The sequence below is a fragment of the Dipteris shenzhenensis genome, chromosome 23 (genome assembly GCF_047967505.1).
Source record: "Dipteris shenzhenensis isolate YYH24624 ecotype China chromosome 23, Dip_SZ_1.0, whole genome shotgun sequence".
In the NCBI taxonomy this organism is placed as follows: Eukaryota; Viridiplantae; Streptophyta; class Polypodiopsida; order Gleicheniales; family Dipteridaceae; genus Dipteris; species Dipteris shenzhenensis.
This window is the reverse complement of record NC_141618.1, coordinates 12,426,633-12,559,801: the sequence shown is the minus strand read 5'-3', so window position 1 is coordinate 12,559,801 and position 133,169 is coordinate 12,426,633. Positions and strand designations below refer to the sequence as shown.

Sequence of the window (133,169 nt, the reverse complement as noted above, 5' to 3'; positions counted from 1 at the left end):
TATCGCATTCACCCTCCCCTCGTTCCCATGTCCACCCACCTCCCTTGCCATTTCTCCCTTCCCTCACCACCTACACCACACCTAGTACATGCGAGGTGCATGCGCATCTCAAGCCACATCAATTATAAGCAAGAAACCTAGCAATGATGAAAGGTCTTTTCATGATGATCTTGAACTTATGGTAAATTTAAGAATGGCATTGAGCTTCACTCGAAGCTATGTACTATGTATCTTAATAAATTTGTGACTTGAAATAAGTTACTATGGTTTAGTTATCTTACTATTGCATCAATAACCTTTTCTATACATGAGTAATGAAACATAGTGGACACAAGATTGCTAAAAGGGAAAAAGAAAAGACAAAAGAGACAAAAAGGGGGGGGCAAAGAGTAGTTTGATATAGACTTTAAAGATCATGAGATATAGGGTTCATGTTTTTAGAAATATAGGGTTGATGTTTTTAGAGACTTGGATAATTTCTAAGCTAGCATTAAGTTTGAAAACTCAAAAGATGATTGATGACCATTTATTATGGTATTATCACTTACAAAAACCTAGTTATATGTTAACATAGTATACTATGCCTCATGACCATACATTATGGTATTTATCACTTACAACAACCAAATTATATATTGTGAATTCATAATCTATAATGGACATAGGGATTTCATGTTGAACTAAGGATATTGAAGCTATAATCTGTGGGGTTTCTCCAAGGTTGATTGAGCATGAAGAAGACCACCTATAAGACTATTGGCAAGGATGATAAAAACTATTAACTCTAGGATTGATAACTTTAGAGTATTGGAAATCATAAAATGAAATCAATTTGAGATAATTATTCATTACAATATTTTTTGTGCTTAAGATTTCATGTGAGATCACTCTAGATAACTTTCAAGAACATTAAATCTATTTTGTGTTGCATATGTGATCATGAAGTGTAAGAAGAAAGGGTTCTTGTGTACCAACTAAAAGGATTGTATATACTTGGAATTAATCGAAGTAGAGAAATCCAAATTGTTTTACATGATAGTGTGTGACCTAGTTCATCATAGGGTCCTTCTACAAATATTGGACAGTAGGTCTATACATGAAGAAGCAAAACCTTTTCATCCCCACAAACCCATGGATGGAAATTCAAATTATTTACAACATTGGGAACCACACTTCCTCCAAGCATAACATACCATCCTCAAATATACAATCAACCTAAGAAGGTAAGAAGTCTTGGAGGCACTTCCATCATAGGACTAAGAAGACTTGGGATAAATGTCTTGGACGATCAAAATTCATGATAATAGCACCAAGCTTGTTTGAAGCAATGCATGGATGCAAGATTGGAGTGCCTTTCATAGTAGCAAATATGGCTATAAGAAATCAAGAAGCAAAAGAGGACCATGAGAAAATGGCATCCTTTTGTTATTGACAAAGAAGAAAACCTAGCTGCCCATGCCAAGCACAAAAAGTATGCAAACAAAGCCTCCATCATCATCAACTCTCTCTCTTTCTCCCTCATATAGAAGGGAAGAATTGAAACAGCCATTCCTTCCTAATATGAATCTATGTGACGCACTACAAATCCAAAATCCATTAACTTGCATAAGAACACTAAAAAGTAAGACACACCAGACCTCAATGGAAACAACATACATCATTCTATTCAAATACTTGAGAAGACTCATTTCTAACTATATACTACTACTCTCTCTCTCAAGTGTTGGAGCACTCTTAAGGCTAACAAGGATTTTCAGGCCCATAGGAGCACAAAGATGCAACACGACGAAACTACATAGAAGTGCAGAAGAGACTTCTTTGCTGCCATTACGATATAGTTGTCCGAAGCAGACTCTAAGAGACTTCGGCACCAATTAAAAGTTCAGACTCTAATGTCAAACTACCAATTCTCCGATTTGCACAATGACTTCTGTAAGGATTTGTCATCTATAAATTAGGTTATGGAATTCTAACTGCATTGGTCTAAAACTTATTAACAATAAGCTGTTCTTTTCTCATAAGAAGATATCCAAACACAACCGACTAGAGTTTTCAGATACATCTACGGATGAATGAGCAAACCCATACTAGTGCAAAAGGGTGCAATTTTTCGAGACTCCATAATGCATGGTGCATGTATCTTTAAAAACCTGCATCGGTCTTAAACTTAAAAAATTAATTAGCTGTCGTTGTCATAAAAAGATACCCAGAAATGACCATCCTTTCTAGACATTTATGGATGGAATGCCCAAACCAATGTAAAAGCAAAAAGGCGCAATTTCTGAGACTCCATCAATAAGCTGTCCCTGTCATAGGGTAGATCCAAAAATAACCAGCCAAAGTTTCCAGACATATATATATCATAACCAGTGTGAAACCGAAAAGGTAAGATTTTGGAGGATCAATCATGCAGGTTAGGGACTAAATATTATAAACTTCAAATTTCATCAGTACCCCACTTTTGATGTAGACATAGTAAAGAATCTCACGCATGCATGTATAACCCTATGAAAGCAAAGGCAAGCAAAAATGATAGAATTCATAAACCAAATTCCTCAGATGATGTTTTAACTCTTAAAGGAGTATCGCGGAAAGGAGAAACGAGGCCCATGGTATAAGCCAGCGGGCTGAAACTTCAATGCCCTCTGAACAAGGCTTCTGATTCAAACAAGGAGGATCCTTACCAAGCTCTGTTTCAGCTATAGCCAGCATAAAATGCTAGGCTCGTTTCTGATTGAGATACAAGGCTCAATAGCAAGAATGGATAGATATCAAAGTTCATTATTCACCTCTGGCAAATGCTTCAGCTGGAAACGTCCGAGTGATTCCTCCATAACTCTTGAACTTAACCTTTTCGTGCGAAGGTCCTTCGACAACTACATCACCCACAGGAGCCCAGATGAGCAGCTCCTTAGCCTTAACGCCCGATATCTTGCGGAGACGGTTCTTCTCCACATAGGCCTTGATCTCGGTGTCGAAGCTGACAGTGCGACCAATGCGACGGAAGTAATGCTGGATTTTCTTTTTCTGGCGAATCCAGACGAAGCCCGAATCCTTGTTGAAGCCACAATCGATGACGTTCTGGAGGGGGAGAAGGCCACCGGGAAGGCCCATGGCCTCGAGGAGATCTGCAGCATTGGGGAAGCAGGAGTCATGGCCTACGAGGGTGAGGGGACCAGGGGGAAGATCGTCAAGGCTGGAGAAGGAGATGGAGGCAGGCGCCATAGTTGGGCAGCTTAAGCTGAATGGGGAACAGCACATATAGACTGAACATTTTATCTCAACGTGAGGACAGAGCAACATAGGTATTTTAAGAGGATGGGCAGTGTGTCATTACACTACAACAAACAAAACGAATACATTTACTGCTAGTGCTCTATGTGGCAGCTTTGGCTATTAGTTCCAATCCTCCTCTGATGATAGACTCGTCCATCATTTTGTTGAGGCCTCGACCACAAAAAAATTGTGACATTATTTGGAGAGGTCACTATCATAGTCACTTATTTTTTAGCTCTATTAATGCTTGAATCTTCATTTTTAATGGGCATTTTGATGCACTATGCCTATGTATTATTTCTTTATAGTTGTCAAGATGTAGACACTACCCTTGACCTTCATTAAAGGCTTTTCTTTCCTATACTTCCACCATCATCTTAGAGGAGTGAGCTCATTGCCATTCAAAGGAGGTGTTGCTATCCTCATGGAGTAGGAGGAGGTATTGTATGCAAAGAAGACCTAAGCATGTTTTTGAAAGAGAATTTATATCCATGTGCACATCACTTCAAAAAGGGTGATAGCCCTGTGTTGGTCCTTATGTGAGAATGATGAGAATGCAATGCATATGGAATAGATAGCTTTAGAAATTTCAAAGAGTCATCTACATTAATCAACTATGACTTCATGTATGTAGTGTGTTGCATCAATTTAATACCATGTCTCCTTAAGTAGTCAAGAACCTTGTAATAATCCTATTAATAAAGGCTTCTTTCAATTTGTTATATAAGCTAATGATCGTGCAATAATCCTCCCATTTCATATTGAGGGGGAGTGTTGAGATTTGAACACCAGGATGATTGAAAGATCTAGATTTGGTTGATGATCAATTTGAGTTGATAAATTGATCCTTATCTTCTTGTGTCTCCTCCATCTTTTATCTCCTTCCCATGTGAGTATCTTCCTACTTTGAGCACTTCTCTTTCCAATATACAAAAAAAGAAAATATTTTGTTGCATTTCTTATATTAACGTGTAGTTTAGATGTTGACTAGCACATCTTTAGAGGTGATCAAGCTCCACAAAGATAATTGAGCCCTTACTTGGAACACCCAATAAGTTCCTTATGTCTCCAGTCCCCTAGGATCTATCTGCAGTTCTATCTGCAGTATACACATTCGTACGTCTAACATCACCTCTATAATTTTGGCAATGGGGTAGTTCATCACATCAATGATTTACTTGTAGCAAAGTGATCTTGTTTGGATTTAAGACAATTGCATTTTATTTTGCACTACACATGCCACCCTTGCAAAACCACTATTTTTTATTACTTTGGCATTGGCACATGCGCATACATGAGCATTGTAAATCCTCTTAGCTATTTTTGACATAATTGAATACTCACAGGTCAACATTATTTCCACATTTAGCCTTCTATAGTGAAGCATCCTAGAGTTTTCATATGATGGGTAGATGCTCTCAACAAAGATGGGTGAGCATCTAGAGCCCCTTAGAGTCTCCAACATGGAGTTATTATTATTCTAATGGCCTTCTAGTCATGACTGGATGAAATCTATGAGTGGAAAGAGTAACAACTTCATCCATTTTATGCCAAAACATATGTACTAGTATACAATTTTGATTCAAAGCTCATACTCTTGAGAAAAAGGAAAGAAATCATATTATCTCATATGAAACAATCCAAATGCAATAAATTCACCTATATGGATCAAAAAGTGCAAATTTGCAGGTAAGCCCTCAACGTGAAGCCCTTCTATCTATATTAGCACAATCTTTCATATTCGTCACATTCTTGTATGGATCAACCTCCACATTCCAATGACGCAGATCTACAAATCAGCCCTTAGCATGAGGCTCTTTCATGGCCACAAAATTTTAGAGATTTTCTCAATATGCATCATTATTGGAATCAATTTTGACCACCAATACATATCAACAAGTCACTTCTCAGAACAAGAACATCGTAACGTAAGTTCAATCATGACATGATGCAAATGATATAATCAATTTTTGCCATAGAGAAAATTGGGGAATGATAATGTTCCAACATGCCTTCATGACGTTTTGGACTGCTTGATACATTTTTGTGGTGTCATCCAAGACTAATAGTTTGTCATAAAACATTCATTTATGTCATATTAGCATTTCTTGGACATCTCATGCATTCTCTTTTTCAATCATTGTTATTAGGTTTTCTTACCACCGTTAGCTCCTTTAGGATCGTAGGATAGAATCAGCTACATCTAGTTCCAACATATATATGTTCACTCACAATGTACATTACTTCAACTCATGTTACTTGAACATTTCGAACATTTAGGTCATTTGTGATATTAAGCCTTCCCCATGGAATATGCCATAGTATTCTACTATCATGCCTCTTCACATTTATGCAATACTACCATAGAGCACAATCTCTTAGCTGCAAGTACCATATACTCCTTGTTGATATTATGTAGCCCCTAGATCCATCTATTGATAATGATTATAGAAATTTTTATCATCTTCCATTATTCAATATATCTTATTCTATCTATGCAATGCTACCACTTTATCGATTTTGTGATAGCCTTGCTTGTCACAACCTTGTGGAGCATTTCTTCTCAACTTCCAGCTTCACATGTGGCATCTTCTTCATGTTAGCTTCACAATCCATAGTAACTTGTGAGATGTTGAGCTTTGGCTCGGACATCTATAGCACAATTAGCTAGTCTTTGATCTAGGAGGGCTTCTTTCTCTCTTTTTTTAGGTTTGGTTCCAAAATGCAAACAATGATATACAATTTAAGTTGGCAAAATGAAAGTTTATGTATAGGATCTAAGTTGTACTCATTGTGAAGTTGCACTACATAGTCATTGTGCTCACTCACGCACACATTATTTTGATATTTTTAGTTTTTCTTTTTCACTCTTGGTCGCTATCATATGCATTAGAATATGTATGTAGTGACAAATCCTAACCCTAACCCTAAGGGGTGAACATGTATATATCTCACATCACACATATATAGGAACATTTTAGTCAACTTATACTATATTGAATATATCCCTAATTCTTGCAAACATTCCATAGTTTACAATAGTCATTTTATACATAATTACCAATAGCTTAAGTCACGTGAGCCAAAATGCATTTTTCCATACGTTCTACATGTGTTAGAAGATATACCAACTAAAATGATGTTTTTTTATTACCATAGTGGACTCCATGTACGACTTTAGAAATCAACATGCAAAATAAATATTGGATATAAAGCAACTAGACGAATACACATAAGCCTAACTCTTTGTCAAGTACACCCACTTATGTCAAGTCACTTGTGGTACATCTTGAGGGATTTCATATATGGTAAAACAAAACTTTGTCGATTTATGTTATGTCATTGTGGTACATCCCAAGAGCTTTAGTCCCAAGCATAGCAATGACCTTGACAACACTTAGCAAAGCCAAAGCGCTATAACATGTAGCATGGTAAATGGTCCTAGAGCAATAGCTTTAGCATGACATGTTGGCCTATATAAAAATATATATAAACTTCTCAAGCCATAAAACATCCATAGCAAGGGGTCCAAGACCATAAACACTTGTAATTAGATATGCATTGCTCACATTAAAAAAATTTGACCTTTCTGACTCATTTTCTATTCCTACTATAATCAAAATTGTATAGTACCGACTATTACCACATAAAAGTATAGGATAATATGACAACCACAACAATAATATAGTACCATGATAAGAATATGGGATTATATGACTACTAGACTCGAACACAAATGACACATTCAATTGCTACAATTGTAAAAGCTCCTCTAGTTTACTAAATAGCAGATGTCTTCCATATGAGACATTTACTGATGTATATTTAAAAAATAACAACATTTTACTAGGATGTGCCTACTGTTCCCTAAAGTCAATAGTTGTACCATAAGCAATACATATGGGTATAGAAAGCAAGCAAAGTAATAGTCCAAATTTGTTCTATTGGGATGTGCCTACTATTCCCTAAAAGTCAAGAATTGTACCATAAGAAATACATGTGGGTATAGAAAGCAAGCAAAGTAATAACCAATCAATAACAAATAACTTCCACTTATGAAGTGGGACATGCAATGATAATTTGACTAACCAGGCATATGCTATTGTGGTGTACAAATATAACTAGAAGCCTTAGTAAGACATACAGAAAAGATGTACAAGGGGATCTCCTAGAACCTCATCATGTATAAAAGAACTCGAATTGCTTTGGTGGAGATTTTAAAAAATCAACAAAACTGCATGCACAGAGGTCCCATAGTTGTCCTTAGTAAGGAAGATGCTAACATGTTAGGTGAGCTTCTCTTAGCTCTAGAGAAATTGGATCCTCTTTGGGTTGTCATCACCTTCTTTAGATGGACTCAGCTAGATATAGAGAAAAGGAAATTTACTTGCAAGGTGAGAAACACTAATCAAGGGAAGAGATCATGGGAATAGAAGTACTTGCAAGTTTTGATAAAGATATATAAGCTAATGTGGAGCAAGGAATAGTCTATGTAAGATATTACATGATGTAGAACAAGGATGGTGCACCAAATAACCTTTTGTCATACTTACTTTTTGGGTTTTATTCTTTTGCTTGATGTTTAGCTACATATTGCATTCTAAAACACTATGTCATCCTAATTCCTCAATCGCCCATGGACATCAAGGTGGTAAAACATGATGTGGAAGAGGTTTATGCAAGAAAAAACCAAGATGGATTCCCTTTTCCTAGCCAATACAACCTAGAACTATCAAATTTGGGAGTTCTCACACCAAGGGAAGCATTTTTTCACAAACTGTTAGAGTTGAGTGGGTAATCATGGTGCCATTGGATCAAAGGTGCCCAAAGAGGTTTGTGCACATTGAAACCTCCATGGGAATAATTTGGCTTGCTAATAGAATCTAAATTTATCAATCATTTGTGCACACATTGAAATGATATTTGTACATCATAGTGATTGAAGCGTTTTAATCCACATCGACATGATTGGTGGACATGGATCTTGGATAGGATTTGGATTAGGTGATGAGGACTTGGTTACCTACTTATAGATTGCCACCCCTTTTATCGGGTGAATGTATTAGCCTTCCATTGAGGCTTATAGATAATCTCATCTCTTTGATTTTGGCTGTGATCCCCCATCTTCATCTCTCTCTGATCCCCCATCTTCATCTCTCTCTCTCCTTCCCTTATGAGCATTCTCCTCTTTAACACTCTTCCTTGAACTAGAATAGGATGTCAGAGTCACGGCTCATCTAGGTTCTCTCTCCTCACCATTACTAGTTCTCCTTTCCTTTAGGGTAGAGTTCCCTTTTATGTGCCATTACTAGAGTTTCCCTTGACAGCTTTTCCTACTAGTAGCTGATATCCTCTGTATTTGATCGTGCATTCATCTCCATCAAAGATGACATGATAGTAATGTTCCGTCATTTTCCCAACTTATAAGAGGTTCTTGCTGAGCTTCGAAACATAGAGTGCATCTTTCACCAATCCTTTCATACTAGTGAACTAGATTCAGTATATTATTTGCCTTGTAGATGACATTATTTTTCCTATTATTTGCCTTGTATTATTTAGTGAAAATGTTCATAGGTACAATACCTTTCTCTTGAACTGGATTCGATGTATTATTTTCCTTGTATCTGACATTCTTTTGTCTTTTTGGAGATCCTCGTAAAGTGTGGAGAAATGAGACACACTATATATTACAGAGAGTTGCTTCTAGTGGCTTATCTTCATTGATGTAATCCATAGCTCATTTGGGATTGGTTACCAACTTGCTACTACAAAGAATCTTATATAGAAAGGGGTTGATTGGTGAACTTATTGGGAGTTTCCTTTAGGTGGCAGATCCTTTGTCTCTTGACTATCCTCTATAGTACCATTGTAGTTCACACAATAGATTCTCTGCAGTGTTTTTGTCCAACAATTCATAGTTGAAGGTTGTAGTTGAAGATTTTCATATGTTGTGTTTCTAAAAAATCTTTTCTCAAACTATTCATCAATATTTTTGTATATTTTTGTCTACACGATCTTTTTAGAAAGTGTCCTATGAGCAGTTTCCAACAACTTCAACTGTATGTAGTATGTTTGTCAGATTAAAATCATGTCTTCTTTAGAATCCAAAACCTTGTAGTAAGCCTATAATATTGATAAAGGCTCTTCCATTATATTATATCACCTGATGATAGTGTAATACTCCACCCATTTAGTATTGAGGGGGAGTGTTGAGATTTGTACATTATAGTGATTGGAGTGTGAAAGTCCCCTTTGACATATTTCCTAGATGTGATCTTAGATAGGATTTGGATTAGGTGATGAGGACTTGATTACCTTATTAACACGTGGTCACCTCCTTGTATTGGGGGGATCATATTAGCCTTCCAATGATAAGGCTAATAACTAATCATCTCTTTGATTGGCTCCTATTTTGCAGTCCTCCATCTTCATCTCTCTCTCACCCTTGTGACCATTCTCCTCTCTTGAGCACTCTTCCTTGAAATTCAACAAAAATCACCATGAGGGTCATTTGACTCACTAATAGAACCTAAATCTTTCAACTTTGGCACCTTTTGCATTCCCCCCTACCAAAAAGTTACCCTCTCAAAAGCTTGCATCCATGTCCATGTACACATCATATGATGCACACTTTTGTTAAGCATTTTCATGCAAGTCCCCCCTTCCCAATAATTATTTTTAATTGAAAGATATAGAAAATGTCATTTTTGGCAAGCTCATTGAAATCCATCCATTTCACCTTTTCATGAATCCTTTACGCTTACTCTATTGAATCAACTTTCTTGCTTTCTTACGTGCATCTCTTTAATGGGATTTCATTGTATCACCACTATCATGGTCGACCAACTTGATTGTTCTCAACTCATATCACTCTTAAAGTCCAATTTAGCTAAAGAATATCATTTTCCAAATTGCAAGCATGCTTTTTGAGGTGAATACTATTTAAATAATCCTCTTCAAAGTGTAGTCTAGCTTAAAAGTAGTTTAGTTTAGCTCAAAATAGTCCTCTTCAAAGTCTAGTCTAGCTTTTAAAAAATTAGTTTAGCTTAAAATAGTCGTTTTCCAAATTGCAAGCATGCTTTTTGAGCTAGACACGTTGAGAGTTAAGTTTGAGAGCAAATTGGTTCCCCTAATTGAAAAGAGTTCACAATGGAAAGGAGAGGAGCAAAGGGATAGAGAGGTATGGAGCCATTGTTGTGATTATTTAGGACATCTTGCTATTTATGAGAGCCCCCCCCCCCTCCCCATCATATTTATTAGAGGAGAGGATGGGGACCCCCTCCCCTCTTGTTTATGAGGGTAAGAATTCAAAACTGTTTACAATAATTCCTGCACAAAAACTTTATGTGACCTAGTGAAAGGACCCTATGATTGGGCAAAGTATTTCTTTAATTTAAATCCCCCCTTTCTATGAAACTTTGAAGCTACCCACCTATGACCTTAGCTTAATGTGCTATCTACACCTTTCCACCTAAGAAATAAATTTAATTTCTCCATTGAAAAATAAAGGCCTTTCAATCCTTAGGAGAAGTATGTATGGAATAATTTCTAAGATTAAAGGCCTTTAAATATGTAGATGATTGGAGAAATCATGTGAGAGCCTATAGGTTGAGAGCAACCTATTATTTCATGTGAAATAATACTTATTAATAACCTTACACTACTTTAGGTCAAGTTGAGAGCCATTCCTAGGATTATTTCATGTGAAGTAATACTACTAATAACTTGATACTATTTCAAGTTAAGAGCAATTTATTTCACTTGAATAATACTATCAATCGCTCTCAACCTAACCCGAAATAGTATTAGGTTATTAGTAACCTACTAATAACCTAATACTATTTCAAGTTAGGTTGAGAGCAATTAATATATTTTTCTTTCATGTGAAATAATACTATCAATAACCTGATACTCGACCTTTTCAGATGATAACTCAGCATGTGTAGCTCAGGATCAAGCATGGTTTGTGAAACATATCTTCAAAAATCACTATATTAATGAGTTTCTACACATTTGTGTTTTTTGCAAGTCAACAATCATCTAGATTTCTAAGTATTTCATCATCAAATTCGTCACTACCATGGACTTCAATTATGCCTCTTTGCCAGGTGTTCTTTCTCCTGTGACAATTTTTTGTCAATGCCAAAGTCAACATCCATAGGCATACGTCTTGTGTCTATCATTACAAATTCAGAGACAAACCTTGTATAATTGGAATTTTCATCATTTAAAGGTTTTTTCTTGTGTTTCCATTGCTATATGCCTTTGACATGTGTGGAACATCATATGCAAAAAAAATGTTACTAACATTATTTGAAGTCACAAACACCAAGTTGCACATGGAATGCCATGGAGTTCTAACTCTCAAATTCAATATGGAATGCCAAATTGTATATGGAATGCCATAGAGCTCTAATTCTCTCAAATTCCGTACCTCTAGTTATACTATGATATAGTTAGATAATATTTTCTTGTTTTCTAAAAGACACTCTACAAAAGTAGCACCTAATGGATGCTTTGTTTGTAGTTTTTAGAGCATACATACTATCAAAAATATTTGTTTATGTCAAAGTATACTTTGTTCCTCCTTTCATATGCACCATATTGCATTTAGATTTCCATACCTACTTCTATGCCCTTATCTTTGACATCATTTGAAAGTGTTCTTTATCTATTTAAGTACTTTACACATTATTATTCCTCCAATAGGCTACTCTTTATACCAACATGCTTATTGTTTAATTACCTTAATGAAAATTTTATAGTTTTTGATTGAATACGGCAAACCACTTTCTTTGCAAATGTAGCAATGCATTCTTTTTGCATGAACTCATCCACCTTAGGTAGGATACTTAAATCAATATTAGAGTGGCATATTCCAATAGTCATACCAACTTTTTGTACTTTAACATTAGAAGCCATAACTTTCGTAGGTCGTTTTTCCTTTTTCTATCATCTGCGCCCTCTCTTGCATTGAGTAGCATTTTCATTACTATGGGATTGTCTTGCTTGCTCCTTCAAAGGTGCCACCCATGACATTACTTAGCTTGTCTTCAACACTAAGAAGGATGTGAAGTGCAATAAGTTTCACTGGGCTTTTTTTTTTCAAATATGAAGGTTTATATTTATATTATATCAAAAAGTATAGAGATTGCATCAGTATATCTCTTCCTTGACAAAGCAAAATGGGAAGAATTACATAGAGACTTGGTCAGCCAAAAGTCCATCCTTGCAGTAGCTGAGAAAACAGGCAGGGCAGCAAAAGCACCAACTTAAGTTCAACCTTCATCACCATTTTCCTCTTCCTTCAGAGCAAGCTTGTCAAGATTACAAACCACCTTGTGGATAACTGTACCCAAAATAGTAGGGCGGAGTCGAAGGCATTGGTCAGCAGCTCCGGCCCTTCAACTCCGGCCCTTCATTGTAAAATGGCACTTGCAATCGAAGGCAGCTTAGTTGCTTCATCCACAATTCAAGTAGCACCAGAAGTAGTAAACTTTTGGCTTCCCACCTGTTGTGGGAGTCGGTAGAATTGTTGGCACTGGAATTCGTTCCATACGAGAGGCATTTGGGGAGTCTCTATGGGAGCTTTGACAAGGGGAGGAGGAGTGTCAATCGCATGATTTGTATGTTGGGAATTCTCCTTCTGTGTTGGTATTTGGTGACCCATATCCGTCTTTGTTTCATTGTATTAAATATGTAGAGGTTCATCTTCTCCGAATGCTTCCAAAAGTGTATGTGCCTGAGCAAGGAAAGTGGCATGTTTTTTTGCACATTCCTCCTCTTTTTTAACACAGGCTTGGACCTGTTTAGTGAGTTATTCCAATAGTTGGAGGTCGTCCCCATGCCCTTGAAGATAGCATCAAGTTTCAAAAAATGGCGTCAGCATCAATCTTTTCATTACTAAAAACTTTAGCGCACCTTTGGGACCAGATGCACCACAATGCAACACTTCAAATGTTGTTCCAATTAGAAGGCACCCTAGTTATTAGAGATTCGCCCAGTAGCATATAAGCAAAATTAGGCAAGACAAAAGAGACTCATTTTTTAACTAAATCCTAGAGGCATCTAGAGAAAGGAAAGTTTAGGAAAAGATGGGGAATATCTTCCTTAACTCTGTGGCAACTTTTGCACCACCCATCTCCCTGGTCGATTCTTCTAGACCTACTTGTTGTCCACACCACCTTGTGTATGATGAGCCACAATAAACCAAATTGTTTCTCAAGGATGCTTTTATCCCAGATTCTATCAAATCTTTTACTCTAGATCTTTTTAGAGTCGCGCCTATGCCACTTCTGGTTAAGCTATTCAACAAGACACGCCTGGTTGTCAAAAAATTTGGAACAGGAAAGATTTGCTTCCAACCTACCCATCTAAATTCTTTGAGTGAGGGTTGCAACCGTCCTCCCATCCAAGGGAGGGTATCCCTCTCCCAGAGGTTCCTTCATTCTTGGATTAGAATAAGGTCAAGCCTCCAACTTGCTTGGAGGATATCACCTTCTATCCATCTACCCTGCTCTCTATTCTATAAGTCATCCCAGACCCTGATTCCCTTTTTGTTGAGTCTAATGGCTCCTTTAAGGGAAATGTCCCCCAGCTGGTTGTCACCATAGATTATCAAGAACTAGATGGAGTCATGGCTGCAGAAGGTACCTGTCTTCCTAGAGAATCCTTTCCAAACTAGAAATGGCTTTAGAGATTCCCAAACTTTCCACATGCCCTTACACAATTCTGATCCTTTAGCTATGCATGGTTCCTTCCCAAACAAGGCCGCACCTAGAGGAAGATGCTTCCAGTGTTTACATTGTAAGAATGTTAACTCGAGATATTTCTGTGAATGAAGAAAGCCCAAGTCGGAGATCCTAGAGTTTGATATGCTTTAAGAATGCACTGAGCCATTACCCCATCGAAGATTTTCAATATCCACTATGCCTGGGCCCCCTACAGATTTAGAAAGAGTACATACCTGGCACCGAACTTTAGCTTTTTTTTAAAACCCGAATCCCCCCCCCTAGAGGAAAGTCCTGAAGAGACTGTTGATCTCATCAAAAGCTTTTCTTTGACAGAAACTAACAAGAAATAAAATAGATAAAAGAAGGATAGATGTAACGGTTGAGAACAAACTTTCTTCTTGCCAGGGTTGGTTGAAGACACTGCCATCTTCACATTTTGGACTTGATCTTGTCAAGTACCGACTCCCATCTATCCTTGTTTGTGCATCTAAAGCCCAGTGGGATTCCATGCAACCTGAAGATTTCTCCTTGTTTTATCATCTTGGAACCTTTGTCTATAAAGAGCTGCCAAAAAATCTCGTCTTTTCATGGTTAATCTTTGAGTGGGAGGCATTACAAAAGACTTCTAGTCATTGCGGGGTGTTCAATTAGTGGTCACAGTAAATTGTTGGCAAACAATCTATGCACCCCCTTCAACTTGGATACCATTAATAGTGCCCCTGTTGACTCCATCCTGGATCAGCCAACCTAAAACGTTTGCAGCAATATCAACGAGCAGGGGCACTAAAGGACGTCCTTGTCTAATAAACCTCTTTAGAACAAAGGGAGAGAAGGTTTATCGTTTATCTCTACCTTTCCTCTGGCCTGCTAAAGCATATTATTTACAAAAGGAAAAAAATTTGGGGCTATCCCCATGTCCTATAAAGAGGAGAGAATGAAACCTCGATCCATTCTATCATAAGCTTTGTCAAAATCAACTTTTAGGAAGGAGAGATCTTGTTTAGTTTCATTTGCATACTCTAGTCCTTCCCAAAGCATGAGGATTACCTCCAAAATGTGTCTACCCTTAATGAAGCCTTTTTGTTCTTCTCTGATCCATAGTTGCATCTTATCCTTGAGTCTGATCACTAAAGCCTTTACAAAGATCTTATAACTAGTGTTAAGCATTATTAAGGGTTGCCAATTCTTCAACTTGTCCTTGGGTCCTCCTTTCGATATTAGTTTGATCATATCAGTGTTTATTATGGGGTCTAAAAAATCTTTTCCCAGAGACTCCTCCCAAAGATTTAAAAGGTAGGGGCCTACTGTATCCTAGAAAACTTGATAAAATTCAACTAGTAAGCCATCTTCCTCTTGGGTTTTCCTTTCTCCATCTAGTCAATGGCTCCCTTAAGTTCCTCAAAAGTCAGACCTTTTTCCAAAAAGTGTGCATAGAAACTGGCCACCATTTTTTTTATAACATTGCAGCAGAAGTCACTAGCCCTAACCTTTTCTGTAATGATTATCTTTGGTTCTATTGCAAAAAGAGGTTGAATACTACCTTTAGCTTGGCTCAAATGATCAACAACTCCCAAAGCAGCACCTCCTCTACCTTATTATTCCCTCCCTCATGAAGGGTAAGAAAATCTGGTAGAATACTACTGCTTCTAAGCCATCTCCTAAAGACAAGAGGTTTAAGATCATCCGTCAAACCTTGAACATTAAACTAAGGAAATAGAATTTTGGCTGCCTCCTCTACCTTATTATTCCCTCCCTCATGAAGGGTGAGAAAATCTGGTAGAATACTACTGCTTCTAAGCCATCTCCTAAAGACAAGAGGTTTAATATCATCCATCAAACCTTGAACATTAAACTAAGGAAAGAGAATTTTGGTTGTTACTGTGATACTATCATACTTTTGGCTATAATTGTGGTACTATCATACTTTTGGTAGATAGGCAAGGGCTAGAAACAGGGATCATGTGAAGAAATCATCTGATAAGAGATGACCCAAACTTGTGTGGTGCAGGTCTGCGATCTAAGACTTTTGAAGTGTAGGGAACGAAATAAATCTTCGCTCATGGCTTTGGTGATGGCATTGCAATGATAATCACTAATTGCGAGGCGATGACCCTTAACCATTAAATTTCTCAATTCCAACTTCTCTCTCTTCATAGAAGTGCTTAAAGTACCTCTATTGGGGGGCTTTAATTTAAAAGCATTTTTTAACAAGCCATTACAAGATTTAACTCTCTAAATGCCAATGGGAATGTAGACTTTATGTGAACACTCTATTAATAACCTTAAGTAGTGCCTTAACTAGTGCTCTCCTTGATTTCAGTGGAAATAGCCTTATAGACACGTGAAGATCAGAGGTCGGTGGAGGTTAAATCCCCACCATTAGATCAAGTAACCTTATAGATCTAAAACGTGCCCCATTCAAATTACACGCATCTTGCGAAGCTAAATTTTACATAGACCCCCGTTATAGCACAACACCTTAACTATAAAAATGAATTCGAAAGAGACAATTGACTAAATTTCAGTAAGGCAACTGTCAAATCACCAAACGGAAAGTGACAAGAGACTCAATTACATAGAGACAAATGTAAATTTCACACCAGTTAATTTTGAATTTACTACAACAAACAAAATTACGTCCACAGTAACCGGATTACAATACACTTACACAGACAAAATTGGCAAAGCTGCCAAAACTACTTAGCAAAACCTCCAAACCCACTCCATCTCCACAAAAGATATTGAACATGCAATTCGAAAAGGAACCTGCTGCACTTAGTCGTTCATTACTGTCGTCAACCCGCCGCCTCTTCACACCAGAATCACCAACACACTCTGCCAAACTCTTCAAAGAAAACTCGTCCTCTTGCAGAATCGAACCAAAATCCATAACATGCCGAAAGCTTCCCACACTGCAAACACCAGGAACAAAAAGTCTGCCAACATTAGCTCCACAACCAGACAAAGGAACTCCAATACCAACACCACCAGGCTGAGAACTCATAGCTCCACATCCACTAGCAAATCCATAATATGGAAATACATAGCCTCTGGTGATTAGCACTATATCGCTTTAGATTAAGCTTGTGATTCTTCGACAACCTCTCATTAAACTTGAAAAACACACACACACATTAAAAAAACCATACAAGTAAAAGCATAAATAAATAATGCAAACAACCAAAGTACATTTACTCAACAAAGTCGCCAAATGAATTTGCTCCACGAATAAACTAACCCCTTTGAATCCCATAGAGCTCCGATCCACTACAAAAAAACGCAGCAAATAGAAGAAAGCAAAATGTTTTTGCAGACCCCTTGGATGGAAGCAATTAAAATTAGGATCATTAAGCACCAACACCTCATCCCTCAATCCCAAAACCTCAGACTTCTTTGTTGAGTGCAACCCATCCTTCTATACCGTGTGCTTTATAGCTAAACCAATTGCAACTTGAGACTTCTTAAACATAGGATGCTTCAAAATATCAAAAGGAACCTCATCTACCCTAGTAGAAGCAATACGAACTTCCTTATTCTGCCTAAGAACACGTGCAAAACTCTTAAAGTAGCAGGTGGATAAAACTCATGCTTCCAGATTCGAACAATAGATTTCTTCATGGAATCAAACAAATGCAGATCCAAATCCTTAATCATAACAGAAGTATCGTAACCATTAGCTCTCCTCTAAAAGTCGAACCTATTCCTAGCCCATGTCTCTTTCTCCTTAGTACTACCACCACCCTCATCTATCCACCTCTCCATATCAGGATCTAAATAACCAATTGCAGAAACACTACCAACTCTTGACCCCTACCAACTCCATGACTAGAAGCGGAACCTCTACCACTTGAAGCACGCCCAGAAACTGAACCAATAACATTTCTCAAACCACTACTAGAAACTTAACCAACACCCAACAAAACAGTAGCAGAACCTCCACCACAAAAACCACCTACAACAAAACACAACACAAAATAATCACAACACAAGAATTAAAACAACCAAAACATAAACAAGAACAATGATCTTACACTTACGAGGACCATCACCTCTACCAGCAGAAACACCAGAACCAACAAACCAACACCTTGAGAACCAGCCTCATCGATAGAAACACCAACAAGTCCACTGACAAAATGATTAACACCTCCACAACCATCTCCACCAACAGATACAACAACAAATGGTGAAGTCATAACACAAGCAGGTAAACCAACAGCTCGACTAGGACCTCCACCCAGCAACACCTGCCAAACCACCTACAAGAACCACAACTCTCGTATCACAACAATAACCTAAAACCACCACAAGAACCGCAACAAATCGAGAACCCATCTAAATAAACATGCAATACCTCCTGTATCACAACAATCACCAGGAATCACCATAGTCAAAGAACCACCACCATCAATTGTGCTCCCCCTCCACCTGAATTCAAACCGATAAACCGATAACATTGACACCCAAAGAAAACAAAGGATACTCCTTCATAAGGAACTCCTTAGCACACTCCACTGTCCCGAGCCGCCTTCGAAAATAGAACTCTCAAACACAAACTCCCCTCCAAAAATACTCCACAAGCATCTCACCACACTACACTCTCAAAGTTCCAAAAACTCACCTCTTAGCCTCACCTCAACTTTCGTCCAAAACCGTAGCAAACAAGACTCGAAGCAAACGAAACCCGCAGCAAATGAAGCCTAAATCCTTCACCAAAGCCTGAGATTGCGAGCCTTTTCGTTGCACACGTAGTAGATCAACACTCAACAAGACTTCAATCCCGCAAACCCATAGAAAATGAGCCGACACAATCAACGAATCTGCCAAAAAACTACCCGTAGCCTGCACCAAGCGAACCAAGACACTCTCAAATCCCTCCAGCCTGCACCAAGCGAGCACAAACTGCGAAAACTTGCAGCACTCGCATAGAAACCAACAGAAGACACCCACATGCAATGGAGAAAGCACACCATGCATTAGAGAAGCTCGCATCAGAGACGAGACGCTCTCCAACGTCTACACTCCCTCCAAGATAAAAAAACTGCATGCTGCCGCCAAAACGTGACAATTAACTAGCCACTACTCCAATGACTGCCACGTGTTAGTGAAGACTCCCTCCCTTTAGACCTCAACTGTCGGGAAAGTGCTCCGGTTTTCCTTTCTCGATCGGGAAGCCGTCGGAAAAGCGGCGCGTGGCCTTTTGACTGCTCACCGCATTCCCGTTACTTTCCTCCTGAGAAAGGGCTCTTGGAGCACTTTCCCTCCAACCATAAAGTAGAAGCTCTTGGAAAGTCCAAACTCCTTTTCAATTTCAACTACTCCCAGGAATAATGGTGTTTACACACCAAAGCCCTGCCCGTCCAAAATTGAATAATATGGCTCTTGGCAGGTAGGGGTGCTTACAGAGCATTCCCGTGTATGAGAAGGCTGGTAGGGGCTCTTATATTCTAGCATTACTCGGAGTCTGTCCTTGCGTAGCATTTCTGCTTGGAGCTGCCAGCCATTGTCAGATGCAGGTGGTGTAACAGCCAGCGAGAGAGTGAGAGAGAGAGAGAGAGAGAGAGAGAGAGAGAGAGAGAGAGAAGAGAGGGCAATTTTAGAAAAAAGAGGGGTTTAGCCCCGTAATGCCCGGGTGGAGAGAAAGATCTCCACCGGAGCACCTCCAATGCCCATAGCTGTAAGCTCAAAAACACGAGATGGAGCAAATTCCAGCAAATACTGGCATATTTGCCATCACGGGAAAGCCCTCTTACACACCAATGAAGAATCTTGGGCATGTGGTGGGCAGGTGCGTTAAATGTAATGGGGCAGGGGTCTTGTATAACTAAGCGAAAGCTATCAAGGATTTCTCTGTTTTAATTAAGGAGTTTACAGACTAATGCACAACCAGTCCACGGCCACATGCAATCAATGCACCATATAAGTGTGTTGTAAACACCCTAAAACATCTCTGCTGATATGTCCACGATTCTTGGATGACTGATGGGGAGCAGCACAGGCGTTTCCCATGTCGCATATCACCTGTTGCTTTGTTGTCCTTCTGCGCTCTCTCGTTCTCAGGTGTCCCCCGCCTTTCCTCTGCACAACCCAGCTATGTCTATAGAGCTACGATTGTGTACTAGTCTGTTTTTACTGCTCGCGTTGTAGGGGAATGCGTCGCTCCATCCCGTATGAACTATTGAGCTCTGGAAATTTGAGTCGAGATATAAACAATAGGCTGCAATTCATTGTGGACACTTACCACGGTGCAAACCTTTCCAATCAGGCGGTCCTTCTAATGTAAAACTGTTCTGCGACTTGCATTTGAGAACTTAAGTTCGGGTTGTATATGAGCACTTTGCATTCGATGATCCAGAAAAAGCTAAAGGAAGACGAATTATGAACAATTTGTTGGAACGAAGTGGATGCTGGAATACTGAAAGCTACGAAAACGCATAGCTTTCCATACACGTTTCTGCACAAGCATCAAAAGCGTTACGAAGTATTATCTTCCAAAAATGAATGCACAACTCCAAATACAAAGGTTCCACGTAGTTTTTAGATTCCAACGACCGAATTTTATTCTTACAAGTTCAAAGCACTGAAGAACCCTCTTTTCTAGAGTGCAATGTGGCCTGTTCCATTTCTCGCTATAAGGACTCAACTTAATTCATTAATATAGAACCTAGGTTACTTCCTAATATCCAACACTTTTTGCAACACTGTGGCCAAATCGCTTAAAGTGAAGAAGCTGCATATTGTACTGCTCGCTCTGGTTGTTTCCCGAGCAGAACTGCCTCACATATGAGGTATAGACCATGCTATTGTATGTCGTTTGCAGACTCGAAGCTCCCCTAGTAGAAATGCCAAAAATGTCGTGCGTAGAGTGGTGTGAGCGTGAGTATTAGCTTCTGCTACAACGAAACGCTCTTCTTGTGACCCTTTATTAGTCCTCAGAATGCCCCTCTATGTACTATAGGCATGTCAGAGGGTCAAGTTAATATTATTATTTTTGACATGGCTCCAACTTGGCTATTTCTGGACGGCCTTTAACGATAGAGAGTCTCTCTCTCTCTCTCTCTCATGCACGCACTCTCACATGCATGTGCCACATACTGAAGTCTGTTTACAGACTTAAACAGTGCCACAACGACTTAGTCCTCTGGAAAGGTGTCCCATCCATTTTGACAGTCCAAAAACTGCCCAATGAGGGCCTCCTCCGCCCTTTTGTCTAACCCTAATGACACCCCCCATGTCCTCCTCATATGAGCCTCGTAGGTGGGGCAGTGACATTTCTAATAGCCTGTCTGACCAGAGTAAAAAAGGAGCAATAACGGTAGTTAGCGTATCAATCCTTAAGCATTGTTGCAAACACCAGTTTGACGCTTGATAAAATTGCATGTAGGAGGATTTCGTTGGTTTCAAATCAGAAAAAAGCGTTTAAACACTTAAAAGACAAGATTTAGTTCGAATAATGCAAATATTTAATCAAGAGAAAATATTGAGCTGCAATTATTTATTGATCCCAAAAATAGGAAAAGAAGCTACTCTCACTGCCTAAGAAGACAACTCAAGTTTGAATAATGCAAGTATTCAAGGAGTGAGGGAGTATCAGAGTTGCATTTTGTTGAATCGTGTAAAAGGACAACATAAGTTTTAATTATGCAGTACCATTTGAGAGGAAGTGTTCAGTCTGCCTTTTGTTGAAAATTTCATGTGTGAAAGTATTCATCTATTCTTCGAGTTATCTTTATAATATATGATTGAAGGCAGGGAAACCTAAAGATCAACTAGAAAATTCTTATTATTTGCATGTTCTTGTCTTGCAGCTGAGAGTTGATTTTGGCTCACTATATGACAGAGTACCTCATCCTGATCCAGTCCTTGAAGAAGCCATTGATAAGGTTAGCTGCTTCTTATAAAATCGTTTTATCATTGAGTGGATTTCAATTTAGCACCATGGGAACATGCTATTTGCAGATTTGGGAGGAACGCAAGCTGGCAAACCCATCCTTGTTCAATGCTTCAAAATTCAGAGTACTCTTTTACACTATCCTTTTGTTTTGGATATCACAAGTACTTGGAATGTGGACTGGACCTCCCTGTGTACAGTCCAGAACAATTATGGAGGGATCCAATAACAGGGTAACATTTGGTGATTTTGCAGTATGGAGGTTACCACATTCCATGCCCTGCAGAAGTTGAGAGTGGTCCGAATTGCATTTGTCTTTGCCTTGGTCTGACCGATTACAAGTATGTTTCTGATCCATTTTCGATCCTCTTTTTTTACTAATGTTTGAAGTGTTGAAGTTGCAAGTGCCAAAATGCAGATGTTGGAATTTCAGCAGACAAGATTGTAAATAATAAAATAGTACCAATTGATGCAGGACAAGCAGTCGATGAGGCTTAATGATGGTAGTAAGTTAGCGTCTCTGAATCAGGAGAGCTACGTGAGACTACGAGTGTCTCAACTAAGAAGGAAATTTCAAGCCTTGCAGAAACATGCCCGCTTCTCAATGGTCGTCCTCCTCACTTCCAAAAGGTGTGCAAGGTATAGATGATATCTTGCAAAATGGCAACGAGGGTGGCTGTTGGGGGGACCTGTTGGCCTCTCATTACCAAACTACAACCAGCAACATAGGTGTTTAGCAATGGTGTTGGACGGTGTCTCCCAAATACTGTCTTTGGTGATGATACGGGTTGCTGGTGGGAAGGAGGAGTTGCATCTGCTACTCAATGCGGAAGACCCTCTGTCCATGGATCTTATAGGCTGGTGAAACCATGAGGCATGACTCCCCTCTGTTAGCCACGGTACCATGTCCCAAGTGAAGTCCCACTGCATCCTTCGCGTCCTAGCCACGATTCTAAGGCCCCCCTGTGAGATTCTGTGTTGTGAGGCAGCTCCACAAGCAATGCAAAATCATCTTGAGGTCTTTGTCTGTTGAGAAATACTTTCTCGTAACATCCACTCTCATCGACTTCATCCATGGGCCAATGAGTAATTCCTCGTGGATCACCATTCAGAAGAAATATGTAATCTTCCATGTGGATAGAGGCTAGTCCACAGTCATGACCAAAATCTGGAAATGACCTCCTAGGGCACCTGCTGCTCTTTCCAATGTTGCTATCTTTAGAGATCTAGGTGGCCACTTCGAACTGAAGACGGTTACTTGGTTGAATTTGGCCTTTACTAAGGTATTCAGTTAACTGTCTTTCGACCAATGCGTGTGGTGTATGAGGTACTTCTGTAATCCTCTCCAAGTGCCCTACTCTAGAGGGCCAAACACTCGCCTGAGCCCACTACACCTCTTGGAGGGAGTGAGTCTCCCATAACCAAAGCGATGCTAATGTTGTATGATTTAGTAGGGTAAGGGCAATAATGCTTGGCTTAAGAGATGATGTTTTTTCAATAATAAAACTAAAGGACTTCTGAAAAATTTATCCTTGTACATATTGTGTGACTATTTTGAAAGTAAATTACTTTCATGTCGTAATGTTTAGATCAAATTAAACTTGCAGGACATTTGTGGGTACAAACTTATGCTCTGGATGGAAGGACTTCCTTAATGGAGCAACAGGTATATCTCATTGTATTTGTTTTCTGCCATGGCTAGCTCATGCTAAAAGGTTAATTGTTGAGATTTCAATAGAGACAAGTACATACTATTACTGATACTTGCTCTTGCAGAATTTGCATTGAGCAGTTGCTGTATTTCAAGATAATATACTTTATTTTTATCATTCATTGCACAGGGCTTTAGCACTAATGAGAATAGCTTAGATTGATGCCTTGAGTTAGGTAACTGGATTAAGTGATGCAGCAAGCCATACAAGTTCTATAATTTTTTGCACGTAAAGGCCCTCTATTACAATGGTGTAGAGTATGTCATTATCCAATTACAAGATGATGGTGTCCCTCTATGTCAAGTTACAAGAATGCAATAGAGTTGAGAGCGTTGTATTTTAAAAAAATTTTGTGACTCAATCCTTGCTCCGTACACCCATAACTGATCTAGGTTTTGTTATCCTTATTTTACCCCTCATATAATTATCTTTGCAAGATCATCATCCTCTCTACCCTAAAAATAAATCAATATGGTCTCTAAAGGTTAAAATCTTTTGTTTCTGTCAATACATTTCAAAATGCCTTAAATTTGTAAGTTCTCATTCCTTGCGCGTGTTAGGTGTCTAACTTATGACAGCAAGCCATGAACTGATCAAAGGCCACCATGATCCACTGGCGAGAAATATGATTGCTCCAAAATATCTCTCAAGGCCCCTTTCTAACATGTTCCTATTTGTCGAGAAGCATGAGGGCTTTGGTTTTGTGAGCATGAGTGCTTTGGTTTTGTGTGGTGCATCCTCTAAAATCATGGTTGTGGATATAGGAAAGAACCTGCTACTCTCTTACCTCTCACTTAGGCAAATTTTATTTCATTGGATCCTAATGCTGGTTATCTTTTAAAAAACTATGGCCACCAAGACTAGTCTGAGAAATATTATGAAACTATTTATACTCCTATCTTTGCTCTTTACACTAGGAAATATGTAGAGAGTGCATTGACAAAATAAAGCTTTACTTTGATGAGGCTAGCTAGATAGGTAAGCAATGATTGGCATGGGAGTTGGTAGAAGGCATTGTATGGTGCGTATTAAGTTTCTTGTTTTGGCATATGCAAAAATTTAGTAGCAAGGGAGAGAGAGATGACACAAGGAGGATTGATCTACAATGTACAACCTATTACGAAGCAGTATAAACATACATTATACATTTAGGGTTAGCATACCCTGCTCTTTGGTACTCTCCATCCTTCAAATGCTTACTAGCATGGTGTGGCACTTTCAGCCACAATTCTGGTTTCTCTCAGGATTTGCATATGCTCAGATATTTTGAGTGGTCCTTTACCAAATTTTTATAAATGCATGATGTACTTCTGCCTTGAGTCTTTGCTCTTGGCTGTTTTTGTCATACTTAAATGGAAGTTCATTTCAATGCTCCCCCCCTGCCCCGCCCCCTGCCAAAAAAAAAAGCATTACAAAACGAGACCATAGAAAATTCTAACATCCCTTTTCAGTTGACAGTCAGAAGTCTCATGTCTGTAATTTCTCTGAACGTTTTAAACTTTGACCGTGGCAGTGCCTTGGTGAATAGCTCTGCCAGTTGATCTTCATAAAGTTTGGATATATTCAGTGGTTTGTTCGAATATTTGGCCAAAGGACTACATTGTATGAGAGCCCTTGATAATGAGCAAGGGCCATGGCACGGCCACAAAGGTGCCTCAGCAAGGAGACTCAGGACACCTCAGGCCACAGGGGCTCAAAGACTGACAGTAGTATTGATAGCAAGGTAGCAATTGATAGTAACTGTGACAGTTTCCTCAACGCAAAGAAGAAGCAGAGAAATGACAAAGAGCGTCTCTGTTATTACTGCCATGAGCGGGGTCACACATTTGGCATTGTTGTCACCTCATCACACCCTCCTTTCCATCAGAGTTCTACAGCTTCAGATGGAAGCTCAATAGAAGGGAGAATCTCCAGGTGAACCAATCTAGGAATTAGGAGGACATAAGGTCACTCTTCTCCTTGATGGTGGAAGTTTGGAGAGTATTTGCTCGACAGTTGTCTAGTTACCGATTGCAATCTCCCCAATGAGCAGTCAGCAAAGGTGCTCAGTTTCACAGTGCATTTGGCCACGCTCAGCCCTAGAATAGTTGCACTGGATGCTGAGGTCTCCATTTTGGACTGCCCATCTTTCATAAAGTCAAATCTGAAAGAGTATATTCTCATCCTTCTTGATTTTTTGGATCTCCTTTAAGACCTTTGAGATCAAAGCTAATGAGCGTATGATGGGATTCGAGCATCCCCCCTTTCCCCCCCCCTTTAAAATTGTATATATTATGACCTGATTTAAAACGAGTGATGAGATAAGTCTACCACACATTGTCCCCTTGTTTAGTTTGGCATGTGGTTCAAACCAAATTTTGGGAAAACAGTGGCCCTATTGCATTATGAAGACCATGACCTTGTTTCTTTTGTTCGTATATATATTTTTTAATTCCATATTGAATATTTAATAAACCCATCTATCTGTGGTAATTAATTCCCTTCCCGCGTCTCCATTGCAATAAAGGAGCCAAATTATCCTGTCTTGTCTTTGTGACTGTTAGGATATGGGGTATGGTGTCAAGCCAATTTCTTGGAGATGTGTCACCGCAGGCTCGAATTCCAATCCGTAGCCTCTCCAAATGTTGTTCCTTTCACTGCATGTGCCTTTGACCAATTGATCGCATGTATAGCTGTTGCTATTGCTTTGCTACTACAAACACTGAACAAAAAAACGTTGCAACTAAAGTAAATATGTTAAAGTTCCCATTGTGTGCTACAAACCAAGAATTTGGTAGATTCATAATTATCTGCAAATTATATTGCACTTCTATAAATCTGTCCAAGGCATCAAATGCTTGAATATGGTTTCAAATCCTCTAGAGGGGCTTCAATTCCTTTTGGTGACTGAATTTTGTTGAAGATGACAAACTCCCTTAATCGAAATCCTTAAGCAGACTTCAGATCCTTGAGGGGGACTTCAAATCCATGAGGAGGACTTCAGATCCTTGAGAGAACTTCAAAGTGAGACATTCCCTCTCATTGTTACTTTTGAGAGATGTTATCTTTCTAGGGGCTTCAGATCCTTGCTTCTTGGGGCTTCAAATCCTTGAAGAAGTCTTCAAATTGAGAAGCATTCCATCTCATTGTTACTTTTGAGTGACGTTATCTTTCTTCCTATTTGAGCTTTTTCCATTGCAATGAAACTTTGAACTATACCTCCTTCAAGTGAAGTAATTAAGAACGTTTCTTGTACATCAATGAAGGTAAAAAAACATTTTCTCCCTAGTGAGGATGTGGTGTGTCAAAATATGTCTTTTTCTTTCCTTATATGTCTTGCAATGGAGGATATTTTGCCTTTGTTGCTTCATTTGTTGGTCAAAAGTGCTCCTCTCTCCTTTGTCTACACCATCTTGGATAAGCCATCCTAATGCATATGCTGCAATAGCTAATAATAGAGGAGAAAGAGGACACCCTTGTCTGATTGACCTTTGCCATTGGAAAAGGGTAGAAGTTTTCCCATTGATTTCAATCTTTGCCCTTGCCTACAAAAAGAACACTTAACAAATTTTCTATAATTTGATCCTACCCCCATATTCTCTAGTATGAATTGAATCTATCGTTCGGTCCTACCCCCATATTCTCTAGTGTAAATTGAATGAAATCCCACTCCATTTTGTCATATGCTTTATTAAAGTCAATCTCAAGAAAACAAATGTCCTGCCCCTCTTCATCAACATACTCTAGACCATATCCACACAGGACACCAAGAGCTTCATCCTCCCAGAGACCAAACATAACCTCTATGATGTTGCATGATTACTATGTGTTTTTATTCCTGCTTTTCTTTAGTTGAATCGGGCTTTGAATTGGAGAAAATGCAAAGCCCCTTGGCATTCTTCTCTTCTTTCTCGTTTCCAAGTTAGTGGTGTCCTTTAAGCTTGGCTTTGAGCCTGCCACTTTAGTTTGCTGACTTTTCCTCTCTATCTGAACTGTTCTTTTACCTTTGACCATAGTGAAAGGAGAGCCCTCATTTTCTACATTGGCTCTATCTACTTGAAGAAGTAGTTCCTCGAAATTTTGAGTATTTGGGACTATTTCCTCAACCTCTTCATCCGAGCTTGAGTCATCTAAGGCCTCATCTCTCAGCACCTTGAAAGAGTTCTTAGACAAAACTGCCTTTCCTTGTTCATTCTCTACCCCTTTCTTTGCTGAGGGAGGTATCGTATCTCCTTTGGTTCCTCGGTAGTTACTTTCCCTACCTTTTCTGATTCTAAAATATTCCTTAGCTTCTTTAGTCCTCTTACGACCCGATCTAGAGGGACAATTTCTAATAAAGCGTCCCCCTAAGACTTTCTTGGCAACATGCCACATGTCACTATTCTAGCCAATTTCTAGAATACAAGCCTCAAAGGGCCTCTTTTTCGGGGTCACATGGACCATTTTTCGTTTCTTTACTAGGCTCCTCGATCTCAGGATATTTTAAACCCGTCTTTGGTACCTGAAACATTTTCTAAATGCATTTCGACTAGGCACCCATTAATGGTTAGTCTTTGCATGCAAATAAATAAAATAAACCCTTACTAATCCTAGTCACTTGGGGCGTCCCCCTCTAATCACATGTGCATAAAACATATAAACAGATTCTTGGGTTAACCGAGACTAATCCCTCTCGAATAATTAAAAGCTTGATTATTCATCAAAGCACTTTAATTAATGCCGAGTCTCTCCAACCGAAGTTGGCACATCTTGGTTAATCAAACCAAGTCTTCCTATCCGAAGTTAGGTTCTTTGACCGAAGTCAATTCTTTGACCAATAAATATTTCTGTTTGAACACAATTAAATATATCGAGAACATTTAATCATGATCAAATAGTTGGTCATTTAAATCTTTTTCTTTGGAGTATTTACATCTTGGTGACATCGCCTCGGCTTCTATTCAGTTGACCTCAACTGAAAAGCCTCTTTGTAAATACCCAAGAGTTGTGGATGATCTGATAGCATATCCTCATCCATCCACTTGGCATTCAATGCCGAATAGTTTTGAATTTTACAAGAAATCTGTAAAATTCCTTGCCATGAGACCCTTTGTGTACCATATGATACACAATCTGTTCTAGCTGAAGGATTTTCTCCAGCTCTTCCACCTCTGGTGGATTTTCCATTATTAGTTCTAAAGGCTTGGGTCCCTGGAATTTCTTGAGAAGACTTATATGGAAAGCATTGTGAATTTTCCAATGCTCTGGTAAGTCCAATGTGAAAGCCACCTCATTTATCTCTTTTGTAACCTAAAAAGGTCCATAATACCTGGGAGAGAGCTTAACATAAACTTTTTCTTTACCCTTGAGCTTCCTGAGCCTTGCTTTCTCAAACTTTAGGAGTACCCAGTCTCCTTCTTTGAGATCCATCTGCCTTATGTGCTTATCTGCAGCCTTCTTGTGCTTTTCCTGAGATCTTTCAATTGCTGTCCGAACCTGGCTGAAAGTTATTTCAAGGTCTCTTACATACTTATCAGCTGCAAATATCTCATCTTTGGTCCTGAGTATGGGTGGAAGAACCACCTTCCCATAAATGATCTCAAGCTTTTCCAGTGGAGTCATGAACTGTATTATTATAAGCAAACTCCACTAGTGGGAGATACTTTTCCCAGTCTGATTTATGCTCAGCCACGTAGCATTTCAGCATATCCAAAATTGTCGAATTTGCCACTTCACTTTGACCATCTGTTTGGGGATGAAAAGAAGAGGAAAATTTCAGTTTTGTCCCCATATTATCAAATAAAGCTCTCCAGAATAAACTAGTCATCCTGGGGTCTCGATCACTGACAATGGATTTAGGCATACCATGATGCTTGAAAATCTGTGCCAAAAAGAGCTTGGCCATGTGATCAGCCTTTATAGTTTTGCGCACTTGAATAAAATGGGCTTGCTTACTGAATCTATCAATAATAGTCCATATTCCATCATTTCCAGACTTTGATCGTGGCAAGTCAAAGATAAAATCTATTGCAATACTTTACCATGGTGCTTGAGGCACGGAAAGAGGCATCAATAAACCAAGTGTCTTATATCTGTCATACTTGACTTTCTGACAAGTAAGGCATTCTGTGTCAAACTGATGTATGTCCTTGTGCATACCCGGCCAATAAAAATACCTCTCAATAGCTTGGGTTGTTGTGGCTGCAATCCCTCGGTGTCCTGCATATGGAGGTGTATGGCATTCATCAAAAATCTTTTGCCTCATCTCTTGGGTGATGCATAAATAGTCATCTTTCATCAAGTACCCATCTTTCATTGAATATTGACTGAATGACTGTCCCTCTTGTATTTGCTGAAATATTTCACCAGAATCAACATCATTGGCATATTGCTCCCTCATTTCCTCAAGATCCTTGTGATGTGCAATTGTCACATTATGTACCTGAGGTCTTCGGGACAAAGCATCAACCACTCTATTTCTTGCTCCCGGAGTATGGACAATCTGAAAATGATACATTGACAGCATGTTTGCCCATTTCATATGCTTTTCAGAGAGCTTAGTTTGTGATAAGAAATATCTGTGACTTTGGTGATCAGTTCTGACAGTAAAATCTGCACCCAAAAGATAATGCTTGCATGTATTCACAGCATGAACTACAGCCAACAATTCTTTTTCGTAGATTCCCAAGTATCTCTCAGCATCACGCAATCTTCGGCTTTCGTATGCTACTACATGTCCATTCTGATGTAATGCAGCCCCAACACACTCTCCACAAGCATTGCAATCAACATCAAAAGGTTGATAGAGATCCGAGACTACAAGAATAGGCTCTGTAGCCAACTTCTTGAGTGTATTGAATGCTTTCTTCTGTGACATTCCCCATGTGAAGGCTGCAGTTTTCTTGATAAGATCATGTGGTGGAGCTGCAATATGAGCAAAATGTTGAATCTCCTGTAATAGGAGTAGAGTCTCAAAAAGCTACGGACTTCATGCATAGTTTTCATCTCTGGCCATTCTTGGATGGCTCGGATCTTTGCAAGATCCATCTATATCCCATTCTTGGATATTATGTGCACCAGATAATGGATCTCTTCCAAAAAGAATTCACTTTTCTTGCTGTTGGCAAAAAGTTGATGATTTCGAAGTCTTTTGAAACTCCAAAGCAAGATGTTTTCTGTGCTCTTCTTCTGTCTTTGAGAAGACTAAGATATCATCAAAGAAAGTACCTGTGAAGTGCTTGTACTTTCCGAAGATGCGATCCATCATTCTATTGAATGTGGCTGGAGCATTGGTTAACCCAAAAGGCATCGTATTCATACAACCCAAATGTAGTGCGAAAAGCTGTCTTATGCACATCTTGTGGTTGTATTCTGACTTGATGATAACCACTCTTCAAATCTATCCTGCTGAAAACTATTGCTCCTTTGAGCTAGTCAAGCACATCGTCTATACGTGGTATCGGAAATCTATTCTTGATGGTCATCTTATTTAATGCGCGGTAATCACCACACATTCGAAAAGAACCATCTTCCTTTTGTACTAAAAGTACCGGTGAGCAAAAAGGAGATGAGCTGGGCTGAATCAACCCTTTGGACAGCAAGTCCTGCACCTGAGCCATAATCTCCTCTCTCTGAGTCGCAGACTCTGTAAGGTGGTCTATTTGGTGGGTCACTGCCAGGCAATAACTCTATCTGATGATCTTTTGGTCTCTTTGGGAGTAATCCCCGTGGCAAAGCATATGAAAAACAATCTTTAAAGTTCACAAGAAACTGAAATTTATCATTGTCTGCATCATTCATTTCAGCATGCATATCATTTTCTTTTTCTTTTACAAAAACCATGTACGCAGAAATTGCAAACTTTATTGCTTTACCACATGTAACATCAGATACAATGGGAATAGTTTCCTATTTATTCCTGGCAACTAAATGCTGGTTTTTCCCTCTATGGGTAAAACTCAGCACCCTCTTAGAGTATTCTATCTTTACTTCTTTTCGATGGAACCACGGTGTACCAAATACAACATCATGCTGCTTTGAGAGGAGAAATTAAGAAGTCCTCCTGATCTATATAACTCTGTACATGGACACGAAGCTTTCCAATCAAAGAAGTGACTTGCACTGAACTCACATGGAACAAAGAGCTCTGCCTAGCTCTTCAATTTTAATCCCTAATCTCAGGGCTAATCCCTAATGCTTGTGGCTTTTTTTGCTCCTTATAACCCGAAGGCTTCTTAGGGCACTAGGCAGCCATATGCCCCTCTTTCCCACATTTAAAGCATTTCCCATCTCTACGGAATTCAGCTATCTATTCAGGAGTGAATTGGGATTTGCCTTTATGTCTTTGAAAATTGAGTACCCCTTGGCTTTTGAGGCTGAAACCATTTCTTCTCAACCTTGGGATACTCTTTCTTTTCTGATTTTGAAAAATCAGGTTTCTTTCTTTCAGTACCTCCTGCTTGCAAGGATGGCACTGTGGCTGGATCTTGCATATGCATGAGACTGGCTACTGAAGCCGAATGCATAATGTCTTGAATGCTCTTCAACCTCTGAGTATTCACCACTGCCTGAATTTTTGAATTGAGACTTGTCCTGTACTTTCTCAGTTGGGTTCTTTTGGAGATCTTTTTGAAAGGTGCAACCTGCAAATAAGCATCCCAAAACTTTTGATTGTACACCTCCACTGTATCTCCTGCATCCATATGTAAATTGTCCCAACCATGAAGGACATGATCTTTGAGCTGTTTAGGCATGAACTGGTTGTAGAAGGCTTTCTTGAAGCTCTTCCACCTCTTTGGGGCCCACCCATGTGTGGTCTGTGCACTCCACCATGCACTAGCTGTCCCTGTCAAGTGCAAGCTGACCATTCTCAACTTGGAGGATTTTGAAAAGTTTTCTGTACCAAATGCAGCATCAAACTGCCTAATGAACTGCATTGCCTTCTTTGTATGACCATATTGACCATTAAAGGTAATAAACTTGACAGATTTACCTCCATCTTTGAATTCCTTGGTCTTGGAAGACTTGCTCTTCCTAGACCTCTTGTGTTTCCTTTCTTTCTTGGATGGTTTATCTGATGAAGAAGAAGATATAGAAGTTGCGCTTAAAGTAGACGGTGAAGAGCTTGGAGATCGGTGATGATGCCTCGATCTCTTCTTGCTATGAGACCGTTCCCTATGAGATCCCTCTCTCTTGGGCTATGCACGAGAGTGTGCCTAGCATTGGCACATCATAAGTTGCACTAGGCATAGTTTTTGCTCGAAACAAATGCTGAGCTCTTGGATCCCTTCTGAGTTCTTTCATCCCCTGCATACGAATGCGTACCATCTACTCAAACTCTTGCTGAGTTTGCTGCACAATTCTTTGTCTTGGATGTGCATCCCTATTTTGTGAATCCCACTAGATAGGTGATTGAGACATCTTTCTATAACTTGTCTAAGATCTACAAGCTCTCACACACACTGTGTATGCAACTGATGCACTCAGCCTTTGCTTTTTAAAGAGAAAATACCTCAACTAGAGGTGTATTGCATTCACACCTATGGCAGTGCCGGGCGGTCAACTCAAAGCATAAACCCACAAGGTTGCTAAAGCATCAACAACTATGTTGCCCCTTTCCTGGCTGTTGCAAAAAGCACTCAGAATGCATCTATTTTCCCTACTGCTGCCAAGGAAAGCAGTGTTTCGAGGCTCTGATACCAATTGAAACAAAACTCATGATGTAACAAAACTCTTTCTCTCTCTCTCTCTCTCTCTCTCTCTCTCTCTCTCAGACACAACATTAGATCCAAGGGCAACTTGCTCTCCTGGATCCCCCTTTAGGGCTTATATTTATTTCTCTGTAAAAGGTTACAGAAATCTCAGTACAAAAACTATGTAAAAATATGAATAGACTAGAATTTACAAGGAGACTAGCTCCCTTTCTTGGCAACATGCCACATGTCACTATTCTAGCCTATTCTAGAATACAACTCAAAGGACCTCTTTTTCAGGATCAACTCACATGTGCATAAAACATATAAACAAATTCTTAGGTTAACCGAGATTAACCCCTCTCGATAAATAATTAAAAGCTTGATTATTCATCAAAGCACTTTAATTAATGCCGAGTCTCTCCAACCGAAGTTGGCACATCTTGGTTAATTAACCCAAGTCTTCCTAACCGAAGTTAGGTTCTTTGACTGAAGTCAATTCTTTGACCAATAAATATTTCTCTTTGAACACAATTAAATATATTGAGAACATTTAATCATGATCAAATAATTGGTCATTTAAATCTTTCGAGACATCAACACATGGTTCACCAATACAAGATCCTTTGATTGGGCTTTGTCACGAACTCTGTGCGATCTTCGAGGTCCCATCCTCCAAGGTCCACTCAGAAGAATACTTTGCCACTCTGAAATCACAAAGTGTATTCAGCAACCACTTTGGTACACGCCAATTTGTCTGCAAATGTGCAATGTTACTGCAATTTTTGGCAATGTATAGAAGATGCCTAAAATTTTACCAAGTCGGATAGGCACCAATGCAAAACTGAAGTGAAGTTGTGAGTACAACGTTTAAATGGCAATTTGTATGGCAAAAATTATACGGTGACTATACGGCAACAATGTCGTAGTTCAAGCTCTACAGACGAATTTGCAGTGAAAGTCAGTTGTTGAATCTGTACATATGAAATCTGTCGCAAAATCCGTACAGATATACAAGTGTACAAGTTTCAAATAGGTCGTATGGATTGCCGTTCAAAAAGCTTGTACGGACAGAAGTATGTGGGAGTGGGAAGTCAATGCCTAGATGGTGAACGCCATTGTTAAACGAACAACACGTGCATGTACAATGACGTTTGTATGAACGGATGTCACCAAAGCTGCAAATCGCAATGCAACAGTAGCTCAAAGCTTCTGCAACAAAGGGCGACAACTGTACCGGGCATGTGTCACTAAGATGTAATGGGACTCGGGAGTTGGTTAGAGGCCGTTGAAATAATTGGTTAGTGATGTCTGCATCCTTGCAAATCTGTATTCTTGAATGATGACTTGTAGGAGATGTACGTTTAGTAGCCTCTAGGCTTTGTGGTTTTGAGATCAAAAGGTATGGTTTACAGGTTGCAGAAGGCTTTGTATGGTCTTAAATAGGCTACTTGGTCTTGGAACCAGAAGATTGAATTAGAAGATTGATGCCTTCTTTCAAAGGAAGTGTTTTTGGATATCAGTTGCAGATCCAAACTTGTATCTCTTTCGGAAATGAGGTATGGTCACTTTGATTATCCTCTATGTGGATGATCTCATACTGACTGGCAGTCATGTGGAGCACATAGCCATGATGAAGGTTGCCTTGTCAGAGGAGTTTGAGATGACGGATTTAGGCTTACTTCATTTCTCTTTGGGATTGGAGATTTGGTAGTTTTAGAGGGTGTTCTTTGTTTCTCAGCAGCGGTATGTTCATAGTTGTTGAGGCCCTTGGGATGGAGAACTATGAGCCTATTTCATCTTCAATGGACCCAAATACCAAACTTACTAAACATGATCCTTGTAAGTAGCTTGATGCCTCAATGGCAATAGTGGATAATTTAAATACATCACTAAGTATTGTGAAAAGAGTAGAAAGTGCTTGTATTGAAAGCTTGTCGGTTCATTGATATGGTTGCTGAACTTCATGTTGGACTTGTGTTTTCTAGTGGGGGTTTTAAGATCATTCATGCAGACACCTTTGAAGACTCATTGGGACACATAATTAAGGATCTTGCAGTATTTGCAGGGTATGAATCATTTTAGACTCTGTCATGACACTATAGGGGGATTGAAAGATAGAGTCAGGCTCCGGGGTAGGAGTGAGACTGTTTGGGAAGGAGATCCAGACATGAAGAGATCTACTTCAGGATAGGGATATACCCTTGGCTCGGAAGCAATTTCTGGAGCAGCAAGAAGCAACCAATTGTTGCCTTGTAAGTTGTCCACTAAGATAGAGTATCGGGCTGCTTGTGGTGCTGATTGCGAGGTAGTGTGGTTGAGGAGGTTACTTGGTCAGATTGGGTTTTATCAAAAGGAACACACGGTCATCTAGTGCAACAACCAGAGTTGTATAACTATTGCTTGGAAACCAGTATTCCATGCCCGGACCAAGGATATAGAGATATAGTATCACTTTGTTCTAAAAATATTTTGAATGGTGACATCTTGCTAGTTTTTGGTCCAACAGAGGACCATGCGACGTCTTGACAAAGCCTCTTCCACAGATGATGCTCCGGTGGCACATATTTGAACAGGAGTCACCAACCCTCCACAAGTTGTGAATGATCCATATGGAGTGGATGATGCAGAAGACCTTGACTTGCTCGAGCTCTATTTATTAGACGCAGATACTACTATGACATAGGAACCTTCCCAGATTGACTTGTGAGGTGGACGGATTACCCTACAGAGGTATGCTAAAATAAGTCCAAAGGGCCAAGAAAAGAGTGACTTCAACTGATGATATATGATCTCCACCTCTTCAGCCTTCCCAAACCCTTGGATGAGAGAAGTTGAGAGCAGTTTCCCTCTTGAACATACTCCAGCACATGTACGATAGAGGCGATGGGAACAAGTAGCACAGCAACAAGCATTCCCAACGTGGATCATGAAAGAGATTAGAGCTATCTCAACATAGGGATTGAGGAGAAACCTAAGCATTTAGAGAAAGCCACATGGCCCAAACAGTTGACTAGAGGACCCCACAAAGACAATGGCAACAAAGGTTCTGGTCACAAAATTTGTGACAACAGGTGTTTTGGTCACCTAAAAGTGACAAAAGAGTCGGATAGGAAAGTGTGACAATTGTGCTGTGGTCACAATAGTGTGACAATGCGGTTCTCTGTTGTGAAAATACAGTTCTATTTAAAAAAATGAAGAATAATACAAGGGGTTTTGCTCAAGGTGGCAAGGAAGGTTTTGTCACCCTACGCTTGGAAGGATACAATGAGGCAGTATCACCACAGGTTTGGTAACTCAAGAAGGCTTGGTGTCACCATAGGCTTGGGTGAATCACTGTGCTTGATCTTGCTACTTTTTAATTTTTCTTTGGCACCTATTAACAATTGTATTGATATTGTTCTTCCATTTTCACTATTTTCTTTTTCCTTTTCCTTTTCCTTCTATTGTAAGGTGCATCATTTTCATGGAGCTGCATATGTAAACACGTATCAAATATATGGCTTGGGATTTTTGGTGTATAATGTGATGGCTTTCTTTCTTCTTACAGATGACCAATGACTTGAAATTGACATTGTTGTGCCTTTGTAGAGGATGTGGACAGGTGCAAGCACATGGCAAGCCCGCTTGGAAATGGTGCAATTGTTGAAACTACTGATAATTGCATCTTGGTGCTACAGAGGAGCCAGAGCGTGGGAGAGTTTCCTGGCCATCTTGTGTTTCCTGGTGGACATTCTGAGGTTTGTAGTATCAAGAAGTACTCTGTCATGTCATGTTTGTAATGAATTTTAGTCTGAAACAATAGCATTGTAGAATAGAATCGGTAGACTCATCTGAGTGGTATTACATGAGCCAATCTTCCGTTAGTATCTAGAGGAGATAACTGCATGAAGAACTATAGTATTATTTTTGGAACTTTGAGCCGCCCTTGCAAGCACTCATATTTGCACTTATATCTGGTGGCCATCTTGTGTTTCCTGGTGGACATTATGAGGTTTGTAGTATCAAGAAGTACTTATCATATCATGTTTGTAATGAATTTTAGGCTGAAACAATAGCATTATAGAATAGAATTGGTAGGCTCATCTGAGTGGTATTACATGAGCCAATCTTCCATTAGTATCTAGAGGAGATGTGCATGAAGAACTATAGTATTATTTTTGGAACTTTGAGGCGCCCTTGCAGGCACTTATATTTGCATATTTTGTTCTTTTACAGCCGGAGGAAGTTGGAATCTGCAATCATGTTGATGGATGTGTATCAGACAGCAAAGAGAAGTTGAATGCAAAGATAACTGAAGAGATGTTTGATGGAATAATAAGAGAAGTTGTGGAGGAGACAGGAGTGCCTGCTTCATCCTTGGTAACTTCTTACCTCTTAATGAGAATCCAAGTAGTGTTCTTTTAGGTGTGCACATCTGCACTATGCATTAAATCAATGCTGAAACATAAGGGGACATAGAACAGTGGAAGTTTACTTGCAGCTCACCATTTGCATGCTTAATGAATTGTATAATGCAGTTTTTGTATGGATGATTCTAATTCAGAAGATCTAAGTTTAATTTGAATTTTCAATATGTGATGTGACAAGTGCGTAGAGCATGAGAACAGTTTCTCCTGCTTGCTGTTTTTGCCACCCCTTCGCCATAGCCTCTCCCCCCCCATACCCTCCCTGAAGTGCAAGACATGGAATGGAAAGGAAAAGCAAGACTAGGAAAGCATAATGGAAATGAAATAATGCGAGAAAGAAATATACAACCAAGCAAAGCACTTACATGATCAAGGAAGGCATGAGGCTTGATGAAAATGACAATGAAAGTACAATGCCTTTATAGGATAGGCACACACACTCTAAGTGTCAAATGTATATGGGATAAGTCCCATAGTGACACATAGCACTCTAGGATATAAAGTAGTATAGTAACTACTCTAGAACACACTAAAAGTCACTCAAATTGACTCCATTTCCTAACACCCCCCCATGGAGGAAAGGTGAGGGACTATTGGAATGGAACCAAGAACAGAACATGACAATGATGGTCATCAAAACTGTGCATGCTGGTCTAGAACTAGACATGGCTCCCACACAATCTCAGAGGCAAGTGAGCATAACATAGAAATCTCATCTAGCATGGCTCAGAGGCTCATCATGCATGGATGCATGATCAACTCAGAGGCCTAGGAGACCAATGCATCAACAAATAGATCTATCAAAACCAAAAACACATGGCTCCCACAGTACATCCCTACCTGGCTCCAAAGACTAATGAGGAACATGGAGCCACACACCAAAAATATAAAAGAAATACATCGTTTTAGGAGGACTATCCAAGGCAGAGGACCTTTATTGACTCAACACACATGATTTATTGCATTCATTTTTGGGAAACACCCCCAGGCCAGAGTACCCAAATATATTATGCTTTAGAAAGCAAAATCATGATCTCCATCATCCTCTAGATGCAGGAGACAGACTGTAAGAGCATGATTGTGTGTCGGTGAGTCATCTTCATCTGCATCATTACTAGTGGCAGATGCCACCCAACTGGCATGATCCTTCGATTGTTGTTGAGCAAGCTTTTGGTAACACTTGTCCTCGGTATGACTGAGCTTGTTGTAGTAAGTGCACTTGAATGGCTTGAATGTCTTTCCTCGTGCTGGTGGAGTCGATGGCCTAGGTCTCCATTTGCTGGTGGAGACAAGTGCCTGTGTAGTATCCGCTGAATAGGATGGAGATTCTTTGTTGCGGCGATCCTTTTCAAGCAAAAGAGACACCATATCTTCGAATGTAGTCGATGCAATGCGAAGTACTTCAAGGGCATTCTCAAAGCGAGAAATCCCTTCCATACTTGTCATCAGGACAGCCATTTGTCCTCGTCATCCGGGCAACACTTCAAATTGGAGAGTTGTTGAAGTGAAGATTGAATCTTTGCTATATGCGCACTCGAAGTATTAGACTCTTCTATTTTCAGCTTATAAAATTGCATTTTCAGAAATACCTTGGAGTTGGTGATCTTGTTACCAAATATATTCTCAAGGCGTGCCCAAATCTCCTTTGCCTTGGACTTGAAGTCGATGTGATGAATCAATGAATCATCTAGGCAAAGCCCGATGATTGCGATGGCCCTCGAATTGTGTTGCTTCCAAATCTTTCGTGTTTGAGGCTCCGTTGATGCCTCAAGTGCTTCATCATCTTCGATGGCATCCCAAACATTCTCCTTCATGAGAAGGAGTTGCACTTTTGTTTGCCATGTGGGAAATCCGTGCCCCTTGAATTTGTCCACAAGAAGAGAGTTGGTGGAAAACGAACCCATAAAGCTGGCAGCTAGGAGAGAGAAGAGTGATGGATAGAATAAAGGGCACAAACGAGCTGAGGGAGAAATGGAGGGCTGAGGAAGAAATGGGAGAAATGGCGGGCAAAGAAAAAATGGTGGTCACAATGGAGATGTAGGAGAGGAAGAAATGGCGGACAGAACAGCAGCGAGTAGAGAAGAGGAGTGGGGAGACTGTATGGCACAACAGTCCGCACTGTTGTACGGCTGGTATGGACAGAGAAGCGGGCTTGCTGCTTGCTGCGAGCTGGGCACTAGGCCAAGAGAATGACACCTAGGAGCGGAGCATGGGGCTGCCATGAATCATTGGAGTTGAGCTGCCTCACACCATTGGAGGTTCCACGAGCCTTGAGTTGAGTTGCCATTGTTGGTGAGGCTCAGGGTGGAGAGAGTAGAGCTCAAGATGGAATTGGAGAAGCCATTCCTCCAAGGGGAATGAGGGAGAGAGGCTTCAATATCCTCAATCTCTTACCCCAACCTCTTGGAGGATAGTCTAGCTCTGATACCAAATGAAGATGCAAGACATGGAATGGAAAGGAAAAGCAAGACTAGGAAAGCATAATGGAAATGAAATAATGTGAGAAAGAAATATACAACCAAGCAAAGTACTGACATGATCAAGGAAGGCATGAGGCTTGATGAAAATGACAATGAAAGTACAATGCCTTTATAGGATGATAGGCACACACACTCTAAGCGTCAAATGTATATGGGATAAGTCCCATAGTGACACATGGCACTCTAGGATAAAAAGTAGCATAGTACTACTCTAGAACACACTAAAAGTCACTCAAATTGACTCCATTTCCTAGCACTCCCTTCTTTTCTTGTTTCCCTTTCTCCCCTTAGCCTTGTTCTTCTTCCTTCCCTTTTGCCCTTCCTCTGCTTTCCTTTTGCGCCATTGTTCCTTTCAGGTCGCCTTCAGTTCACTAGTCGTGGAGCTTCAAAGGAGCCTATCATGTGCCTTTTCCAGTTCGTGACTGCAGCTGTGATCTTGGGTGCTTTTTGTCAAGTTTTCGTGCAGCTTTGAACTGTTTGCTAGCCCTTCTACAGCCCGTACAACCCCTAGAGGTGGCACGCCGGTTCGAACTGTTTTCGTGGTAGTTCTTCTGGCGCGCGGTCTGTATTTTTGTGCCAAGCAGCCCTTTGCTGGCCCATGGTTAGCAGCTGGAGCTCTCATTCGTCGTCTCTTTGGGCGTCCTTCTCTTGATGCTCCATCTTACTCTTGTTGGTCTGTCCTACTGGTATTCTCAATTACTTGGCAGCTTGATTTCTTGGCTGGTCCATGGCCTGCTTCTCGATATCAGGCAGCCCCTTGCTAGTATTCTCTTGATGCTCCATCTTACTCTTGTTGGTCCGTCCTACTGGTATTCTCAGTTACCTAGCAGCTTGATTTCTTGGCTGGCCCATGGCCTGCTTCTCAATATCAGGTACCCCCTTGCTAGTATTCGAAGTGTTGGTGGAGCTTCTGTTGGTTGCCTTGCAGTTCGACCTTTCATTGATGCTCTCATCATTCCAGCTTCTCATTGGCGCTTTGTGAAGGCTTCCCATTTCTTGATGGCACCTATTATTGCCCTCTTGGTTTTGAGAGCAGCCCTCACAGCCTAGTGCTCCCCTGAGCCTGGATGTGTTTTTTCCAGCTTGGTTGGCAGAGTTTGTGAGGCTTTTGGTCCTCCTTGTCCCCCTTTTTCCCCCTTTTTCATTCTCCCCTCCCCTCCCAAACCCTCTTCACCTTTTGGGAGTGCAGTGTTTGTGTTGAATCTGGGTGGCGACCCTTGGTCTGGCAAGAGGGATTCACATGGAAGCACCCTCAACTCCCCAAGCCGTTAAGGTTCTACTTTCTCTAGCAAACAAATAGCAGGTCAGTTTTGGATAGAGCATGGGTGGGCAGTCTAGTCAGTTCAAGACAGAGCATTGGTGGGCAGGATTGTTGGACTCACTTCCACGAGGAGTCAAGTGCGTGATTGGACCTAGGGGAGTTTGAGCACTAGAGGGTGACCACATCAAGGAGGTTGGGAGAGGAGTCTTTCTTCTCCAACCTTCGACATCACCAAGGCCTTGGTGGAGCAGAGCCCAATCTTTCTCGGCCCTCACCTTCTATACGTCATCCCTTGGTATCATGGGTTTACAGTTAAGGACGTGGACTCGACACACCACGTGCCTCGTTTCTTGGTGATGCTCTGCTTCCGGGGCTCTTGAGGGAGTACCGGCCCATTCTTCCTTCCTTTGGATGCGCTTTTGGCATAGTGTTAGAGGATTTCAGCAGCCTTGGTTGTGGCAGATGACGGGGTGTCCCAACTCAAGGTGATTATAGAGAGTATAATCATCTCAACTGCCTCAACTCATGATTATAGAGAGTGTAGAGTCCCTTCTTGAAGAGGTCTTCCTTGATGGGGGAGAGTTCGGGTAGAGGATGAGGTCTTTTGATTACTAGGTCAGTGTCTCCAATGTAGACAGATGGGTCATTTGGCACAAGCTTGCCCTAGGGGACAGGGATGGGCTTCCCCTCCCCAGGCTAGACAGGAGCAGTATGGGCTAGACAGGAGCAGTATGTTGAGATATCGAGCTCCACTCGTGATATGCCAGGGTGACCGTTGTGCATTTATGTCACCGACTTGTTAGCTGCAGATGCGGTTGGTACACCACCCATGAATAATAGCTGGATGACAGCTATCCTATGTACTCTAGTTCGTGGCTCAGTTAGTATGCCACCTTAGTTAGCTGAGTTTGGTTTGAGACCCACATATAGGGTTCTTCTATTTCTTTGTACTAGCGTTCTTTTGGCTTTCACAACTAAGAAGAGGAAAACTGTTTTCAGCCTCCACCTTTGTGTGTATTCCCCCATTGTGAATGTGAGAAAGCCGCAAGTGAGACTCCTTCCCTCTCTCCCACTATCTTCACATGGTATCAGAGCCTGGTTCGTGGTAAGGAGCTTAAGAAAGCAAACCAAGTTCGCGGTGTCCTGGTAAGAGAACCAGTGTTGCTTTCCTTTTTCGAGTTTGGGAGAAAATCTCTGCAGGTAGCACAACCGGAAGTGCAAGAGTGCACTGTCTCAGATTGAGACGCCCTTCGCGGTGTGGCGAGAGGGCAGTATATGCTGCGGGTGCAGGCGGAGCCCTCGGTGACTTCATTTTTTTGATTCGAGGCCCGTTTTAAAGGCGGAAGTTCTTCGCAGGCACTCCAAAAAAGGCCCGATTTTTGCTGTGCGACCACTGCTCTGCAGGTCGGTGAAAAGATACTGCAGAAATTGCATCGTATGCCTGTGCGCAGAGACACTGGGAGTTACAGAATCATCCTTATTGCCTGTTGATGCAAAATCGTCACTAGGAAGTGACTGTGTGGTCAAATACCACTTTCGTCAGTTTTGCAGATTTGCCCGTGTGAGACAGAAGCTGTGTTTTTTGCAGTGACAGAATTTTTTGCAGTGTTCTGTAATGGCATCTGATTCTCTTTCACAGATTGTCAATGAAAAGCTTGACAAGAACAAGAATGACGAATTTCCTTATGGGAAAAGGCTATTGGGAGTTCATTACAGGAAATGAAAAAGAACCAGTTCTTCCTAATGTTCCTAATTAACAGAAAATGCAGGCATTTAAAGGATGGCATGAGAGAGCGAGAAAAGTTATGTATTGGCTGTCTATCAGTATTTCGGATTCTATGATTGTGCATATTCAGGATGCAAGTACGCTAAAGGAGGCATGGGATACTTTGGCAAAAATGTACAGCACAAATACGCAAGTCAGGAAAATGCAGCTCAAGCAGGAGTTGCACAATGTGCAGAGAGAAAATATGAGCATCAATGACTACCACATGAAGGTGAAGAAAATTGCAGATGCACTTGCTTCCATTGGGTCGCCAGTGGAAGATGATGATCTAGTTTTGAGGACCTTGAATGGTCTAAGAAAGGATTATGCACAGTTCCGGACATCCGTTGCCGTCCGTGAAAAATTTCTTGATTTTGAGGAGTTGTTTGCTCTTCTAATTTTTGAAGAGCAGAGAAATGGTGGTGCATCTTCTTCAAGAGGAACTTCAAAAGAAACTGTCTTCTACTCAAATGCTGGAAGAGGTAGAGGTAGAGGTAGAGGAGGCCGATCTGGAGGCCGTGGTAGAAATCAGAATATGTAGCAAACTCAAGAAAACCAGTCCTTTGGAGGAGGACGTGGTAACTCTAGAGGCAGGGGAAGCCAAAGAGGTCGTGGTGGATGGCAGAGAGATCAAAATGCAAACAGCAATATTGAATGCTACTATTGTGGTAAAATGGATCATATGGCGAAAGACTGCTACAAAAAGCAAAATGACATCATGAATGGAAAATTGCAGCAAGGGAATTATGCATCTTTCCGCTCTCCGTTACCTTCACCTACTCCCTCCCCCTCCATTCTCCTCTGCATCCTAGCCCTCTCCTCCCGTTGCAGTTACCCTCACCACCTACTCCGTCCCCCCCCTCCCTCTTCATTATTCTTTGCATCCTAGCCCCTCCGTCGATGGATTAGCCGTCACGTCAAACTAGGATAATAGAAAAGAAAGAGTACAAAGTACTTGTATCTAGACCTAGGACTAAGTGTCCTAGGTGTCACATAGGACTAAATGTCCTATGTAGCCTAAAAGGCACTAACACTACAAGTGCCTATATTTATGCCTACAAGGCACATACCATGGCCTATAGGGCATCACTAACCATAAAGGGCTTTTCTAAGCCAGCATACCTTATTTTTAGAATTAACAACCTCAAAACCAGGAGGTTGTGTGACATATACTTCTTCCTGCAGATCGCCATGAAGAAAAGCAGTCTTGATGTCAAGTCGGTGCGCTTGCCAATGATGATGGGCTGCAATGGCAATGACACATCTAATGGTAGTAATCCTGGATGTGGGAGCAAATGTCTCCTCAAAGTCAATGCCTTGTTGTTGGGCATACCCTTTTGTAACAAGACGGGCTTTGTATCGATCTATGCTGCCATCAGATTTCCTTTTTAATTTGTAGACCCACCGGGTACCAATGGCATGCTTGCCGGGAGGGAGATCTACTAATTCCCATGTGACATTTTTAGCAATGGATTGTAACTCAGCTCTCATTGCATCCATCCACTCTTTGATGTCAAAAGCATCTTTATGGCACAAGGGCTCTTCATTGCAAGCTATAGCAAGGAGTGCAAATTCAAGAAAGTGACCATGCATCTGTCTATTCCCTGATCGTGTCCGGGCAGCAAAAGGCTGATCTTCTTTGCTGTCCCTCAATGTATCAAGAAGCCATCTGGGAACTTGCCTTTGCTGTCTATTGACAGCTCTTTCTTCAATGACTGCATCATGAATAGTGGGATCATTTTGTGCTAGAAGAGAAACCTGCAAATCAGCATGGGGTTGTGGCTCATTATTGCTTGGTGGAGGGCCTACAAGAGGCTCATGTTGCTGGTCAAAGTCCTCTTCTGAGGATGGCAGAGGTAACCAAGATTCAAAGGCATCAAACATGTCAACATCTGGCTTAGCTTTGCAGTCCACAAGAGGAGAAGCTGAATGTTCAGTAAAGATTACATCTCTTCCCAGTATTTGGTTGATATAACCGATACGACCGTGGGAATCACATTTGACTCCATGACTCCGGTCACACTAATGGGATGGTGTGACGCTGACTGGGGCGGAGACGTGGCTGTAACCAATAAATATGCATTTGATTGCCTTGTCATCAAGCTTATGTCTCAGCTGAGATGGTACATGAACATATGCAAGAGACCCAAAAACTCTCATGTGTGAAAGTAAAGGCTTCCTGCCTTTCCATGCTTCATAAGGTGTAACAATCTTCAATGCCCGTGTAGGTGATCTATTCAGCACATAGTTGGCACACATCATTGCATCAAGCCAAAATTTATTGGGCAAAGACTTGGCCTTAAGCATGCATCTGGCCATCTCCATTGTGGACCTGTTTTTCCTTTCAGAAACAGGATTCTGCTGAGGAGTCTAAGGAGTCATGACGACATAAATGCATCAAACTCCTTAGACATATACTCTCCCCCCCTATTTGTGTTGAGAGTGACAAGCTTGCATCCTGATTCATTCTCAACCATATTCAGCCACCTCTGAAAGCATGAGAAAACTTCAGATTTGGCTTTTAAAGGATATACCCAGAAACATCTTGTGAAATCATCAATGAGAGTCATGAAATACTTATACCCCCCAATGGCATTTGTCCTCATTGGGCCACAGACATCACTGTGTACTAGCTGCAATTTCCTTTGTGAGAGTTTTGGACAATTCTTTTGAAAAGGAAACCGATGCATCTTACCCAAAAGACAACCCTTACACACATGTTTGGAAACTGTGTGAATTTGAGGTACATCAATTGCCGTCTGCTGTGAATGTAGCTTTGCAAGAGCTCTATAATTGAGATGACCCATTCTCTCATGCCAAAGATGAGTTTAAGCAAGCTGTGAATCTGAAATTGCAAATGCTTCAAGAAAGTGCAGCTGAGTGATGATCAAGGTGATAAAGCCCCTTTTGCAAAGTGCCAGTGAGAACTATGGCATTGTCATCACAAAGATCATAAACTAGGCATCTGTAGCCATCAAAAATAACTCTGAAACCTGAAGTGGCAATTGCTGAAATTGAAATCAAGTTGACTTCAATTCCAGGCACAAAAAGAACATTTGTTAGAGTAACAGGATGGCTTGAAATGGATGTGAGCTGCACATCTCCAATTCCTTTTATAGCATATGAAGCATTATTAGCACATCTGACAGTCTCCCCTCGAGGCAGCTAAAGAATGAAACAACTGTCTGCAAGATGTGACATGCTTGGAAGCACCACTATCAAAGTACCAGGACTGAGCATCATTAGCAGTAAAGAATGCATCAGCTTTGGAGGGATCATATGAGCAATGGACAGCCCATGCCCAATCATCCTGAAGAGCATGTGCATGTGAAGCATCTTCTGGCTCATGGGATTCAATAGCATGAGAGGCATTAACTGTCAATCATGCTTTCTTTTTCTCCAAAGCAATGCGCTTCCTGCATTGTGAAATGTCATGTCCAGGCTTGTGATAATAGTTGCATCTTTTCTTCTTTGACTTATCTGCTGTATTTTTAGATGCATGGGAGGAATTGCAGCTGCTATGCACAGATTTTGGTTTACCCATAGGCTTGGAAGCCTTGCCTCTTCCTATCTGCTGTGAAGCAAATGCATGACCAGGAATAATGGCTTGTCTATTAGCTCTACTTTGCTCTTCCTGCAAAAGCAAAGTAACTAGCTGATCAAAAGAATAGTGGTCCGGATTACCCATGGCCACTAATCAAAGGGTTGTAGGCTGCCATCTAACTTATCATCTTCACAAAGAACGCCAAATAGATCTTGATTGTTCCCAGCCATAGCAAATGTGATACCCTGAAAGAGACCTGAAAACCCAAAAGCCTCAAGGCTATCACTGCAAAAAGCTGGCTGTCCAAAAATGACAGCAAATATCTGCAAATTTCCAACCCAAATCAAAGGGCAAATGCAGATCTGACCCAAATGTGACTGTGGCAGGCAATGTTCACTGCAAAAACAGCAAATCTGGCAAAAGCCCCAAATTTATTGAGGGCAAATAGACCAAAAAGAGGGCAAATGCAGAAAAGCCCCAAATTTTGCTGAAATTTTGCAAATGTGACCCAATGTATGCGAATCTGACTCAATGTCTGAAAATCTGACTCAATGTCCTGCAAATGTGACTCAATATTCTCCAATCCGACCCAATGTGTTGCAATCAATAGTATGCTAACGTTGGAGCGCTCCTGCGAGCTTCCCTCTCCCCATCGCTAGCTACCTCCACTCCCTAGCCCCCCCCCCCCCCCCGCCGCGACCACCCCCCGCCCCCCGTCTCTCCACCCTCGCCTTCCGCTCGCCATCCCCCTCACCCGCCGCCTCGCTCACCCACCACCCATCCCTCCGCCTCGCTCGCCGCCTCCCATCCCCCGCCCCCTGCCTCTCCGCCCTCGCCCCCCCGCCCGCCCTCGCTCACCCGCCCCCCTCGCTCACCCGACCCGCCCCTCGCTCACCCGCCTCGCTCACTCCACCCGACCCCCTCGCTCCCCGTCTCCATCCCGCTCCCCCCCGTCCTCCGCGACCTCACCCGCCTCTCCGCCACTCCGCCTTCCACCCCCCCTCGCCTCCATTCCGCTCCCCCCGCTTCCTTCCGCTCCACCCCCTTTTTTTTTTTTTTCGCCCCCCCCGCCTCCACTCCGCTCCCCCGCCCTCCGATTCACCCCTCCGTCCCCGCCACATCACCCCCGCCCCCCCCCGCCCTCCCGCGCCACCCGCCTGCCCCGTACCCTTCACCCCGCCTCGCCCGACCCCCCCCCCGTTCACCCACCTCGCTTCGCCCGCCCCTCTGCTTCACTTCACCACTCCGCCTCCACCCTCCGCCTCCGCCACCATCCCTTCCATACCCAGGCGCCATCCTCCCGCTTCGTCTCCCCTTTTGGGGTGGCAGCCTGTTCTTCATCGGAAGCTTGCAGTTAGTCTTGGCGGTATGGCGGCCCCCTGCCCGGATCCGGAGGCCCAGTCGGACCCTCCCTCTCCAGATGCCTACCGCGTTATCCTGACAGAGCAACAATCATCTCGTGTGCAGGAGGTTGCCACTGACTTTGCCCGTACCTCTGTTTACGGTAGAGTCATTGGACACTCTCCCTCCAGAGCAGCCATCAGGGACTGGCTCCAGTCCACTCTCCTGCTAGAGGATGGCCATATTGAGGAGGTGGCCCTTATGGGAAGGGGCATCTTCTGGCTCAAACTCTCCAATGAGAAAGCTGCGAGCAACCTGATTGCCGGTTCCCCCACATCGGTGGATGGAAAGATTATCATGATAGTCCCGTGGTACCGTGGATTCAGCGCAGCAGATTTTGATGTTCGGTTCCGTATACCTCGCCACCCAGTGACACTAGTTTTTCCAGGGCTTGTTGCTGAGCTGCGGCCGATTGTCAGGGACTTGGGCTCCCATTTTGGATGGGTTATGCACGACACCTTCGCCGATGCGGTGACCACGGCAGGAGCCCCCCGTGTCCGAGTGGCTGTGGCAGACCCTGCGACCCTCCCTGCAGTGATCGAGATTGTGACAGATGCCGGTAGCATCACCCAGAGCATGATAGTCACCGGACAGCCAGGTCAGTGCCTGAGGTGCCATGGCTTTGGGCACTTGGCGGCTGCGTGCCCACGCTTCGCCAGTTCATCTCGACCCCCCCCGTCCCCGCCTCCTCCGCCCCCGCCCCCCCCGGACAGTCACGTCAGGAGGAGCCGAGGCAGGCGGAACCCGGTCCAGAGTTAGTGGGTGGCTGGACCGAGGTTAGAAGGAAAAGAGGAAGGAACAAGAAGATCTCGGATAAAGGCAAGGAGGCAGAGGTTACCCTTCCGGCAGCAGCACCCCAGAGACCTGACAGGCAGCCGCCCCAGGGACCTGGGAGAGCTTCTTCGTCGACGGCAGGCCGCCCTTCACAGCCCCAGATCCCCCCCTCTCCCGCTCCCCCGCCCCTTTCCACTCAGTCCCAGCCCCCTCCCCAGTTTCCCCTCCCTTCGCCCGGCCCGCAGCCTCAGCCTCCGTCTCTTCCTCCTCAGTCTCCTTCTCCTCTCTCTCAGCCCCAGCTCCAGAGGAGTCCCCATCCCCCCCCTCCCTCCGCTCCCCTCGACTCCTCTACAGTGTTAGCTGCACCCTCGGCTTCCCAGTCGAGGGCAGCCCCCGCTCCGCCTCCTCCACCTGCTCCGCCAGTCGCCTCCGTGGAGCTCGAGTCGCCTACCCCTCAGCCTGCTCCCCCTCCCCCCCCGCTGGCAGGACACCCGGAGTCTACACCACCACCGGAGCAGGCTTCCATGGCCGCTAGCCCCTCAGTGGCAGACTCTGATGGGTCTCAGCCTCAGGAGAGAGCGCTTCCTCGAGACTTTTATAGATCAGGCCCCTGGGACTACTTGGACGTGGCCGACCTTGGGACCTTCCCGGCTTATCTCGACATCAGCATCTTCTTGCTCCGCAAAGGGGCGGATGGGAAGATTGTCGCCTTGGCCCCTAGGGATGGCCCTAGCTTCGCCGTCACGTTCCTCAGCGATGGCACCGAGACCTGGACAGACGACTCGGTTTGGGAGGCGCTCAGAGAGCAGACACACGCCCAGGTCTGTTCCTGGATAGGCCCGTCCGGTGGGCAGCTTCTCGAGACTCAGTGGTCCGAGGGCGATGTGCGCTTGCAGTGGCGCTGCGCCGCCAAACGCTTCCGACTGATTGTGATCCTCAGACCTACCCCGTCATGGCCTCTCCCCCAGGATGTCAGAGCTTGGTCCCATCAGAAACTCCGCACCTTCTATGGGATGACCACTTCAGAGATCTCGAGCTGGCTCGAGAAAGCATTTGTTCATGGCACCAAAGGCCTCTCGCCTTTGTTGAAGGTGTTGAAGGACGGGCAGGACGATCCCGTCTCCCCCTCCAAACCTTCTCATAAGCGGCAGCGCCTCCACTCCGACATGCCTGATTCTTCATCGACTTCGACCGCGAGCAGACAGTTGTTCGCAGCCCCCCATCCCTCGCCATGAGCCTACACCTCGTATCCTGGAATGTGAACGGGTTTCACTCTTCTGGTACCCGTGGTCCCAGGAAGCTCATTTTGCGGCAGGAACTTCAGCCTGCAGTGATTGGTCGTTTGGATGTACTTCTGCTCCAGGAGCACAAGCTCTCTGCGGCTCATTCCCGTAGCTGCGGGAAGGTTCTCCCTGGACGTTCCTACACTTACTGGGAGCCCTCGATCGGCGCACAGGGGAGGAGTGGGGGTGTCTGTACCTCCGTGTGCGAGCAGTTAGCCCAGGGAGTTTTCGGTTATGGCACGTTGATCCCAGGCCGAGCCCTTTGGGCAGGCCTGGATTTGGAGGGATCCAAAATTGGAATACTCAACATCTACGCTCCTACAGACCTCCGATGCAGAGCCACTTTCTGGAGGACACTTACAGGGATTCTTCCAGTCATGGATTCCTGGATTGTTGGAGGTGACTTCAACAATCTGGAGTCATTGGAGGACCAGCAGGGCAGAGGTCCGGAGTTTACAGGTATGGCTCAGGCAGAGCAGTCAGCTTGGGACTCCTTCATCTTCGTGACAGGAGGTAGGGACAGCTGGAGAGACCCGTCCTTCCGGCGTTGGCACGGGAGCCTGGACTTCTCTTGGGGCTTCCGCAGGGAAGGAGGCAGACTCCTGGAGAGGCTTGATAGATTCTATGTCAGTGATTGGGCCATCAGTAGAGGCGGTCAGGCGGGTATAGTTCCAGGGACGACACTCTCCGACCATGCGCCGGTACTCCTCTCATTAGATTCGGCAGCCCAGACCCTCCCCCCCCGGTCTTGCAGGATTCCCGATTCTATTTTCTCGAGGAAGGACGTGCGTAGCAGTATTTGCAGTCTTTGGGACAGAGATTGGGGGGAGTGCACGGATTTGGTGGACTCAGTTGCGCAGGCTCTGCAGGAGTCCAGCCAGATCTGCCAGCTAGCAGCCCTACAGGTTCGTCAGGAGTGGTGGAGTAGAGAGAGAGCTCTTCGGAGGGACCTCGCATCCATTCAGCGACTCCAGCAGGCTTCCTCGGGCTCGGAGGAGCTTCGGATCCAGGCCCTTCGAGCCAGAGCCCTCCTGGAGGAGACACTCCAGCGCCGCTCAGAGTTTTCCTATCACGCCTCTCTCTCCTTCTGGGCCCGGAAGGGTGATCGGATGTGTAGAGAGTTCTTCAGGACGCATGGCCAGAGAGCTGCAGGTCATCAGCTTCGGAGTCTCAGGACAGCGGATGGTCACATCGTTACGGATTCGGGGGAGGTCCTGGGGTTGGCCACTGACTTCTACAGGACCCTCTTCCAGCAGGAGCCGCTTGCCCCTCGTGCTAGTCGTGCCCGTGAGGAGGTGTGGAGGCACATTCCATCCCTGGTCCAGCCTAGCATGCAGGCGATGTTGTTGGCGCCGTTTACCTCGGATGAGATGCTGGAGGCCTTGATGGCTATCGACGGACAGAAATGCCCAGGAGAGGATGGGCTTCCCCGAGCTTTCTTCACTTCCTTCTGGGACCAGATCCATCAGCCCCTCCTTGCAGCTCTGCAGGGGATTTTCAGCAGCGGTTTGATGCCAGAGAGCCTCTCTTCGGGACTGATTTGCCTCATCCCGAAGTGAGGAGATAGACAGGAGATCCGCCAGTGGCGTCCGATCACTCTCCTTACTACCGCCTACAAAATCCTCGCTAAGATGATCAGTGCCAGAGTTCGGCCTCTACTCCCAGACCTCATTCATGACACTCAGACAGGCTTTGTCCAGGATCGCAGTATCTTGGATAATGTCTTCACCTTTTCAGAGGCGGCGGAGTGGGCTCAGCACAGTGGATCACACCTTGCCATTTTACTTCTCGACTTTGAGAAGGCCTACGATCGCGTGGACTGGGCCTTTTTGGAGGGGACTCTGGAGCGGCTAGGTTTCCCCGCAGGATGGATTCAGGGTATCTCAGCTTTGTACAGGACAGCGTCTAGCAGGGTCATCATTGGAGGCAGGATGGGTGAGCGCTTTAGCCTGGAGAGATCAGTGCGTCAGGGTTGCCCCCTTGCTCCTTACCTGTTTCTTTTCTTCGCCGAGGCCATGACTTACTACCTTCGGGCGAGGTCTACCGGGATCCGGGGGGTTCGCCTTCCACTTCGGGAGGACACGGAGCTTCTGGACTCGGAGTACGCAGATGATACAGCCCTTTATGTCCAGGATGATGAGAGGATGCTAGAGAGGGTGCGGATGGCCTTGGAGGTCTTCTGCTCGGCCGCTGGTGCGAAAATCAACTGGAACAAGTCAGTTGGTTTTCTCACAGACCCTGGGGCGTGTTCTCAGTGGGGGCGATTTATGGGTTTCAGATGGATTCCACGAGGACAGACAGCTAGATACCTTGGCTTCTAGGTTGGCCTAGACATCACGCCAGCTCAGCAGTTTCTCCCGGTGCTAGACTCCATCCGACGGAAGCTGGCTTTCTGGAGTACTGCTAAGCTGTCTCTTGCAGGTCGTGCCCTGGTAGTTAACCAGGTCCTTCTAGCCACGGCTTGGTATGTGGCTTCATGCTGGTGCTTCTCGAGATCCAGCGTGGCACAGCTCAGGAGGTTGGTTCGGAACTTCCTTTGGTCTGGGGAGGATGGTCTTAGAGATACCAGAGCCAGGGTTGCTTGGCAGACAGTCATTCTTCCGCAGGCTGAGGGTGGCCTGGGGGTTATCGATCCAGAGCTTCAGAGTCAGGCCTTGTTAGGCAAGCTTGTCATCCGCGGTTTGACCCCGGGGGGGCAGACGTGGAAGATGTTACTTTAGCAGGGAATAGGCTCTTGTGTCCCGCGCCGAGGTGGAGAGTGGCCACTGTCCCTCAGGTGGATCTTCACTTCTGCCCCGCTCACTTAGCCCCGTTCTCCACTCGTTCGTAGCCTCCTCATGGTTTGGAGGCGGCTTTGTCTCAGTCTCATACAGTCCCAGCCCAGCTGTCAGGAGGAGATCGATCGCCAGCCGCTCGTCTGGAATGGGCAGGTCAGAGACGCCGAGGGCCTTCAGTTGGCAGAGAGATCACATATCAGGTGGGACGGTTGGATGAGGGGGCCAGCCCGGTCCCTTCGAGTTTGGAGGGATACGTACAGACATCTGGAGATGACCGATCTTGCAGTCGCAGCTGGAGGTGCACGAGGAGTCCAGGCGAGACGCACGGAGATTGACGGAGCGATCCCAGCCGCTTGGTTGGCTCCACCTGAGCCTCAGGTCCTCATGCCTGGAGACACCCGTTGGCTGGGACAGTTCACCCCCCGTGGCATCCCACTGGTGGTCGCAGGACGTTTGGATGACTCCTCTATCGCCTTCTTCGCGGTTTCAGGGGATGGACAACTCAGGAGAGAGGATGCGCTCATCGACCCCCTACTCCCGTGGCAGAGGGTTAGGGTCGTAGGCCTTCTGGGGAAGGTCTGGCGTACCGACCCTAGTATCGAGCAGGACCAGTTGCAGCTTTGGCGTCTTTGGCTATGGGAGGGGCGGGCCTTGTCAGAGCTTGAGTGGGACCCAGGAGAGTGGTGGTGGCCAGAGATTGTGCCAGGACAGGGGCCGACTTCCTTCTTCGCTTACAGCACGACTCTGGGCAGGCGAGTTCTCGGGAGGATGCAGAGCCGCCCCCCCACCCAGCGACCTAGCTGGTACGCACAGGGTATTTCCAGGTTCTTTTTGCAGGCATTCTGGAAGGCCTTGTGGGAGAGCTGGCGGCCGCGGAAGATCTCATACTTCCTGTGGCTTCTTGCCCACAAAGGTCTTCCAGTGGGGAGCTGGTTGAGGCAGATAGGCCAGGACGGTTGCTGTCAGATTTGCCATGCGGACGAGGAGTCACCAAAACACTGCTTGTGGAGCTGCACGCGCGCCCAGGAAGTGTGGAGGTGGACCTTCGGGCTTCTTACCCGCGCAGCACCAGAGCTAGGAGTGATCACTTGGGGCGCGTTCTGTTGGTGCAGCACCGCACCTGGTCTTCATCACTTGTTCGAGGCATGCCAGCAGGACCCCACCTTCCTTATCACACAGGGGACGTGGGGGCCGCTCGAGGGTATCCCACAGCACCTAGCAGAGGCTGATACAGGAGTTCGGGAGAGGCAGCCAGTCTGGGAGATTATCAGCAGCATTACAGGATGGCACATCTGGACCTCGCGCTGCGCGCAGATCCTCGGTGGCACTTCCTTATCGACTGCCCAGATCATGGCGGAGATTTGGAGTGAGATTATTCATACCCTCAGAGGCCAGTGGGACCAGATTCAGGGAGACTCCCGGGCTGGTCAGGAGAAGCGGAGACGCTTCCTCCAGGCTTGGGACACACAGAGCCTCTTCTTCGAGCAGACTACGCAGGGCCTTCGGTGGCACTACTCACCACCCCGATGGCTGTTCATTCACACTCAGCATATCCCTCCGTGAGAGTATGATTTATTATGCTACCTTTTAGGGCTGCGTCCGGTTTGTGAACGCAGCCCGTCAGCTATAAGCTGACCTCTTGTATTTTGTTCTCGAAGTAATATAATTAGCACTGTTTTTTCGGAAAAAAAAAATGTGTTGCAATCAAACAATAAATTGCTGACCAAATCCCAAAAGAAATAGCCTCAAGGCTTGCAACTGCAAAATTAGGACGACTTGTCCACAAATTGATTGCAAAAGTACACCTTTCCCAAAGTATGGACCTCAAGGCTTTCCAAGCTGTTGAAATGGCTTGAGATGATTTCAAACAGTAGAAGGAAGATAAGGGTAACAAAAATCCTCAAGACCCCCAAATTTTGAGAAGATCCTAAATATACATGCGCCAAACTTGTACAGTGCAGGGATGGAGTGCAGTGTACGGAAGCAAGTACGTTGTTGTACGGATACAAGTACATTGTACTGAACAGTGAGTAGCGTAGTATGGAGTCCAATGTACGGCATGTGTACAATGTACGGAGAATGTACGAAGCATGTACGTCTGCTGTACGGAAGCCTGGTGTATGGAATCACAAGTACGGATGTACTGATCCAGGTACGAGGCAAGTGACTATACGGCGGCGCATGTACAGAGCACGACGTGCGGGCTGTACGGAAGGTTCACGACGATAGTACGGAGCAGGTACGGGATGTTCCGTATGGCGGGTGTCCAATGTACGGACATCTGATGTAGATTATACGACGCAAGTGAGTACGGAAGCCGCAGGTGGAGGACATCAGATTCTGATGCAGGATTTGTACGGACGTACAATCATACGGACTGTATGGATGAAGGTATAGGGAGCAGATGCAAATTCGAGGGCAGGAGGCGAGTCGAATGTGGCTCTGATACCACTGTAGGATCGTTTGAAAAGAGAGAGTGCAGGTTGCAAAAGAGTCGATGGATTAGTCATCACGTCAAACTAGGATAATAGAAAAGAAAGAGTACAAAGTACTTGTACCTAGACCTAGGACTAAGTGTCCTAGGTGTCACATAGGACTAAGTGTCCTATGTGGCCTAAAAGGCACTAACACTACAAGTGCCTATATTTATGCCTACAAGGCACATACCATGGCCTATAGGGCATCACTAGAACCACCAGGAGATGGCCTACACTCCATTCTCCTTTGTGTCCTAGCCCCTCCTACTGCAATTACCCTCACCACCTCTTTGTGTCTCCGCCTCCTCCCGTTGCAGTTACCCTTACCATCTGCCCCTCGTGTCTACCTCCCTCTCCCCCCCCACTGCAATGGTGCCCCCCTCCTCTTTCCTCCCCCCTCCTCTGGAGTCTCAACCTCCTAAAATGCCTAAGTCTTCAGGAAAAGGCAAGGTAGAGACTTCCTCCTCTCAGCCTTAGGCTTCTTCTTCACAGTCAGAGCCCGGCCGGCATAGGACTCAGCTCCTATGAAGCAGGCGGAGTTAGACTACCCGTTTCTCATCTTTCTTGTCCGAGGCCTCGTCCGGGATAGCCCCTCCCGAGTGAGTTTTGGAGGCTTAGTCCTTGGAATTACCTTGATATCCTAGATGATTACCTCGACGCCTTGGAGATGACGTTAGTGATTTTGCATCCCCAGAAAGAGGGATCCATATGAGTGATTGGCTTCTCCACCCGCCCTTGTTGGGGCTTCAACTTCGCCGCTTCAAGAGAGGAGAGAAGTGAACCCTGGTTTTATTTGATCTCATGATGAGGGATCATATGTGAGGAGTGGTTGGGACCCTAGGATAGGGAGTTATGGGTTATTTATGGGGACATGGTAATCTACCAATTAGGTCTCTCACTATTATACAAACGGGACTGGACTTAGGAGTAGTGGTGCTCAGGGTGGGGCCAGAGGTTCAACTCTCACACGATGGACTTTACAACATTGTGCTAGCAGGCTGGGGACAGATGCAGTGGGCCCATAAGGTAGGCATTAGCCCGTCAACTTGGGAAGTTGCAAAAATCCACGGTTGTCGTGTAGGTAGCCACTGACAGGAGGGCCTTGTTCTCCAACCCACGTCCTCCCCATGAGTTGGACCATGGTAAACTGGAACATGCACTAGCTCTATGATTGTGCACGGTAGCAGGCACAACATCTGATACTCCGGCAGGAGTTGCAGAGGGCAAGGGTAGGGTGGCAGTGGATCTTTTATAAATTCAAGAGCATACGTTCTCATCATCAAACATCAGTCGCTGTTCGCTACTTGCTTCTGGGGATGGAGCCTGGAGGTGTGGTTCCTCGTAGTAGGCCGAAGTGGAGGGGTTTGCATTTCAGTCGCTCAGGGAGCGGCCTCAAACATTTTTTTCAAGGTGAGCTTGTAACAGGATGAGCATTGTGGATGGGTCTCCGAGCAAGTGAGTCCAGGATCGAGATCTTGAATGTGTATGCCCCTGCTTGTAGGCAACGCTGCCCAACATTTTGGAGATGTCGACTCTTGGATTGTCGAAGGTGACTTCAACAACCTAGAGTTTGAGGAGGAGAAGCAGAGTGGAGCTTCTTTCTCAGAGATGCCCATAGTAGCAGAGAGGAGTACGCGGGAGCAGTTCATTATCACGTTAGTGGTAGTCATCCGTGGAGAGTGGCGGAGTTCACTAGGTTCCCTGGCAGCCTTCTCTTTTCTTTCGATCAATGAAGGCATGATGGTTTGCTCGAGTGCCTTGACAGGTTACATGTTGGGGATTGGGCGATGCATAGAGGGATTCCATGAGAATTTTAGCAAGAATGGCGATGTTAGATCACTCCCCGATTGTGCTTTACTTAGAGCAGCCCCGTCGTGGGTTTCGCATCAGATTCTCTACTCTAGGAGGAGAAGGGACAATGGGCAGTTTCTTAGATTCAGCAGCAGCTAGAGGGTGCCCCAAGGGTGGGTGGGCTACTTGGTGGTAGATACAATCGGAGGAGCAGTGAGGAGCTCCAATCCTAGGCCCTCAATTGGAGGCATGCCCTTTAACAAAGTATTTTTCATCTGTGAGAAAACCCTAAAACTAATTGTATTCCCTATGGGCTGAATAAAAACCATAAACCTGTTATTTTCCCTATGTTAAAAAACCATAACCCTAATTTTTCCCACAAATGGAGTCGCAGGGGCAAGTTTTAGAGGGTTGTGGGAATGGAGAGTCAATTTTATAGAATTTCAAGTGTAGGAATAAAAAATATAATGTAGGGTACAAACCCCAACCAAATTTTTTGATTTTAAACTCAGAATATCCTGCATGCATACCAGGCATGCACATGGATTTTCAGCCCAAAATATGCCCTGGAAGCATTAAAAAACAGGGCCCTGGTCGCACGATGTCGGATATCATGCCTTACACATCTTTTAGTATTGAAAACATTGTGGCAGAGTTTTATGAGCAGGAGTTTGTAGGCTATGATTTGCATTGGCCTGCATAAGCTAGATGTCTATTAGAATGATGAAATAGGAGTCCAAGGACAGGATACATGTTAGAAAAACCTAGACTTCTGGCTAGCTTCTCCACGCAGCGGAAAGAAATGAATTTGGTGTATGCAATGGTGGAAAAACTCAAGAGGATAAGGAATGCTTTACTTTAACCTAAAACTCAAGATGATAAGGAATGCTTTAATTCAAACCTAAAACTTTGTGTCCACGAGAGAACTCACAAGCACCAAATTCAAGAGAATAGACAATGGTTGAACAGTCTATAATATCTCAGAGCATATTGCACAAGACTGAGCCAAACACTCCTTCCAGAAAGCTCCACCAGAGATCGAAAACATGCAGCAATCCACTGCCCGGGATGCTCTATGGTGAACACAAGTACTGCTCCACTTCTTTTTTTTGGCAAAGAAAGTACTGCTCCACTTCTGTCCCTGTACTCCTCAGGTTGTATACTTCTCAGTGAGCTTCAGTCACCACTGGTAGTGTGAGTTCCTTAGACAGCACCGTCCAGCAAACATGTGCCTCCTAGTGGCTGTAGGTGTGCACCAAATATTGCTCCAGAGTGGGTGATGTCTGCCTCCGATCTGAACCCCAACAAATGGGCCTACTTGTAGGGCTCCAGGCCCTCCAGACTGGCTGACCAGTCTGTAAATCAGCCAACCAGCCAGAGACTGGGCCAACCCAGTCTGCTTCTGTCGACCTGGCCTTCATAAGACCCCTTTCTTCAGGTTCCTTGCAGCCAGCTCCTGCTTCAGCTCTGCTGCAGCCATCTTCTGCATCTGCTGCCCTCCCTGCTGTACCGACCAGGTCTGCAATGATGCTGCTGCCGACCCCTCTGTATGTTCTCTGCTGGCCTGCTGTAGACCTTTCGTGGCTGCATCTGTCACTGTCCTGCCCCAGACCATTAGCCCTTGTTCAAAGCTCCATGGCTGGCTGCATATAGCCATACAGCAAGCCCTATTCTAGTGCCTCTGTCAGCCCTATATCCTGGACTGTGTAGCAGCCCACACGGCAGCCTAGAGTGCTGCCCATGTGGCTGTCCTGTGGATGTTCTTTTCCACCTAGTTCTGCCCATGTGGCAAGTAAACCTGATGCACACAGAGCAGACTCCCATGCCCCCCATTCCTACACTGGTACCATGCCCCTGTGCTCTCCTCATTTGGGGCCTTACAGATGGGACGATAGACCCTATGTTCCAGCAATACATACGTTAACTTGATCTGATGGCAAGTCATAAAAATCGGTGGAAGAATTATGCTTCATGATTGTGATATCTTTGATTTGATGGTGCTATTAGTGTCTCAATTCATTTGGGGACCTGAAAATTGAATCGTTGTACTGCAAAGCTATGATGAGAAGAATTGTTTGATGAGCCAATGCTCTTAAAATCCAGAATAAGTGAAAATAGGGAAAAAGGAAAGGGAGGTGCAGAGAGAGACCCATACACAAGTCAATCTCTAGACGCGGGCAGAAGTCTTCTTTAAAGGTGCCGAGAGGATGTATAGTTTTAATGATAAACAAATAGGGGAGAGTAGGATTAGTAAGTGTAAGAGAACATATGATTCGTCCATTGTTCTGTTATTCTCTAAGGTGAGACATACCCTTTTACAATGTATGTCAGTTACACCTTTCATAGTTTTTGTGTTGATACTACAATAGGGTATAACTGATTATTTAAAGGAAGCTTTTTATTGAGTTTTACCCACAAAGACTTGGCTTGTAACCATAGCCAACATGCAATCTGTCTGCAGAGTGATCCATTATTTATTGGGGTTTCTCGACGTGTAATCAATGCTCGTCCAACAGCGTTCTTTTTTGTCAGATGTTTGATACCATCATGGGAGGTGCTACAATTCTACAAGCATGCAAAACATGGATTTGAATCAACTCAGCTCCTGAGCATTGTGAAAGTAAGTTCAGAAGGGCTATTGTGGTTGCTAAACTTCAATTTATATGTATTGATGTAATGTATGACATATGCATAAAGAGATGTTCATTTTTGCCTTATAAAGTGGGCCTAAGGATAATGAAATGCTGACTGCAGAGAACCATAAATTATATGAACTCTGATCTACATTTATGTGTTAATAGGAGGATTTGCTATCTGCAGCAACAAAGATGCCTGGATGTCATCAAGGCGGTGCCGCACTTTATGAGCTGATGGAAGCAGTCAAACAGACACAAAGTGTGGGCAACGTCCTTATTGACTCAGCAGGAGCACAATGATGAGACGTGTGCTGAGATATGACAAGGATCTCTGAGAGCTTCAAACTGACTCAAGTGAATGAGTAGAATGAGACAATTGAAAATGAAATCTTACTCGTAAAAGACATCAAAGATACTCTCATTTGCTCTCCCTCTCTCAACAGATACACTAGGGCCCAGGACAATCGTCGGGCTAGACCCCCCCGAAGGTTTTTACTACTTGAGAAAAAACTGAGTACAAGAGTTCAGTGTGGAAGCTGTTCATACAAAAATCCAAACGTGAATCAATATTACATGAGCTCTCAGGCTCCCCTTCTTGGCAACAAGCCACTTAATTACATGCCACTAAGGGCAACTCTGGAGTCTTCGAAGCACTTGGTCACGCGAACTACCTCCTAGACTCTTGTTAGACTCCCGTAGCACTTAGGAGAATAACTCTTCCTAGTACCTGCAACAATTAATTAAAGCGCACCACCATGGCACCCATTAATTGTTAGTGCTTTGCATGCAAATAACACACTGTGGACTAATTCTAGTCACGGTGGGCATCCCCACTAAACACAAGTGCACACATAACAAATATAAAAATATATATTTATTCTCTGGTTGACCGAAGTCAACACTCTTGATCATAATTAAGGGGCTTTGACCAAGGGTTGAGGCACCTTAATTATAGTCAAGTCTCTCCAACCGAAGTTGGCACAACTCTCCAACCGAAGTTGACACATCTTGGTTAACCGTAGTTAACCCTCTTGGCATATGCCAAGTCTCGTTGACCAAAGTCAACACTCTCTGACCGTAGTCAGCGCTGTGATTCTTTGGTTAACCGCAGCTAACCCTCTTGGTAATAAACCAAGTCTCCCCGACCGAAGTCAGGTTTACTTGACTAGAGTCAAGTATCTTTGACCGTAGTCAATTCTTTGACCATAATTAACACATATGAAAACTCTTTAATTATGATCAAATAAATGGTCAACTGTACTTTGACTTAGGATATTTACATGATGGTGACATCCCCTCAGCTTCTATTCAGTTGACCTCAACTGAAAAGCTTTCTTGTAAACATCCAGAAGCTGTGGATGATCGGACAACATGTCTTCATCCATCCACTTGGCATCTAATGCCGTATAATTCTTGAATTTTACAAGATACCTATAAAACTCCTTGCCTTGAGGGCCTTTGCGTACAATATGGTACACAATCTGTTCAGGCTAAAGGACCTCTTCGAGCTCATCCACTTCTGGTGGATCCTCTGATACTGGCTCTGTAGGCTTTGGCCCCTGGAATTTCTTTAGAAGACTCACATGGAATGCATTGTGAATCCTCCAATGCTCTAGCAATGCTAACCTGTATGCAACCTCATTTATTCTTTCTGTAACCTTGAAAGGGCCATAATATCTGGAAGATAACTTTGCATACACTTTTTGTTTGCCTTTAAACTTGCGGAGCCTAGCTTTCTCGAACTTTAAAAGTACCCAAACCCCTTTCTTGAGATTTAACTATCTCCTATGCTTATCTGCAGCTCTTTTATGCTTCTCTTGAGACCTTCCGGACTTGGCTATAAGCTGTTTGGAGGTCTCTCACAAACTGATCAGCTGCAAATATTTCATCCTTGGTCCTCAGGATAGGTGGCAAAATCACCTTTCCATAGATGACCTCAAAGGGGGCTTTCCCTGTAGAGCTGTGTACTGTATTATTGTAAGCAAACTCTACCAATGGTAGGTACTTTTCCCAGTCTGAACCTTGGTCACCCACGTAGCATTTCAACATATCCAATGCTGTAGAATTTGCTACTTCACTTTGACCATTTGTCTGGGGATGGAAAGAAGAAGAAAAATTCAAATTCGTGCCCATATTATCAAATAAAACTCTCCAGAATAGACTGGTCATTCTGGGATCTCGATCACTGACAATGGACTTAGGCATACCATGGTGCTTAAAGATCCGTGCCATGAAAAGCTTAGCCATATGATCTACCTTCATGGTTTTGCGAACCGGAATGAAATGAGCTTGCTTGCTGAATCTATCAATGATAGTCCGCATCCCATCATTCCTTGACTTTGATCTTGGCAAATAAAAAATAAAGTCCATTGTAATACTTTCCCATGGTGCCTGAGGTACGGGAAGAGGCATAAGTAGGCCAGGTGCCTTCTGTCTATCATACTTTACTTTCTGACATGTAAGGCATTCAATAACAAACTGATGTATATCTTTCCGCATCCCTGGCCAAAAGAAATACCTCTCTAGTGCTAGAGTTGTTGCTGTAATTCCTCTATGTCCAGCATAGGGAGGTGCATGGCATTCCTCCAAAATATTTTTCCTCGTCTCCTGGGTGATGCATAGGCAGTCATCTTTCATTAGATACCCATCTTTCAGGGAATAGCGACTGGTGGACTGCCCCTCTTGCATTTGCTGTAAAATCTCGCCAAAATCTGCATCATTAACATATTGCTCCCTCATGCCTTCCAGGTCCTGATGATAAGCAATAGTCACATTGTTGACCTGGGGTCTTCGGGACAAGGCATCTGCCACTCTGTTCCGAATTCCTGGGGTATGGACAATCTAAAAATGATACATTGATAGCATATTTGCCCATTTCATATGCTTCTCAGAAAGTTTTGTGTAAGTTAGAAAATATCTCAAACTTTGGTGATCTGTTTTAACAGTAGAATCTGCACTCAAAAGATAGTGCTTCCATGTATGGATGGCATGGATTACAGCCAATAACTCTTTCTCATAGATTCTTAGATATCTCTCTGCATCCCAGAGTCTCCTGCTCTCATAGGCCACTACATGACCATTCTGATGCAATGCAGCCCCAACACATTCCCGACGAGCATCACAATCCACATCAAATGGCTGATACAAATCTGGAACTATTAAGATTGGCTTTGTGGTCAGCTTCTCTTTGAGTGTGATGAAGGCTGCTTTTGAGGAATTCCCCATCTGAAAGTTGCATTTTTCTTAGTAAGATCGTGGAGCGGAGCGGCTATGTCCGCAAAATGCCTGATAAATCTTCTGTAGTAAGAACACAGGCCTAGGAAACTTCGAACTTCATGGACAGTTTTCCGCTCTGGCCATTCGTGAATGGCATGGATCTTTGCTGGATCCATCTGTATCCCATCTTTGGATATTATATGCCCCAAGTATTTCTTCCAGGAAGAATTCACTTTTCTTGCTGTTTGCATAGAGCTGATGATTTCTCAGCTCTTGAAACACTATAGCAAGATGTTCCTTGTGCTCTTCTTCGGATTTAGAAAAGACAATTATGTCATCGAAGAAGGTCCATGATCCTCAGGTCTCTCAGGGGGTAGCTCCCCTGGCAAAGCGTCAGAAAAGCAATCTTTAAAATTTTCAAGAAACTGAAATTTATTCTGATCTGCCTCACTTATTTCAGCATGCATTTCCACATCACTCTCTTTTACAAAAATCATGTAAGCTGAAACTGCAGACTTTATTTCTTTTCCAATAGAACTATTTGATACAATGGGAATAGTTTCCCCTCTATTCCTAGCAACCACACGATATACTTTGCCCCTATGTGCAAACTCCAACACTCTTTCAAGAAGAGTCAACTTCACTGCCTTGCGATGAAACCAAGGCAAACCCAAGACTACATCATGATGTTTCAGTGGAGAAATGAAGAAGTCCTCCTGATCCACATAACTCTGTACATGAAGACGGAGCTTCCCTATCAAGGAAGTGACTGGCACAAGGTTCCCACAGAACATCTGATCGGCATCCAAAGCCCTGCCCAGCTCCTTCGCCTTTATTCCCAGTCTCAGGGCTAGGTCCTCTGATATGAAATTATCAGTAGCCCCTGGATTAAATAAAATTAGCGCTTGTTGGTCTCTGACTTTGCCCCATGATAGCAGCAATTCTCGTTCTTCTGGGTTTGAAACATGAGCCGGTATGTCAGGAATTCCTCTGCCATTGGCTTTTGCGGTCCCCGTGACTTCTCTGCCTCTTTTCCCTTTGAAGTTGAAGGCTTTTCTGGGCACTGGGCAGCCACATGCCCCTCTTTTCCACACTTAAAGCATTTCCCATATTTGCGGAATTCAGCTATCTGTTCAGGAGTGAATGGGGAATTGCCTTTATATGACTTTGAAAACTGAGTACCCCTCGGCTTCTGAGGCTGAAACCCTTTCTTTTCAACCTTGGGATACTCTTTCTTTTTTTATTTCGAAAAATCAGTTGTCTTTCTTTCAGCACGTCCTGCATGCAAGGATTGTACCGTGGATGGATCTTGTAACGGCACAAGACTAGCTACTGAAGCTGAATGCATAAGGTCTTGAATGTTCTTTGCCCCCTAAGCATTCACTACTACTGAATTCTTGGACTGAGACCTGCTCTGTACTTTCTCATTTGGGTTCCTTTGGAGATCTTTTTGAAAGGTGCAGCCTGCAAATAAGCATCCCTAAACTTTTGGTTGTACACATCCACAGTATCTCCTGCATCCATATGCAAACTGTCCCAATCTTGAAGAACATGATCTCTATACTATTTAGGCATAAACTGCTAGTAGAAGGCTTTCTTGAAGTCCTTCCACCTCTTTGGGGCTGACCCATCTGTGGTGTGTGCACTCCACCATGCACTAGCTGTTGTTGTCAAAAGTGCAAACTGACCATTCTTAACTCTCTCTCAATAGATACACTAGGGCCCAGGACAATCGTCGGGCTGGACCCCCCCGAAAGTTTTTATTACTTGAGAGAAAACTGAGTACAAGAGTTCAGTGTGGAAGCTTTTTATACAAAAATCCAAACGTGAATCAATATTACATGAGCTCTCAAGCTCCCCTTCTTGGCAACAAGCCACTTGTCAAACTCTACATTACTTTCCTAATTGCATGCCACTAAGAGCAACTCTGGAGTCTTCGAAGCACTTGGTCATGCGAACCGCCTCCTAGACTCTTGTTAGACTCCCGTAGCGCTTAGGAAAATAACTCTTCCTAGTACCTGCAACAATTAATTAAAGCGCACCACCATGGCACCCATTAATCGTTAGCACTTTGCATGCAAATAACACACTGTGGACTAATTCTAGTCACAGTGGGCATCCCCACTGAACACAAGTGCACACATAACAAATATAAAAATATATATTTATTCTTTGGTTGACCGAAGTCAACGCTCTTGATCATAATTAAGGGGCTTTGACCAAGGGTCGAGGCACCTTAATTATAGTCAAGTCTCTCCAACCGAAGTTGGCACATCTTGGTTAACCGTAGTTAACCTTATTGGTGTATGCCAAGTCTCGTTGACCGAAGTCAACACTCTCTGACCGTAGTCAGCTCTGTGGTTCTCTGGTAATAAACCAAGTCTCCCCGACTGAAGTCAAGTTTACTTGACTAGAGTCAAGTATCTTTGACCGTAGTCAATTCTTTGACCCTTAAAAGAACTCTTTGACCATAATTAACACTCTTTAATTATGATCAAATAAATGGTCAACTGTATTTTGACTTAGGATATTTACATGATGGTGACAAGCTGACATGTCTCTGTCAGGCTATCCATTGTTCCATAAGAGTGCTCTACATTTCTGGAAATCCAAGTTTGTCTATGCAGCTTCTATGTGACTTTGCCATATTTTGGCTCCTTTCCTTGCAGTCTGTCATTCCATGAACAACATTGCACTACTCTATTCTCAAAATCCAGATTTTTTGTTGGGCAAAATCCAGTTTCTGGAGGGAAATTTTGTTCCGTTAAGTACAATAGTGCATTTAGGAAGGGGACAAAAAGAGAGCTGTGAGCCACTGTGGCAAGTGCAGGCTGCAGCCTGAACGTATCCTGAGCATCCTGCCTGAGGAAAGTAATATTCATGAGGAGACAAAGCTGCTGAGATAAGAGGAACACACTTCATGCTTCCAAATATGTCTGCCAGCTGGTGATGTCCATCTATTGAGGCTCAAGGTTTCATCCTAAGGAAAGGTCCCGCTGTTTTCTAAGGCTTATGGTGAGCCCACTCTATCAAAATGTTTCATGTGCTTGCTTTTGTTAGAGCACTGCCATATCTCCTCCAGCAACATTCTACATGAGAACCAGGCCACCTTCAGAACACGGACGAACAGTGCTGCCATGCCAAAGAGGCCCATGGCTGGATTATCTACAAGCAATGCTACTGGCTCTCCAGCTGACCTTCATATATCGTGAGACAAACAGTCAATGCCTATAGCGTCCTATCATTCCCGTACGTAGTTTGCCATTTCCTTTACTTTTTTTGATATCAGGAAACAAACAGTCAATGCCTATAGTATCCTGTCATTGTCCCATGGGTAGTTTGCCATGCCTTATGAGCCAGAAGTAAACAAAATCGTCACCCTCCCCTTCCAGTTTTTCTTTTTTCCTCGAGGTCTTGCAAGTGGCAGACTGTCCCATTATAGGCTTCAATTTGGCCTTTGGTTTCAGATGACGAATGGCTTTCCATTCATCCAATCACTCTTCCGCTCCATTGGCCGTGAGAACATGTCTTTTTTCTGAAGACGAGTTGTCGTTGCTCAAGAAGGATCTTGAAGTTGAGAGTCCAAGCTCGAGATTGGATGTTGGTAGCCCTTCACCCCGAACTTTTTGCACATATTCAGGATGTTCAGCTCTTGGGGAGAGGTTTCTTCATGGCAGTTTTTGGTTGTGTTGAGACTGCCTCCTCTAGGTCCCCTAGCACTTAGCTCTTTTCTTACTCCCTTTTCACTAGGTTTTGATCCGATTGAGGAAGACAAAAGAATCACTTCCATTGTCATCAGATTCCTTTGGACTTCGTCAGGTGTACCATCAGCTCCTTTCAATCCTTTTTGGCATGGTTTGTGAGGCACCTCCTCTTCCTGGTTTGCCCTCTTCAACGATAGAGGCAATCAAGATGGATGGGGTGCCACTTGTTAGGGTCGCTGTCCTAACCCTAACATTTTTAAGGGCCACTTCATGCTTCAGCATTCGGATGGATTTCTCTTAGGCAAAGGATTGAGAATGCAGGATGACAAGACCAATGCCACATTTGTAGACACTTGTTGGCTCTTTGCCATAGATTACTGCAAGAAGAGAAAGAGGCTTAAGAAGAAAAGGAAGTTCACTTTGGACTATACGCAGTGGTCCAAATGGAACAGAGGTCCTACTTTTTCTGTGGGATCTTGGCTTTTACTCACTAAAGAATAAGAAACTCATTCGGTTATCATCTCAGAGGGAGTAGTAAGAAGAATTGCTCAAATAGTACTATCCCTTTGGAATGCACCATTGGAGATGGGGGACAGCATAGATACATTAGACGGATGGTTTTGTTTTTTTTACACGGGTATTCCATTGCAAGTCATTGGCCTCATGTGGGACAAAGGTGGGAACACCATGGTGTTCACTTTATGGAGTCAACTAGGCCAATCATCATTTGAGTATGTGCGAACTCTCCAGTCTTGAACACCTTTTTGAGCATATATCCAACCATGCTCTCTAGCTCAAGCTTTAAGGGATTCTCTAGTTTCTAAGAAAGTAGTGTTTTGGCATGAGCAAGGAAGTAGACAAGGCTCCCTCCATAATAGACCATCCATCTGGACACAGTCACAATTTTGTTTTAAAAAAAAGACCTTATTCTTTAGTTTTGTAGCTTAACTCTTTCACAAAACCAAATGCATTTATGGAACAATTTGACGCTTAAAAGGTGTATTGTTCTATTCGTTTAGTCATGTAGTACGCTTGCATCAAATAATCCAATGAATTGGCCTACCTATAGGTTCTTAAAAGCTAAGACATGTAAGCAATTTAATAGATTTGAGCTTTGACATAACTCATGTGCCATAGCTCTCCAACATACAATCTACAAGGTCAATTAACAAGTGAGTCCTTACCTAACTTGTTAGTCATGACTCTCAAGTATGAAAGGAAACTCATAATTTCAAAGATGCCTAACTCTACTCACAAACTTGAATGTTGCATCTTACGCTATATATCTTGATGAGTTTGATGTTATAGTATCAAACATCTCAACCTTTCCACCACCCCTTGATGTCATGGCATGTTGCCTTGATGCTCAGCATTGATTCTGAACACTTGCCCTCACCAATGGCATGTGACCTTGGTGCGTGCAACAATGCCTCCCACCTCGATGCCACAAAATGTTTGCCCCAATGGCGAATGCCCCCCTTCCCTTCCCCCCATCCCCGCCCCTCGCCTTGACACTAGTTCCTCTAGTAACCAACTTGTGTAGAGAAATCCATTTCTGATTAAGATACATCAAGGGTTATGAGAACACTACTCATGCTTCCTAAGGTCAAAACATGCAGTAAGCACAGCGTGATGGCATCAAATTCCAAATGCTTGAAGGTAGATTTTTGGGATTGCTATTTTGTTGTAGCCGATATAAGAAACATTCAAGTTTCAATGTAGCTTGCTAGTCCTTCAATATCATGCTTGTGTGCGCTTGCATTTACAGAATTTGTGGTTAAAGGATTGGGGCATAGGGACAAGTATAAAGTTCACTTTTGATAGGGTAAGCGAGGGTTCTAGCACCAAAAATCAATTGCGAGCTTAAAAATTTACTAATGTCAATGTACAAATTACCTTAGGAACAAGGAAAAAGTGTCTGAGAGGTAGATTTCCTGCATTTTCTTTCACCAAGAATAACCATGAAGATTGGAAAAGAGTGAGGACACGGTAGAGCACATCAACATACAAAGTTACCTAGAATGTACATCTATTAATGCAAAAGAAACGTTTCTGTATGAATTTGGGTCTTGGGGTTAGGTTCCCATACTCTAGTATACTAACTCAACCTACACACTAACATATGCACATCTTGAGACTAACATGACTTACTTTCTAACACGTTTCCTTCAGTTGAATGTCTCATGTCTACGATATGAGACTTTTGTGGAAAAGTCACCTCCCCATCTGTAAGCCCCCATATGAGGAGAGCATGGGGGAGGTAGACTTGGGCATGTTAGAGCTGCCACATGAGCAGCACATATAAAAGAGAAGACATGGGACTGCCACATGGGCAGCACAATCAGATCATGTAGCTGGCTGCTTGGAGATGATTGGTACACAGTAGGAGCAGCAGCAGAGCATGGGACCCTGCCAGGAGCAGCCGTGATGACACATGGCACAATCTGAAGCATGTTCAGCATGTACACAGCCTGACTTAAGGCTTGGATCAGACCTTCAAACCCGGGAGGTTCCTGACAGCCTGAGTAGATGTTTGGAGCATGTGGAGCAAGATAGAACCATGTGGGGGATGTCAGAAAGCAGATGAGACATCGACACCCCTCTACAGAACTGTACGGGTGGCTGCAGGTATCAGAACAGGGCTGAAGCTGATGATCAAGGGCTGGAACAGGTCTGGAAGGAGGGCGAGGAAGCTGGAGCAGCTCTGTGATTGATTGGAGCAGGCATCTGGCCAGGTAAATACCTGCAGGAAGCCCCAGGACAGGGCATATCTGCCTGGACCAGTGGCTGCCTGATATGTGGCCAGGCGGGACTGCAAGTGGGGCTGGATTCATAGACTCTAGGTCGTTTTTACAGACTGGGTCTGTGGCAGGCTGGGTCAGTTGATCTAGCTGCAGGTTGGTCAGTTTATGGGGGCCTTTGGGGCCTATAAAAGGGAGCCATTTGGGGCTCACTAATCATCCAGTGGAGCCAGCCCTTCATCAGCAGTTTGGAGCTTCTTAGATTTGCATTTCATAAAGTTCAACAGAATTGAAAATTGAACCCAAATGAATCTTTCTCAAATAGACGTTTCAAATAGGTATATATTGCAAACTTGTCAACACTCTAATTGAAATGCGTCACATACCACTACATTGTATTGGCAAGCAGCTTGCAAACTAATTTATTTAGTGATAGAAATTAGACTAGATATTTGTTATGTAGTAGGTTTGGTCAGCCAATTCATAAAACTCAGGTGAGCATAATTGGAAACTATTGAAAAGAATCTTCAAAGATACAACGGACCATGAATTGCCATCTTTAAAGGATCCAAGCTAGAAATTGTACCTCATGAGTCTTTATGATGTAGATTGAGATGGAGGGAAAGAGGTAAAGTCAACAAATGGTTTCAAATTCTTGTTCATCATAAAAACTCAGGTGAGCATAATTGGAAACTATTGAAAAGAATCTTCAAAGATACAACGGACCATGAATTGCCATCTTTAAAGGATCCAAGCTAGAAATTGCACCTCATGAGTCTTTATGATGTAGATTGAGATGGAGGGAAAGAGGTAAAGTCAACAAATGGTTTCAAATTCTTGTTCAATTAGTCAAGGTAGCTTGACACAATTTCTTTGTCTACGATAGAAATAAAATATATTGTTTCATCAAATGTGCTTGTGTAGCAAGATGGCTGTGAAGGCTTCTAGGTGACCTTGGTTCAGTGTAAGGGCAAGCTTGTGATGACATAAACACAATTGCTTTAGCAAATAATGTAAAAGATCACAAGAAGGCAAAGAATTCTTCTATTTTTAATCATTCCGTTGACATCAGACCAAGCATGGAGGAATTCAACCCTTTCACTATTTCTCTGAAGAACAATTGGCAGACCTACTCATTGCCAAGGGCTAATTTGCAAGCATTCAATGAAAAGTTGTTAGAAATACCCACAATAGAGGGTATACACAGCGGAAGATAGACTGTGTGTAGCATCTGAAGAACAATTGGCAGACCTACTCATTGCCAAGGGCAAATTTGCAAGCATTCAATGAAAAGTTGTTAGAAATACCCACGATAGAGGGTATACACAGCGGAAGATAGACTGTGTGTAGCATAGGAACTCACATATTGGCGCTTAGAACTTCTTTCCTTAGTGTGCTCAACATAGATGTGCAAGCCAGTATTTAGACACTGCTTATGAAAGAGATGTAGAACCAGCAGTTGACATATCTCGATCCAACAGATGGACACAATACAAAACAAGTCCAGTGTCCCACCAAAGCATGGACAACCTGTACTTACAAGATACACTGTTCTCCTACCTCCGTGGCAATTCTAGAACACAAAGCCTGTGTGCTCCCATAGAGCTTGAGTTGGCTTTGTTACCATGCCCGCAAACACACCCGCCAAGCTACTTATACCGGACAGCCACTCGTGAGGCAGTGAATGCTCCTTTGATCCGTACACCCTGCTGCCCTGGAAGACAGCCAAGGGTGAATTGTAAATCTCCATTAAGAAACCACATCCGTAAGATGAACATATATGCCCAAAGTGCATGCAATAGCCCAATTGTCTTTATTCTTGATTACTGGTGCAAATGTTTACTCTCCTTGCTAAGAGTAACCTTTTGCAACCAATGTGGCCTTGAATCTTTCCATATTACATTTGCATTTAATTTAAATTTTGTATCTTTCCATATTACATTTACATTTAATTTAACTTTGTAAACATAATTGCAACCAACTATGTTATTGTCTCGAGGTGGATCCACAAGTTCCCTTGACGTATTGCTCATAAGCTCATAATGCCTTCATGTTCTTCCTTCATGGCTTGAAGCTAGTGTTTTGAGTCGGTTGCTAGTTTTGATGTTCATGCAAGCTGATCAACTTTTCTCTATAGAGGAGAACTGTATGACTCTGATGTCTCAAGAGGATGTTGACTTAGAGTAACATCTAAAGTTGTTTACTTTCATACATCTCCTTTATTAGGGGCCGTTTCCACTAGCAATTAGGTTATGTTAGTGAGCTTGTTGACCTTAAAATGGAAATTACATTACCATTGGTAACCCATTATGTTATGCACTAAGTGGTCTTAATTAAAACTTTCGGGGTATTTTTTATACAAAATGGTTTATCTCATCGATCTAAGTCAATTCTTTAAGGTTAAGGTCATAATGGATTCTTCTTTTCAAGACCTTTCAAACAAGTACCCATGTTGTATAGTTTCAAGTTGATCTCGACCATGAAATTTTCTTAACAAGAATCTTGCTTTAAGTATCATTCCCACATCTCACCCTTTAGTTAATCATTAAATTTTCACATTCCAACTTATTTCTTTTCTTAAAAGTCCTTAAAGTACCTAGTTTGAAGGGGTTAAGTTTACAAACATTTTTAACGAGCAATTAGGAGACTTAACTACATTCTAAAAATGCTAATGGGAATGCACACTAATGTGGACACTCCATTCAAATCCTTAACTAGTGCTCCCTAATTGGTAATGGGAATAGGCCCTTATTCCATTTATTTGTTCAATTGCATCACTACAATTTTATATTTCTTTTGTTGGATCTTGTTTCAAATGCATCTCATCTACTCAATTGTGACCATTTCATATACTTTGGTTTGGCATTATTGCAAATGCTACCTCATCTCTTGCATTCTCTTGCAATTGGCTCTCTCCCTCACTTGGGTGATTGGCCCTTCTCTCCCTCAATCTAGGAACTTTGCTCTCAATTTAGGTATGGCATCGTCATTTTATTGGGTCGAAGAATATTTAAAGGTTTCAGGTGATGTATTGGATGTAGTGAGGTTATAGAGATCATCAAGGTAAGAAATATCAATTTTAGTATCTTGGTGAGACGCATCGCGGTCTTCTAGTAGTGTGAATGCTTATTGGCTAGTTAGTGATTGGTGTAGGTGGATTTGGAAGCGATGAGGGAGTTTGTTATGCAAATGATAAAAAGGCATGCATTCTATACAATCCCATAAATGTGGGAACTATTCTATAGTCAGGTTGAGAGAGGACACATGGGGTTCCACTAATGGGCCAATGGCCTCAAGTACACACTGAGGAGAGGACACATGGAGTTCCACTAATGAGCCAATGGCTTCAAGTACACACTGAGGAGAGGTTGGGAGAGGACACAAGGTGGGACACTCAAGTATCTAGAGTGCACTAACCCTCTAATACGTCTTCAGTGAGAGACTTGTAGTTATAGGTGAGGTACTAACCCATTCCATCTACAAATATGTATGTACTAGCCACTGACTAATTGGAATGATCAATCGAGATTACACATAATATCAAAAGGTCATATCTTGTCACGAGGATGTTAGATCACAATGATCTAAAATTGGAATTTGATTGAATGGAGCTATGAGCCAACTATAGTACTTCTGAGGCTCTAAATACAAAAAACCATGGGCCATTATAAGTATATGTACCATGCCCTACAATTTTTCCAGTTGGAACTGGAAGAGGCTGAAGAAGTCTTATTGGAATTCGTCGGCTTGCTTTCATTTGTTGACAAGATAAGCAAGATGTAACCATTTTGATGACATCGCTTTTCATCTGAGGCCAGTAGTATGTTGCACTGAGTAACCTATAAGTCTTGTTGATGCCTGGATGGGCAGCATAAGGAACTACATGATGCTCTTTTAACAAAAGACGTCGAACATCCTTGTCATGTGGTACACAGACGCGATCTTGATAATACAGAAGGTCGTCTGTACCTCGACCTTCTTGGGATCCACAGAGATGCCTTGAGCTGAAATAACATGTCCCAAATATTCGAGTTGGGTCTTCAAGCTACTATCTTGCTTCAAGTGAGGAGCTAGTCATTTGGATTCTTTTAATCAAAGGGAATTAAAGTACATCCTTAAAACATATTAGTCATTGATATAATAAATGCTCTTGCATTGCTAAAAGCCATTGACATGTACCATACATTAGCAAACTTAGGATTAGACACTTTGGACGTATTGATAATAAATATAAAATGTGAGGCTCACCCAAATGTGAATCGCATGCATCATATTTATTGAGAAGAACATGGCAAAAGAAGGAAACTTTGATCCGAATGCTTATTTCTAAGATCACGAGACATTACATAATGGTAGTAGTGGTGGCTTTGATGATTCTTAGATCATTCAAACTTAATTCAATTGGAGTACAAAACAATTTTATGTTGCAAAAAATGTCAAAGAACCTTGATACAATTCATAATGGTCAAAGCAATTGTAACTTATGCAATGAAGAGATTGAAACAAAGGAAGCAACAAGATTCAAGCAAAAGAAAGAAGGCGAAAATGAGATCAACAATAAGTGTAGATACCCTTGGATCTACTAGACAAATAAATGAGCATAAGATTTTGTAACATATTTTCTTTATGAATGAGCATAAATTTTGTTAACATATTTTCTTTATGAAGCATATGTGCGATACAATCATATGTAATCAGCTCAAAAGATCAAACTTTGATGGCATCTAGTCCATCAATAGACATTAGTCATCACTTCCTCAATCAATGAGACACTAACTGTTTTCCTATGCAATAAGCATCAACAACATCAAACATAGATATCTCATCGAGAGACAACAAGGATATCAAATAACAATAGAAGGTTGAAACAACACACATACATTGTTGAATATAATATTAAATCAACAAGATTAAAACGTGCCATTCAGTTGTCATCAAGAAAGGAGAAGGGTAATGCACCTAGACATTATATATTTACTCTAGAGGAAGTATGTATATAGACTTCATTTCTTAAGATCTTGAGAGAAGGTATTGAAGATGACAATCTCAACATCATTTTATGCAAATTGTGAATACACAACTGGTAAAAATGCATAAGGGGATAAGGGGAACTTTTTACATTTACATTTTGTTGAGGTGTATTTGCACATGTGAATTTTCTTCTTATTTTACAATCTTTGCAAAAGTTCCTGATTAAAGTCACCTCCTCTATCTAATTTGAGTGCCTTGATTTTTTTGCTTTTCTAGTTTTCAACCATGATCTTGAATTCTTTGACTCTATCAAAGACTTTGAACTAGTTTGGGTTAAATCAAATCCAAGATAGTGAAAATAGATCTGGGCAGGTAGTTGTATTGACAGAGAATATGTTTTATTTGAATTTTGTAATTTTAGCATATAACCACACATTTTGTTTTTAGAAACTTGAATTAGCACATAGCAATTTGAATTTGGCACATAGCAATTTGTATTCAACACAGCATTTCACGCTCTGCACATAGTACATTGCATTTAGTATATGACCACACATTTATGTGGGGAGAGAGTTACCACACTTCCTCATCAAAATTATAAGACCAAGGAATGTTTCCTTTTGTGGGTCCATTTCAATTTACATTTGGCACAAAGCACTTTTAATTTTGCACATAGCATTTTAATGTGGCATATAGCACTTTACATTTGGCTTAAAGTACTTTGCATCTAACACATAACCACACATTTGTGTGGCGGGAGAGTTGACACACTTCCTCTCCAAAAATTATAAGACCAAGGAACGTGCCCTTCCTTGGGTTCATATTGATCTATATCTAGCACATAGGAATTTGCATATAGCACATAGTAATTTGAGTTTAGCATATAGTACTTTGCATTTGGTACATAGCACTTTGCACTTGTCGAATACTTCTTTAGAATTTGTCTTCTTATTCATTTGAATTTGCATTTGACACAAAGCACTTTAATTTTGCACATAGCATTTTGAATTTGGCATATAACACTTTGCATTTGGCTTATACACATTTGTGTGGGGGGAGTTGGCACACTTCCTCTCCAAAAATTATAAGACCAAGGAACGTGCCCTTCCTTGGGTTCATATCGATTTGTATTTAGAACATAGCAATTTGCATATAGCACATAGCAATTTGCGTTTAGCACATAGCATTTTGCATTTGGTACATAGCACTTTGCACTTGGTGGTGGATACTTCTGCAGAATTCGTCTTCTTATTCATTTCAATTTGAATTTGTCACAAAGCAATTTTAATTTTCTTCCCGCACTAGTACGATTGGATCCATTCGAAATTACCTAATGCAGTGAACTTCATCCTCGCTTCATGTTTGACAAATCGAGCCAACTGTCCCTCGACAAGTGATCAATTTTCTATAATCAATCGCTTGCTTTCCTTGCAAATGCTCTAGCTAAAGGAAGAGGAAGTGAAGATGCAAGACATGGAATGGAATGGAAAGGAAAAGTAAGACTAGAAAAGCATAAAGGAAATGAAATAATGAAAGAAATATACAACCAAGCAAAGTACTTACATGATCAAGAAAGGCATAAGGCTTGATGATTATAACAATGAAAGTACAATGCCTTTATAGAATAGGCACACACACTCTAAGTGTCAAATGTATATGGGATAAGTCCCATAGTGACACGTGGCACTCTACGATATAAAGTAGTATAGTACTACTCTAGAACACACTAAAAGTCACTCAAATTGACTCTATTTCCCAACACTCTCCCATGGAGAAAAGGTGAGGGACTATTGGAATGGAACCAAGAACAGATCATGACAATGATGGTCACTTAAACTGTGCATGCCGATGTAGAACCAGACATGGCTCCCACACAATCTCAGAGGCAAGTGAGCATGGCTCAGAGGCTAGTGAGCATAACATAGAAATCTCATCTAGCATGGCTCAGAGGCTCATCATGCATGGATGCATGATCGACTCAAAGGCCTAGGAGACCAATGCACCAACAAATAGACCTATCAAAGCCAAAAACACATGGCTCCCATAATACATCCCCACCTGGCTCCAAAGACTAATGAGGAACATGGAGCCACACACCAAAAATACAAAAGAAATACATCGTTTTAGGAGGACTATCCAAGGCAGAGGACCTTTATTGACTCAACACACATGATTTATTGCATTCATTTTTTGGAAACACCACTAGGGCAGAGTACCCAAATATATTATGCTTTAGAAAGCAAAATCATGATCTCCATCATCCTCTAGATGCACGAGACAGGCTGTAAGAGCATGATCGTGTGTCGGCGGGTCATCTTCATATGCATCATCACTAGTGGCAGATGCCACCCAACTGGCATGATCCTTCGATTGTTATTGAGTAAGCTTCTGGTAACACTTGTCCTCTGTATGACTGAGCTTGTTGCAGTAAGTGCACTTGAATGGCTTGAATGTCTTTCCTTGTGCTGGTGGAGTCGATGGCCTCATTTGCTGGTGGAGGCAAGTGCCTGTGTAGTACCTGTGTAGTATCTGCTGAATAGGATGGAGATTCTTTGTTGCGGCGATTCTTTTTAAGCAAAAGAGACTATATCTTTGAATGTAGTCGATACAATGCGAACTTCGAAATACTTCAAAAGCATTCTCAAAGCGAGAAATCCCTTCCATACTTGTCATCAGGACAGCCATTTTGTCCTCCTTATCCGGGCAACACTTCAAATTGGAGAGTTGTTGAACTAAAGATTGAATTTTTGCTATATGCGCACTCAAAGTATCAAACTCTTCCATTTTCAGCTTATAAAATTGCATTTTCAAAAATACCTTGGAGTTGGTGATCTTGTTACCAAATATATTCTCGAGGCATGCCCAAATCTCCTTTGCCTTGGATTTGAAGCCGATGTGATGAATCAATGAATCATCTAGGAAAAACCTAATGATTGCGATGGCCCTCGAATTGTGTTGCTTCTAAATCTTTCGTGTTTGAGGCTCCGTTGATGCCTCAAGTGCTTCATCATCTCCGATGGCATCCCAAACATTCTCCTTCATGAGAAGGAGTTGCACTTTTGTTTGCCATGTAGGGAATCCATCCCCCTTGAATTTGTCCACAAGAAGAGAGTTGGTAGAAAGTGAACCCATAAAGCTCGCAGCTAGGAGAGAGAAAAGTAATGGATAGAATGAAGGGCATAGGCGAGCTAAGGGAGAAATGGAGGGCTGAGAAAGAAATGGGAAAAAATGGCGGACAAAGGAAGAAATTGGAAGAAATGGGAGAAATGATGGGCAAAGGAAAAAAATGGCAGACACAATGGAGATATAGGAGAGGAAGGAATGGCGGGCAAAACAACAGCGGGTAGAGAAGAGGAGCAGGCAAGCTATACAGACAGACTATATGACACAACAGTCTGTACTGTTGTACGGTTGTTCGTACTACTGGTACGGACAAAGAAGCGGGCAGAAATGACGGGCTTGCTGCTTGCTGCAAGCTGGGGACACTAGGCCAAGAGAATGGCCCCTAGGAGCGAAGCATGGGGCTGCCACGAAAGGAGCTAAGCTGCCTCACACCATTGGAGTTGCCACAAGCCTTGAGTTGAGTTGCCATTGTTGGTGAGGCTCAGGGTAGAGGGAGTAGAGCTCAAGCTGGAATTGGAGAAGCCATTCTCCACGGGGAATGAGGGAGAGGCTCTTCAATGTCCTCAATCTGTTACCTCAACCTCTTGGAAGATAGTCTAGCTCTGATACCATATGAAGATGCAAGACATGGAATGGAATGGAAAGGAAAAGCAAGACTAGAAAAGCATAAAGGAAATGAAATAATGAAAGAAATATACAACCAAGCAAAGTACTTACATGATCAAGAAAGTCATAAGGCTTGATGATTATAACAATGAAAGTACAATGCTTTTATAGGATAGGCACACACACTGTGTCAAATGTATATGGGATAAGTCCCATAGTGGCAAGTGGCACTCTAGGATGTAAAGTAGTATAGTAGTACTTTAGAACACACCAAAAGTCACTCAAATTGACTCCATTTCCTAACAAGAAGAGCCGCTCATGTACTCTTTGCTGCAGCTCAAGATGGGCTCCCTGCAATTTTCTCAGGCATGACATAGAGCAGTTTGCACGATGGGCTTGCCTTCCTGGTGGATATGACAAAATAGAAGGGGTGAATTCTGATCAGGCAGCTGGTCCTCTAGAGGATCAAAGAAGAGGCAGAAGTAGCTTGCTCGCGAAGCACCACCATGGCTTGCAATGGGTTTACTGAGAGCTTAGGAACGTCGCGGGGATGCTGAACTTTTCTAGAAGTGCAACCACTTGATTTTGTATGAGAGCTTACCTGAGCTCGCGAAGCATCACCATGGCTTGCAATGGGTCTTGCTGAGAGCTTCGGAACGTCGCAGGAATGCTGAACTTTTCCAGAGTTGGAAAGTATACAGATACCTCCATCGTTGGGTAACCTTAAGAACCTAGCGTATGTTCGTCTTTCAAACAATAGACTCTCTGGAAGTCTGCCACCTGCTTTGGCAAACTGTTCGAACCTTCAATGGCTCAAGCTGGAAAATAACTCTCTGAGTGGACAAATTCCACCCGAATTTTCTTCGGTTACTCAACTTCATACGCTTTCCCTGCGTAACAACAATCTAAGCGGAAGGCTTCCAGACAATTTCGCCCACGGTAATTTAACCGTTTTGGATCTGGGCCACAACACTTTTAGCAGGACGTTGCCAGACTCCTGGTCTCAAGCCCAGAATCTCAGAGTGCTCCCGCTAGGCCACAATCAGTTCGAAGGTCCCCGGCCACCCTCGATATGGAACCTGCCCCAGCTTCAATTGATTGATTTGTCTCACAATTTGTTCACCGGCAGCATTCCCAATCAGCTCAATCAGATGCTTGGGTTCCAGGAGCCTGTGGACTCAACAGGGGAACAGCGAGACACGCTATGGAACGACGATCTTTCGATCATTGCCAAGGGAGCCGATATCACCTTCATGTACGTGCTTGCGGTCGCCATTTCACTAGATCTATCCGGGAACTATTTCAAGGCCATATTCCATAAGTGCAACCATTTGATCTTGTATGAGAGAGAGTAGAGGAAACACCACCATCGTCACCCCCCGAGACGACAGTGCGGGCAGCTGGGGGATCAAGCCAACGATTAGCAGCTTCCAATATAGATCTTCGACCTACAAGATTGCGATGATGGATTCAATCTCCCATTCAGATGTGCCCCACAAACTCTTGCTGCCTCTGGTGCGCATCAAGATGTAGTCCCTGCGTTGAAGAAGACTAAATATCCCATGCCCAAACAGTACCAAATTGACCAGATCGCAATCGTCCAACTCGTTGAGCTGCTTGAATGTCGGAGCTCTGCTTTCCACGATTGAACTTGGCCGCTGGGGTGATGGAACCGTCCCTCTTCTGATCGACGTCCACTTGTGGAATGCATATGAGCTGCAGACCTTCCACAAAATCGAACGGAGAACACAATTCTTTAAAAATTATCACTTGTCCATTCACAGAAGGATGCAATCCCTTTCTCACAGAGCCCTTTCCATTCTCCCCTGCCGTGCTATTCTAGCCAGCTGCATGATGTTGTTGCTATTGCTTGGGAAGGAAGACTTTGAGGTGTGGAACTACTTTGGCAGCGATATGAGCATGGGTATATGGAAAAGATTAGTAAAAGAGAGATCGAGGGAAAGGCAGGAAAGAGGGGAAAGGCAGGAAAGAAGGGAGCAGTTACGAAGGAGAGATCGAGGGAAATGGCAAGCGGGGAGTTAGGCGAATTTCTTGCCCTTTGCAAAACAAAAAGTATTGAATTTAAAATAATGACACGTGGCTTCACGAGAGAGCAGATTTCCTTTTTATGTCACAATGCTACCTACCTAAATATGAATGAAAGCATGGGACATGCTTGCAACTCTACATGAGTCAAATAATATTTTAGGATCACTAAGAAAGATTATCAATTAAACCTCAAACAAAGCAATGAAACAAGACATGTACTAAGGTAAATACATAAACAATCAACTTGTAGTATAAAGATAGACTTTGACATTTGTAAAACTGGTACAAGTCATTCTCAATGGACTTGGAGAACTTAATGAGAACTTGGTTCAAGTATTGCAATGAAGAAAAAAGCTCCCACCTTAGAAGAACTATAATTAATTTTATGAAAAGGACAATTCTAGAAAAGGCTCCACAAATAGGCACGCATTTTGTAGCCTTAAATAGAGATGAAAGTCATCCAATAGAGGTGGTGGACAACATTAGAAGCAACATTGGAAGAAGAATCTAAGGAAAATATCAAGGAAGGGCAATTCTTCAAGGGACATGTCAAAGATCCCATGCAATTACTGTAAAAATATGGAGATAATGAAGGAGAATGCAAGAAAAAGCAATATGATAAAAGGTGCACATAGAACAATGGAGGAAATTTTAGAGGAAGAGTTAGCTATCATGGACATGGACATTTTCATAATCACTATGCTAGTTGATAGATCAATGTTATGGAAACAACAACAATAGGAAAAAAGTGTACATTGTAATTGAGAGCATCAAACAAGGAAAAGAAAAGAAGCCATTACAAAATCAAAGGATGAGTGCAACTATCATGTCAAGAATGAAGAATTTGACAACAAAGACCCATAGTTTGTATGTGGTTAATGGTGCAGCATCACACATGGTTGGATATAAAGAGTGGGTGATAAATATAAATTTGTTCAAAGGATCCCAAAATGTGATCTACACTAACAATAAAACACCCAAAGGTTACAACCCAAGTGGATAACTATGCAAGCAAGAAAGGTATGATAGATTATTTCTTTATGTTCCAAAATTCAACAAGAACTTACTATCAATTGGAGAAATGATAGTGAAAGACTACATAATTATCTTTGACAGAGATGAATGCATGATCAAAGGCAAATCCAAAGGACATCATGTAATTAGAAAAGTAGCTAAAGAAGGTAGACTTTTCAGAATGATAACTTAATAATTGTCCATGGGTACATCCATGTATATTTTGCCCTTTCCTTGAATAAGATGCATTATTAGCAAAGGAGATTACATTCTTTCAATAGCTAATCGCCTCGTATTCTTTACCCAAAATCTCCTCTCTTTGATGCTTCACCTCGTATTCTTACCCAAAATCTCCTCTCTCATGCTTCACAGGTTGCTCAACACAAGACATGACTACTACCATTCTACAAGGACTCTGAATAACAGAGGCAAGCTCTTGAGAGCCACGATGCTCCTTAAAGGTCATGGATGGGATCAAAGGACTTCCTTGGAGGGCGACGCCTCTTCGATATAGAAACCTCCTCTTTCTATCTCAATGCAATAAATCTCTTACATACAAAATCATCGATGAAAAACGCCCTAAACTTCAAGATTACACATCTCAAGCTCCATTAAACTGAATGAGTAGCTTGTTGTCCTATATTTGCCCTAATGTGGACCTTCATCTATACCACTCTACCTTGCACACTATCAATAGTATGTGCAAGTGGTATCCACATTATATTGAGATTATTGTTGCCGACATATGCTTGCATGTGTGAATGTATGTGTGTGCACGTGTGCCCCATGCCCATGCACATCTATGTGTGCACGCGCGTTCGCACGCACATGTGTAGGCAAGGCTTGGCTTGAGAAGGTTATTTTGTTGTGAGATTCAAGGCATCAAGAGGACTTACACAGGATGGAATTAGGTGTACTTATGAGGGATGGAATTAAGAGGGCTTATGAGGGATGGAATCACGTGTATTTACTATGTGAGAATCGAGGCATCAAGAGAACTTATGAGAGATTCAGTTGTCACATAAGATTAATACTGGCATAAACAACACAATCATCATTTACAAAAGCAACATGTAATATTTGTGTCAGTTGAGGTACATATTGTAACAATTCAATTCGCAATGCTGGATAGTCCAACTCAAAACAATCTTGTTGGTGATGATCGTTTGCACACCATCAAACATGTGGTTAGACAATGACATGTCAACGAGTCAATGACAACATTGACACATTCAACAAATCGCCACACCAATAGTTGTGGCCCATGTCCCATGTCATGATAACCTTGTCATGTAATTCGACCTTGATAACTCAAGGCAGTCTAAGTCTTAATCAACTCAACCTTGGTCAATCATGTATTAAAACCATGTAATTTACGTTGGTTCAAAAGCCTGACCTCAACCAATCAAACCCAAATCAAATCCGGTCCACTATAAATTGGAGATGAAGTAAAAGCAAGTTAGTCAAATCCGAACAACTATAAATTAAAAATAAATTGGCCAAACCCTATTGGGTAGGGTTAGAAGGAAAGCTATTCAAATTGCACCAATACCCAATTTACAAGTTAGCAAAATATCCATGGATTCCTGTTTAGAATTATGGCATAAACAGTATGGTCACATGACTCCAAAATTATAATATCTAGGCTCAATGCTCCACTAACACTTGCTATCTAGAGTACTCAGCATAAACTTGACAGCTTCGTTCTTCGGTAGTAATTTATTAGAACTTTGTTACTCTTGATTCACAAGGGATGTCACCTTTGTGACATGATGCTTCTATAACTGTGTTTGATTTTCAAGTCTTGGCATCACATGTCTGTATTCTTTCATTGACCAATCTGAAACAGAACAATTGTTCTGAAACCGGTTAAAAACACAAGCTGTTCCTATGAGTCACATGTAAAGTTTTTTTTTCTCAAATTCTTTAATTCTGTCCCGACCATGTCCATGTATACAAAAAAACAGTGTAAACAGACATACCATACCATATTCAACCTACACATTAATGTCACACCAAATTCATTTGAGCGGGGCAAGCTTGGCAACATTGGCTTACCAATAGGTAGGACCAGCTCCTCCCCTGCCAAAAAAATATTGGATATTATTCAAGAAGATTTGGGTCTATTGGCCCTCTCAAGCAGGGCACACTAGTTCCTGACTCCTTACTCAACTTGATTAAATGTAGTATGACTCTGCTTCTATTCAGACATTAGTCGAAATGCCATTGTAGATAGCTCTCCCTGGTGATGTATTTGTTAAATCTGCTGGAGCTTGAGGGTCCTACTTGCTGACTAAATTCTGATAAAGAAGGGGTGGACACCTGGGTCCATCTCTTTATGCAAAGATTGCTTATTCCAAAATCCTGTCAGATGGAAGATAAATGGCAGCCAATAGTTCTATAAGGTTCCATGCACCTATGTTACACACGTCTGGTGGAGCTTTCATTACGACAAAAAACTGATAGCAGTATGCAACACATTCTTTTGAACACTACTCGTTCCTTTCTTTTCTGGTACTTCAAAATTCTAAGATCATAGATCAGATTAAAGTGTAGAACGTGATTTCTTGTAATACTTACAGGTTCCACCTTTTTTCACAGACCTTCATCCAGAATTGCATTACTCAAATACTCTTTCAAGAGTAAAATATGCAAACTACACTGCAGCTTCCATCAGCCGTCAGATCTTTGCTCTGAGCAATCCTGAGCTCTTCCCCTGATTTGCTCCATTTTTAATTGCTGTCCTAGTTCTGCTACCTTACAATATGAGATTGTCCTCATGATCTCAGTTCTGCTACAGCTATTGTATGCTCAAATATTAGTTTACCCAGAGAAAAGAGCTCACGTAACATGACATTTCTCAACAAGGTTTACGTGTTTTTGGAACAAGAAATGAAAAAAGACAGAATCCTGCATAAACCATGAAAAACTATCTCCACATCAGAAAATCAGACATATGCTTCAAAAAATATTTTATGTATAATTGTATAGCTGTTATTTGAATACATCAAACACTATGTCACGATCTGACGTATTCCTTTCTCTATATCTAGACTTATGGATGGTTTGATGAATGGACACTTGTGGAAGGGTATGCGCTTTCAACGGGACACTTCCTATGAGGCACAACCCTTCACAAGAGACATTCTATGGAAGAGACACTCCTATTGTAATGTACCCTCTCATCAAGGGTCACACCCTTCACAAGGGGTACACACCTCTTCATGCACATACACTTTGGAGTACACACCTTTTCATGTGTGACTTTTCACTCTCTATATAAGAGAGGCCAAATTGTATGGATGACAGACTACAGATACTACAGACACTCAAGCAATACAAATATTCCTTGTTCTCTGCTCTTTTCAGTCTTCTTTATGTTCCTTAGCACATTTCTAAATATAGTAAATCTAGGATTTCTTACAGTGGTATCAGAGCAAATTTCGCTCCTGCCTGTAGGAAATGCCCCCCACCTTCTAGCGCCTATCTGATACATCTCTTTCCGCTAGAAAGATATCCGTGCACATTGTGCATGGAAGAGATGGAGAGAATGAGCTTAAAAAATTTTAGCGCCAACCCCACCTAAAGTCATCAATGGCCTCTCCATCTCCCCCACATCACGAGTTGATGTGAATGGACACGACAAAAATCGTGTCTTTTGATGTGCTTGGGCTGTCCCAAAACCAAGGGATGCACCTTTTCCACCATCGGACACACCTTTTGATGAAGAGTTTTGACTCCTCACCCAAGGGACACACCCCATCGTGGAAAAAAGGACACCTCTTTTCGTGTGGGGACACCCCTTTTTAAAACAGGGTCACACCCCTTCATGAAAAGGTACACCTATTCCAAGGATCACACCCCTTAGAATAGGCACACCTTTTGGCACCAAGCACTCTACAAAAGGGTACCTAGAAGGCCTAAAAAGGGGAACCAGCCCTATACCCAAGGCCTAACCCTAGACTACCCAAGGGTTAATTAAACCCACGTTTTAATTTTTGGGTAACCACCACCCAGCAATAGGCGCATGAATTAAAACGCAAAATCTAGAATTCTGTTTCGCCATTTTCTGCCATACGTGATTGCGCCATCTTCTTCCAGCCAGCACGTGCCCTTCGTCAGGTCTCCATCTTGCATAGTTCTCAATTGCCTGCATCAGCCAGCTCTTGTTGGTTCATCGCCATGATTACCTGCGATCAACAGCCTTTGCTGCCCGCAAATCAGCCAGGAAGCAAGAACAGCGCCAAATGCAACGATCTGTTTCAAGCCTCTGCCAGCGAATATCTACTAAGCCTCTCCTACTTGTGATCAGCAGCCTTGATGCCCTTTTCATCTTGAATCAAACCAACCAAACCCCGGCTGCTCATCACGCCACCTTTCTGTGGCTCTTTGCTGCCCTCAGCCTTCTATCTGTTCGCCAGCCTCTGCTCAGCCATGGATGCGTTCCATCGCCCTGAAGAGTGACAGCCTGACGCCCATTTCTGCACAGCCTGCTAGATCTCTTCACCTCGCCATCTCAGCCTGCAAACAGAGGCCTGGTTGTTCAGCAATTTCCCTCAGCCAGCCCCTCTTGTACAAGAAAACCTCGCCTCTACACAACAGATCGAGATCCTGTGTGGTTCGTGGTTTTGCTGGCAACATCTTTCTGCCCACAACCGGACTGTTTGGTCGCCGAATCGCCTCCCTCTACAGCAAACCCTAATTTCGAAACTTGAAGCCTGACATCAGGACCTCCTTCAACTCGTAATTAATGCTGTACTTTTTCCAGCCCGAAGCCCACCGCCAGTACATGCTTTTCAGCACAATCGGGCAGCTCTAATCTATTCCAGGTGGATTCTTTCCATTCTATTTCTAAGGATTCTCTTTGTTATTTGACGCTCATTATCAAATTACAGCAAATGAAAGCCACCTCCTTAAAGCATGGAAACCCCTGGTAATTCACCCGACCTTTCAAGGACACCTCAGACATCATCTACCACACAATATCATGTTCAAATTGCACAACCAGCCCATTTTGGAGCTTTTGCATCGTGGGTCTTCTGTGTCACGTGCCCTTCCAGTGACTTGGACCACATCCTATACCTTCTGCGTGAGGCACCTCAGTTACATTACTTCCTCAACACAATCCAAATTGTGTTCCACGAGACACGTAGATACCCAGAACCCGATATTCCTCACGAGTTTGCTATCCATCTTTGGAGAGACTTTTACCCCTCAGCTTCAGCATCTCCAAGGTACTCTCCATCTCCTTTAGCTCCCAGATATCCTCCTATACAGGTTGTACCTTCCCCAAGACAGTATTTACACTCTGAAGGCACTCCTTCTGGATATCCTCCACTTCCGACAGCAGCTCCTTACCCCTTCTCAGATCCGTGGACTCTGCAACCTACCCCTGTACTCTCACGAGCAGTAACACCCATTTCGGCATCACCAGTGTTACCTCAGACAGGACCTCCTTTACCAGATTTCCACGGTTGGTTCCATCCTGCTTCTTCTGCCCCCTCCAACATGAGCAACCTCAAGGAGCAGCCCGAATCTTCTTCCAGAAATGGTACAAACTAGAGCACAGGTTCGTGCTTTTCTCACAGGGATCTCAGATATGTCGCAACGCTCGTGCGCAGCCTCTCCGGAGATAAGTGACTCAAGTCCAAAAAAGACCCCTGAAGTCAACTTACAAGGCGAAGCACTACTTCAACTTCAAATTTCCCAGCTTCAAGACAGCATCTCCGACTTGGTCCAGAAAGTCCAACAACTCTAAGATTCTCGCACTACCACACATACAAAAGATGACGTGACGCAACCAGACGACTATGTAGACTCATTTCCACCAGAGGTAGAAAACACTGAACTCTGTACCCTCTACCATTTACTCCAAGCTTCCAAAACTAAAAGACTTGACATTAAACTTCCAGAAGCCAACACTGGTCAAAGAAATCGCCGAGCAGTTGACCAATGGCTCGCAAAACTGCACATACTTTGACACTGTTGACCTCACTGAAGGCAAAAAGATTGCCTTGGCAGCCTCCCTCCTCAAGGATACAGCTTTCCTATGGTGGCAACGACGCTTAAAGGACGGCAAAAGTGTGTTAACCTGGGAACATTTTGAACACGTGCTTCATAAGCAGTTCATACCTGCCAATGCGGACTTCCAAGCACGTTCAAAACTCAAACAATTGGAGCAAACAAGCTCCCTGTCTTCCTACATCTCTCAGTTCACCACATTGGTGCTGGAGATTGATGGTTTAACTGATGATGATCGCCTTCATGCTTTCATCTCAGGCCTAAATCCCTCATTACGCATTGATGTCCTCAAAGCAAACATCACCATCACAGCTGGCGCTATTACTTACGAAGAGCGCATTATTGATTTCCAAAACACGCGGAAGCAGAGTGCTAATAGAACACCGAACTCTACTATGGCCAAAGGTGCTCGCCCTCAAGATAACCCCAAGTTTCGAAAAAACTCGAGTAATCAAGGTCAGCGACAGTTTCAAGATCCCCACAAGTCTCAGAAATCGTATGCTGGATTCCAACAGAAGCACTCCTCCAAGGATCACGCCTCTTCTTCTTCACAAAGTCATCACCGTCATCCCCAACATAAAGGTGTGGCCACTAACAAGAAGAACAACTCCAACACAAAAGGACTTTGTACCATCTGTACAGGTGACCATAGATGGTTCAATTGTCCCAAGCGACCAAAGCAAAATTCCAATATGGAACCTAGCACTTCCCAAACAGAAGATGCTACCTCAGCACAAGACAAGAAAGGCAAAGCTGTTCGAATGGCAAATACCATCCACATGAGCCAGCAACCCCGCACCTTTCCTGACCACTCAAGTACTTTGTGTCCAAGGATCAATTCGTGGAAAAATGGTCACTATCCTCATCGACAGTGGCTGCTCTCATAACTTCCTAGCTAGTTCTATGATCGACAAACTTCGGTTGACCACCAGTCCTAGTCCCAAGGACTATCAGATTGAACTCGCGAATGGAACTACCTTCTTGTGCAACACCAGGATCAAAAACTTGTCTTTTCGCATCCAACATTATACGGACAAGTTGAACTTCGACATCATGCCTCTTTCTCGATACGATGTCATACTTGGACAACAGTGGCTCTACGACTATGATCCATCAATCAGTTTTCGCAGCCATACTACCCAGTTTGTCCGCCAGGGAAAACTTATTGAGCTAACTGGTTCTAGGGACTCTCCTTCAACCCCAGTTGCCTCTGCCCTACAAGTAAAGAAGTGGGTTCACAAACATCAAGTAAAGACTTCACTTCTGTTGGTTACGGCAGTAGAGGAGTCACCAACAAAGGATCCTTCTGAATACCTCAACCAACCTTTTTTCCAACCCTACCTGGATATTTTTCCACAGGAATTGCCAAAGCAGTTACCACCTCGACGACCAGTGGATCACCCAATCGAACTTATCCCTGGCAGTAATCCACCGTCGAAACCTCCTTGTCAGGTTTCTTACACTCAAAATGAAGAAATCCAAAGACAGGTGACCGAACTACTCGACAAAGGTCACATTCGGCCCAATCGCAGCCCTTTCGGATCTCCTGTACTACTTGTGGAAAAAAAGAATAAGTCAATGTGCCTCTGCATCGACTACCGAGCCCTTAACAAGCTCACTATCAAAAACAAGTATCCATTGCCTCGCATCAATGAACTCTTCGATCAACTTCTACACGCAACACAATTCTCAAAGATTGATCTTCGTTCAGGTTATCATCAAATTCGCATACGGGAAGGCGATGAGTACAAGACAGCTTTTCGAACAAAGTATGAACACTATGAATGTTTGGTCATGCCTTTTGGGTTAAACAATGCCCCGGCCACATTCATGACACTAATGAACGACATCTTCAAGCCTTTCCTCGATAAGTTCGTCATCGTTTACCTCGATGACATCCTCGTTTTCAGTAGATCCCTACATGAGCACAAACATCTTCACCAAGTTTTTGAAGTTCTCCGCGCAAATTCTCTCTACATCAACATTGAGAAGAGTGAGTTCTTCAAGACCCAACTCGAATATTTGAGACATGTTATTTCAGCTCAAGGCATCTCTGTGGATCCCAAGAAGGTCGAGGTAATCCGAAACTAGCCTACTCCTAAGAATGTTCATGATGTCCGCTCTTTTCTCAGATTGGCAAACTTCTACCATACAAAGGTCTATTAGTTTTTCGAAATCGCAGCTCCTATGTCCGAATTATTAAAAAGCACAACAGTTTTTCAATGGCTTCCCAAAACAGAGTATAGTTTCCAACAACTCAAGCAAGCACTCACTACCACACCAGTTATGGCTATTGCTGACCCAAACCTTCCATTTGAGGTCATGACTGACGCTTCCGACATCGCTACAGGAGCAGTCTTGATGCAAGAAGGCAAAGTTATTGCTTTTGACAGCCATAAACATTCCGATATCCAAACCCGATACCCGGTTTATGATAAGGAGTTTCTTGCCATTGTACATGCTTATCACTCTTGGAAACATTATCTCATGGGAGCCGATTCGGTGGTCAAGACAGACCATCACTATCTAAAGTATATCTTTACTCAGCCAGTCATGAACGCTCGACAAGCACGCTGGGTTGAGTTTCTGGCCAACTTTCACATGACCATTGAGTACATTCCAAGACTACGCAATGTAGTTGCAAATGCTCTCAGCAGGTTAACTGTAGCATCAGCTATGGTAATCTCTACATTATCTATGGATGTTTCGAATTCATTCAAAGGGAAGTATTTCAATGATAAAGACTTCGGCACAGCAGTACAAGTTCTTTCAAAAGATCAACCTTCGACTTCCAAACAGAAGATTTTCTCATCCTATTCTTATACGGACGACCTTCTGTATTATCAAGATCGCGTGTGTGTACAACATGACAAGGATGTTCGACGTCTTTTGTTAAAAGACCATCATGTAGTTCCTTATGCTGCCCATCCAAGCATCAACAAGACTTATAGGTTACTCAGTGCGACATATTACTAGCCTCAGATGAAAAGCAACATCATCAAGATGGTCAACAAATGAAAGCAAGCCAACGACTTCCAACAGGACTTCTTCAGTCTCTTCCAATTCCAATTGAAAGGTGGGAAAGTATTTCCATGGATTTCATTACAACACTACCACAATCCTCCCGAGGTAACACTCAGATTATGGTAATTGTTGATCGACTGTCCAAAATGGCACACTTTGTTGCTTGTAAAAGCAATGCACAGGCTCCGGACATCGCCAAACTCTTCATACAGCACATCTTCCGACACCATGGATTGCACAAGAATATCATATCCGACAGAGATCCTAAGTTTACCAGTCACTTTTGGATTTCACTGTTCGAATCTTTGGGTACAACTCTACTGTTTAGTTCAGCCTACCGCCCAGAATCAAATGGCCAGACTGAAAGAGTCAACCAAGTTCTTGAAGAAATGCTTCGACATTATGTTCAGACACGCCTAGCAGCTTGGGAAGAGTATCTACCACTCCTTGGAGTTTGCTTATAATAACTCTTTCCATAGTGCCATCAGCATGACTCCATTTCAAGCAGCTTATGGACACACTCTGATTGTACCAACGAATTTTGTACTTCAACATCGAGTGGCCCTACCTAATCAACTGGTTCAAGAAATGCAAGACATTCTACTCCAAGTCAGGGATCATATGCAAAAAGCGCAAGAGCGGTATCAACGGTCTGTCAACAAACATAGACGTCACCTGGAATTTGACACTGGTGACATGGCGCTATTATTTGTAACCCCACATCGCTATAAGACAGTTAAGTCTGTGTTTCCTAAGTTGCAACCAAGATACTATGGACCTTTCTGGATCATCAAGAAAAATTCACCTTTAAGTTACAAATTGGAATTACCACCATCATGAGGTAAAATCCATCCGACATTTCATATTTCTTGGCTAAAGACGTACATTCCAGGCGATGAAGCAGTTTCTCCTGCAAATGATTATGTCCCAGAAATTGAAGACGATTATGTACTCCTTATTCCTGAGCGTATTCTGAACCATCGACAGCGAGAGACTCGACATCGACTTATCACAGAATTCCTTGTTCTTTGGCAAGATCTAGACGACTTCGACGCTACTTGACAATCTGATGAAGACTTACAGCAATACCCTGACATTTTACAACAGTATTTTCAGAATTTACCGTGATATTTTCTACATTAGTTCATTATCTCCACCAAGGTCTTATTTTGAGTGGGAGGGGATGTCACGATCTGTGACATATTTCTTTCTCTATATCTAGACTTATGGATGGTTTGATGAATGGACACTTGTGGAAGGGTATGCCCTTTCGACGGGACACTTCCTATGAGGCACAACCCCTTCACAAGAGACATTCTATGGAAGAGACACTCCTATTGTAATGCACATATACTTTGGAGTACACACCTTTTCATGTGTGACTTTTCACTCTCTATATAAGAGAGGCCCAATTCTATGGATGACAGACTACAAACACTATAGGCACTCAAGCAATACAAATATTCCTTGTTCTCTACTCTTTTCAGTCTTCTTTATGTTCCTTAGCACATTTCTAAATATAGTAAATCTAGGATTTTTACATACTAGGCCCAGCTTTAGAGGATTAAAAACACGGAAGAGTCCCGCTATTCTCGTTCTCAATGAGAACAAATCATTAGGAATCACTATGGCAAATATATCCTTATACAGGGAAAGAAACCACAAATAAAAGTTGAGCACGGGCTACAATCATTTATACATATAGAAGCATGCCAGAGTTACCATCAACAACTTTCCACAGCCATATATGTAGTGCAACCTTCTTCACCTCAGGCTTCTGTAGTTTCTGGTAGCTTTGCAGCAAATGGGTCATGAGTAGGTCCAACATCTTGCCCAATATGCCTCTGAATAAGGCGCTGAAGGTCTGACATGACTTTGTGCTCCCTTTTCGCCTTCTCTTCATAGTTAAACATGGCCAAGGCTCGTTTATCTTCAGCACTGTACACTTGATTTTCCTTTCTGATACGGATAGCATTCATGCGTTGATGCCTACTGCCACTCATAACATAACCGAGAGTCTCAAACTTTTGGATTTCTTCGGCTGACAAACCAACTTCTCCTCTTCGGGGAATACGCTTCCCTTGCTGCACATACTGCGCAATAGCATCTCCTTCTCCAGGCCTGAGAGCTCCTCCATAGCTTATGTGACCCTCTGCTTTAGGAGCCGGTGCAGGTCCGACAATAGGCTCATTCTCAAGGCCTGCTGAAGATTTTTTTTGTGCCTCTAACAAAACTTTGAATTTCATAGCTTCCTCATCGATCTCAATGGCAGTGCCATCATCATTTTCTGTTTCTCCACCTGACCCATTTGATATACTTACTTTTGAATCCTTGTCTGAAGATGACAAAGGAGTGGAAGAGCGGCGTTGCCTTTTATGCCTTGAGACTGGAGATTTCCCCTCTCCATCTGTCCCAGAACCATCAGAGCTAACCTCTTGCCTTTTCTGATGTTTCTGCCCTACTGCTCTGTCTTTCTTAGCTTTTCCAGCAGCCCGCCTGTGCTTTCCCCTCACCTTTTCCCTGCTCTCCTTTCTTGCACTACTGTTCCGCTTCTTTTTTCTGCGATCATCATCAGAGCTCGAATCCTCACCATCAGAAATCTCAGTACTGCTTTCACCCTCGGTCTGTATACCATACTTCTTTAAACTCTTCTTTCTTGCACTGCTGATCCCCTTTTTCTTTCTGTCACCATCCCGAGAACTCACATCCTCCCTTCTTGCACTGGTGATCCTTGTCTTGCGTCGGCGATCACCCCCACGGCTAGAATCCTCGCTGTCAGAATGCTCAGTAACACTTTCATCTTCACTAACAACAGTCTCATACCTCTTTGATGACTTCCGAACAGCCACATCTTGCAGACTTTCACTTCCCTGTTGGTTCCCTTTAAAACCAGTCGTCCCGTCAACAACTGCATCGCCCCTTCCCTCCATGTTCATCCCCTCCCCGTCGTAATCTCCATCAACTTGCTCTATTCCATAAGTTAAGCCTGCCTCTCCGCGAGGAGGACTTGGAGTAGCTCTCCATATGCAAGCCTTCATCTTTCTCCTCAACCTTTCACGTTTCATCATCCTATAGTCGTGAAAGCTAAGATCTTTGAGATCCACATCATCAGAGTCGGAATCTCTCGTTCTGTCAACATCTCTAGAAAGAAAGGCATGGTGATCTCTATCCTCATACCTCTCTCTGTGCGGAGCTCGAACATTTTCACGGGAACCCACCGTATTATGAAAGGGAGGACTCCGAGCTCTGGCATATCCATTACTGCTCCTGTCTTCTCGATGCCAGCGGTCTACTTTGCTGGATCTAGGAGGGCTATCATCTGCATCGACATCGGGTCTACTATGAGGGGGTTCCAGGGAGCGGTGATGCTGACGGTTCGTGCTGCGGTCTGAAGGGCCGTCGAAGTGTGGTCTTCTGGAAGAATGGCTAGGGCTGGGGCTGTGATGTCGGCGACCCATGGCCATTGCCACAGCACAAAAACAGAAATGAAGCAACAAAAAACAAGCCAAATCTCGAATCCAAAACCAACAGCCAGCTTTTACACCCGGCCTGCCCACACGGTCAGCTTTACACCCGTTCTTGCGTGCTTTTTAAGTTTTACACGCAATAATAATGGGAATCGGGAAAGGTGGTCCCAAGTGGTGCCATGCATATTTCTATCCTATTCCCACCCCCCAAGAGAGAAAGAGAGAGAGAGGACTTGGATGTGCACAAGGAGAAGAGAGAGGAGAGAGAGAGGGGGGAGGGCCTTGCCTTGAAATAAAAAGAGAGAAAGAGGGAACGTGGAAATTAGAGAAGAGCACAAAAAAAAGAATAAGAAATGATTTTCGCTTTGCCAAGCTCACCCACTGTCAATAAGGCTACCACTCGAGTGGCAGGCCAAAAAGAACTAAGGATGGGTTTAGGAGGAAGAGGACACATGGCATCATTCCATGTGTTTAGGAGGTAGGGACCTCGTGCGAACAAGGACACATGTCATCATTCCATGTTTTTAAATCCCTAAAAAAGGGGAACCCATTCTGGTTGCCGAGTCTAGAGGCCATGGTCCAGGATAGAAGAAAAAAAGTGGCTACTCCTATTCTAAATCCATCCTAGACCACTTGGTCTAGGATGGGAGTAATGATGACAAAAAGATTCCCATCCTAAACCCATCCATGTGCTAAGGCCCTAAGTTTCTATTGGACTTGTCAAAGTAGGAAGGTCAGGTGGAAGCTTGGACTTAGCTATCAGAGCCGTTGTCAAAGAAGCTAGTCTCTGGGCGAGGAGAGATCAGGTTGCTAAATGGAGACTAGACAACCTCTGCACTTTGGGCCATGTGAAGACTTGCGTATATGGAGATGCCTGGGGATTTAAGCTGGATTCACAAGCGGGCACGGACAAAACGAGTTGAGAGTGAGCATGTCTGCCTCATTTTGAATGTGTGTCCCCCCCTTAATTCACAAACGGGCACGAACACATACAACAAGTAGTATCCTTTCCTTATACACTAAGTATAGATGGCTTGGTGGTAGGGCCTATGGGACATGGGTAAGAGGTCAAAGGTTCGATTCCCTATTTAGAGCAAATTTTTTTGTCTTTTTGTGAGCAGATAGCCTCATGGGCGACCTTGGGAGCCCGCCCAAGAAAACTGCAATTTTTGCGATCCACTTACGATTGGCCCTCACTCGCGGGCGAACATGTATCAAACACTTGCAAATGGGCTCTACAATCTGATTGGTTGATATTCCGCTTTTCTTCATGTCCTTGCCCATTTGTGAATCCAGCCTTAGTCACTGTGTACTTGTTGTCTGAGCTGGAGCATGAGATGCAGATCAGAGAGGTAGAAGATGCTGAATTAGCAAGTGTGCGGAGTAGGATCTTTTGGTTGACTGTCCCTCAAAATTTTTCTTAAATGCAATCAAACAAAAACAACAAAGCGAATTAATTGATAGAGTAATGGATTCCAATGGTAATTTGGAGACAAGATTCTCGCATATTGCTAGGATTTTTCTACGCCATTTAAGTGGGTTGGTTGTAGCCTCAATGGCACAGAACGAGGAGTGGTTTTTGGCAATGGATAAGGTGATGGCAAAGTTACAACCACGGGTGTTGGATGCCCAGAATTTGGATGAGCTTGAGTATGCCCTTAAAGCAATGAGGAAGGATAGAGCACCAAGATTAGATGGCCTTACATCAGAATTTTTGGCCTACCCTTTAGGGAAAGGTCTTAGTGAAGGTTCGAGTTCTTTCAAAAGGTAAAATAGGGGTTTTTGGATTTCAAAAAATTCTTCAATTTCATTGGCTATTGTAGGGGGCTTTTAATGCATGCATTTTATGCAGGTGGGAGCTGCTCCATTTTGTTCCTAGAGTCGAAACTAATTTTAGGCGAGTTCATTGATTGTAGATTAATAATCTGCAAATTTGCAAGTCCCATGCCACCCATCCTCTCCTTCCCCTTCCAATACAAGGCTTCCTTCCCATCTTCGCCAACATCATCTTCCCCATCCCCAACCTCCTTTTTGTCTTCTCCCCCTTTCTCTCTCTCTTCTTCTTCTTGTTCTCTCTCTTAGCTTCCAAGCAGGCCTCTTGAATGTATTCAACTTGTTTATGTGATGCAAAGGTGTGTTTTGTTTGGATTGGATCTTCACAAAGCCTACAACCGTATATGCTCGGACTTTATCTTAACGGTCATGGAAAGGCTGGGGTTTGCTGAAAAGTTTATCGGGATAGTTTCTATGCTTTTTGGGAATGCCTCTGTAGCTTTATGCATGAATGGATGTATTATGTGATGTTTTAGCTTGACACGGTTGATCAAGCAGAGCTGTACCATGGCCTCCCTATTGTTTGCCATTAGTTTGATACCTCTCTTGTAGTTGTTGAAGGGGGCAATACGGGCAGGCCACCTAGAGGGTGTCTCCCTCCCTTCAGGGAAGCAAATAAGCTTGCAAATGTTTGCTAATGGCCTCATATCTTTTTGCAAAGAATCTTGTCAGTGTCTCAAGGCTCTTAGGGAAGTTATGCTTATCTTTTGTCAAGCGTCGGGCTCGATCTGTACTTGGCAAAAATCTTTTGCATTGAGATCCTCATTGGATCAGCTCTACTACTAAAGTGAGCTAAATATATGCATGTACATTAGATTTAAAGAAGAGAGGTGGTGAGATATTTGGGAGGACCGATAAGTCTTGGGTTGACAGTTAAAAAAAGGTTTGAGTGGCTCAAGGACCAAATTAAAATGAAACTGGGGGGATGGCACGGGCTGGGGAATGCAAGGGCCCTTATAGTGGAGCATATTCTGGCTGCTACTTTATGTGGCTATGATTTAGCACTTTCGTTCGTCCCTTTTGCAAAAATTTAAAAATGTTTCAGGTCATCTATCTAGGTTGAGGATGGGGGAAGAAGATAGATGCATTATATTCCTTGGGGGGCCCTGAAGGCTTCTAATCAACAGGGAGAAATTGAGATGCTGGATATTGTTGTGCGAAATGTTGCTTTAATTGGGAAGTGGATTCCCAAATTGTTTGGTAGTCCTTTGCCTTGGCTGGAAGTTGCCCACTGGTTTTTAGAAAATGTGAAATGCCTAAGTTGGGGTCCTGTGTTGGGCTAAAGTGGTATGAGAAATTGTTTTCGAACTTCCTTGTGAGAATTAAAGGGTCGGACATATTGGATGGAATGGTGTCTACCTAGAAATTGGTTAGGTGGGCTAAGGGGTGATGCCAGTCTGTGTGAATGCATTTGGTGGAGTAAGGCCTTGGCCCTAGAAGCAAAGGCAATTGCCCTCTTGAATCTAAAATGTGCTTGCAGTATCTATAAAAAGGGGTTGGTTTATTGGTCTCAATTATGATATCCACATACTGGAAATTGGCACAAGCTACGAGGTGTTTATTGTTAGTATTCTCTCGCTATTCAGGAGATGACATTTATGCATCTGTTCTAAAGGAGATTCCTGAATGTTGGCCCATAAACTATGTGGAGGCAAGTCATACCAGAGTTTATCATTGGTATGTGGCGAAGGCTCCACTGAAGAAGATTTTGGCAAAAGCTCTGTACAGATCTTTGTTGGAGCTGAGTTCCCCATTGCAGGATCTAAATAAAAAGTGGGGATTGTGGAGAACACCTGCATGGTGGTGCAAAAGATTCAAGGAGGTATGGTAGTCCTATCGCTTGAGCATCAATGGCTATTGGCCTGGGTGAAGCTAGAATAAGAGGTTACAAGTCAATCCTTTGTGCCACCTTTGTGGCAAGGTGGTTGAGTATGTGCAACATTTGATGCTACGGTGTTTGGCATCGAGAAGTATTTGAGGGAGCTATGAGGATGGCTAGGTTGATGTCAAAATTTCACATTGGGTCGAGTTGGAAGCTAGTTCTCTTGGGAGACCCGATTGGGATCCCGTCCACTCTGGCAACCTACTGGCCTTATATCAAAGGTGTTGTTTGAAATTCAATCTAGTCGGCGTGGAACCAGCTGGGCCTTTAGGGATGTAGTTATTGCAGTAGGGCATAAAGAGAATTGCATATTGGGGTTTCTCAGGTCTTCACTGCAAGACCTTGCCAAAGTGATTAAGCAATCGGATTCTCTAGTTTCACAATGTTTGGTTGATTAGTGCAGTAATTGGTGGTTTAGCTATGATCCTTGTAAAGTCTTCAATCTGTTTCTAGTGTAGGCCTAGGGATTTTACCCTATGACTTGGCCAAATTTTTTATAGGGTCTTTTTGGGTTTGACCCCCCCATTTTTCTAATGAAAGATGGCTTGTTTTGTGTGGAAACAAAAAAATTATAAATTTTGCTTCTTTTAAGTTTTAATGTCACTTGAGTTTCAATTTTTTGGCATTTTTCATTATTTGTCCCATGCCTTCGTGTCCTTTGCTTTTGGTCAAGTTGAGTCTTTAAGGGTGGGTTCAGACCGACTGCCCGACGCCCACCCTCATAAAATTCAAGTGAAGGGCCTCATCTTAGGTGGCCCAATTGAAATAGTGTTCCTCCCAACTGGCATGAGAAAATAGTGGGCGGCATGTGGAGGCCACCCAACCCATGGCCGAGTGCAAAAAAGCTACCGTGAAATTCTCTCAGTGGGAACAATGTATCACTCATAAGATTCCCTCTGCCTCCATGCCAATCACTCTTCTTGACATTTTAATGCAGCCTGACAATGAAGCCGGGTGGCGTGAACGACGACACCCAACAACCACTCATCCTTTTCTTTTCATTCTCATGGGTGTCGAGCTGGTTTGAACCTGGCCTAACCAATGTGGCAAAACCACTATGGCCCTACTTTAGTGAAAGGAAGAGTAGTTGAGGTAGTAATATAGAAAGGAAACCTTTAACGTCCATTAACAATGAGCAAACACTAACCTACTTTCTAATATGCTCACAGCCAAAAAACAAAGGAAAATAAACCCTTGACCCAAATTTTCCAAAAATACCCCAACACTTTCCATAGACCCTTAGCAAGGCCAAGAAGATATTAACTGCTTAAGAGCTAGATGTCACCTTGTCAGAGTCAAAGATTGAACATCCGGTTATCTTCAGATGAGGTTGCAGTCATTGAAAAGATGTGTTCGAGCCTATGCCAGCTACAAAATGGAGATCTTCCAACCAAAGGGAATTTTCTAATCATGTAATGTTGTTTTGCAAGTCGTGTGGCCTGAATGGTTTGCAACTAAAGGCACATTTTACCACATGTGTGGCTTTTCCCTAATTATGCCTACTTGATCCTATGTAATATGAAATTACAAACATTTTTATTACGTTCTTTCTAAAAAAGATTTGGATGTAAGAATTCCTTGAAACAAAATTTGTAACATGCTATATATTTTTCTTTGGAAAAAAATGGAAATCTAAGGAAAATATGTGAATTCAAAGGTTTATGAACTTCCTTGAACACTGGACCATACAATGGAAGCATGGATGTATGAGGTCCTATCTAAGGAATAACAACCCTAGGGCTAGTAGGTCTTGTTCACATGAATACAACTGGCAAGTCATGTGATTCTAGTTCACATCTGCATTGCTTGCCCATAAGAACTATAAACTCATCTCACAGGCACAATGCTTGCCATGAGGCTTGTATCATAGGCACCAAGGATTGTGACCTCAAGTCAAAGCTATCTAGTCTAGAGTGCCTACCTCTTTTGGCTTGCTCCATTAATTGTACATGTATTCAGTTAGTATTTGTATCTAGATGACATGATTGATCTCTATAGGCATGCCGCACAGAGTCTACGTCTCATCTACATACTTTACTAGCTCATCTCTTTAACTCTGTAACCGAAATTATCTTCTACTATTCTGGGTTTTATGCATTATATTATTGTTTTGACTTTATCCCATTCTTTGAAGCAAACCATTGGGTCCTCCAAATCTTCACGATGGTTTCTGGAATTTATCCTCTACAAATATTTTAGCCATTTAAACTTGTATTCACATTTTCTTTTTGCAGTTGCTCTGCTTGACCTTTAGTTTGTTTATCTAGAAAGACCTTAGTTTAGCTTAATTCAATTCTAGAGATATTTTTGTTGTGAATCAAGTTTGTAATTAGGTACCATCTTCTTAGACCTTGCATCACTTTAGGTACTGTCCCAAGTTTAAACTTATCCATCTTGAGTCGTGTCCTCTTCTATGCAATAGGTGATGGAGCATAAGGAAGGTGTGGTTTTCCTATTTTGCAATCCATGCCAAGTCCCAACAAGCTCCCAACTTTCCAATTCTCTCGAGGTTTTATTTCTTCGCCTATTTACCCTCAGCCCTTTAATTAGCACACCATCGCCTCGGGCTGCATAATGTTTGATAGCAGTCACCCCTATCTTGCATCATGCCAATGCCATTCTTTTATGGAATCTGAGATCTTCTTGGCCTCTCATAGGCTTTAGCCTCCACATAGGTAGCTTATGACCTCAGGCAAAACAAGTGTAAGAAGACATCCCAGAGAAGGTGACGTCCATGTTAGAGTGATCCATCCTCAAGGTTCCACACAACAAAGTAGGAGGGACTAGCTAAGCTTGGAGCCTGCTCTAGATTTGTAGGGATGCAATCATGTTGCACATCTTAGATTGCACCTCCAATCCCATATAGTGGCAAGAAGCAACTAGCCATCACCGACTTACAACAATTTTGATATTGCTCAACCATTAACCTTGTTTGCAATCGAAGTAACATTGTGATCAAATATCTCTTTTCGAAAGATAGAAGACTGATATCTTGTTCTAATAGCCAACAAAACTCCATGGAAAATAGGGGCCAAAGATCGGTGGGCTACTTGGCAGTGATCTCTTTGTTTGCTTTGCACCGAGATTGTCTCTAGGCGTAGTGCCCAGACAAGTTCTTAGCCCTACCTTAGGGAGAAGGGCATAGAAATTGGACGTTGAGTTAAAGCTCTTTTTTTGCATTGATAACGTCTCTAAATGTCGTTCCCAGGCCAATTCTCATCCCCACCCTAGGGAGAAGGGCATAGAAACTGAATGTTAAGGTAAATCTAGCTCTATCTTCTTAGGCTACTAAGAAACAGGGATACGAAAGTGAGAAGCTAAAAGAGAGAAGCATAAAAAAGTGAGAAGCCAAAAGTGAGAATACGAAAGCAAGAAGCCTACATCTCAAAGGTAAATTGCATCCATTTACCTTGTGATTCTTATGGCTCCAAAGAAAATGTAGAGAAGCACATCGAAGTGTAGGCCTACTCCTCCTGAGACAAAAGAATCAAAATCCATTCCATCCCAAGTAGAAAGAGAGGATTCAAGAGCTAACGCACAAGCTATAAGGAATCAACATGAAGTCTTCAATACAAACACAACTAGCCCCAAGCTGGCAAAGGAAGTGGAGGTGGGAGGGAGAAAGGAAATGGTGAGGGAGAAAGGCAAGGGTTGAGGAGGAGAAAATGAGAGAAGGCAAGGATGGATAAAATGGGAGAGGGGGGAGGAGAGAAGCGAGAACAGGAGCATAGGGAGGCAAGAAGGCAACGAAAGGTGTGGAGAGTGTGGAGGAGGGTGGCATGAGGGGTTGGGTGGTAAGTAGACAAAGAACTTTAATACATTAGCATTTAGGTAGGACTAGTTCTAAACCTAATTAACACTAACTACCACTAATGTACTTCTTACTCTGGTCAGCTTGACTTTATACAAATGTTTCTAAACATCTACACATCATTAGCAGAAAGGTTTTACACACTCCATAGACCCTTATAGGGCAAAAAGTTAATGAATAATGATACGAGAAGTGTTAACCATTTTTAAGCATTTAAGTGGTAGCTCAACTACCCTTACTCTCATTAAAAGTAGGGCCATAGTAGTTTTGCCATTTTGTTAAAATGAGGATGTATAAGGAGCCTACCAATTTTTGTATGACCCTCAAAAGAGAGTTGACGAGCTTTGTATGCACCCAGCTCTATAGCTAAACTCATGGATAATATTACATGTCATTTGCACATCACCATCCATTTAGCCCAATATTTTCTATTTGTTTCCTATGGAGCATGTAAACCACAAACTCAAAATGCTACGTACGTCCTACTATGTTTACCCTTTTTACACAAAAGGTACAAACAAAATCATGGGCATGTGATGCAACGCCTCCTCCATGGGCGTCGTAGTGGTGCTGGTGCTGTCTCACGTGATCCCTCGTATCCGGATGTTGAGGGCCTTGAGCTTTCAACTCTCTAGCCACCATCGAGATCATGCATGAAAAGAGATAGCTTCTCAGAACATCAATCTTCTTAATAATTTCAAATTAATATTTTTTGTCCCCCTAAATTCCATAGTGCAACATGCTTATATATATTTTTAAACCATATATATATATATATATATAAACAAAGCATGGATAGATAAATGGCATGCCTCCTCTCATACATTATAAGTTGAGGGAATGGAAGGCCGTGTGGGTCATTAAGAGGGTCTAATTAATAGGGGCATGTGTAGTAGGGTCACCCTAATGGATCATAGAGCCATCATATAGGGAAATGGTACTCTACACAAAGCATGGGTAGATAAGTGGCATGCCTCCTCTCATACATTTATAAGTTGAGGGAATGGAAGGCCCTATGGGTCATTAAGAGGGTCTAATTAATAGGGGCATGTGTAGTATGGTAATGGGTCATAGACTCATCATACAGGGAAATGATACTCTACCTTGTTGAAACCCATTAAATAATGTTGTTGTAAACAATCTTCTCTTAACCCTATCTTGGTCTTTTCAGATAACCTCTTGAACCTTATTGTTTCTCTTGCATCTCTTTCATTGCAATTATTTTATGGGAAAGAATTATACTATAGCTCCTTTTTGTCTTTGGAAAAAAGTTAGTGCCCCAACCAAAAACAAAGTTAAAAGTTGCTCTTAAAAGGCTCTTAAATTAACTAGGAATTGTCAATACCAAGCCTGATTAAAGGTAAAAAATTCATTGCACAGCAACATACAAATAAGTAGTACCACAATGCACCACATACAAAGGGTAGTGGTATCCTTTGTAAGGGTAGTGACGAAATAGTATACCATGTACAAAGTGTATTTGTGATATGCTTGTGCTCAAAGTAGGATAACTATCAATTTGTGGCACTCTAAATTATTTTTTAAAAAACTAAATCCTTCATAAATGGTATGAAAGAAATTGGACCTCTAGCAAATTTGTGGAAACTTTACAACTACAATAACCTAGGGATTATTCACCTTGGGTTGAAGAGATTAAATCCCTTTATGCAAATTGAGACATCTTAAAAGGTCGCATGTCAGAAATTGTTCTTTTTATGAATTTCTTTTAATTCCTATTATATGCATTTCTACTACATTGTGGCCTTCTAATTTTCTTGCCTTTAAGCTTGTGATCTTTTTGTTTTATTTATGTGATCTTTTTGCTGGTCTCAAGCCTTTGAAACATTGCACTCTCTAGGCATTCTAGTTCCAATTCTGTTACAGCAACTTCGATGCTTTAAAGTGTGAATTCTCTAAAGCTAGCCTTCAAGACTAACTTAAACAATATCTCATGAGATTCAATCTATGCTCCTATATTTGGATGAATGAAGACTTTGATTTGCATTCATGATTTAATAGCATTCTCATTCAAGTTGATTACTAGTAGGTTAGAGTTTGAAAGGAACATGTAGGATGCCATTAGCTTGGTGGAAAGCCCATAAAGTATTCGCATCGTCTCTAGGTTTTTACCTGCCTTATGTAGGTGGAGGAGCACATGATAAAGCTTTTCAAGCTACAACAGGTCTAACCTTGATCCAAGCATCTTGCAACATTGCTCATTTTTCATACATGTAACACACTAAGGATTGCCTTTAGCTTCTACTTTAAGATTTGCACATTAACTCGCATGTGTTGATAAGTTTATGCTTCCTCTAACAACCTTTTATTGTTGCATGTAGTGGGTATTATCGCTTCTATATTTGCTTGTTCATGTATGGTCATGTGAGATAGATCCCTTTAGTGCATCCTCAACAAGAAGCAACTAGCAAGAATTGGATGTTTTAACCTTGGACAAGGATGAGCTATGGTAGGTAAGGTGCTTAAAATCTAGAAAGTGTTGGTCCTAGTCATGAGGGAGAAGCATTTGCAAGTAAGAGTGTAGATGCTTATGTGGGTGACCATGAGGGAGAGGATCTATCATGTCACGACTCTTGATTGTAGAAGCTATACTATCTTCACATGGATTTGTGGAGCCTTTGTAGAAGCCATACCACTCTTCACATTCATCTTATCACTCAAATGGTGATCTTCAACCTACTTCTTGCATGTCTTGCTAGTGAAAGAGATAAGATTCCTATTGCTAAAGCTTAATATCTCTTCAATGTGAGAATTACCAACGGCAGCGTCACCATACAAAGTCCATAAACCATGTTTGATGTCACAAAGCCAAACATTCACACACCTAAGCTAAAGCCAAAAAACAAAGACACAAACCCATGACCATTTTGTGAGCTTCATATACTTGTGCGCCTTCAATTTTGTGAGCTTCACATACATGTACGACTTCAATTCCATGGTGGTTCATGGACTCTATTCTTTGCAATTCTCCATGCTTTGAGATTGGCAACACTAACATTGAGGATTAAAGAGATGAAGACTACTTTGAAGACTACTATCCTATTAATATTATTTTGTGTAAAGATGTAAAGCGAACGATTAAAGAGATAGTTAATACAACCATAAAGCCATATTATGTGAGAAAAAGAAGGTTACCATCAATGTGCCATAGTGGGATGTGCCATGTATGCATAGGATAGATGGGTGAGAGGGAGATGCAAGTTTCAAATCCTAGAAAAGTAAACAACTCCCCCAATTTCTACTTTTGGGCCCTAGTACATAGCTCAAATTTGGTATGTATCGTGGACTAGTGGTTCCAACCTTTTAGAAAAGTAAACAAATCCCTGATTTTTCTACTTTTGGGCACATAGTTGCAAATTTGGCATGCATCATGGACAATTGATCAAAATTTCCCCCTTTATCATCCATGCATGTGTGCATGCATGTGCATGCATGTGTATGTGTATGTGTGTGTGTTCACACACGTGTGCGTGCATGTGCATGCACGTAAACATGCATGTGCATGTGAATGGCATGTCTGTGCATGTGCGTGTGCATAGGTGCACATGTGTGTATGTGTGCATGCATGTGTGTAAACGTGTGTGCGTGCATGTGCAGACGTGTGCGTGCATGCATGCATGTCTATGTTACTACACAACTATTCTATTCACCATGCTTAGCAGTCTACTTCAACTACAAGAGTTAGCAAAATTAAGAGAAGTAAATAAAGATCCCCAAGACTTTAAGAAAATCTATTCTAGACAAATTCCTAAATCATATCAAAACGTTGTAGCATTAATGGCCTTCCGTGTATAAGAATTCCAAAAGGGTGTGAAAGATGCTAAAAGATATAATTGTTATTATTCAAAAAGTAAAAAGGACAAAAATCCTTCCACTTACATAAGGAAAGGTTTGTAACCTATCAAAATGATTTTATATAGTAACATATTGAAGTTGTGAAGATCTAACTGTATAGCAAGCTTGGATTCCTCTAAGATATCATCTATAGTTTGGACTTCTTATTCAACTGGTGGTAATCTGAGGCATAAACACAAGCTTGTTCGAATTGTTTTCCTAACTAGTTGAATGGGAAGTTGGTCTCCTGATATTTAGTATTCGGTGTTACCCTTCCAACTTATGTTCCATTTTCATGTAACACAGACAAGGGTCTAACTAGGAGATCGATAGTGGACTGATTAATTGTTGCAGACCCATGAGTTGGCTGCTCGACTGGGTTTGCAATATCATGGAATTGGTTACGTTACCATTTTCCGTAATGAGATTGGAGGTAGCAAAATACGATGTGAGCTACTAACCAGTCTATTAAGGTCAAAGCACAATGAGCAACTATGTTGTAGGGTACCAATATGGATCACTCGTATAGCTATGCTCTATCTACAAGTTCGTTATGGATTGAGGGTGTTCTCCTAGTAGTCGCTCTTACATGCAGAGGTCCTCCTCTCCTCATGGCCAAAGCCACTCCCCAGGAGGTTGATGGTTGCTTTCACTAACCAATCAAGATAGACGTGTTTTTTGGCTAAAAGTTCTCAAAAGGTTAGCATTTGGGGTCCAACATCTAGGGTCCGCCGTCGGCCCTTAATAGCTCAAGGCTGACCACGAGGAGTGAAGGAGGGACATTCACAGCTCAAACCTCCTTGTTTGTGCAAGTCATGTCTACGTAAACAAGATCACCTCCCCTCATTTTTTTGAGGTGATTAATCCTCCTTTAGCAAGCTGGTGCTCGAAACATTGAGTCCGTTTCAACCAAATTCGATAGGGTTGACCAAAGTACTTTTTATATACGAAACTTTGGAGTTGGGTGGGTTGAGCCACCCTACGTGGATATGGATAGAGGGGGTAAGAAACAGAGAGTGAGAACTTAGAAGTCTATAGTAATCTTAGCATACATTCACAACGACGTTGCATGAGGAAGATATTGCCACTTTGGTGCTTAGTTCAACACATGAAACGAAGTTGGCTCATAAACGGCTAGGGTTAGAGGCACAACAAGGGGGGAGGCATCGGGCATGTCGTGGCAAAGCGCCAAGCAGGTACTCTAACCTTTAACTCTTGAAAAGTGAGCATAGAAGCTCTTGATGTGACCTTTAACTCACCTGTGTGTTCTCCATTTGGTGTGGGCATTTGGGTTGTGCTTCCAAGGTGCAAGACAACTCCTTCCTCGAGGTGTGTCATAAGGTCTTAGCACAGAAGCAGTGTGGTTTAGCCATTGCCAAAGCTTCTCGAGGGATGCAATGCTTGGGATGCTCCCCGATGTCTTGGATTTGACTTGGGGGCCTAGGTGGGAAACTATCCGGATATGAGCATAATTAATGTGTCCTTCCAGGGGCTAGGTTGGGGGCTCGATGCCTCTAGACTCTAATTCGTCTATATCCCACCACTTTTGCGTGTGGGTGTAGTTCAATTGAGGTCATGGAGGTCTCATCATTTTAGAGTCCTCTTACTTTTAATTTTTGTGCTTAAATCTATTTTTGTGTTTAATTCTAATCTACAAAAGAGTTTATTCTTGTGGCTATTGTCCTAGAAATAAATCAAGGTAATGTATCCTTCCCATAGGCCGATATCGTCCCCTTATGGGTAGCTTCTTAATCCTATCCCAGGTATATCCTAAGGTGAAGCATCACCTATAAAGGACCATAGGTTTCCATATATGTTGTATACATAAGTGTTGATACTTTTCTTAATATAAACTCATGATTATTTCCCATGGTCCATAGGGTACTTTGAACTCCTTATTCTCTGTCCTGCCCACCCTGTGCCAAATTCTCAGGGTGTCTTGGGATTCCAAAGGTATGCCCTGTCAATGGATCTAGGTGCTAATTCTTTTCTCCCAAAAGTTGTTACGTGCACGTATATACATAAAGCCTAGCGCCTCCCTCACATGGGGTATTCTCTCCCTCATTGGGGTTCCATTCTTAGGGCTTTGTCTTGCCACAGCAATTTTGATCTAGTCCTTAGGTAAGATTGTGTACAAGTTACCGGGGCATCTGGGGTTTCAAATATATGTTATGTCAATAGCTCTAAGTGCCAATTCCTAAGTTATAATGTGTGCATATACCTTAGAGCATCCCTTGCCTGGAGTATACCTCCAGGCTCTCTTCACTTAGGCTACATCCTCAAGGGTTTCCCTATTATTGTACTTATTATCTAATAGAGCATGTCTTCTAGGGGTATCTTGCTATTAAATCCTGGTCACTTGGCTTTGTATCCCTCCTCCCAGGCCTGTGAGAGTATGGCTTATACCTAAATAAGCAATTAGGTGGTCCATCCACAATGGGTCATTGCAAAGCTTAAGGTCCCCTAGGGTACCCCATGTCTATAAAGGTCTTTTCTTGTCATACATTTTCTTACGATGGTCAACACATTCCCAAGTGGTAAGGTTTCCACACTAGTGACTGTTCTTCCTCCTCCATCTTGGGTTCCATTCTACCCATCTCCCTTGGGCTATGCAAGTCCAGGGGAGGAATCCGTGAGTGTGTGTGTGTATGTGTGTGTGTGCGCGCACGTGCGCGTGCATGGGCATGAACCATAGGGACTTTAATAGTAATATCAGGGATACCCATTACCTATGTGCCAATATCATTCCAACATAAATTATAAAAATGACAGATGATCATTCCACATACTAAAAACAAAATCCCATATATGAAATGATTCCAAGGGTGTTTATGATATTTGCCACCCAAGAACAACCCTTGTTAAAATTCATTTGGATGATAGGTATCAATAACCAAACTAACAAATCTAATAGGCTCCATCCTATAGTACGTATATGATTCTCTAATGACATCATGCAAATAGCTTGCTTCAATCCAACACAATGATCGTTAACCAATAGCGTATGCCCTCATTCGAGTCATAAATGTTTGATTTAGAAATCGAATAAACTCCACCTTGTACTGTCAATATGATTCTTTGATGACATCTTTCTTCAAAGCATCACAATGATACTCAACCAATAGCCTATGCCCTCATTCTAGTCATAGCATGTTTGATTTATTAATAAACCTTTTCAATCCTAAATGTCAAGGACATTGTATCAAGTTGAAGCATATGAAACCATTAGTTGGGTACCCATATTTGTAAAAGGAAAGATACATGCCAATTTAATTTAGTTCAAACATCCATCAAGAATTAAGTAGATATTATCCCCATGTGTCAATAGTTGATGTTATGCATTTAAACTTTGGAAGTACAAAACACATCTGCTCCAAATTGTGGTATATCATAAACATAAGTGCCAATTAAATAATGCATTATAACCAACCTAACGAGCAATTACAAACTCCATAAAGACATTATCCAAACCTATATTCCCATCAAATCTTATATGTTAATGTGTCAGTAACGGTTGTCACAATCACAAGAAGGAACCTTCTCAAGCCTTAATGTTGTGTGTCGTCAATAGCTGGTGACATTATGGACCAAAATTTCAAAAGTATAATACATATCCCCTTCAATAGACTACCATACATAGCCCCTTTAATAATAGATGTTAAAAACACAAGAATCAATCAAAAACCACAAGGGACCTTCTCAATCCTTAATGTCATGTGTCACCAGTAGTTGACATCATGCCTTAGAATTTCAAAAGTACTATGCATACCCCTTCAACAAGAGCATATTACAAACATGTAGTAGCATTTGCACAACCTACTTGTTGAGCATTACAAACTCAACAAAGACATCTCTCCCAACAAGTGCCACATAGAAGGCTATGGGAATCAAGTTTAGTCTATGTAATTAGCTTGGAAAATTATGCATGAAACCATATCAATAATATTAAATGTGCTTGTTGTTGCTAATAAATAACTACAATTTGGAACTTTTCAATAGTAGACTAGCACATCTTTAGAGTAAATCAAAATCCACCAATCTAAGTTAACCCTATCTTGAAACACCCGCTTAGTTCCTAATAACAAAGTCAATCCGCTTGGATCTATCGTCAATTTCCATTCATAGATATGATACCACCTTTGTACTTTTTGTAGTCTAGTTTAGACTTGTACATCAATAGAGGAGATCAAAATTCACCAATCCAAGTGATCCCTAGCTTGAAACACCCAATTAGTTCCTAACAAATTCAATCCCCTTGTGTCTATCATTGTTTTTCACATTCATACATCTGATAAAGCCCCAGTACTTTTTAGCAATGTGTAGTTTATCATAGTAGTAATTCACTTTGCAGTGTGATCTTTTCTTTTGAATTCATGATATTTGCACATATACTACACATGCCACCCTTGTAAAACTGAACTATTGACTATTTGTGGCATTAGTTCTTGCACATACATTATCCTTGTAAAGCCTTTTGGTTATATTTGGAACGTTGTTGCTAGTATCTTATTATAGGTTTGATATGTTTCATCCAATTGTACTAAACTGAAAAATCACGTCATGATAGTATCTCTTTGGATCAAAACAACAAGTCAAATGTAACAATAATTATGGTTATTGAAAATCCAAAGTGGAAAACATCTTGTAATCAAAGAAGTTAACTTGGGTTATAATCACAGAGAAAGAGACGACATCTAAGTCTCATCTACTACTCCACTTACCCATAATTAGCTTCAAGAAATTCCAATCCAATGGATAGATTGGGATGAGAAAATACACTTAGCATTTAATATTATCAACTTACCGATCCTAAGGGGACAAAAGTCTATCATTCATGCATGGAAAGATCTTGAGAGACCATCTAATGCAAGCAATATTTTAAGAATCGTTCTACTAGAGAATATGTTGAGTAATGCATCAAAATTGCAAACTCAAATAGGATGAAATTACATGGTCAAATTGAAAGACATTAGTGATCAATTAACCTCCATTGGTTAAGAGATCAAGTGAGAAAGGGTAGCTTTATATTGCTCTCAATAGTTTAGGGAAAGACTATGATCAAAGACTATGATCAATTTGTGATAGCAATGGTCACTAGAGATGCATTGGCTTTCTTTGAGATCATGTCAGATATGCTCTCATAGAAGCACATGAGAAGAGATACAAGCACTAATACAAAGAGTCATGATCATATATTTTCTACCATAGAAGGACTCCGTAGAGGAAAAGCTAGAAATTTTGTAGATTCAATAATAAGCTAAAGGAAATTCTTCATACAACCTTGGTAGACATTCTCCAATTTTGACAATATATGTAGGGTCCTAAAAAGGCTCATATAGATGCAACTCTAAGAGTTCTCAAGTATCTTTCTAGTACATGGCAGATATAATAGATCCACAGACTTAGACCTTCATGGTTTCACTTATGTGAATTAGGGTAGTAGTGTGGATGACACAAGTATACCTTTCTCCTTCAGTCTTTGCTCAGTTGCCTTGTCATGGCAAAGCAAAAAGTAGCCAATAGTAGCACTAGCATCTAACAAAGCACAAAACAAGGGATCTATCATTGCTGCATGGGAAGTAGTATCATTCAGAACTTAATCCTTCTACACTGTAATTTTGATAATGTGAGAAGTATTATGTGAGGCCTTCACAGAAGTTGAGATTATAGGAATATGGATGTACCGCCCCATCACTCCTGTGCCCTACCTCGAGTATCTCAAACATAATCACAATCTCAATCGCAATCACAATCTCAATCTCAATCACAATCACAGTCTCGGAGGTAATGATCACCATCTCAATCTCAATCAAAATCTCACTCTCAATAACAATCTCAAAATCTATTCTTGGATGCTTAGTCTTCATCTCGATCTCAGTCTTGTATCTAAGTCATCTGAAATCACCTTGAAGTCCAAGCATGTAGAGCTCATTGTGAAAGTTTATGTGACTGGAATGACATCCTGGACTTCAAATTTCTATCCTTTTGAAGTGCAAACCTACTTTTTCCCCAAAAAAATCCCCCACTTTCTAGAAATGCGGCCATCGTTGCAATTTAACGAGTTCTTTTTTTTTTAATTAGCAAGTTCTCTTTTTTAAAACACTGGAAAAACAAAGTTGTTCAAAGGCCAATCTCTACCAAACAGTAGTATGAGTTTGAGCCGTATTTTGATTCTTTGCAACTTTAATCATCATCACTTTCTACCGAAATTGACCATCTTAGGCCTTAAATCAGCATTTTAGGATTATGCATGTAAATGCAAGAAGAAAGTTAAACTAGTCTACATTGCTTTTTCTTGATCTTTGGGCCGTTATTTCATCATTCAAATGGTTGGATCATGTAAATTGCAAAATTATCAAAACTATAGCCTGCTGGAAAGCCTATACCTCTCTTACACAAACTTTTCTCAAAATGAATCATCTTCCCATACATATTTGCCTTTCAAAAATGATTACTATCAATATTTGAATGATAAAAATATCAAAAATGTGTAAACAACAAAACATGGAAGCAAAATAGAGTGCAGTGCTCTGGGGCCTCCCATATTAATTGCTTTTGGTGAAGCACCCTCTACTTTTCCAGTGCAATTTAAGAGGGGGTGTTGAGAATGGTGTATATTGTACCATTGCGATAAGGGTCATGAGATAAACCCTAACCTTGATGGGTGAACTTGTATATGTTTTAGTTTCTTTGAAACATAGTGTATAGTTAGTCATCCAATGTGCACTCTACTCTTTCTCCCCCTGATCCTCCAACATCATTTATAAGACTTTCAATCATTGGTTAGTTTACAAATCTCTTACCATTTTTATTATCGAATATCAAAGCTGCACAAATACCATGAATTACAAACATTTATAAAAGGAAATTCATTGAGTAATATTTAAAAAATCCAATGAGAAAAATGCTACAACCTCTTTCTTTGAACTAACAAGAAAAGCCACACAATTACTTTTTGAGCTAAGTAGTTTCCTTATCTTGACATGCTTGAGCATCACAACTGCATTTAACTCTTTAACAGATGTATAATGTAATGGTTTCCTCTGCACCAAATCTTCTCTAATGAGTTTCCTACAAGAAGCATACCAAAGCTTGTAAAAAGAAAAAAAAATAGAATCACTCTCCATTTATCCTCAAACATAACATAATACTTGCAAAAAATACAAAAACCTTACATCTTTTACCATAATATAGATTTGAGCAAATAAACAAATAATCTAAGCACACACAACAAATGTGAATCCCAATATTTGCATCAAATTACAAACATAAATGAGCACGACCACAAATTGAGCTAAGTCAATACTCTATCTTGGGCTAGGTGAGAGTCATCAAATTTGAACCAATGAGTGCTTAGAGGATGTATAATGTAATGCTTTCTTCTCCATCCAATATCATGTATGAAATGCCTACAATGAGCATACCAACTCTTGTACAAAGATAAACAAGATATAATGACACTCGATTTTCCTTTTAAAGGAAACATATGATCAATTTATAACACAAAAAACTCAAATCTTTTAAACTTAGGTGAAACAAACAAAAACCTCAACAAAAGACAAATTATTTTTCATTAAGACACAAACATGACAACAAATTAAGCTAAGTACTCTATCTTGTGCTGCTCGAGAATCACCACTATGTTTGACCTTGAGATTTTTTCTCGATCAAATCTTATCTGATGACTTGCTTGTAATTTCAAAAGAGTAATTTGAAATTTTGAAATGAGGAATGGCTCCTACAACTTGAGAGCCAAAGTCAACCTTGACAAGTGCAAGACTCTATTCAAGCGACATTCAAGAGGAGGAAGTAACTATTTCAATCTTAAGGCCTATTTTGATGGTCTATATAATCTAGCCTCACTAGCGTTTCCCCTAACTTGTTTGGTGTTCCATTTTATTAGAATTAGGGGCATATAGAGTTAGGGCATTCCCCTAACTTGTTTGGTTTCCCTTTTGTAGTACGTGTTTGATTAATAGGGATGTTGAAAGATAATTGATAAAAAATCAATGAATTTTAATGACTACCTTAGTAATTGTGATGATGAAGATGGACGAAAACTTGTAATCCATGCTTTTCAGTAGATCCTTCTTGTAGCATGCCAAGGAAATCCATATCAGTAGGGGTAATCCTTATCAACTATGTCCGTGTACACCTAATCTAAACTCCATCACTTGAAATTGACATCAATAGCACCTCTTAAAGCTTCGAATTATCCTCAGGTTCGAAAAGCTACTAATTCAACCACAATGACTATATTATGAAGCGAAAATACACATTGAATAAAAAGTTCAAGACTTGAACTTGGGCTTGAATCAAACGTAAAGATGATCCACACAACAATGCACACAATATTGTAGTGTTCTTTCTATAACAACGCACATCAACCAAGGAGCATCAGCCCACCTACGCTAGTATCATAGATCGTTGGGACACTAAGCTACTTTGTCATTAAAAGGTATCAAATGAGGCTGAACTAATTTGAGAACATGAAAGGGAAGCTCCATTAGCAATTGCATATGGTCTTCATCTTACTTGAAGTGATTGGTTTCTTCTTCTTGTTCCCATGCACAACTTAAAACTACGAGTCCTTGTGGATTATTAAAAGCTCCATGCAGATAGGATCATTTGTTGTACATTTGGAGTATTGCATTAGCTCCCTTGCGTAGAGTTGGATTGTGATAAATGTGTGCCATGCTTTGAGGGTATGATCCTTTTCTTATTTTTAGTACATACCATCGGGAAAGATGAGGCAATGCAAAACATATACTTGAGTACCATGGTATGACTATGGGGGGGGTAGCTTGGCAATTTAGATGGGAACACTCTCTTCATCTTCTCCGTCGAAACCTCAAGGGCACGGCTTTGCATTCATACACAATCATTTTGGTGATGAAAGTTGTCATTTACAAGTTCTTGCTAATAGTTATACTCACTTCCAACTAACCTTTGGTATGGCTATTGAGTGAGTAGCTGAGAGCATTGCTACGAAAGATGTGCAAGCATGGAAATGCTTTGATGTTTCTATTCTTATCAAGAAGCTAGTTTCGATGGACTTGGACTATACTTTGGACAAGTTCAAGGAGGTCTACCATGTCAATACCTTCGGGGAAAAGTCTGTGTTGTAGTTAAAGTTTGGGTTGCTTGTTCACGTGTTGTTCACTGAATTTTTCTATTAAGCTAGATTCCGTGGACGTGGACCATACGTTGGACAGGTTGAAGGAGGTCAATCATGTTGGTACCTGCATGTGCTGTACTTGTATTTGAGGTAAGTGCAATTGGCAAATTAGTGGTTTTACAAGACATGCGATTAACGGATGATCTCTTGGTGGCTTGAGAAGTCGACATACATAAAGATGGTGATATGGGATTGAAACTACACGATCAAATCCAATCACTTGTATTAAAAAAGGACCAAAATATCAATTTTCCTAGAATGTACTTTAAGTTGGAAACATTTCAAGGATATCTAATTAAATTCCTCCAAATTTTCCTAGAATGTATTGAAAACAGCTTCATTGTATTAATTTAACTTCCATATTGGAACCAGGTCATTGATACAAGAGGTATAACCAAACTTGACCTGCTTAAGTTAAAGGACAACTTGAGGCTACAATACAGTGTATTGCTGAGCCTGTCAAGGAGAATGGCTTATGTACCACATGCAATTGAATGCAGGCCCAAGGCCCCTCTTGTTTGGAAATAGACCACATCCTCATGTGGAATATGAAATATGGTATAAAAGAGAGGAGAGACCCCTTTCGGTGTAATGGACACGTGTGGTTTGGGGACTCGACTGTGTCATTGTGGACTGTAGGCACCCGCACACACGTACGTCTTGTGTTGTCTCCGATCTTGTGCAGCACACATCACGGAGGCACCTGCGGGTATGGGACCATGGGCAGTTGCAGTGGCATGTGATGCACTGACGATTACAAGCATTGATTCAGCGGCTCGTGTGGAGATTTGCAGCCCATGATGTCTGTTCCAATTTGACTGGGTGCGTACCCCAAATTGATATGAGGCAGCTCGTGTGTGTCGTGTTGGGGCACGACCTCAGACATGGCAGAACCGACTGTGTGGAGGCAGTTGATTGGTCAATAATTTTCGGCCATGGATTTGTTCAGGTGTGGGCCTATAGGGGTGGGGGAGGGGTGTTGAGGAAGACCTCCATCCTCACATGGTACACAAATATGGGGGTCTAATGGCCCAGATACATGTGAAATATATGAATGTGGGAAAGACCCCTTAAGATACAGGTCAGTTGGGGGCTCTAATAGTCACTAATGAAAATACAGCTTACTTGACCTAACATATGATATGGTTATGAAGCCCCTGGGACACCTGTACTCAGCACCCTCTTGTGCTGTAGCCTGTGGGCGCCTTAACACATCTGTTCATAAACTAGTCCAATGATATGGTTCCAAGCTTTGTAAATAATACCATAATACTGTTCAATGAGATATTCTCGAGCACAATACTGTCCTATGAGATGCTCACAAGCATATGATGTTGATAAAACTTAAATACTGAGAATCCAAACTGGAGTATTCTTTAAGCTTCACAACTTCAAACATCTCATGAGATAAAGTTCGAACAAACACAGATTGAATCGTATCCAAACAGGAAGGTTGTCTGTGATGAAAATTATATACCTAGATGAATCCAGGAACATTCCCAAACTCATCCTCTAAAAACACAACATAGTGCAGTTTCAATCTCATGAGAGTCACTCACAAGGTTGAAAACCATAAACTCCATCATGCATAGCAAGGACTAGCTACTATGACATCCCCACTGACGTCATCAGCGCCCAACAATGGGTGTAGACCATAGTATAAAAATATGCTCTCACACATACAAATCCACACACCCACACATACTTGAGCATCCATTTATACAAAGTCTTCGTACTGAGTTTCTGTCGGCACTCCGGAGATGAAGGGCAGACTCGGCCATGATGAAGGCTAGCACTAAAGGAGAAGGCTAATCAAAAGGTAGTCCAAAATCTCTTCATTCAAGCTACAACTGCTTGTGAAGTCTAAACATTTTCATTTTAGTCTCACCCCAACGAGCATCTAAATCTAAAACTAGCTGATAGGGCAACGCATCATTTAAGATAGAAAGAATTATCACAATACCAGCAGGCCGCAACTTGGACGAAAACTTCACAAGGTGAAATTTGCATGTCCGCTAATACGGCAGAAGCATATACCTAGATGAATCCAGGAACATTCCCAAACTCATCCTCTAAAAACACAACATAGTGCAGTTTCAATCTCATGAGAGTCACTCACAAGGTTGAAAACCATAAACTCCATCATGCATAGCAGGGACTAGCTACTATGACATCCCCACTGACGTCATCAGCGCCCAACAGTGGGTGTAGACCATAGTATAAAAATATGCTCTCACACATACAAATCCACACACCCACACATACTTAAGAATTTATACAAAGTCTTGGTACTGAGTTTTTGTCGGCACTCCGGAGGTGAAGGGCAGACTCAGCCATGATGAAGGCTAGCACTAAAGGAGAAGGCTAATCAAAAGGTAGTCCAAAATCTCTTCATTCAAGCTACAACTGCTTGTGAAGTCTAAACATTTTCATTTTAGTCTCCGAGCAAGCAAAAAAGAACTTGAAAAGTAGTCTGTATCCTCAATCTTAAGAATGAGGCTGCAGTCGTTAAGCAAGTGCAGCACAAAATGCACCTGCGTACTTGTATGTTGGTTAACAAAATGTAACCCTTTCTGCAAGATCATTCAACTCATGTGCAAGCACCACACACAGAAGAACTATCCCAACCTTGTAAAAACAGCCCAGAGGTTCCTAATAAGACAGCTAGCATGTCCCATAAAGCAGTCAGGCTATGCTTAAGGAATGATGCTCCTCAATTCTAAGCAAGCGCTCCCCATGATTACAAACAACTATTGCAAAACAGATCAAAATCTCACGCTGCAGAATCTCTAAGCGACTCAAGCCCTCCAAAGAGAAAAACAGAACGTGAAAGGCATTCCTTTTCGTCAACGTTTGGCTGTGCAAACAATAGTTTATCACAGAGAGATTATTCTCCCACTGAAAATCAGAATCAAACTTCTTTCTAGCAACTATATTACACATCTTTTCTCACCACTTTTTACCTCTTCAAATAAAAATGTTCTCCGATCTTAATGAAGCTTTCCAGCTTCTCAACATAAGCGTATAATTGAATCCAGCAGCGCTCAAAACCAATACAATCACATGGTCCAGAGCCTTCTAATACCATAGTACAGCCCAGAGGCTCCGCTCCTACTAGCACGTCCCACAAAGCAGTCAAGCTGTGCTTAAGGAATGGTGCTCCTCAATTCTAAGCAAGCGCTTCCGGAGCCCTCTCTGGAGACACTGAACCATTTCCAACAAAGCCGTCAAGATGCTTGAAAAATGAAAGAGAGTTTAATGGAGGTTTTGTTAGATGGAAGTTTACCTCAACCTCCATTTAACTTCTGTATGAAACATTGAATTTAATATTACGAACAATTACTGCAAAAGCAGCAGAATATCTAAAGAGAACCAGAACATGAAGGGCATTCCTTTTCGTCAACATTAATAGTTTATCACAGAGGGATTATCCTCCCCACTGAAAATCAGAATCAAACTTCTTTTAAGCAACTTTATTACGCACCTTTTTCCACCAATTTTCACCTCTCCAAATAAAAAATGTTTTCCGATGTCAAAGAAGCTTTCCAGCTTCTCCACATAACCGTACATTGAATCCAGAAGCACGTGCCCTCTCTAAACTTAAGACGGCTGAGAACCAATCGAATCACATGGTCCAGAGCCTTCTAATACCATAATACAACTCCTGGTGTTGTCTGATTCTCAGAACAAAATTTAATGCAAAGAATCCAAAACTGAAATACTCTCTTCTTGTACAATAAAAAAGGAAATACTGCCCCGATAACCACCATGGAAGCCCTCTGTAAGCAACATTCCCAGCCTGAAAACAAGGCTGTCCAGTGTTACGTGGAAAGGGGAAAAAGGACCGCAGAAATATGACCAAGAAGCTTGGGCAAGTTGGAAAAACCGTCACTTCGCTAGTTTCAAATTGCTTGAAGATAGGTTACAGGGCCACTGCTGCTTTTTCTTGCAAAATTGTTGGAGCAGGATGAGCAATCAATGGCTCATAGTGATCAGCACCAGCTCCACACCAGCCTACAAGTTAAGGGTGGAAACAAAAAACACCAGACAGCTCGTTAAGGAGACATCTCATGGACTATAAGCCCGTTAGGGAGACATCTCAAGGATTATAAGCGTTTGAGCACTGCTAGAAATCGCATTTACCTGTGCCCTTCATGAAGAGAAAGGCTGGTGTATGTTGAATTTCCCCACGAGGAAGATGTGGTAAAAAGAAGATGCAGTGGTCTTCGTCTACCATGGCATCTGTCCCATGCGCCTGGACCTGGAAAACCAATATTTTCAGCTAATTGCAACCAACCAACCACATTCCACAATCAAGCAACCCTTGTTGGAAAACAATTGGTAGAGCAGCAAATTGCAACTTACAACAAAAATTTCCCGTTCAAACTCGGTCGCCAGACTCTCAATGGCTATGTCATCTCCAAAAGCAGCTGCCCGACCCTCCCGATTCTCGTCAACAGTCAATAGGCCTTCTTGTGTGTACTGAAGAGTGATGATATCATGTTCATCGTCCCCAGTCCCACCTATCGACATATATTGAGCCCAACTGGGACCGTCGCTAACAGAAATACAACGTTCCTTGTACACAGTCTCAGCTGCTGCCTCCCTGTTGCGGAGATTTCATACCGTGTAAGGTAAGATCCTACCCATTGAAACGTGTGCAACAAAGTCGGGTGTCCGACAAGTCAAAGATGCATGAAGGGGAAAATGTAGAAGAAGACCAGATGGAAGATTACCTGATCATTCCAGCTTGCACAAGGTCTTGAATGGCTCTATCCAAAGCCTCCCGCTCACATTTCCTGGCAAGTAGCTTTACTTCTTGCACAACGTGTACTCCCCATCCAAAGGTTAGATCTGGAGAGTATAGATTCTTGATCATGGAATCGGTGGCCTGCTGCTGACATAACCCAGCTTTATAGTCACTTGTGAATTTCCGAACGGTCCGCCTCCTCACTTCCTGTGGGGATGTCTGCAATAGCATAGCTTTCTGCGAAGCCGTGAAGAGACAGTTCCCATCGGCCTCCACATCTCCACCATGATGGAGCGTAAAAGCAGAGGAAATCGCTTTGCTTGGATGTTTCCAAAACACGCCTTTCGACGCTATCTTTTGCAGTGCCTTGAGCTGCTGCGCTTCCAGTCCTGCCACTGCCTCCCAACCATGTGCATGCTCAGATCCAGGGGAGAGTGACGATTTTTCTTTGACGGTCAAGGCGGCCTCAGCGCTAGCGAGCGACGCTGCTCCAATGAGGGGCTCCCTCCAGACTTCAACAGCGGATCGGGTAGACGCCGAAGCATGGCATTGCTGCTGAAATCCCTCGAGGACAGAGCTTTCACTCTGAACTAGCTTACCCATTCCTGCTGCGAGATTGGTAAGGGGAGGTAGGAGAATCAAGGCAATGTTCCGTTGTGTCTGCGAGAAACGAAAGCAAAGGATCAGGTTAAGCGACATTGTGAGGCAGCCCCGAAGCAAAAGCCAAAACGGGAAAAGGACATGGATATGCTAAGCAGAGGGGAAGAAGAAAGGGATTTGTGAGGAAGGCATGAAGCAGAAGCAAAGAACGGACAAGGACGTTGCAAGAAAGCAAACCATGATTCAACACAACAAGAATGGAGCTGCGAGCTAGCCATGAACCCTCAAGGTTGCTGGGGTATGCAGTCGCACAACGTGGAGAGGCTATGGCGAAAGGAGCGTCAGATAGAAAGAAAGGAAGTTAGAGATCGGACTTACCTGAAGAATAGCTCGAGGATAGAGAGCAGTGCTCCTCGGCGAGAGCAATCTACGCTCAAAACTGGCAGGGAGATGAATTTTTTTGCCCTCCTTCGTCGAGGTTGTGAACAATCCACCGGAGATCAACTTGGCGTGGAAATGAAAACAGTCACCGCTGGTTCAACTTCATCTGCAAGAGCATCGTGCTTGCCTCCCCCGCTACCTTGGCAAGAAAGATGCTTTACCGATCTTCTTTGCCAGCAATCCTCAAATTTTGCAAGTTCAATCTTCACGCCCTGGCAAGAAAGATGCGAGGCGGACCTCCTTTTGCTAACAACCGTCCGCTTGGGCCTGTTTTCTTGCGGCTCGCTGCTGCAGATGTCCAACCTTGCAATGCTCCCACACCCTTTTCAGCTCCATTCACGGACTCGTACACTCTCTCTCTCACTCTGAGCCCCACGCTCGCGGCCGAGTCTACTCCCAGACTCTCAGAGCCCCACGCTCGCGGCCGAATCTAAGACCGATCTCCCCATTGTACGAAGGCTCTTTCAGAAGGCAGGACGAGCAGCAGCAGGGAGCGCATTCCAGAGGAGCAGGACACTAGGGAAGCCGTGTGAAAACAGGCAACGTGATGGAAATCGGCAGGAAGAAAGCAAGGTTAGGGGGAAATGTGCACGAATCCTAGAGTGGAGCGGGGATGGTGAAGAGCATTTGTTGTTGAAGAGAGGCAGCATGGCGATGGCGTTGCAGGCAGCACACGCTTCTCGAGGGCAGCCGCGAGGAAGACGACGGTGTATATACTTTTTCTTCTACTATCCGTATATCGTATTCCTAACCTTATACTTACTACTTTCTACTGTCTGTATATCGTACTTCCAGCGGCCACTCTTAATGGCCGGACCCTTCACACTAAGCCCTTCCCGCCAAGCCCTCAAAACCTAACCTTTGTTTCACTCTCTCCCATGAAAATGGGAATGCACCCTGCTCATCACCTCAACATCAACAATTGCTAGGTTTGGCAAAAACCAATTGTGATGTCCAATTTGTCCAACCCAAAAAATTTCGTAATCATACAAACAACCGCGAGGTAATTTGCAAAAACTCGATAATATCACTAACACTGGCAAGAGCCAAAAGTACCAGTGTCAACCACCTGACGGGACTACACAAAACGCACCCACCAAATAAAGACACGTGTCAAATTCCACAAAACCCAAACTCACTACCAAACACCAAAAGCCATGTGGACCACAATCTCCCCAAGTTGTCGTTGATGATCGAAAATTGACGACAGTCGCTAGTTCTCAATCAAAAACAAAATAAGGACTATAACCACATCATTATTGCCTTAAAATTCATCATTTGATGTGTCATGTTGCACATTTGTCATGCTTGATGTGTCATCGATGCCCTTCACCTAATCACATATGTTATCCGTCTTCATTAGCTTCAATTGTCACATGCTTATGTCACTCCCGACCACCTTTCACGAAATGAAGAGTACGCGAAGGCCCTCGATCATCAATCTTGACTGGCGATACGAGACAAAATTGCCTCTCAATGGCCTTTACCTACTCATTCCGTTAACCCAATAGCTTTCCCCAAGATCAATATTTCCATCCGCAAGGGTAGCACTTTTAAGACTCATTGTTGTAGATGAGAATCTGAGATAAAAATTTAGAGAGGGCCTATTATGGTTTTTCCACCAACACTTATATCATCTCACATCTTACCTATTGTGAAAGTTTAGAATAGCCTAGGGTTCTTAAAGATATGAATACTTACTTTTTCCCACACATTCTCCCAAACCACTTTGATTTTAGGGTTTTCAACCATTTGGTAGGTGAAATGTGTATGGTTGCAAGCTTTGGCTCACCATTAGAGTCACTTGCCTCAAGGAAGATGAGCATGTTTGTAAGATAACAATATTCAAAGAAGCATACTTGGCTTAGCATACCATGACATCAATGCTTGAAGAACAAGATCCTCACCTTATGCACACATTCTTTATCATATGTGCACATGCCTATCACATTCATTCCAATGATAGTTTTAAGGGAGTTCATCGCCTTCATGAATAAATTGAAATTGAAATCTTCCTTCTTGAATATGTGTTTTATCTTACATCATTTGTGGCATTTTGCACCGTGATGGTATTTATTAGCAAGGTATTGCACTAATAATGGCATACATTAAAGTCCTAAGGTCAAGTTGGGATGACGTATTCATTTGTACTCATTTATGTATGTGTATATTGGCTCCATTCAACTCTTTTGCTTACTAAAATGAGAAATTTTTGAAAATGAAAATGTCAACAAACTCATAGAAAAAGTGCACATGAACAATATGAGGCTTGTGTCCCCTAAGATATTCACAAAGTCACCTTAGTAATAAAGTATCAATAATGGAGGGTGGTCGATGGGAGCGATTTACCAACTTTTAAATGATGTGGGGTGTCTAATTTACGTTGTTTTGCCATGTAAATGTTTCTTATATAAGTATGTATGTATAAATAGACACATCTTGAATGCAAAGCCTTTTAAGAAATACAACATCATATATGTCATATCCCAAGCAATTCTAGTAATTTATACATGCAAGTTATGGAATGCAAAGCCTTGTATACCTATCAAAAGGAGCATGCACCTATTAGATCACTAGAGTAGCTTGGGATATGACATATAGGATGTTGTATTTGTTAATAAGGTTTTGTATTCAATGTGTGTGTGTGTGCACGCGCGTGCGGACTTCAAGACAAACATAATTCATTTCAATCCTTTCAAGACAAGAAGTCACAAGACAAACTTCAGAAGAAGGTTCTTTATAGTAATATGTCGATTTTGCTATACAAAAATACTACATAATGTTGAAGGAGCTCCACTCACATGCATCCATCCACAAGAAAAGGCATGTTAGAACAAGAGCATTTCATTGTGGGACTATAGGCTTCGTTGCACAGCTCCACTTGTTATCAATGTCACAATATCATATGCTATCAATAGCAAATTTTAACCTAAGTCAATGGTGCATCCTGTTGCACCTTGATCTTTGACTCACAGGTATCTAAATGCTCCATTTACTTGTACAAAAATTCTCTTTGGAAAGAACTACAAATAACCTCCCCATATGTGGGGAAAAGTCAATCCAAGTTTGATGATCATTGTGGATATGGTAAATAAGCAAATCCCTATCCAAGCCAAAGAGGGTTCATGCTATAGAATCATTTCCCCAATAAACTTGTAATCCAGAAGCCCCTTAAAAAAAGAGATAATAAATTATAAATGCCACATAATAAATACTCTATTATTCATATACCACACACTGTTTACCATAGGTCAATTTCTATATATAGTTATAAGGTACCAGAAAATAAATATTAATACTATATGTTGTATATAGTATTCGAATTATATCCATGAGCATGAAAAGAAGAGGTATGTGAGTCTGGCCACCAAAATACCTCTTTAATGTAGCAACGTGGCCATCGTAGCATGCACATGTTGATTGTGCATGTGCAAGGTTTAATCGAACCTAGTCGGACGCCGTCGCCCATGAGGTATAGTCCATGTGGCAATTAAGGGTTGTAGGCATAGTCCATGCGGTAGCTCAAACTTTGCATACTCAATGACTCGTGATGACTCGCGATGCATTGGCAGCTTCAAAACCCATGGCCATTTTTACACATGGTAGAATTGAGGAGTCTCCATAACACCACCATGCCCGTGTACGTGTACTACGAATCACAGTGAAGGTAGTGGTGGTGGCTCTCAAAGGGCCACACATGTGGTAGGTTTAAGGCGCATAGACCGCAAACTGGCAAGGAGTCGTGGGATCAACACATGGCAGAGGTACCCAGATTAGAGGTCACCAATAATGCGCAATACAATTATTAGTTTGAGGATGGGTATTGAAGTAGATCATACTGGCTCCTTATATAGTCCCAAGCCCTTATAAGTCGATTCAGTCGGTCGGAATTCAACTGGCTTGTGGAAAGCTTATGCCCATTTATTTACATAAACCACCATACTTAACTCTTTAATCAATGCTCTATAAGGTTCACAAAGGCATTGTATATGCCTTATGGTCCCATTCACAATTTTTTTAAATATAAATGGCATACATATTTTGCCCAGTCTTATCATCCAACCATGTTTTTATTGCTTACATGTCATGTTCGTCATTTTCAGCTCACAACAACATCATCACAATCATTTGTGTGTGTGTATGTGTGTGCGTGCATGCACATGCAAGCGAACAGGTGGGTGCCATGCATGTATGTGTGTGTGTTGGGGGGGGGATAGATAGATATGTGTATCCTTTAGCATTTCTTACTGAGAACTTGCATTCAAGATGTTGTGGAAATTGCAAATGACTTTGTGCCAAGTGCTAGACTTGGAGGAACAAGTTCGATGCTATAGTTCAATACATAGTTCTTATAATATTTGCTAACAAGACTATGCATTTTATGCCTATCTTATACTATTTTCAAACAAGACTAAATCATTAGTGTACCTGAGAATACATGAAGAGCACACATAGTCACACTTATTTCATTAGTTGCTCTCATTTGTGGTCACAATCTACAGAGAAATCTGCATCCAAAAGCTTATTACAAAGCTCTTCTTGGTGGCTTTAAACAAGGGTAATGCTTTCTCAATGACACACTTTATTTTTCATACGTGCATATTTCTTTGATAATTTGTATCTATGAGTGTATAAATCTTTTTAAAACCTCAGTAAACTTTTACATGTACTTGGTCCCCAATTTTTGAGAATCCTATCCAAGCTACCTCGCAAGGCCATGCAACTAATGATCATCTACACAAGACTTTAAGACTACACGCAACCACATTTTTTTTGTGATTCTTTTTTGTGATGTGTTTTAATTTGTGCTCTCAGTCTTTGAAAAAAAGAACATAATAAAAGCTATTGTTGGAGGGAGTAAATAGCCATTCTAATTCAACAAGCACTTACTATAAAGCAACCAAATGTCCTCAAAATATACTTTTATTTATATGAGAATATAGTGATTATAAGGCAACATTGTTTTCTTATGAAGAAAGCATAATATTATCTTACCAAGCTTGTGCTACCCATCAGTAGTAGCAAAAGGTGGTGACCATGCATTGGGGATTTAAAAAACTTGCATCTATTTTACTAATCACATGGATAACAATCCTAAGAAATCAATGAATTTGTTGGAATGATAGTGTCAATGCTAGGGGTTATGTATCCACATAGTCACATGCACTTGAAATCTGTGATGACCGGTTAAGTTAGTCTTTGACCGTGCATCAATTTCCTAAAGTTTGAAGGTGAGCTTTGCATTTTCTTGGAGAATCCACAATTGAAGAAATAATATCGATTTTGAAAAAACTTCCTAAAAAACGGTGAGCTCTTGCAAACTTCATGCAATGACAATAGGTGGAAACCAATAATACATTCCCATGCATGACAATTTGTTTTTAAAATCCATATTGTTTTCCAAATTAAAGAAGATGCCAGTATATCGTGCATGTAAGAGATTTACATGAATGAAAATAGCCTAGAAATCTTTATCACATGGATAACAATCTTAAGAAATCAATGAATTTGTTGGAAGGATAATGCTAGGGATTATGTATCCACATAGTCATATGCACTTGAAATCTATGATAACTGGTGAAGTCTATCCTCTACCGTGCGTCAATTTCCTAAAGCTTGAAGGCAAGCTTTGCATTTTCTTGGAGAATCCACAATTGAAGAAATAATATCAATTTTGAAAAAACTTCCATAAGGTAAATATACTATTGATAAGTAGACATTTACTATTGATAGCATGTAGTATTATCATTGATAAAGGAAATAGTACCATCAGTAAATTTTGTGATTAATTAAACTGGCGGTACTCATGGTAGTATCGATGGTACAAGAGGTAATACCACGTAAAGTCATATTATCACTAATAATGACTCTATTACTCATTAATTGTTAGCACCAAAGATTCTAGATTGAGCACATGACATATATTGACGTATATGGCAAAGAGAGGGGATTACCTTTGTACTTGACAAAGATACGTGTATTGTGCAAAAGGACTCCCACTAGACTTCTCCTTGTACTATGACAAACATACAAAGCCTAAAATGAATGTTGCATGACACAAGAGATGCTCTAAAATGCATTGGTGGGAGCACGAGAGGCAACTATCCCAACTAAGAAGGAGCAAGTTTTTTCCACTTAGTTAGACAATGAGCCTAGCATTCTAATGCAGATGTGTCAAGGAGAGAGGACTATAACTAGAGACGATATCATTCCTAAGAGTGCTCTCAACGAAAGCAAAACAGAAGAGGGTGAGAGAGAGGGAGAGATAGAAGAGAGCCACACAAGCTTTGGTGGGTGCAAAACACCCTATCTTCTATGTCATCCATATATATATGAGTGCGAATATTATCCAATGCCCATCAATACATGACAATACTCAAACCGTTGGCTAGGTAGACTCTTCGTCAGCATATGTGCAGGGTTATCATTTGTATGAACCTTGACAAGCTCTATGCGCTTGTCCTAAGTACCTCCCTAATGAAATGGTACCTGATATCAATGTGTTTGGTCTTTGCCTGAAAGACTAGAATCCGTCCTAGCCGAATAGCACTCATGGAATCACTATGCAATGTCCGTACAGCAATATGAATCCCCAAATCTCCCACTAGCCGATTAAGCCATATAGCCTCCTTGCAACCCTGTGTGGCTGCAACATACTCTAACTCTGTAGACAAAGCAAAGCACTTCTGTGCATGAGAGGTCCATGAAACTGCACCACCTGCAAAGATGAACACATAACCAAAAGTGGATCTCCTCCTATCCACATCCCCTGCATAGTCTGAATCTGTGTACACATCTCTCCTCTCCCAATGTAGATTCACATCTCCTTCTTACCCTTCATGTACCTCATGATGCACTTAATTGCCTCCCAATACCTCTTTCCTCGATTAGCCATATACCAGCTATTAACTCCCACTGCAAATGCAATGTCCTGCCTAGTAGTAGCTATCATAGCATACATAAGACTCCCAACTATTGATGCATAAGGAACCTTGGCCATCATGGCCCTCTCCTCATCTAGTCCAGGACTATCTGCCTAGCTCAGTTTCACATATGGAGGTAATGGAGTACTTATTGCCTTCCCCCCCTCCATATTGAGACGTTGCAATATTTTTGTAACTTATTCCTTCTATGAAAGCCAAAGGAATTTCCTACTATGGTCATGTGTGATGTGCATACCAAGTATATGATCTACAGGTCCCAAATCCTTCATGTCAAGGGCCTCGTGCAACTTGGCCTTCAATGCATTTAGCTCATAAGTGTTCTTGCTAGAGCCAATAGCACATCATCCACATAAAATGTAAGGAGTATCAGGCTATTATCCTTAGCCCTTTTAGTGTAGAGGCAGTGATCAATCTCACTTCTCCTGAAACCCTGGGATCGAATGAAAGCATCAAACTTATGCTACCATTCTCTAGGTGCTTGCTTAAGGGCATAGAGACTCTTTTTCAGCTTGCAAACCACATGCTCTTTGTCCTTTTCTTCAAAGCCTTCCAGTTGTACTATGTAAATTTCCTCATGAAAATCCCAATGCAAGAAAGTTGTCTTGACATCCATTTGCATAAGCTCCATATCCTCTGCTGCCACAAGTCCAAGTATACATCTAAGTGTGGTCATCTTCACAACCGGAGAGAAGATCTCATCAAAATCCACACCCTTCTCTTGCTTGAACCCTTTATCAACCAAACAGGTCTTATACTTAGGCACATCATCACCTTTGACCTTCATCTTGTAGACCCATTTACTTGGCAATGCTTTCTTTTCATGTGGCAAAGAAACCAAGTCCCAAGTCTTATTTTCCATGAGTGAATTCATCTCTGATTGCATAGAATACTCCCACTTGCACTGATCCTCATGCATCATAGCCTCTTTGTAGGCAAGAAGGCTCCTCGCAATCAGTAAGCATCACATAGTCTGCCCCTGGAACAAATCTCTTGCATGGTCTAGACACTCTAGCTGATCTTCTGAGGGGCATTTCAGCTTGCTTTCCTGCTTGCATATCACACATTTGGCTCATCATTTCCACCAATAAATGATCCATCATCTACCCTTGATTGTGTACTTGTGGGAGTACCTAGTGGCACCATTTCCTACACATTTGGTGCATGGATAGCTTGTTGTCTATCAACATATGTGGGTGGATTCACATCTTGGAAAGTGATTCTCCTCATTTCCACATCCCTCATGGGTGTCTTATGCATCTACTTCTCATTGAAGACCACATCATGGCTTCGTATGATCTTCTTTGCTTCTGGATCCCAGAGACCATAGCCCATCTCTCCACTTTCACCATAATCCAGAAAGATGCATTTCCTAGACTTACGATCTAGCTTCTTCTAAAGAGCTTTTGGCACATGTGCATATGCCTCACACCCAAATATACGCAAATGAGAGTAAGAGGGCTTCTTGCCACTCCATGCTTCTTCAGCAATACTACCATCCCAACTCTTACTATGTGATCTATTGATCACATGCACTGCATTCTCTATTGCCTCAACCCAAAAACCACTTGCATGGGAAAACATACATTGCAACCTTTCCTGAATGGTGTGGTTCATGTGTTCTGTAACTGGATTTTGCTCTGGAGTACGAGGGGACGTGAGCTCCCTCTTAATCCCACGTGTATCACGAAAATTCTGAAAGTCATGAGAGAGATAGTCTCCACCATTGTCAGTCCATAAGCATTTAAGTGTTCTACCTAACTAATTTTTAACCAATGCCAACCATTTCTAAAATACCTAGAACACATCACTCTTTCGAGCCATAGCATATGCCCACACTTTCCTAGTTGCATCATCAATGAATGTCACATAGTATTCAGCGCTGCCTAATGATTGTGTAGGCATGAGACCACATACATCTGAATGCACCAAATCAAGCCTTTTAAGCTCTTTCTTTCCCCTTCTTTTATGGGTTGATTTAGTCTGCTTCCCATAGAGATAGTGCTCACAAAATTCAAAATAAGAGAAACTCAAATGCTGTACATAACCCAAACGGCATAAGAGTTTCATTCCATTCTGGCTCATGTGCCCTAACTGACCATGCCACAAAGAAGTACTTGGCTGCTTGGTTAATGCAACAACATGATTAGACACCCTTGATACAGGTAAGGGATACAATGTCCCACACTTGGCACCTCTTGCCAAAACCATAGAGCCCTTCTAAATTTTCCAACTTGAAAGCCAAAGGTGGTGTGAAAACCACCATCATCTAGCTGACCCACTGCTAAAATGAGACTCTTGGTCAGCTTAGGCACATGTCACATTTTTCAAAACAAATGTAGACCCATTTGCAAAAGAAAACTTTATGTCACGTGCTCCCACTATGTCACATGCATAGTTATTTCCAAGATGCACACAACCTATCTTTCCACTGTCATAAGTGGAGAACACTCTCCAAGAATTCAACCTCTCACCATCAACAAAGTAGCATGGAGGAACTAAGGAGTGAAGAAGAAATTGTAAACGTCGCTTTGCATCCCAAATATTTCTTCGATCAATGACTCAAGCACAACAACAACAATGGAAAAAGACACTTTGGAAAATTGGAAATGCCAAAGTACAATGGATGAGGGGATCCTATCAGATTACTTCAACTCTTTGACACAACATATTGTGTTGGAGGCGATCAATCGAATGAAACTAAAGCCACTTGGTTTCCAATGGCCTTAACCAATGAGGCACTACTATTTGAGATGTTTAAAAGAAGGTTCCAAACAAAAATTCCAAGAGCTTTAAGAGTGCTGAACATACACCCTAGGAATTTATACTCACCACTTAACAGTTTTCAAATGATGAGGATGGAAGAAAGTTGTCTTTCGATCTTTGCAAACGAAAATCCTGTAATGATGTGTTGAGCTTTGAAGTAAGGGAACTTGTCATCAAATTTTGGACAGAACAAACAAGGGTGACACCAAACAAGAAGAAAATTTATCGTCGTCAAATTGCAAAAAATGAATATGAGAAGCACCCAATACACTTCCTTGATGATTCCCTGGTAAGATGTTTGCTGTGAGTTGTGGTTGTGTACTCTATAGCAATTTTTTATATGCTTCTTAGGAAGAAATGCTGCATTAATGTGTTATATGGATATCCAAAATCCAATCCTGAGAATATGCACCATCTGAAGTGGTAAGCAACTATGTAGCACGTAGACTAGACATGAAGAGGGGCCCCCTCCATAGCATTATGGCCATTACAGGGCTAGCTGGTGTCACTGATCCCCAAGTAATTGAGAATGAAATCATTCAACCCTCTCTTCATAGGCAAGCTAAAGAGGGTGCGGAACCCAACAAAAAGAAGCGTAGGCTAGAGTGAAATGTGCCCTAAAGGGGGTTGATCCTTGTAAATACACTCCGAATCAATAAAGACTACAATTTTCAATTGATTTCTTTCTTTTTTATTATTTTCTTTCTTTGAATTGCATGTAATTTGAATTGAGGTTGCAAAGACAAAGGAAAAATATTATTTTTTGTTATTATTTCCTTTCTATGAATTCATGTAATTTAAATTGAATTTGTAGAAACAAAGGCAAAGTATTATTTTCTTTTTTCATATTGCATGTAAGGAAATTGGAGATTGCAATGACAAAGATATAGACTACAAAAATTGTAAAAAAGGACACTTTATTATATTTATACTCTAATAATTCATAATATGAGAGAGCATGTCTTTCTTCATCAACTTTGGTTTTAGTTCTACTTTCAGTCTGTTTTCAGCTCAACTTTTTGTTTTGCTTTCGTGAATTCATATCTTGAAAGTTTACCTTTTGCTACTCTGCTGATAGCAATTATGTCTAAATCAATACTTGTAAAGAAATGCACGTAAGAAAATAATACAACGTCTGTGCTCAACAGATAATAGGATCTTGTATGCAAGAGAGAAAACAAGATAGTATGGAGAATAAAAAATTTGATTAGTGTAGAACTGATACAATAGATGGCGCTACCTCCCAACCGTGCGCTCCTATGAAAGAAGCTTCGATGGCATGCTAGAAACAGTAGAAGACGGAGGCTGGATGCTAAGGAATCAGGGTTGATGTAGCCAGTGATGAAATGGGCTTCATGGGCTTGCTCTTATATAGCCACTAGTCGTAGTCAGTTAGGCTCAATTGGGTGATCGACCCAGTCCGCCCAAAATGGTCGACTGGGGGTCGATCTCGAAATAGGCCACCGACCATACGATAGAACCGGTGCATAAAATAGAGCAACTAACCTACGGTCACCGTTCGGCCCAGAGCTATCCGGGATCATCTGAGGCTCCAAACGGGTCCCACAACTCGAGAGTGGGCTGCCCCAGGAAATGCTTCGTCTACCCTCAGTGCGGTCAGTCAAGGAATGCCTTCCCACACTTCCATGTAGCCTAGTTGGCGGTGTGCCAACTCTATCTGAAGCATCTAGCCATCAAGCCACACATGGCCCCCATCTGGTGTCCAAACTAGGACCTACCAGATAACTGAGCTACTCAAATGCCTTCTCCTCATATGGGGGGCTTACAAGTAGAGTTAGCTGGTTCCCACATAGTTACACGAGAGTGGAGCATTGATATCTAACAACCCCCCCTCAATGTCCACCCGCAAGTAAACTTACTTTTTCGGCCCAATGCCAAGTTGATGAAGATGCCTCTCTAGCAAGTCTCTTCCAAGAGCCTTCATGAAGATGTCCGCAGCATTCTCTGTAGTCGGACAGTATACCAAGTCGACCTCTCCATCCACGATGAGCTCGCGTACAAAGTGATATTGAATCTCAATGTGTTTTGCACGAGCGTGAAACACCGGGTTCTTTGCAATCGCCATGTAACTCTAATTGTCACATGATAACTGCATAGGCTTGTTCTGCACTGCAGCCATGTCCCCCAAAATCCTCCTCAACCACACTGCCTCGCAAGAAGCAAAGCATGCAGATTTGTACTCGGCCTCGGTAGAAGAAAGAGCAACTGTGGGTTGCTTCTTGTTGACCCATGACACAACTCCAAATCCAAGTGAGATACAGTACCCTGTCACTGATCTCCTGCTGTCCACATCTCCTGCCCAATCTGAGTCACAGAATCTGGTCAAGATGTTGCCCTTGGTATAGGTGATGCCATAATCAAGTGTGCCTTTGATGTATTTCAGCACCCGCATCCCTGCCCTTCAATGGTTCTCCTGGGGCTTATTGGAAAACCTCCTTAGTACACCAGTCGCAAAACTGATGTCCGATCGTGTGTTGGATAGGTAAATCAAGCTGCCCACAAGCCTTCTGTACTTCACTTCATCCACCAGTGGTGATGAATCCTCGTTTGAGAGCTTCGCATCAACCTCCATAGGGGTACCAACTATCTTGCACTCAGCCATGCCAAATGCCTTCAGTATCTCTCCAGCATACTTCAGCTATGAAATGAAGATCTATTTCCGCTCCTGCCAAACTTTAATCTCCAAACAGAAATGCATCAGTCCGAGGTCTGTCATTTCAAACTCTCTTCCTAGCAAATGCTTCGTCTGCGAGATCTTCTCTTCATGGTTCCCTGTTATGACAAGGTCATCCACATAAAGGACCACGATCATACACCTGCCTCCTTCTCTGAAGATGTACAAATTTGCATTAGATGGGCTCCTTCTGAACCTGTTTTGCAGAAAGTAGGCATCAATTCACTGGTACCACATTCGTGGGGCCTGTTTCAACCCGTAAAGTGCCTTCTTCAGTTTGCAGACTTTACCTTCTGAACCAGGAATCTCAAAACCTGGTGGTTGTTCCATGTATACCTCCTCCTTGAGATCTCCATTCGAAAAGGTGGATTTCACATCCATCTGAAACACGGGCCAACTTCCCTGGACAGCTAAAGCCAAAACACTGCGAATTGTGGTTACTCGAGCTGTGGGAGCAAAAGTATCTTGATAATCAAAACCATGTACCTGTGCAAATCATTTTGCCATGAGTCGAGCCTTGTACTTATCCAACATGCCGTCGGACTTATACTTGGTCTTGTACACCCACTTGGTTCCGATTACCTTGTGTTTTGATAGTCGATCCACGAGGTCCCAAGTGTTGTT

General features: G+C 42.1%; 4 protein-coding genes across 5 annotated transcripts; 1 reads left to right on the top strand and 3 right to left on the bottom strand.

Annotated features, from left to right (window-relative positions):
- Nucleotides 1–2,464: 2,464 nt before the first annotated feature.
- On the bottom strand, nt 2,465–3,354 carry LOC147886997 (uncharacterized). Its single transcript, XM_087394848.1, has one exon. The coding sequence runs from the start codon at nt 3,301–3,303 to the stop codon at nt 2,782–2,784; it is 522 nt and encodes a 173-aa protein (XP_087250974.1). The 5' UTR covers nt 3,304–3,354; the 3' UTR covers nt 2,465–2,781.
- Nucleotides 3,355–19,909: 16,555 nt separating this feature from the next.
- Nucleotides 19,910–60,466, top strand: NUDT9 (nudix hydrolase homolog 9). The gene is made up of 9 exons (XM_087394472.1): nt 19,910–20,069; nt 21,818–21,892; nt 21,969–22,025; nt 22,156–22,241; nt 23,508–23,566; nt 36,854–37,002; nt 37,481–37,624; nt 59,686–59,844; nt 60,026–60,466. Exons 1-9 carry the CDS (start codon nt 19,992–19,994, stop codon nt 60,158–60,160), a joined length of 942 nt encoding a protein of 313 aa, XP_087250598.1. The 5' UTR covers nt 19,910–19,991; the 3' UTR covers nt 60,161–60,466.
- Nucleotides 60,467–91,924: 31,458 nt separating this feature from the next.
- LOC147886995 (Ras-induced vulval development antagonist protein) lies at nt 91,925–93,876 on the bottom strand. The gene has a single exon (XM_087394740.1). The coding sequence runs from the start codon at nt 93,791–93,793 to the stop codon at nt 92,099–92,101; it is 1,695 nt and encodes a 564-aa protein (XP_087250866.1). The 5' UTR covers nt 93,794–93,876; the 3' UTR covers nt 91,925–92,098.
- Nucleotides 93,877–117,266: 23,390 nt separating this feature from the next.
- LOC147886994 (uncharacterized) lies at nt 117,267–120,808 on the bottom strand. 2 transcript variants are annotated; one of them, XR_015543252.1, is made up of 6 exons: nt 120,081–120,808; nt 119,089–119,762; nt 118,718–118,958; nt 118,496–118,613; nt 117,837–118,366; nt 117,269–117,556 (listed from the first exon to the last, which is right to left on the bottom strand). XR_015543252.1 is itself a non-coding variant. In XM_087394979.1 (5 exons), exons 2-5 carry the CDS (start codon nt 119,703–119,705, stop codon nt 118,275–118,277), a joined length of 1,068 nt encoding a protein of 355 aa, XP_087251105.1. In that variant the 5' UTR covers nt 119,706–119,762; nt 120,081–120,808; the 3' UTR covers nt 117,267–118,274. The 2 variants fall into 2 exon arrangements, 1 of the variants encoding a protein (XP_087251105.1); XM_087394979.1 differs by having other exon boundaries at nt 117,267–118,366.
- Nucleotides 120,809–133,169: the final 12,361 nt, after the last annotated feature.

Coding starts and splice junctions, on each gene's coding strand:
- LOC147886997 (XM_087394848.1), bottom strand. CDS start 3,303: ATGTTGCTCTGTCCTCACGTTGAGATAAAATGTTCAGTCTATATGTGC.
- NUDT9 (XM_087394472.1), top strand. CDS start 19,992: ATGGGGAGCAGCACAGGCGTTTCCCATGTCGCATATCACCTGTTGCTT. Junction 21,893..21,968: donor TTGAAGAAGCCATTGATAAG/GTTAGCTGCTTC, acceptor TGCTATTTGCAG/ATTTGGGAGGAACGCAAGCT. Junction 59,845..60,025: donor AGCTCCTGAGCATTGTGAAA/GTAAGTTCAGAA, acceptor ATGTGTTAATAG/GAGGATTTGCTATCTGCAGC.
- LOC147886995 (XM_087394740.1), bottom strand. CDS start 93,793: ATGGCCATGGGTCGCCGACATCACAGCCCCAGCCCTAGCCATTCTTCC.
- LOC147886994 (XM_087394979.1), bottom strand. CDS start 119,705: ATGGGTAAGCTAGTTCAGAGTGAAAGCTCTGTCCTCGAGGGATTTCAG. Junction 118,614..118,717: donor TTGAACGGGAAATTTTTGTT/GTAAGTTGCAAT, acceptor TTGGTTTTCCAG/GTCCAGGCGCATGGGACAGA. Junction 118,367..118,495: donor TCTCTTCATGAAGGGCACAG/GTAAATGCGATT, acceptor CTTAACTTGTAG/GCTGGTGTGGAGCTGGTGCT.